The following is a 144179-nucleotide window of genomic DNA, read 5'->3' on the forward strand; positions in this document are numbered from 1 at the left end:
GGGTATCTCACCACCTCCATGAGGTATCTCATCATGACCACCATTGCTACTGGATCCACCACGTCCACTTCTCAGAGTAACCATTCTGCAAAACTGAAAACATCAAAAACACCGAATTTCGAAGTTTCATCATAATCCACAAGTCCAAATGATTTGAAAATTTAAATCATGCTTAAATACATCCATTTAGTCATTAAACAATAATCCATAAGACAAAAATCACATTTTTCAAAAATTCAGCAGAAAATGGGGTCACTGTGTCCATTGGTCGATTGATTGGTCGACTGGCCCAGTCGACCAATGAGTCGACCAATGCTCACAGAATATGAAAATTCGCATTTGAAGCCTCATTTCTTCATTCTAACTTCATTCTAACCACTTCAAAATGTGAGAGAGCTCTGGGGAAAGTCTTCTATAGTTCTTCCAAGTGTTCTTGAGGTGTTTTAGTGCTTCAACAATAACATTACATCACACATTCATCAGATACAAGGTAAATCTCTCATTTCTTCTTTCATATACAATCTCTCATGCTTGAAATTCCATAGAAACTATGTTTTGCTTGTATCCGATGTTAGAAATCATGCTTAGGAATACTGAGAAACATATTCCCTAGGTTTTAAACACAATAACATGCATAGACAACAAGTTCTAACACATTCTAGCACTTTCACAACGTTTTCGTACCGAAATCGTTCACTTTAGAAAAATTTCAATTTCTCACAAACCGCTTGGAGTTTTTGCACAAAATAAAATGCTACATGCTGAAGATGATATTGTAGATATGTCCAAATAGTTTGATTTAACCAATTCTAACTTTTTAAAAATCCAATTTTGACATAGTTTGCAAAAATCCCCAAATTCTTCTTGCAGAATTTTCAACTTTTAACCAAGTTTTCGGTCGATTCTCTTCAAATAAACTTCATGATCATGCAATTCCAAGTATAGTGCACATGTTAGTATCTTCAAATCGAATTTTCCCCAAATTTGAAATTTTCCGAAAAATTACGAAAATATCCTTTTGGTTGAAATCGTGAAATAGCACTAACTAGCAATGTCTTTTGTCTTTTTCACAGACATACACCATGCAGAGGGGAGGGCAAGGATGAGGTTGAGGTCGTATAGTAGGGGCACTCAGGGGTAGAGGTCAGGTTCCTTCAGAGCCTAGACAGGTAGTCCGGCGACCAGATAGATTCGATACTCCCCAGGCCGAGTTCTTGTACGAGGCCTACTTCAGTTACTATAGTATCGAGCTTGGACGTCTACTTCACCTTCGACAGCTCAGAGTGTTCAGGATTTGGCAGAGGTTCGACACTATGGAGTGGACACATCTCTTCACCGAGGATTTGCCGGTATCTGGAGCTAGTGAGGTTAGCAACCTTACATCTACAGAGGAGTCTAGAGGTCCAGGACATCCTCTTCGGCTAGTCCTCAAGAGCAGGGTCTTTCATACATGGATCCGCTTCTCTACGAGATCATTGGCTAAGATCCTACGGCTGATGTAATCGTTGTAAAAACTTTTGAAATTAATGAAGTTCACTTTGTTTCACTTTATTATTGTGTATTATGCACTTTTCTTTTATTGCATTAAGTGACATTTGTTTAAGTATAATTATGGTATGTTATTCAAAAATATTCAGTTATGCTTCATTGGTTAAGTTTCTAATCAAAATGTTCTATTATTCACTTCTAAGAGCAGAGGAGTCATCTCAGATCTATGACTCAGGAATGTTCCGTTATTGTTTTCTGTGGTTAGGATTTCCTTGAACTTTGAGCTCTGATACCACTCTGTCACATCCACCCAGCCGGTACTCTACCTGGCATACCCAAGTGTGTGATCCACAGCCCCGAAGATCAAGTATCGAGGTAATCAACCTCCCACATAGACAATAACATAATCATGAACATAAATAATCAATGTGCAAATGATAAACAAAAGATCCAAATAAGGAAAGAATAAATCATATATCATCAGAGTACGAAAGACAATCAGAATGTCTAAATCAATAAGTAAAGTGAGGCGGAATCCCACTCTACAACCAGCGGAAAGTAGATTGCAAGTCAAAAGAAAGATTACATCTGTTTAAGATAAGAAAAAAAGAAATAACAAACTAGACTAAAGTCTATTCTATCTTATAAAGAACGTCTTCATAAACATAGACTCCATCAATGACGCTCAAACGTTCCCACTCCACAGTAGGGCTAATCCTGGTAACAAGCAAAACCACTTGGGGAATCCTCAATGTAATCTTCATGGTTGCCAGCACCTTGCGTGAAGTACGCCTCTTCAGTTTGTGATAAGAAAAAAAGAAATAACAAACTAGACTAAAGTCTATTCTATCTTATAAAGAACGTCTTCATAAACATAGACTCCATCAATGACGCTCAAACGTTCCCACTCCACAGTAGGGCTAATCCTGGTAACAAGCAAAACCACTTGGGGAATCCTCAATGTAATCTTCATGGTTGCCAGCACCTTGCGTGAAGTACGCCTCTTCAGTTTGTGCTTCCTCATATTGACTTTCATAGTCATCAGTACTGTTAGAGTAATCTAACAAAACATTGTACAAAAGGAATGAGTTTCAAAGAAACTCAGTAAGGCAGTTAATCCATAAAAACAAAAATGGCAGGATTTCAAAGCAAAGTAAAATGCTATATGATATGAAACACATGATGCAATATGATTCTAACTCTATGTATGCTGATCTCTATTGGCAGACATGCTTTAAGTCATAGCACCGTACTTCTTTAGGAAGGTCTCTTCACACAACACCTTTTGGTAGTGGGTCCGGTATCCCTCAGGACATTCTATGGCTGGGGGTTAGGACACCACTCTCTCACATCACCACTGGTCTAAGTACTGGCTCATGTCAGGGTCAAAGCCTAGCCAAATGCAAATCTCCTACTTAGTTACATCAAGTCAGATTCAGATACGTCCATTCCTCGCCCCTGGCGATCCTTACCGGCATCCTTCACACCAGAGTCCTCATAGTCCCTGACTACGGACTCATCAACCCTATAGGTCATCCACATATGGTAAACGGGAAGCTCTCACGTCCCCTCACGGATTGGTTACCGGTCTTGAGCGCCCGTGAGCCCAAGTCTATCCATATGCAACCTTACCGATAACTGGTCCCCACAATGTGATTCCTATCCTCTCACGGGTTGGTTACCGGTCTTGAGCGCCCATGAATCCCCATTGCTACCACGGGTCGTTCGGTCTCATTACCCCTCCGATTAGGGTATGACATAACAGGACATCCTAGCCAAACACTATTAGACAGCCCTAAGTATGTCATCCAACAGTTTAGGAAGGTGTCCAAAGGGCATCTCTGGAAACATCCCATAATATTCCCGTAGTTGTCGAAGGACAGAAGTGTCAAAAGAACACCTCTCCTTTCCAAATCATACTTAATCATTCAAAAACATAATTCCATCATGTCACATATATGGTAACTTCTTATATGGAAAGAAATCAATAATAACATCCAACTTGCATATATTTGGTAAGTAAATGATACATGAATCAATTTAGTATAAACGAGTAATGCTACTGTAATCAAGGTAGTTGCATCAATAGTATATCATTGTAAGAATTTAATTAAGGAAACAAATCAATGATATTCAAATATAGAAACTAGAACATGCAATCTATGTAGTTAAGGAAATAACCATCCTTACCTTATATAACTCGCAAAGGATCTTAGGGAATCAAGTAAGACCTTGACTAAACTTGGGAAGAAAGTCCTAAACAAGTGTATGTAACATATTAGGAAAGATACTAAAAAGGAAAGATATCAAAACATCCAAAACAAGCCAAATATGAGGTTGCTGTACTCATTGGTCGATTGGATTGGTCTACTACCTCAGTCGACCAATGAGTCGACCAACAGAGACAGTGGCCTTCAAAAATCAAAGTTTTTAGAATATAAAACCGAATTTGGTGGTTCAAAAGGGTACTAAACAAGGGGGAAACTACAATGGCAGTGTACTAGTATATAGAGGACTTCAAAACACTAATCAAATCAAGTCTTCAAGTTACAAATTAGGAAACAAAAAGTTACCATAATTAGATCAATCATGGTTCTTGAAGAATTCATAGTAAAAATCATGGACCAGAACAATAAGATGATTGATTACTATTATGACAAAGGATTCATGAATAGCATGCATAGATTCTCAAAAGAAATAGAGCTAAGGGTGAAGAACATCAATCTAAATAAGGAAAGAGAATGAATACAAGCTTTCCTTCAAAAGCGAGTGATGATCTTGATGAAGATCATCCACCAAGCTTTAGATCCTTAGGAAAAGAGAGGGAAAGAGTATAGTGATGGTTGCAATAGAGATACAACATCACTACTACTGTCCTCAATCAGAAAAGGAAAGAAAAGTAATGAAGAATCAAAGATGAAACATAGAAGAGGATGATCACATACCTTTTTGTGTAGAAGCACGAGTTTTGATGAAGATCCGTCAAGATAATCACCAAGGATGCAAGGGAGATGACTTGCAGAGGGCTCTGGTACGTTCCAAAGAGTTTGGAGGCAGAAAATACGACGTAGACTCGAGATTGGACTTAAATAGAGCAAGCAAAGACCTAATTAGCAAAATCAGATCCCATTGGTCGACTGGTCCAATCGACCAATGAGTCGACCAATCAGAACAGCAAATCCAAAACGGGGAATTGAAGGCTCAGATCAAATCCAAACATAAAGGGGTTTTACACACACATTATGTGACTTACCTAGTAGGTAGAAATGCCTTCGAACCATGACAGAGAGCACTCCAAGTCTATCGACTAATTCCATCTCCATCAGGGTGCAGTTTCCATAAATGGAACACTGACATCAACACTCATGGATTCCAAGCCAACCACCAAGTCTTCCACTAGAATGGCCCATAACTAACTTCTTGCTTTACTTCGGGTTGTCGGACCTACAAACAACAGGGTTTCCGGGTCAAGGTTAGGGTTGGGTTTCACTGATTCCACCTCACTCTACTCCTTTTTGATGTCTACATCTGGTATCATTTTTCTGCACTCTGATTATACTGTCATTATTTTCCTGATTTGGATCTCTTATTTATAATATTACACATTGATTATATCTATTCATGATTATGTTATTGCCTATGTGGGAGGATGATTTCCTCGATACTTGATCTTTGGGGTTGTGGATCACACACTCGGGTATGCCAGATAGGGTACCGGCTGGGTGGATGTGATAGCAGCCTTTGCCCGAATGGCATTCAGATTAAACCTAGGAGGCACTGCAAAGAAAAAACAAGCACACTTGTCAAAATGCAGGACCCAAAAGCCTAGAAGAATCCATGGCGCCCAAGAAGGAAGCCTAGACTAAAGTGATTGGCCTTCACCCAAAGATGCTCAGAAAGACTTTTTGACGTCAAGAACAAGGATTCTAACACCAAAAAGATGACTATGTAGCTATAACCCCAAGTATTCTACTTTGGAGTTTATCAGGGAGAAAAGAGCAGAAAACCATAAAGAAAAGGACGAGAGAAAGAGGAACTTGCTCGTTCAAAGCCTTGCTGCGAGTCTTCAAGAAATGAATCTTCGGACAAGGTTACGAAGGTCACAAGCATAAAGAAGAAGGAGTGTGCAGGTTTCTGGTGTTGCAGCATTTGTAAAGGATTGAAATGAGGTTTCTAAGCACGTCAAAGGGGGTTTAAATAGCCCATTGAGGTGATACGAAGAGACATAACGCAAGAAAATCTAGGGCCTGAAAAGATTGACGTTCGAGTACTGATCACTGGATCCCAGATCAACGGCTGCAGATTAAGGACCTTTTGAATTCGACATAAATGAGTCAGAACTGTCAAGAGTTTCCACGTGGCAAGATAAACACCAGTTACGAAGGAGCACAGCTCGAGAAACGAACCATCACCCAATTACAATAAATGCGATGGAACGGAAATATTTCTTGGAAAGGTAAACCCATAAATAGTTATGAGAAAAACGTTTGATTTTCTCCAGAAGGATTGTGCCGAATAGAGAATTCGCAATGACAAAGACAGGAATCGATCGTGATAAGTAAGGAAACTTCAAGTTTCCCGAAGTAAGGCTTCAAAAAATCGAATGAGACCCTCGAATGAAGCATCGGTTCCGCACCGAGTGAGGCTTCAGTGGGCTAGAGCATTTGTTCTACACTGAATGAGACTCCTGAAAAACGAGGCCAAAATTTATACCGAACGTGACTATTCTGCGCAGATTCGACAAGGCTCCCGAAGGAAGCATGAGCTATGTCTAATGGAGTCAAGTCATTATATTTTGGATAATCCCGGAAAGGAAATCCCACAAGTCAATCATGGTAGTAAGTACGAAATTCTTACAACAAGCAATTATGGTCAATTCATATATTTATGAAATGGCCATAGGGGGCCAACCCTTACCCAAAAAAAAAAAAAAAAATCTCATTCAAGTGGTGGTTGATGAACTGGAGTGGTTGAAGGATCTGCAACTGAGGCTTGCTCCCGAGGATTCTGATTCTCACCGACCGCCTCAGTCTCGGGAAGGGGCGGAGAGTCACTAAGATATAAGTCAAAATCAAGATCAGAAGAATAGGGATCGTCATCTTCCTGGGCTCACTGGGGAAGAGGCATCTTCAACTTATCAAAAACATCAGAGTGACAAATCTTCTTGAAAGAAGTAGTGTCAAACGAAGGATCAGCCGAAAGAATAGCCTCCCACACATCATTCTGTCCCTCCCGATAGGCCTGAGTGTTGTAGGGGACCATCAGTTTGCTAAAGGGAACGCTGTTCAAGTATTTACAAACACATGCCTTCTGAAGATCCGGGGAAAGGTGTTCGGGCTTGGAGGGAAGAACCATCTACTGAAGATCTTCTTTTTCCTTGGTTAGGGTTTCAACCCTCCTGCCAAGATCAGCAGCGATCCCTTCAAACTTCTTTGACTCGCGAGTTAAGGCTCCAATGCGGCTGTTGGCCAGATCAAGATCTTTCCTAAGATGCCCGACTGAGGCGTTTTCCTCTTTGAGTGCAGCCACTGTTTTCTTCAATTGGACAAAATGTGAGTCCGCCAATCTCATCTGCTCCTCATAATATTGAAGTCAGGAGAAGATGCGGCCTATTCGGTTCAGAGCCTCAATTTGTTGATAGAAGTTCTCCACAGCGGTCCTGATAAGATGGAGAATTGTCAAAAAAACTCTGAAGAATACTATAATCAAGAAGTTGGCAAGCCAGAAAAGACAGTTACCTAGTAGAAGTACGGACAAATGCATCATCACTGAGAGACTCGAAGGCTTGACAGTCGGCTGGCATCAGACAAAGCGAACTCCACTTGGAGGCTTTCTCAGGGTCCACCGTAACCCGATCAGATGCGCTCAAGGTCAATTGAGGAACAAAGATCTCCTCCGATCCTAGAGTCTTCTTTTGTTTCTTCGGGACAGTGGCGTCGATTGGGTCATGCCTCCTCTTGGTTCGAACAAGAGGAGGGATGACCTCATCCTCATTGGTAGGCTTCTTTCCTTTCCCCGAACCTTCACCCACGGGTCTTAGTATTCTTAAGCTCCGAGTGGGCAGCTTTGGGGTGGGAGAGGCTGTCACATCCTCCCAGCCGGTACCCTATCTGGCATACCCAAGAGTGTGATCCACAGCCCGAAGATCAGGTATCGAGTAATCAACCTCCCACATAAACAATAACATAATCATGAACAATAATAATAAAAGTGCGGAAGATAAACCATAGATCCAATAAGGAAAGAATGAATCATATATAAATCAGAGTACTAGATATAATCAGAGTGTCAAAAACAGATAAGTAAAGTGAGGCAAAATCCAACTCTACAACCAGCGGAAAAGTAGTTCTAAAAGAGAATAAGCTAGACAAAATCTAATCCCAGTAGCAAGTACAATGGGTAACTAAATTGTTCTCCACTTTATAGACAACATCCCTATAAGTATAAATCTCATAAACGGCACAAGGGCGCTTCCACTCAATGGTCGGACTAAGCATCGTACGGAGCATAACCACTCGCGGGATCTTCGATGTAATTGTTGTAACCGCAATCACCTTCCCCGGAGATATGCCTCTTCGCCTTGCGCTTCTTCATAGGGACCGTCATAATATTCAAGTACTGCGTAGAATAGTCTAACAAACATTGTACAATAAAGGAATGAGTTTCAAAGAAACTCAGTAAGGCAGTTAAATCCATAATAACATAAATGGCAGGATTTCAGAACAATCATAAATGCATTATGGTATGAGACAAGCAATGAATGAATGAATCTAACTCTATATATGTTGGTCTCTATTGGCAGACATGCTTTAAGTCATAGCACCGTAATTCTTTAGGAAGGTCTCAATCACTCATCATCAGTTGGTAATGGGTCCGGCATCCCTCGGGACATTCCATGGCTGGGGGTTAAGTCACCACTCTCTCACATCACCATTGGTCTAAGTACCGGCGCATGTCAGGGTAAAGCCTAGCCAAATGCAAGTCTTCTACTTAGTTACATCAAGTCAGATCCAGATACGTCCATTCCTCGTCCCTGACAATCCTTTCCAGTATCCTTCACACTAGAGTCCTCATAGTCCCTGACAACGGACTCATCAACCCTATTGATCATCCACATATGGTAAACGGGAAGCTCTCACGTCCTCTCACGGGTTGGTTACCGGTCTTGAGCGCCCGTGAGCCCAAGTCTAACCATATGCAACCCTACCAAAAAATGGCCCCCACAATGTGATTCATGTCCTCTCACGGGTTGGTTACCGGTCTTGAGCGCCCATGAATCCCCATTGCTACCACGGGTCGTTCGGTCTCAATACCCCTCCGATTAGGGTCTGACATAACAGGACATCCTAGCCAAACACTACTAGACAATCCTAGATATGTCATCCAACAGTTTAGGAAGGTGTCCATAGGGCATCTCCGGAAACATCCCATAATATTCCCGTAGTAGTCCAAGGACAGAAGTGTCAAAAGGACACCTCTCCTTTCCAAACCATACTTAAGCATACACATGCATCAATTCATATCATCACATATATGGTACCTTCATATATGGAAAGAAATCAATAACTACAATCAATTTGTATATAACTGGTAAGTAAATCATACATGAGTCAATTCAATATGATTAAGTAATGCTACTGATATCAAGATAGTACCACAGTAGTATAACATCATAAGAATCTAATTAAAGAAATAACTTAATAAGATTCTAATATAGAAACTAAGATATGCAATTTATGTTGTTAAAGAAGTAACCATCCTTACCTTTTATAACTCGCAAAGGAATCCTAAGAAATCAAGTAAGATCTTGGCAAACTTGAGAAGAAGGTCCTAAACAAGTGTATACAACATATTAGGAAAGATCCCTAACAGAAAAGATACCAAAACATCCAACACAGACCAATTCTGGAGTTGCTGTACTCATTGGTCGAGTGGATTGGTCGACTGGTCCAGTCGACCAATGCAGACAGTAGCCTAAAAAAAACAGAGTTTTAAGATATAAAATCCGAATTTGGTGGTTCAAAAGGGTACTAATCAAGGGGTAAACTACATCAGTAGTATCCTAACATATAGGGGACCTCAAAACACTAATCCAATCAAGCCATCAAGATCCAAATTAGGAAACAAAAAGTTACCATAATTAGATCAACCATGGATCTTGAAGAATTCAAGATAGAAATCAAAGACAAGAACAATAGGAGAATGGATCATTGCTTCAGGTAAAGGTATCATGAAAAGCATACTTAGATCTTCTTCAAGGAAATAGGCTTAAAAGCACAAATCTAAATAAGGAAACAAAACCTACCATATATGTAACTATCATGATTCATGAAGAAAACATGGTATGGTAGAAGAGAAACAACTAAAGATTGATAGATCATGGATCATGAAAAGAAAACACAGCAATTGACTACTAACATGATCAATATAGAAGATCCAAAGAGATCAGAATTCAAATCAGAAGTTAAACACAGACTAGATCATGGTTTGATCATGATTCCTTCAAAAGCTTGCAATGATCATGGTTAAGATCATTGTTCTAGCCATTAATCCTTAGGATGATCATGAGAGACAAGTCCAGAGATGTTTGCAACAGAGAATGCAGCATCTCCTCTACTGTCTCAACTCAGAAAGGAAAGAAAAACAGAGATGGAGGGGAAGAAGAGAGTGTAGACATACCTTTGATGCAAAAGGAAGAGTTTTGACGAAGATCCGTCAAGAAAATCACCAAGGATGCAAGGGAGATGACTTGAAGAGGTCTTTGGTTCGTTCCAAAGAGTTTGGAGGCAGCAAATACGAAGTAGACTCGAGATTGGACTTAAATAGAGCAAGCAAAACCTAGTTGCCAAAGATAGCACCCATTGGTCGAGTGGATTGGTCGACTGGTCCAGTCGACCAATCAGTCGACCAATGCTGACAGCAATTCCAAAACAGGGAATTGAAGACCCAGATCAAATCCAATCCTAAAGGGGTTTTGCACACATAACAAGTGACTTATCTAATAGGTAGAAATGCCTTCAAACCATGATAGAAAGCACTCCAAGTCCATCAACTAATCCGATCTTCATCAAGATTAAGTTTCCATAAATAGAACTTCATCATCAAGTCTCATGGATTCATAGCCAGACACCAAGTCCTCCACTGGGATGGCCCAAAGCTGACTTCTTACTTTACTTCGGGTCACTGGACCTACAAATAACAAGGTTTTCGGGTCAACGTTAGGGCTGGGTTTTACATTCTCCCCCCCTTAAAGAAATTTCGTCCTCGAAATTGAAAGCGTACCTGTGCTTCCAAAGAGGTAAGGAAACTTCTCCTTCATGTCTTCTTCCTTCTGCCAAGAAGCTTCTTCAGGGGTATGGTTCTTCCACCGAATCTTCACCAAAGGGATGGTGCGATTCCGCAGCTGCTTGTCCTTCCTATCCAAGATTTCGGCCGGTTCTTCATCGTAGGTCAAATCAGCACTAAGTCCTTCGGGTGCTTGCTGCAAAATGTGTTCCGGATTCTCTATGTATTTTCGGAGCATCAAAATATGAAACACATTGTGAACACCAGCAAGAGGCGGAGGTAATGCTAATCGATACGCAACAGGTCCAACCTTTTCCAAAATCTCGAAAGGTCCAATGAAACGAGGGCTAAGCTTTCCCTTAACATTAAATCTCATCACACCCTTCATTGGTGAAACCTTCAAAAAGACTTTCTCTCCAACTTGAAATTCCAAATCGGTCCTTCTCTTATCAGCATAAGATTTCTGTCTTGACTGGGAAGACTTAATCCTTTCTCTTATCATATCTACCATAGCACTCGTAGCTTCAATCATTTCGGGACCTAAGACTTTTCTTTCACCTGTCTCGATCCAGTACAAAGGTGTCCTACAAGTACGCCATACAAAGCCTTGAATGGAGCCATGCCTATTGTTGCTTGATAACTGTTGTTATAGGCAAACTCAACCAAAGCTAGGTGTTCATCCCAATTACCACCCATATCCACCACACAAGATCTGAGCATGTCTTCCAATGTCTGAATTGTCCGCTCAGATTGTCCATCAGATTGTGGATGATGAGCTGTACTCAAGTTCAATTGGGTTCCCAAGGCCTTCTGCAAACTATTCCAAAACCTTGAGGTGAACCTAGGATCACGATCCGAAACAATACTCAATGGCACACCATGCAGACGAACCACATTATCCACGTAAAGCCTCGCTAGCTTATCCAGAGTATGAGTGATCTTCATAGGAATGAAGTGGGCTGATTTGGTCAACCTATCAACAATCACCCACACAGTGTCATTGCCTTTACTTGTCCGTGGCAAGCTAGTCACAAAGTCCATTGAGATATCCTCCCACTTCCAACTAGGAATAGGAAGAGGTTGAAGTAATCCAGATGAGGGTTGTCGAACGGCTTTCACACGTTGGCAAGTCTCACACTTGGCAACAAAATCATCAACATCAGCCTTGAGACCAATCCACCAAAAATGTTCCTTCAAGTCCTTGTACATCTTGGTGCTTCCGGGTGTATAGTAAAGACCGATCTGGTGCGCTTCCTTCAATATTTCTTTCTTAACTTCTTCGTTTATGTGCACGCACAGTCTTCCTCTAAACAATAAAGCACCATCCATGGATATACCAAAGTTGGGGTCCGACTCAGGATTCGAAGAAATCTTCTCAACTTTGATCAAAAGCTCTTGATCGGAACTCTGCAGAGCAACAATCTTATCTCTAAGACCAGATCTTGCCGCCATGGCAGAAAGAATAAAATCAGAATTCTCAGGGACAATTTCCAAATCAAAACTCTCAATAGAAGACCACAATGGTAAACTCAAAGCATTCAAATCCAAAGTCTTCTTCTGGTTCTTCCTACTAAGAGCATCAGCAACAACGTTTGCTTTCCCAGGGTGATACTGAATATCACAATCATAATCGGAGACTAGTTCCAACCATCTCCTTTGTCTCATGTTCAACTCCTTTTGGGTGAAGAAGTATTTCAAACTCTTATGATCCGTGAAAATGGCAATCTTCTCACCGTAGAGGTAATGTCTCCAAATCTTCAAAGCAAAGACAATAGCGGCAAGTTCTAGATCGTGAGTGGGGTAATTCCGCTCATAATCTTTCAATTGCCGAGAAGCATAGGCTACGACCTTGCCATGTTGCATCAGACGCAACCCAATCCAATCTTTGACGCATCGGTATAAACTGTCATACCACCGGAACTATCTGGTATAGTCAAAACCGGGGCACTTGTCAATCTATCTTTCAACTCTTGGAAATTCTTCTCACAGGCGTCAGACCAAACAAACTTTTCTTCTTTCCTGGTCAACTTAGTCATAGGAGCAGCCAACCGAGAAAAATTCTCAATAAACCTTCTGTAGTAACCCGCCAATCCAAGAAAACTTCTTATTTCCGTTACCGACTTCGGTCTTTCCCAATCAGCCACAGCTTGAACCTTTTCAGGATCGACACGAATACCTTCGGCTGAAACCACATGACCAAGGAATACTACTCTCTTAAGCCAGAAATCACACTTGCTAAACTTAGTGAACAACTTCTTTTCTCGCAACCTTTGCAAAGTGAAACTTAGATGACTTGCATGCTCTTCTTCGCTCTTCGAATAGATCAAGATGTCATCAATGAAAACAATCACAAACTTATCAAGCACATCGTGAAATACTCGGTTCATGAGGTCCATGAACACCGCAGGAGCATTGGTCAATCCAAAGGGCATGACTCTAAACTCGTAGTGACCATACCGCGTTCGGAAAGCTGTCTTGAAGATATCACTAGACTTCACTTTCAATTGGTGATATCCGGATCTTAAGTCAATCTTTGAGAACACAACTGCACCCTTCAACTGATCGAAGAGATCATCAATTCTGGGCAGCGGGTATCTATTCTTGATAGTCAGCTTATTCAACTCACGGTAGTCGATGCACAAGCGCATACTACCGTCTTTCTTCTTGACAAACAAGACCGGAGCTCCCCAAGGTGAAACTCCCTTCTCTTCTTTAACTTTTCCCACCTAGTGTATCACCTTGGTTTCCAAATCAGAAGCAAGATATCCAAGAACATCATCAACAACTTGCTTCCACTCTTTACTTAAAATCATCAAAAATCCACTTGACCAAAAGATTGGAAATCTTAAATCATGCTCAAATATATCCATATAGTCATCAAACAATAATCCATAAGGCAAAAATCACATTTTCCAAAAATTCAACAGCAAATGAGGTCTCTGTGACCATTGGTCGAGTGATTGGTCGACTGACCCAGTCGACCAATGAGTCGACCAATGCAGACAGAATGCGAAAATTCGCATTATAAGCCTCATTTCCACATTCCAACTTCATTCTATCTTCTTCCAAAGGTGAGAGAGCTCTAGGGAAAGTCTCCAAAGGTTCTCACAAATGTTCTTGAGGTGTTTTGGTGCTTCAACAACAACACAACAACACACAATCATCACAAACAAGGTAAATCTCTCATTCCTTCTTCCATTTTCATCTTCTCATGCTTGCATTTCAATCAAAACCATGCTTTGCTTGTATCCAATGCTAGAAATCATGCTTAGGAATGCTTAGAAACATATTCCCTAGGTTTTAAACACAATGCCATGCATAGACAACAAGTTCTAACATATTGGTGTTCATCTCGCAACGTTTTCATACCGAAATCGTTATCTTTAGAAAAATTTCGTTTTCTCTCAAACCGCTTGAAATTTTCGCACGAGATCAAATGCTACATGCTCAAGATGATATTTTAGATAGGTCCATAAAATTTGATTAAACCAATTTCAACTTTTCAAAAATCCAATTTTGACCTAAATTGCAAAATCCCCAAATTTCCTTCTTGCTGAATTTTTCGCTTTAATCCAAGTTTTCGATCGATTTTCTTCAAACAAACTTCATAGACATGAAATTCCAAGTATTGCGCACATGCTAGTATGTTCAAATCAAATTTCCCCCATATTTGAAATTTTCCGAAAAATTACGAAAATACCCTTTTGGCTCAAATCTTAAGGTAGCACTAACTGGAATTGTCTCTTGTCTCTTTCACAGATACACACTATGCAGAGGGGAGGGCGAGGATGAGGTAGAGGTCGTGGTCGCATTGTAGGGGCACTTAGGGGCAGAGGTCAGGTTGCTTCAGAGCTTAGACAGGAGGTTAGGAGACCAGACATGTTCGACACACCTCAGGCCGAGTTCCTGTACGAGGCTTACTTTAGTTACTGCAATATCGAGATGGGACGTCTACTTCACTTACGCCAGCTCAGAGCCTTTAGGATTCGGCAGAGATTCGACACGTTGCAGTGGACTCATCTCTTCACCGAGGATCTGCCGGTATACCCGGAGCTAGTGAGGTTGTTCTTCAGCAACCTTACCTACACAGAGGAGGCTCGAGGCCAAGGACATCCACTTAGACTTGTCCTAAGGAGCGGGGTCTTCCGGACTCAGATTCGCTTTTCCACCCGAGCACCGGCTGAGATCTTGCGGGTTCCTTACTATCCACAGCGGTGTGTGTGGATACCTGCAGGAGCAGATCCTGGACAGCCATCTGATGCCGTACGAGCTTCGCGAGATATGCTCTACGCTATGGGATAGTCGTCGATGCTTCACTCCGTGGACCAGCGGACAGATGACGAATTCTGCACGGATTATCGGTCGCATAGTCGGCCGAAACATTATGCCGAAGGCCGGACATCACCATCGGGTCACAGTGATGGAGGCCTTAGTCATCTACCGCATCTACATGGGCTTCGAGAACGATCTCTCCTACATCATTCAGCAGGTCATGCTGGACTTAGTTCTGCGGCCTAGCATGCGGAACCTTTACTATGGGATGCTACTGACCTTGATCTTCGGGCATTTCGGGGTGAGTTTCGAGGATACACCGGTGGACACCGGTTCACGGGGATACTCAATCGGGACTCGGACCATTCGTCGGATGAGACTGCAGCGAGTCTCGAGAGATCTCCTAGTCCGGAGGGTGAGGATGATGAGGAATCGAGAGGATGAGGATCAGGAGTCGGAGGATGGAGGAGAGGATATCGGTCCCGATAGTGATGATCAGGCCGGAGATGATACATATATGCACGAGGCTGGGCCAGTGCATCACGAGTTTCCTTCATCACACTTCGAGGCAGGTGGCCCTTCACATGCAGTTCCAGAGACTTCAGATCTTGGGGCGCAGATGAGATCGATGACTTCCATGCTAGAGAGGATGGAGGTCAGACAGGAGCAGATGTACGAGAGGATGGAGTCACGACAAGATAGGATAGAGCATCAAGTGACTCAGCTAGTGGAGGAGTTCGGAGCATACGAGAGATCGGAGAAGATCACCTAGATAGACTGTACCCTAGGATTTTCATTTATGCATTTCGGATGTAATCGTTGTAAAAGCTTTTGAAATTAATGAAGTTCATTTTGTTTCACTTAATTATTGTATATTATGCACCTTTCTTTTCTTTGCATTAGTGACATTTGTTTAAGTATAATTATGGTATGTTATTCGGAAATGTTCTGTTATGCTTCATAGGTTAAGTTTCTAATCCAAGTGTTCTATTATTCACTTCTAAGAGTAGCAGAGTCATTTCAGATCAATGACTCAGGAATGTTCAGTTATTGTCTTTTGTGGTTAGGATTTCCTCGAACCTTAGGCTCTGATACCAATCTGTCACATCCTCCCAGCCGGTACCCTATCTGGCATACCCGAGAGTGTGATCCACAGCCCGAAAATCAGGTATCGAGTAATCAACCTCCCACATAAACAATAACATAATCATGAACAATAATAATAAAAGTGCGGAAGATAAACCATAGATCCAATAAGGAAAGAATGAATCATATATAAATCAGAGTACTAAATATAATCAGAGTGTCTAAATCAGATAAGTAAAGTGAGGCGAAATCCCACTCTACAACCAGCGGAAAAGTAGTTCTAAAAGAGAATAAGCTAGACAAAATCTAATCCCAGTAGCAAGTACAATGGGTAACTAAATTGTTCTCCACTTTATAGACAACATCCCTATAAGTATAAATCTCATAAACGGCACAAGGGCGCTTCCACTCAATGGTCGGACTAAGCATCGTACGGAGCATAACCACTCGCGGGATCTTCAGTGTAATTGTTGTAACCGCAATCACCTTCCTGGAGATATGCCTCTTCGCCTTGCGCTTCTTCATAGGGACCGTCATAATATTCAGTACCTGCAGAATAGTCTAACAAACATTGTACAATAAAGGAATGAGTTTCAAAGAAACTCAGTAAGGCAGTTAAATCCATAATAACATAAATGGCAGGATTTCAGAACAATCATAAATGCATTATGGTATGAGACAAGCAATGAATGAATGAATCTAACTCTATATATGTTGGTCTCTATTGGCAGACATGCTTTAAGTCATAGCACCGTACTTCTTTAGGAAGGTCTCAATCACTCATCATCAGTTGGTAATGGGTCCGGCATCCCTCGGGACATTCCATGGCTGGGGGTTAAGTCACCACTCTCTCACATCACCATTGGTCTAAGTACCGGCGCATGTCAGGGTAAAGCCTAGCCAAATGCAAGTCTTCTACTTAGTTACATCAAGTCAGATCCAGATACGTCCATTCCTCGTCCCTGACGATCCTTTCCGGTATCCTTCACACTAGAGTCCTCATAGTCCCTGACTACGGACTCATCAACCCTATTGATCATCCACATATGGTAAACGGGAAGCTCTCACGTCCTCTCACGGGTTGGTTACCGGTCTTGAGCGCCCGTGAGCCCAAGTCTAACCATATGCAACCCTACCAAAAAATGGCCCCCACAATGTGATTCCTGTCCTCTCACGGGTTGGTTACCGGTCTTGAGCGCCCATGAATCCCCATTGCTACCACGGGTCGTTCGGTCTCAATACCCCTCCGATTAGGGTCGACATAACAGGACATCCTAGCCAAACACTACTAGACAATCCTAGATATGTCATCCAACAGTTTAGGAAGGTGTCCATAGGGCATCTCCGGAAACATCCCATAATATTCCCGTAGTAGTCCAAGGACAGAAGTGTCAAAAGGACACCTCTCCTTTCCAAACCATACTTAAGCATACACATGCATCAATTCATATCATCACATATATGGTAACTTCATATATGGAAAGAAATCAATAACTACAATCAATTTGTATATAACTGGTAAGTAAATCATACATGAGTCAATTCAATATGATTAAGTAATGCTACTGATATCAAGATAGTACCACAGTAGTATAACATCATAAGAATATAATTAAAGAAATAACTTAACAAGATTCTAATATAGAAACTAAGATATGCAATTTATGTTGTTAAAGAAGTAACCATCCTTACCTTTTATAACTCGCAAAGGAATCCTAAGAAATCAAGTAAGATCTTGGCAAACTTGAGAAGAAGGTCCTAAACAAGTGTATACAACATATTAGGAAAGATCCCTAACAGAAAAGATACCAAAACATCCAACACGGACCAATTCTGGAGTTGCTTTGTACTCATTGGTCGAGTGGATTGGTTTCATGGTCCATCGACCAATCGATCGACCAATGCCAACTGATAGCCTAAAAAAAACAGAGTTTTAAGATATAAAATCCGAATTTGGTGGTTCAAAAGGGTACTAATCAAGGGGTAAACTACATCAGTAGTATCCTAACATATAGGGGACCTCAAAACACTAATCCAATCAAGCCATCAAGATCCGAATTAGGAAACAAAAAGTTACCATAATTAGATCAACCATGGATCTTGAAGAATTCAAGATAGAAATCAAAGACAAGAACAATAGGAGAATGGATCATTGCTTCAGGTAAAGGTATCATGAAAAGCATACTTAGATCTTCAAGGAAATAGGCTTAAAAGCACAAATCTAAATAAGGAAACAAAACCTACCATATATGTAACTATCATGATTCATGAAGAAAACATGGTATGGTAGAAGAGAAACAACTAAAGATTGATAGATCATGGATCATGAAAAGAAAACACAGCAATTGACTACTAACATGATCAATATAGAAGATCCAAGGAGATCAGAATTCAAATCAGAAGTTAAACACAGACTAGATCATGGTTTGATCATGATTCCTTCAAAAGCTTGCAATGATCATGGTTAAGATCATTGTTCTAGCCATTAATCCTTAGGATGATCATTAGAGACAAGTCCAGAGATGTTTGCAACAGAGAATGCAGCATCTCCTCTACTGTCTCAACTCAGAAAGGAAAGAAAAACAGAGATGGAGGAGAAGAAGAGAGTGTAGACATACCTTTGATGCAAAAGGAAGAGTTTTGACAAAGATCCGTCAAGAAAATCACCAAGGATGCAAGGGAGATGACTTGAAGAGGTCTTTGGTTCGTTCCAAAGAGTTTGGAGGCAGCAAATACGAAGTAGACTCGAGATTGGACTTAAATAGAGCAAGCAAAACCTAGTTGCCAAAGATAGCACCCATTGGTCGAGTGGATTGGTCGACTGGTCCAGTCGACCAATCAGTCGACCAATGCTGACAGCAATTCCAAAACAGGGAATTGAAGACCCAGATCAAATCCAATCCTCAAGGGGTTTTGCACACATAACAAGTGACTTACCTAATAGGTAGAAATGCCTTCAAACCATAATAGAGAGCACTCCAAGTCCATCAACTAATCCGATCCTCATCAAGATTCAGTTTCCATAAATAGAACTTCATCATCAACTCTCATGGATTCAAAGCCAGATACCAAGTCCTCCACTGGGATGGCCCAAAGCTGACTTCTTACTTTACTTCGGGTCACTGGACCTACAAATAACAAGGTTTCCGGGTCAAGGTTAGGGCTGGGTTTTACAGAGGCAGTTTTCTCAGCAGCAGCCCTCTCGGCCTCTGTAACTGTTCGAGGAGATATTTTCTCACGGCCTCAACTCCCTTGGCTGCATTGGCCCGAATGGCCTTTGGGTTAACTCTTGGAGGCATTGCAAAAAAGATGGAGTTAGAGAGCTCGACGAAATGATATGATGATCAGAAAACATGAATATCAGAAAGCTCACACTTAGCTAGCCCCCAGTACTAAAGGACATCTGTGTATTCCATCTCTAAACCGTGGATCTCTTGGAACCACGGAATTGACTTGATTTTTTTGGCGGCAGCTTGTTCGGCGTCATTCAACGGAAGAACACGATTAGCCTCGGTGTAGGAATCAAGCCACTTCCAGCCGATCGGGAAGTTCAAATCTTTTTGGGGCACTTGGTAGAAAAAGTACCGATGGCACCACCCTTTATGGTTAGAAGGACAAGTACCCCTGGCTAGGATACTACCCGACCATCGAAGCTCAGTCTTGTTACGCTTGGGCAGAAAAACCCAACCTGGAGGTGCGATTGAGAAAGAGCATAGAAATGTACAAAAAGAGGAAGAGAAGGTTTAATTCTAAGTTCGAAGCACAAACCAAGGAAGCCGACAATATGACGGTAGCTATTGGGGAGAAGCATTCTAGGACAAATCTCCCAGTGATTCAAAACGGCAGAAAACAAAGGATTGAAAAAGGGAAACCGGGCTCCACTTTCTAGAGTGTCCAAATACAACGAAAATTCATTAGAAAGATTCAAGTTGGCTCTCTCATTAGAATTGGGAAGTCGAAGAAAATAATTGGAAGGAAATTCAAAGTGTTGAAATGCCGAAGTCAACTCGGCATCGGTATATTTAGAGACATAAGAACTTGGGTCTTCTTTGGATCTCTTAGATTGCCGAGGGGCCTTGGCAGGCGCCTTCAAAGGCTTGGATGGATTGGAATAGAGAGGACGCCAGACCTCAGTTAGTCTTTGTTCTTCATTATATGATTGTTCGACAGAAACAGAAATAGTGGTCTCGCCACTAGAATCGCCCTGGTCAGCGTAACGTTCAGTGGGGCCCTCGTCAGAGGTTTTACCGCTTCCCATTTCAAGAGAAGTCTGGCTATGGCTTTTAAATAAAAAAGAAACAAATGCGAAAGTGAAAGGAGTAACTAGAGCAAGCAAAGAAGGCAAGAAAGTTACTAAACTTACTTGTTCGCTGGAGTAAGAAGCTTGGAAGCAGAAAGGCAATTAGGGCACAAAGAAGACGACGACGAGTTTTCGAGCTGCAGACAAGAATGAGATTTGAAAAAGCAACAGGTGGTTTTTAAATAAACCAGCCTGTGGGCACGTGTATGATCGAGATCAGTTCAGATTGACGATCGCGATCAGGCGGCAATTCGAAAAGGTGTAAATGAATCGAATCGAAGCTAACGTTTTGAGGAACCGTCATTTTGATTTAAAAGCAATGATGGTTTCAGCTGCGACAGACACGTGGCGACTCCCGCGTGAAAGCTAAAGATGTTCGTGTAACTTGAGGAGAGTGGTGACACATCAACATTAAATGTGACTTGACATTTATGAGAACAAGCAATCGTTCGGATTCCTTGTTCGGTTTTCACATTCGGTATAAATCAAACCAAGCCCTCAGCATTCCCGAATGCTTGGTCTGGGGGGCTCGTGATACGGGAAAAATATCGCTGAACCGGGTCCATCCTTGGTTCAGCCCTCAACCCCGGTCGAAGACGAACAGACCGAGTTAGGTTCAAGCGAACCGGGTTCGAAGATGGCATGTTCAGGAAGAAACCAAATGCGGTCAGCAAGCAAGCACGAGTTCAAGATTCTCAGGATGAATAACCCGTCATAGAGACGATTATCAACAATCGCGGGAGTGGATGATCGTACCAACTCGGATAACCGCCACGCTTAACATCAAGATCGTGCAACCAGGGAAGGTTATCCATTACCCCACTAACGGGTATAACCATCAAGATCTGACGGTCATTAAAAGAAGGCATGTACGAGTTCAACGAACGGGATTAAGAGGTAAACTCTATATAAGTCAAAACCTACGTACAAAGAAGGTATCTGAATCGTATTCCCAGTTATTGTATTCTTACTTTAGCTCTGCAGTAAGTAAGAGCTTTTGTGATCAGTTCATTAACGTACTTAGCCATCGGAGGTGGACTCCCAACCCCCACGGTCGGGCCACATTTGACGATTGTTTTGCAGGTCATTATTAGGTGATCTAAGGGCTAAACAGATTTTGGACGCATCACACACTAACCTTGAAAGATGTGCACCATGTTCTAGATATACGACTGAATTTAATTTATGTTAGTGCATTAGACTGGCTTGATTGTGAAAGTCATTTTGGCATTACAAAATGAAAACTTATCAATGATATATTTTGTGAAAACTAAAGACCAAATATTTGAGAAATTTCAAAATTTTCATGCCATGGTGGAGGGAGAAACGGGAAAGAAACTAAAGTGTTTCTGAATTGAAAATGGAGAAGAATACGCATCTACTTCATTTGAAAGCTAATGCTTAGAGTATGGAATTTGACATGAGAAGACAATTTCTAGCACCCCGCAGCATAATGGTGTAGTTGAAAGGATGAATCATGCCATTATAGAAAGACTTAGAAGCATGTTGAAAATGGCTAAATTGTCTAGTCATTTTGGGGTGAACCAATTCATAAAGCTTGTTACTTAATCAAGAGATCTCCAAGAGTGCCTTTGAATTTTGATACTGTAGAGAAAGCGTGGGCAGGTAAAGATGTTTTCTGCAGTCATTTGAAGATATTTGGGTACAAAGCTTTTACAAATGCACTTAAAGAACATAAGACAAAGCTAGACGATAAAGCAGTCCCTTGTGTGTTTTTTTTGGCTACGGAAATGAAGGGTTTGGTTATAGGTTAAGGTATCCTGTAAAGAAGAAAATTTTCAGAAGTAGAGATGTGGTTTTTTCATGAAAATGAAACCTTGGCAGATATTGAAAAGACTATATAACCTAAGAAGAAAGCTTATAGCATTCTTGATCCCACCCCAATTACTTCAAAAGTTTTTTTGAAGGTGATTTCATTATACTTCTTCTTTATGTTGATGATATGCTAAAAGTTGGACAAGATTACAAGATGATTGACAAGTTGAAAGATGAATTGTCTACATCTTTTGACATGAAGAATTTACGCCCTACAAGACAAATTTTAAGGATAAAGATTGTTTGTGATAGGAAAGCAAAGAAGTAATGGTTGTCACAAGCAAGGTGCGATATCTCAGGGGAGATATTGCCTTTCGCTGGTTACTGAAACCAGCAAATCGGCAAAATCTCGTCGAGATTTCACCGATTTCTATGAAAATTTTTGTTCAAGAATGAAAACTGCAGGTAAGGCTAGATTTTGCTTCAAATTCATCCCCCTTCATTTAATGCTTTACCATCCCTCTTCATTTAATGCTCTTCATTTAATCTCTACCACGTGGTCGTCCTATCTATTTGTTTTCCTTTCTTTATTATTTTTTATTATTTTTTTTATATTTTAAAAACTAGGCATTTGGCTTCGAGTCTTGCCATTCTTTTGTGACTACACCAGCAGAACTAGAAAAGTTGGTTGCTGCGGTCGCTCCGGCAGAGGCCGAGACGCCTGCAACAACCGTAGAGGAAACACCAAAAGCAGGTCGTTGTAGAGAAGGTAGAGGCAGCAGAGGAGAAACTCGCAGAGGAACTCTTGGAGGCATGATCAAACATACCCGATTTCCCATGCAAGTTAATAATGTGAGTAGCAAAGCCTTCCTTGGAGATGTCGCTATACTTCTTCTGTTCTTCCAGGATCTCTTCGATGTACTCGAACTTTTTTGCATCGGCAAGTCAACGAACAATGATCTCGTAAACATGAGGCCTGCAGCAAAATCAGTAGACTTCAGAGGATTTCTTGAAGTTCTCGACGAGTATTTTGAAGCTCCGCTCCTTGGTGACGCTTTGAAGGAGCGTGTAGAGAGAAGTCGAAGAAGATGGGCTAGTGGTGGTAGCTGAAGTACAGAGGCTCTGGTAGAGAATGCGAGCGAAAGAATATTTGTATACACATAATATTCGCTGCATTTCACTAGTTCGGTGGGATATCGCTGGAAAATCGACGATTTTTGAAAAATATCGCTTTCACCTGCCATTTTGATTCGCTATCAACCGAGATGACCAAAATTTGGCGAGAAGTTGTTCCTTGGTCACAAGAATAGTACATTGAGCGGGTCCTAAAGAGATTTAATATGAAAGATGCTAAGCCGATTAAGACATCTCTTGTTCAACCACTTCAAATTGAGTAAAAAGGCTTTTCCCTCCACTAAAGAAGAAAAAGAAAAAATGTCAGCTATTCCTTATTCACCTGCAGTGGGAAGTTTAATGTGTGCAATGGTTTGCACACATCCAACATTGCTCACACCGTTGGTGTGGTGAATAGAATTTTATCTAATCTAAGCAAAGAGCATTAGGAGGCAGTGAAGTGCATCTTCCAGATATTTGAGAGGTAGTTCCATTGTGTTTGAGTTTCGGAGGTTTTAAACCAGCCTTGGAAGGCTATACAGATGCAAATATGTCAGATGACCTTAATGGTAGAAAAACTACTTTAGATATTTTATTTACTTTTGCAGGGGGAGTCGTGTCATAGTAATCTGAATTGCAAAAATGTGTGACTTTTTCTGCAACTGAGGGAGAATATATAATTGTTGCAAAAGCAGGAAAAGAGGTGGTGTAGATGAAGCGTTTTTTGGTGAGTTGGGTTTGAAACGAATATATTTTGTGATAGTCAAAGTGCTATGGACCTGAGCAAGAATTCTATATATCATTTCTACACGATGCATATTGATGTGAAATATCACTGGCTACAAGAAGAATCCTTTAGATATGATGACCAAAGTTGTTCCCAAAGAGAAGCTCGACCGTTGCACTGCATTAGTCAGAATGGACTCCAAGTAAATCTAGCCATATTTGAAGTCATGAACTCGATTTAGAATGAGATTTAAAAGAAGACAAAAAGTCCTATTTAAGAGAGAGAATTGTGGCAGTGATTCTTTATTTATTTTTCGGTGGGGGGGGGGGAGAGGAGTGAGGGCTACGAAGAGGCAGCTAGAAGTTCAACTCCAATTTTTAGATCTATTATTTTCGCCCCGTGGTTGCCGTGCGTGAGCATTGTCGCAAGAGAGGAAAATCAGAAAGATGAGGGAGAAGGAGAAGAAGGAAGAAAAGCATAAAGGTTTGGTTGCCATTGAAATTATCTATCTACTACACCTTAAGATCTATTCAAAACAAGGAAACTTTGTGAGATCCATGGTAGTGTATGATGTTTTTCTTGGGTTTGTTTCTTGTGAAGTTACCTAATCTTTATTGTTTCCAATTAATTGTTCCCTTGATTTGAGAGCAATATTTGTACTCCTCTTTTTCTCATAATAGATTGATGTAATATTTTGTCCCATGGTTTTTTCCTTTTATATTGGAGGATTTTTCCACGTAAATTTGTTTGTATCTTATGGTTATAATATTTCTTGCATTATTTTTATTTCTTAAATAGACACTAGGGCATTGATTTTATTGATTTTGTAGGTCCTAACAGAAGCTAAGGGTGTAAATGAATAACCAAAATCCGCTCCCGAATTCGCATCGATATCCATTTAGTAATATCCAAATCCGTCTGATTACTAATAGTATGCAGATATGGTATGCCCTTTTTCTACTGACTATCATCTGTTCGACTAAATTGTCCAATTAAAATTTTTACTTGGGTTTATTTTTCTTATTTTTATAAGTTTTTACTTGAAATGTGACTATTTTTCTAAAATTTCTTCTAAGATAACTATCAAAGTTGTTAAATTCTTAAATTTCGAACTTTATCCTTAGAAATAAAATGATAAAGTTGTCAACAGGTAGTCAAAAACTTGTATTCATATTTGTATTTCATGCTCATTTATAAGATTCTACTTAAGAAAATTACTATCCAATTATCCAAATCCGACTGAATCCGTCCAAAAATCGATAGGATATTATCCGAATCCGTCCAAATATAATAGGATGCGAATATGATATTACCACTATCCGATCCGAATCCGATCCGTTTACACCCCTAATAGATGCCGGCCCTCACTGCAATAGTATATAATTTTTCGGGGAGCGGTTGGGGCTGAAATTTTTACCGTAACAGGTTGACAACCATACATGAATTGATCACCCATTGGCGGTTCTCAAGTAGCCATACATGTAACACTCAAGGTATTAATAAATAAAAAATTATAACAGCAGCTACCACATCCCCCAAACAACTTCAAAATGTGTTGCCAGCACCTATATAAGTTCCACATGCTAATTAAAAAAAAAAACGATAATAAATAAATAAATAAACAAATTAATTAATTAATTAACTAAATTAACAGAAAATTCATGCTCTTAATTATTTTTTTCTCTCTTTTTTGGGCACCTGAATAATTCGATCACCTAGGAGTCATCTGAGTGATGCTGAAAACAGAGCTTTGCAGTTGAGTTGTAGACTCAATTGATGCTTTATTTGATGAAGGTTGACCAAACCCTCCAAATTCTTGATATAAACCTGGAGGGGTCAGTTCCTTTTCGTTGAGGTGGATCTGCCTAGAGAGCATGTCAATAACTTGTGTCATTGTAGGCCGTCTACCAGCTGCTGCTTGGGTGCAAAATAGGGCTACCTTTATGTACCTAAGGACTTCTTCCTCCGAGTATTCCCCTAGCTCTGGATCAACCAGCTGTAATAATTTTCCTTCCTCAAAGAGTTGCCAGGTCTGCAGATAAATAAATTAGAACTTTAGAGGTAACACAAGACGGTTAACAAAACAATAAAGATGTATAACTTAGAACATGAACCCTTACGGGTGTTAATTTTCCCATTACAAGAAATGGACTTCAAATTTCAACTTAACAATTTACAACGAAGGCCATCAGACAAGAGGCAATGGGGGAGACCAATGCATGTCGATGACATCAATGTAGAATCAGAGAATAATTTCTTCACTATTCAGTTAAACCGGAAAGTGAAAAAGCAAAACTCTGAAAATGATTTCCAAAATTTACAAAGGGAAATTGCCGCACCCATTCAAGAAGAAGCTTTTGTGTCCCTCCCCAGGTAACTTTTGAACTGCTTCTACCACTTATTATTTCAAGCATGAGGACCCCAAAGCTATATATATCAGCCTTCTTTGTCAAACGACCTTGCATTGCATACTCTGGTGCTAAGTAACCACTGCATGCAATAGTATATGACGTGTCAGACCCACGGGAAAATTATATATCTAGATTATATAATTCAAATTTAGACCACATGACAACGTATATTGGATGTCCAAAGGAGAATTCAACAATTAACTATCACAGCTAGCAGCTAGATTCAGAATTTCATGATATCTTGAATTTCATCCAAAATGCAGTCATAATATAGTATTTCACAGTTGCAAATTTTCATAGATATTTTGGTCAAAACTTCAACAAACTCAAATTAAGCAATCTGTAACATAGTTAAACATTTACATTCTTAACTAAACTAAGCAAATTTTGTCAGGCTAGCATGCTACATAGTCCTACTAAATATACCAAGGCTATTCACTGGAAATTACATGGTAAACCAGATGATTTTAAGACTACCAGGATGTGCCAAATCCAGAAACAACGCTAATCAAACCACCTACGACTCCTGAATCTGGTTTCACCCAGGACGAGTTACAAGCTTTTAGGTGAATTTACAAGCTTCTATTTCCCCCACAACACATCAGCCCCCGCCATGATTTAAAATTGTGAAACCGCAAAATTTTCAGTTGACCCAAACCAAAAAACAACTTCAAAATAAAAATCCGTTAAGTTCAGGTATTACAGTTCGAAATCTTGAAATTTCAGAAATATTGGTAATTAGATGAGACTTCCAGTTGAAAGGATGTAATGAATTGATTTTTGTGGATGAAATTCCAACTAACCCACTAGCCATACATGCTACCAGCTGCATCAAATGACTTGCACCACAATGGATTAGTGAGTTTCTTCATAGTTTGGTGATCCATATCCTATTTTAGGTACACATAGATAACCCAGACTGAGATGCTAGCACGACTACAAGGCCTTGCAACACAAGTCCAGGGTTTGACCAACAGAGTGCCTCATCATGAAAAGCCATGCAGAGAAGAATTTAACAGGTCCTAGACCCCAAGTATCTTATGACAGGAGAGCTGCCCTAGACGATTACTTTGAGTAGTATGACCTATCAAAGGATCGAAAGATGAGACTAGCCAAGATCAAACTTGTAAGTGCTGCTAGGGACGAGTGGAAGATTATGGAGAGAGAACTGTATTATGAGGCTCTCTCTACTTGAAACCAGATGAGACAGGAAGTCAGGAACTGATTGACAGACACCTACTAAAGCACCACAAAACCAAGTTGCAGGAACAATTATATACCTTAAAACAGGGTACCATTTCTGCTACCAATTACGTCAAGTCGTTTGACTCCGCCTTAATGACAGGGAATACGGAGAGCAAACTAGAGACCATGACTTGATTCAGGCTTGTTCTGAAGTACAGGATACAGGTGGCCTTAGGTGTGACAGACAGACAGGATCTCAGCAATCTATTTTACAAAGCCCTGTGTGTAGAAACCCTACTAGCACAGAAGAAGAAAAGTTGTCAGGACTTCAGAAAGGACCCCACCACCACCAACCCCTCCTAGAGGGATCAAATCCACCCATAGCAGACTACAAAGCCCCAATCTCCGCTCCGAAAAAAAGGCCCCTCCCGGAATTTAACCGATGACTGACGCCGTATGAAAGCTACATGACTCTTGTCCTTGAAGTGCTTAGTTACTTAAGATTCTCATCTAAAATAAAGAGTGTCCCAAAGGGGGGGGGGGCTTTCTCATCCGCCTCTATTAGAGGAACTGGAACCCCAACTTGATCAATCCGGGAAAAGAAAGGGTTGCCGATCAAGTGGAAAAGGTAGCCACACAGCCGGAGTATAATCTTCTCAGTCATCTCAGTAAGTTACCAATCTATCTTGGAGTTGCTGAGAACGTCTCCAAAGCATAAGGAGTTAACACCCAGGTGACTATTTCTATTGCCACAAGAAGGGTACTTTGCTAGAGTGTCCTAAAAGAAGGGGAGTTGTTATATTTGGCACCAACCAGCACATTCAACACAAGGAGGTAGTTTGGCCACCGCTAGAAGCAGAGCCAGAGGAAGAGTTCCAGGAGGATTGCATAGATCATGATCCACACTAGAATGTGATATCTAAACTCCGAGTCACAAAGTCAGAAGGAGAAGACTACGGTTACAGACAGAGTAGCATCTTCCACACCAGACTCAAAGTAGGAGGACTATTAGCACAGACCATCGTGGATCAGACAACAGTGTCGATGCAGTTTCTAAAAGCTTCATCAAGAGAGCAGGACTCAAAAAAAAAAAAAAAAGAAGCACACCCAACGCTACAATGTCTCCCTCCTCAACAATGACAGAATGGAGGTAAACTTGAGATGTTTAGCACCCACCAGTCTGCCTTCCTACTCTGAGGAGGAATAGTGTGATGTTGTTCCTGTGACGCTTTCTGATATTATTCTTGGGAGTCCATGGTTGTATGACAATGATGTACCATCATGGGTAGTGAGAACACATGCAAATTCGTCCACAAAGGCCAGAAGATTGTACTTCTACCCCTAAACCTTCTAGTGGGATAAGAAAGAGCAAAGTTTGAGGACAAATCCGAAGGATTTTAGTAACAAACCACAACACTTGGTGGTTCTGCCTAAAGAATCTGAAGGACCTAGTCAAGAAAACAACCAGAACTTTACCATAGTCGCCAAGGCTGAAACTCCACAACCACAAGTGGGTGAACCCTCTCCACCAGACTAGAAGCTCTGACCAGATAGTTCCAGAAAAGACTAAAAAACAACAATAAGGCTACACTAGGAAAAAGATCAAGGGTTCACTCAAGACCTTGATGACAAAGGCGATGACAGTCGAAGAAGGTGCCACAAAAGTTTACAAGGACATGGTTGAAGCAACAGCACCAGCTGGAGTCTAGAGATGTGCCTGAAGAAGTACATTCCCTACCAAAAATTCATGCCCTTGTTGAAAGATAAAGAGTTTCTGCCCAAAATTTTTGAACTGACGCCAGGAGAGTTACTTGATCTAGCCCCTTTTCCATGCAACACTCATCATGAGCTTGGTCTCAAAGAGCTTCTTTTACGAATCGAAGTAGACTAGTTCAAAGCAATCAAGGCTAATACAATGGAAGCAAAGAAGGTAGTTGATAGCACTCCTCTAGAAGCCTTTGAAGTTCAAGATATTCTTCTTAAAGAAATATTGTGCAATATAAATTTCTGATACGAAGGAGCACAAGGTGGGAGATGATACTAGAGATGTTCCCGACTACATGATCGAAGATGACTATACTAATAGAGGCTATGAATAAAGGAGAACCACGAGCATGGTGACTGTTTTTTATCATAGGCATGGAAAAAATTTCGGTAATTTCGACCAAATATCCACAAATTTTGAAAATGAAACCAAATTTCAAATTTTCCCCTAAAGTCAAATGTTTTGGCGGATAAGTACCGAAATTTCGGTGCCAATATGTTTTGGCCAAAATGTTACTTGTCTATGACTTATGATAAATCACCTATTTCGTGTGAAAAACCTAGAATTTCAACCTTTTGCCACTTTTGGTCGTTTTGTCAGTGAAGATTTCGAGTTGTTCTGAAATTTTTTTGGGTTTTTCTTGCTTTTATCGCTTACTTCACCTAATTTGTGGAACTCCATTTCACTCAAACACTAGATTTGGTCCTCCATTGGTGGATTTTCTCAAATCTTGCAAGGTGAGTAACCAACTTCCCCATTTGTTTTATTTTTGTTGTTTGTGCCGTAAATCTTCTTGGATTGCTTCCAAAATTAAGCATGTTTATGCTAGAGTGTTAATGAGTTAATCTATGAGTTTTCATGTCAAAATTAAATTTTGGTTTTTCCTAGTAAATTTTTTATTTTATTTTTCTATTATTAAAAATTATTTTGTAAATTATGTATATTGCTAAAAATGAGGATGCTAAGATGGATGAGTGACAAAACTAGGAAGGATAAGATAAGGAATGATCATATTAGAGTTGCTTTGGGAGTTGGTCCCATAAGTGATAAGCTTTGAGAAAGTCGTTTGAGGTGGCACGACCACGTACAACGGAGACCTATAAATGCCCCTGTACAAAGAAGTGATATAATCCGAATTGAAGGGACTAGAAGAGTTAGGGGTAGACCTAAGATAACCTTAAGAGAAGTGGTGAGAAAGGATATGTATAGCTTAGGCCTTGTACCTAGCATGGCCTCAAACATAACTAATTGGAAGGCAATAATCCATGTAACCAAACCCATTTAGTGGGGACAGGGCTTATTGTTGTTGTTGTTGCTAAAAATGTATATGTATAGTAGATGTATGAGCTTCAAATTAATGTATGTGAGACACCATTTTGCTGTGACGGTGTTGAATAAAATATTTTGTTGTTAATTATCTATTTTTATTATTTGAAAGATATTCAAATAATTTTAAAAATATTTTAAATTAAAAAATGCCAATTAATTTCTGTTTTAAATTAAAAAATTGGACAGTATTAGTGGAAGCGTGTATGTAATTTTTGGAGCATGTTGTACAGCTTTTAACATACTTAGTGTGTATTTTATATTTTAAAAAATTATTTAGATATTAAAAATACTAATTAATTTTTGTTTTATATTTAAAAATAGAACATTATTATTAGAAGCATGTATGTAATTTATTGTGGAACTTTGTAAGATACTTAGTTTGTATTTCTTGTATCAGGCTTTTTTCAAAGATGTCAGACATAGTTTGGCAAGACGAGAGGCCACTGACAACTGATAAGAAAAAGTGAGTATGATTACTGTAAGAAACAAACAGGAGGAGGTGGGGCCACTAGACTGAAAGTTCATATAGTTGAGGGAGATAAAAATGTCACAGGATGAACCAAAGTGCCCTCAGTGGTGAAGAAGCCAATGGCCTCATACTTGGCAAGGGGAAAGCAAAAAAGGAAAGAGAAGAGATTAGAAAGGGAGGAATTCGAAGACGCATGCCTAGATGATCTTCCAAAGCTAGGAGAGTAAGATTTTGATTCAGAAGAGCCAGGAGTGTATGGATGTGACCCTGACCCATAGTCCGTATAGATGAGGAGGGCGATAATGATGAGTAGGAAGCAGGCGAGAATTGATGACATAAGGAGGCAGCAGACAATATAGGTTACGGGTCCTCTAGAAAGCCAACAAGTATGAGAGGCACACACAACTCCCAAGTCCCCATAAGGAGGAGTCACAGTGTGAGGGAGGAGATTCTTATCCCACAGGCCCCAATAAGGAGTCGAACTTCATCAGCACATCCTACAAATCCGGATCTTTAGATTCTTTGTAATGATCCAACCCTATTTAGAAGGCCTGGGCAAAAAAACAAAGAAAATTGAAGCACTTGTGGCCCTGTGGGGGAGTGTGAAGGAGAAAGCGGGGATGGCTTTCTCCAAGTGGGCTATGTAAAATAGTATTCCAGCTACAACCCAAGGGCCCCTACTATACGGATATGATTAAGGAGATAGCTAGGGCTGGGAGTCGTGTACAGGGGCCCACCTCACATGAGATATATAATGTCTATTTGCTTAAGCATAAAGAGGACTTAAATGAGTACATTAATGGATTGAAGCCCAAGTGGGCTCATTATGAAGTGAATGGTTAATGGTTGGACTAGTTGCACTAGACAGTCCATCATCAATTTTAAGTTGAACTGTGATGGGACAAAAGCGCTCCTTAAGTCAGTAGATGCATCCAGTGAGAAGAAGGATGCAAAATACATCTAAAAATTATTGAAACAAGTGGTGAAAGAGGTTGGAGTGGAGAATGTGGTCCAAATTGTGACTGATAATGACTCCAACAAGAAGGATGAAGATGATGGGAATTCTAAGAATCAAAACATGCTTCTACTTCTAATACTAATTTTAATTTTTAAATACATTTTACATTACATATACACTTTATGACTTTATATTGATGCCTTAATGGACAGATATAGGCCCTTTTGGACTCCATATGGTGCTGACTGCATTGACCTAATGCTAAAGGACATAGGAAAGGTCAAACTTGTAAAGAAGACTGTGGAGCAAGTCTGAAAAGTTAGCAGCTTCATTTATAACCACACCTATGCACTAAATATGATAAAGGACAAGTGTTAGGGTGACTCAGTGAGGCTAGGCATAACCAGATTTTCTACCAATCGGGTAGCACTGTAGAGCTTTGATAATAGGAAGACTAGCCTTAAGAGCATGTTTGCACCAGAGCAGTGGTTTAGCTAGGAAGGCTCTTCATCCATAGGAGGAAGGAGAGCACAATTGACCATACTAATAATGTGAGGATAGTGGTGAAGATGTTTGAGCATGTGGTGCATGTGTTGAGGATGATAGATCAGTAGAGAAGACCTACTCTACCATACATATGGGTTACTGTAGTATGTTGTAGCATCCACTACATAAAGTTGGTGAGTTGTTTAGTAATCAATTTAATTTTCATTATATAATCAATTTATCACACTATTGATTATTCCCTCTTATTTTTGTTTTTTCTTACACAATATACTATCTAAATTCCAAGTAACATTTTAAAGACATGCTTGGGATGAGACAAGACGTGATAAATGCAGTTCAAACTGTATTGGAGAGATTGGAACTAAATCCATCTAAACAGGCAGTCATCCTTATGGAGGTGAGATGGTGATTTGATAGTCACAATTCATAATTTTATACTAAATTATTAAGTACTAACCTAGTTCATTTTTTCCTTTATATATTAGATGAAGGCATTTAGAGATGCCACTAGGAGTTTTAGTCGTTCCATGGCCATATCGGGACCGGAATCTGCCCTGAGGATAAGTTATTTCATTATATATTTAATTACTTATATTCAATCTTTCAGTTAGTTATATAAGTATTGATTGGAGTCTGTGTTTGTTGCAACTGAATGGTGGTTACAATTTGGCCATGACTCACCCCATTTGAGTACGATTGCATCAAGTGCTCTCCCAAACATATTCTGCTATTGGTTGTGAGAGAAATTAAAGCACCTTTAGCCTCATTCACTCAAACAGGTGTAATCGATCTGGTGTGAAGCGTCCAGAGGACCTTGTCTATCTACATTATAATATGAGATTGAGGAAGGATCATATTAGACAGGGGCTGGACAGAGAGAGTAACAATATCGAGTTGATTGACATATTTAAGATGGATGATGATGATAACCCAGTCATTGACTAGATCAGGGACAGTGGAGGAGGGAGGTCGTCTCAGTAGACAAATTGCAAAGGAGACAAGAGCAGATGTGGCAGACTTCATAGCCCAGAAGGGGAGTGCACATATAGCGTGCGCCCGTCCCTTCATGCCACACCTTAGTGCATCCATCCAGAGTGAGGATTTGATTGTCTAGTTCGACACCGAGGATGATGTGACTTAAGCACCAACAACAACGACAATGATGATGATGGAGGGGATGAGGAGGGTGTTGGACCTCATGATCAGGATCCAACTAATCCTTGGGATAGACCACCACCAGTAACAGCAGTATGTGAGAGTTAGGGAGGGGGAGGACAACCACCAAATTCAAAGTTGAGAGTCAATTCACCCATATGACACAGGATTTAAACCATAGTGGAGTTACATATCGAGGCAAAAATGTTTCGTTAACATATTTGAGGAAGGGGAAAGAGAGATAGCACGAAGGACAAGCCATCATATGGATTTTACATCTAGCTGATGCGAAGAGCTTGGTGAGCTCCATGAGATTGATGAGCATAGATGATTTCAGAGAGTCCACCTCTGAAGGATCTAGATAGCATAGACCCATAAAGTCCTCATATGGTATTGTTGTGGATAGTGTTGGTTCTACTGGGTTGACTAATGGACCTTATGGTGTCCCTCCTAGCTATCAGACTCAAGAGTCTACCACCAGTGGAGCCTATAATTATGGTCATGGAACTTATAGTATCCCTCCCATTGTCACCTATCAGAGTCGGCCACTAGAACCTTACTAATGGTTATGGAACTTGTAATGTCCCTGCCCCTGTTGACTACTAGGGTGGTTCCTCGTTTGTTGAGCAAATCTTCAACTCTATACCACAACCACCACCAGGCATTCCATCAGCTCATTATTAGATATTTTCAACTTTCCACCATTAGGATATCTTAGCCATGTGGATGAGGAGGCCACACACAGAGTTGCAGTTATGGACCAAACATCATGGGACATGTATTGTCATTTGTATTGGATGTAGATGGAGACATGGAATAGAGCAAACTTGTAATTGGTAATATTCTCAGTTCTTCTCATATATATACTATACTTAAATGCTACATTTTTAATGGTTTTATTTTGTAAACTAGTAGTTTCATTGTATTTATCATGCTTAAAATTAGTATGCAAGAATCTAAATCATTTTGAGTTCACATGAGACTTGAAATTGAAGTTCAAAACTTCAACTAAAAAGAAGAAAAAAAAACCGCATGTTTTGACTTTTTCATGGGTCGAAATTCAAGTTTAGACCGGAAATTTTTCCTTGATCACAAGAATATTGTTGTAAGGCAACAACAATATTAGTGCTAGCAGTAGTATTAATTATTTCTTAAAGGTAGGATTGTCTTGTTAAGTTCTCTTATTATTCTCTTTGTAACATTCTCACAATGGGAAGCTTTGTTCATTTTTAGTATGTTTCTAATATAAATAAAGGACCACTTGTGTCTCTTGATGCAAGTTAGGATTTTATTAAATCTTACAACATCGTATCAGAACCATCTCAGATGCGAGGAATCGTTAAAAAAATTGGTAAGCACCACCACAACTTCTGCCCTCTCTCATAGCACCACCACACCTTTGCCTCTCTCTCTCTCTCTACCCTTTTGCCACTTTCTCAACCCTCCAACTCCATCACCTCTCTATCCCAAGGTGGCCTAAAACCAACGCCACCACTTCTGCGAGGTTCTAAGATCACCGCCACTCTGTTGCCGCTTCTATAGCAGACATCTTGCAATCCATCTTAGACCATTTAAGACATCCTCCCTTCTTATCGACAGGTCTTAAAGGTGTTGCATTGCTCTGCGATTCTCTTTAGGCCTATCGCCTTCCACCAGTAGGCCTTCTAAGACCCTATAACCATGGTACAAATTTTGGTCAAAACCACCAAAATTTTGAGTTTTGAAGAAAATGAGACGACACTCAAGTAGAGTAAAAGAAGTACCAAGTTTTGATCAAAATGGTCGGAATTTCCACCAAAACAGTCGAAATCTACTGAAATCTGCGAGATTTCGTAGGTTTCAACAGCTTCCCTTAGGTTTTGCCCTTTGAGTTTTGACCCCCAAACCATTTTTTGGTTGGATCTTGAGATTTCAACCTCTGTTTCACCCTAAATCAATAACTCATCTATCAAAACATGTTGAAACTTGGAGGAAATGTCAAAATTTGTCAAAATGGAAAAAGCTCAGGTGATAGGATATCTTATATCTACATTAGGTGGATGATTCCACCTATAGAATTGTAGTGTCTCAGTTAATGGATAGCTTCATAGGAAAAATGTCATGGCCAGCTCTCATCCAATACTCGAAGTACTGGATCCACTAGTAGTCACTAGTTGGTCATTGTATTTTGTTGGCTTGTTGTATATGTAATCATTCTATCAACCAATTTATGTATGTTGATGATTTTATGCCTATATGCAATATAGTTTGTATTCTGAGGACCAATCATTTGTTAGGCACAATATAGTTTGAATTATCGAAACCTCGAAAGTTTGGTATTTGGCAAGGTAGAAGCCAGCCTCGAAACTAAAATTGACATCCTTGCATGCAATCACCCATTTAGACCCCCAAAAAATCCTTGCTATAGCGGTAAGAGTATCGCCTCCACCTTGCGACACTTTTAGGGCCATCGTCCTTTGTGCCGACACCCAGATCAAACAGTGATTTCCAAGCCTCTTGCCTCCCCTTGCGAGATCTATATGGGACAGCCATCCTCTCTTGGTACAATGCAAAATAAGTGGGAGGCTGATGAATGCTTAGTTTTGGGATTTCTTCTCAATTCCATTGAAGCAAGTATTGCAGAGAGTGATCTTCTTGATGCTGCTACAATCTAGAAAGTAGCCAACAAGACTTATTCAAATGTTGGAAATGACGCACAATATTTTGAAATTCGAAGGAAAATTCATCAGCTACAATAGAAGGAACTCAATTATTCTTAGTATTATGACACTCTTCGATGCTATGATCAAACCCTTGACTTCTATGGGTGTTTACTCCATCTTGTGCTACTGATGTCATTGTCTATTAGATAGAATTGGGAGGACAAACTCCAAGTAAATAATTTTCTAGTAGGTCTCAATATTGAGTATGATCAGATGCATGCTCACATTCTCTCATGGGAAACTTTCCATCTCTAAAGCAAGCTTATGCTATGGTTGACATTGAGGATAGTCATAGGACAACAATGGTACATACTCAAACATCTAATAGATCTACTTTGGTGGCTAGAACAAGTAGGAGTAAGACCAATACAGGTGATTCTTGTCCCCCTAGTTAAATGTGAGTATTGTAGTCGAGAGCATACCAAGGACAAGTGTTAAAGTTGCGTTGTTGTCCAAGAAATTACGATGGAGGAGGCAGTTATGCCAACCAGGGAGGAAATCGAGCATCTGCTCATCAAGTTAATTTTGACATCCTAAGTACTTTAGTTTCTCTCTACTATACCAAGCTCTAACACCTTTGCTAGTTGATGATCAAGCTTGATGTGACCTTTATTGCGCCGACTCCTAATGTGAGTGTAGCTCGCCATAGTTCCCCCTTTAGACCAGTAAGTCCACTATAAGTATCTTCGATTGTCGCAATGTCAATTCGACTTATCCCTCCTGGATAATCGACTCTGGGGAAACTAACCATGAGTGGTTCTTCATCTTTATTTCACACTTATTCTTTTCTTCCCCTTGACTCAGTTGTTTGAACTTCTGATGGATCTCTTTCTTCTATCTCTACATAGGGATCTATTATCTTATCACCTTTCCTAGCTTTATCTTTTGTTTTACATACTCTTAAGTTTTTTACTAATCTGTTATCCATTAGTAGCCTTACTTGTAATACGAACTACAAAATAACACATTTTCCTTCTCACTTTATGTTTCAAGACCTGGAAACAAGGCGGACAATTGGCAGTGGTAGATAGCAAGGGGCTCTATTTGCTAGAAGGGTCTCCATTAGTTTTTTCTGTTGTGTCTAGTTCCACTTCTCTTACACTATTAACTTTATTACAATGGCATCATTGTTTAGGCCATATTCCTTTACCTATTTTGTCAAACTTATTTCCTGATTGGCCAAACATTGTAGTTTGATTGATTTTCATTGTGATGCTTGCATTTTAGCCAAACAAACTAGACATGTTTAAGCAGTCTCTGATAATCGTAGTAGTGTTCCTTTTTCAATTATTCATTCTGATGTGTGGGGTCCTTCTCGGACTGTTCTATTTCTAGCCATAAGTGGTTTGTGACCTTTATTGATTGTTGCACTAGAACCACAAGGGTCTACTTACTCCACCGAAAAAGTGAATTTTTTTCATGTTTTCAAATTTTCCATAAAATGATTAGTACACAGTTTGGAGCCAGAATAAAAATTTTGTGCACCAATAATGGGATTGAGCATTTGGATGGTGTATTTCCCTATTACCTTATGGACCATGACATTATATACCAAACTAGTTGTGTCGACACCCCTTAAAATGGGGTTGCCGAATGCAAAAATAGACATTTTTTTGAGGTAGCACGTTTCCTGATATTTACTATACATGTGCTTCCTTGTTTTGGGGGTGATGCAGTTGTTATTGCAGCCTATCTAATAACTTAATGCTCCCATGTTTTCTAATGTTGCCCCCCCTGAGGTTCTAGGGATAATAGCCTTTACTGTGCCACCCAAGGTTCTTGGTTGTGTTGCCTTTTCCCAAAACCACCATCTTCATCATAAGTTGGATCCCTATGGGTTACGGTTCAGTTTTTTAGGTTATTTTGGTACCCAGAAGGGCTATAAGTGTTCACCCTGCTTCTTGTCATATTTTTGTCTGTATGGATGTGTTCCGGAAACAAGTTCCTTTCTTTTCCCTTACACACCTCTTCAAGGGGAGAGTATTAGTGAAGACGTTACGGTCTTGGTTCCTCCTTTGGATTCCTGGCCATGATCCTCCTTCGGAAGATGGAGTGAGCGGATAGGAATAACTTGTGGATGATGTGTAAGGGGAGTAAAGACATCTGAAGACTTATCAAAGGTGATCCATACGAGAACCCCCTTTTGTGCCGAGCCAATTGGAAGCTTCAGCTCCTAGTCCTGAAGTACCAATTCCTCTAGGTGAGTCTATTTTTGAACCATCTCTTGATCTCACTTAGGACTTACCAATTGCATTAAGAAAGCAACCACTGACTTGCACCAAGTATACTTCTCCAATATTGTTTATATCAATCCCTATCCTTAAAATTTCAAAGCTTTGTTTTCTCTTTGTCCCCTCTTTGTCCTCTACTTTTTGTTCCTAATACCTGACAAGAAGCATTATCTCACTTAAACTTATAGGAAGCAATGGATGAGGAAATGAGAGCTTTGGAGAAAGGAAAAAAAAGAGACATGGGAATTGGCGTCTTTGCCTGAAGGAAAGCAGACTATTGGGTGCAAAATAGGAGTTTGTCATCAAACACAAGGATATGGAACAATAGATTGATACAAGCTAAGATTGGTGGCCAAGGGCTTTTGTCAGATTTATGAATAGATTATAAAGATACATTTTCCCTAGTTGCCAAGATGAATATTGTTTGGGTCGTTCTTTCATGTGCAATGAATAAAACCTAGATGTGAAAAATGCTTTCCTTTATGGAGAGATTCAAGAAGAGGTGCACATGGATATGCCACCCGATTATACTACTATTGAGACTCGTGGAAAAGTGTGTAAGTTGAAGAGGGCATTATATGGGCTGAACCAATCTCTGAGAGCTCGGTTTGGAAGGTTCCATAAAGCCATGATTTCTAATGGCTGCAAATAAAGCAATGCAAGCCGCACCTTATTCGTAAAAAGCGACAGTTTTCATACAACTCTACTTCTAGTGTATGTGGATTACATTGTGCTCACAGGCAGCAGTGAGGAAGAACTTCAGCATTGAAGAATTCTTTGGGAACTGAATTTGAGATTAAAGATATGGGAAAACTTAGATGGTTCCTAGGACCAGATTTAAGCATATTCGGCCAATGGTGTTTCTCTCTCTCACAAGAAGTATACTCTGGATCTACTATTTGAATCTTGGATGTTCAGTTGTAAGCCAACAGAACTCCTATTGAGCCCGATCTACACCTAAAGGCAAAACAAGGAGAACCGGTTGATAAGACAAGCTATCAAAAGTTGGTCAGGAAGTTAATCTATTATACTAGATATCACATTCGTTGTTAGTCTTGTTAGTCATGTTGAGCCGAATATACACTTGAAGGCAAAAGAAGGAGAATTGGTTGATAAGACAAGCTATCAAAAATTAGTTAGGAAGTTAACATATTTGCCACACACTATACTAGATATCACATTTGTTGTTAGTTTTGTTAGCCAATATATGCGTGATCCTTACTCCTCACAATGCAGTATACCGGATATTGAGATACTTGAAGGCTATTGGATTTTGATTTCAAATCAAGGATACTTAAGAGTTTAGGCATACACAGATGCAGACTCGTAGAGTGTTTGGATGATAAAAGGTCTACCTTTGATTACTGTGTATATGTAAGAGGCAACTTGGTGGCTTGGAGGAGCAAAAAGTAGGCAATAGTTGCAAGATCTAGTGCTAAAGCTGAGTTCAGGGCATTGACTTAAGGAATCTGTGAAGTATTGTGACTGAAGGGGCTGCTTTAAGAGTTTGGCAGAATTAGAGACACCTATATAGCTGTACTCAGATAGCAAATCAGCAATCAACATAGCTCACAATCCAATACAGCATGACAAGACCATGCATATGAAGATCAACAGACGCTTCATCAAAGAAAAGATTAATGGTGGGCAAATTCAGATTAATTTTGTTACTTTGACAATCAACGTGCTGATATTTATACAAAAAGCTTGGGTACCAGAACTTTCAGTAATATCATTAGCATGTTGTGCATGATAAATATCTATGCTCCAACTTGAGGGGGAGTGTTTTAAGGCAGCAGTAGCATTACCCATTTCATTAAGGGTAGAATTGTCTTGCTAGGTTCTTTTATTATTCTCTTTGTAATATTCCCACAATGGGAAGATCTGTTCTATTTTTAATAAGTTTCTAATATAAACACAAAGGACTTGTGGTGTCTCTCTAACACAAGTCAAGATTTTTTCAAATCTTATAACACAATTATTGACTTTGCCCTGCATCAATAGTTCTTCCAAAAGATGGACCCCAGACTCAAAAACTTCATTCCTAGCATTCCTACCTAGCCTGAGTTTTGCTAAAGAGTGATACAAGTTACTGCACACATTACTTCCCCCACATCATAATAAAATTCTAGATTGAATTTTTTTTCCAAGGGGAGTTGATGTGAACTATATCTTAGACCATTCAAAAAAGGCCCAAGGAGGTTGCTAGTATCCTGCGGCCCAAACCAATATTTAGGGAAATTAAGCCAATATAGGAGCATTTTGTTCATTTTGGGTACCCCTAGTCCAACCAAATTTGATCTAGCCCAAATCAGAATCTTGTTAGGAGTCCAAGTCTATCTTTAGTTTGTCATTTGAGTCATGTGTTAAGTTATGAAAGAGTCCTAGCGTTGCTACGAAACCTAATTAGAGAGGGATTCCTCTAGTAATAGCCATAATTCTATTCGGAAACTAGTTCTACATTTGTTTTGAAGTTTGGTTTTGTTTTAATTGAGTTATTGAAGAGTCCCAGCCAAGTTAGAACTCCCAAATTCCCAATTAGAGAGGGTTTGCCTTAGTTGTATTCCAATTTCTACAAGGAGTCTAGTCCTTGTTTTGTAATTTGAATCATCCTAGATGAGATATGTGAGAGCTCCTTAACATAGTGGGAGTCCTAAGTAAAGTATAAGTCCACCTTTGTTTGGGTTTCTGAGTAGGAGTCTAATCTTAGAAGGGAATCCTTTTGTGGTTGTATTTCTTTTTAGTTAAGAGTCCTAGTTTGATTTACTTTCTGATGTTGAGTCCTAGTAGAAATCCTTCAATGTAAGGCTATAAATATTGCCCCACACTTGTAAACGAGTCAGTATTGAATATTGAATAAACATTGATTGAAGGAGATACTGAGTGAAGTCATGGACCTGCGGCAGCTCTGGCATTTTAGTTTTCTGAAATTTCAGCAACCTTCTCTTCCAACAGCAAGCAAGTACTCACAGCCCCTCCCCATCCTCTACCCATCGCGGCCCCCTTTCTCCCCCTCCTAACTCATGGCAGCCATAGTTTTCCCCAAATCCTAAACCCTAGGTCACCCCTCCCCTCTCCCACATCCTAATTCCTTTAGGAAATCTTGAACCCCCCCCCCCCCCCCCCCGTTTTTTCCTAACACTCGAACCCTAGAAGCAGCCACCTTTTTTCGGCATGGGAGTAACCAACAAAAAGACACTTACAGGATCTGGGATCTAATTTAGATAAACCTAGACGATGATCACAGGTCACAGGTAAAACAAACACATCTAAAAACATAAGGAGCCAACACCAAAGGAGGACTAAAGGGAAATAGCATGGAAGTAGGGAATACAGACTTTCAAGACAATATAAGGCAAACTGATGCAGTGTTGTCAAAGTGTCCGCCTAAGCAGTAAAGCGGTTTTCCAACAGCTTTGTTTTGAACCGCTTAATTGCTATTCCCCCCCCCCCCCGCTTTTTCACCTAAACACTATTTGTCGTCTTGTGTGCCTTATTGTTTCCTAGATGCTAAATCATCCGCTTTTTTCACATTTTGTACATACTATTTTTTTCGTAATTTTTTTTTAAATCAAAATTTATTCTACAAAACCATATATAAATATAATAGCTTAGTCATTTTAGAATCGAGTCCCAAATTGCTAAGAAATTCCGAGGCCCAAAGTGACATAGGACCTCAACAAGCTTCAGGGGCGTTGCCCCCACACCCCTACCGTGGCAGCCTCCTTGGACCATCGGCAACAGAATGTTAAGCATGAGTCATACTCAACATCAAGAATCAATGAATCATTTAATGGACAATGACTTGGAAATCGGAATAATGAGATCTATTAATTTATCGTGTTCACCCTGTTAGTACATAGTCATTGTTATGATGAACTTATGTTTGTGTTCTTTTTTTTTGGATAAATTTTCATAATTATGATTCTTGAATGCTTTATTTTTTGGATGAATGTGACCATTTAATGTCTTTTTAACTTATTATAGAAAGTAGTTGTATTAAAAAATAGTTTAAAAGTAGTTGTATTGAAAAAAATTGACCCAGCCACTTTGTCGCCTAATCGCCTAGGTAGAGCCCCAATCGCTTTGGTCGCCTTGACAACCTTGCACACTTCTCAAAAAGTCCTAAAAACATGTTGGTTCAAAGTTAGAAACAACCGTAGAGGTATGGTGTTGAAAAGAGAACAAACAACCAATTTGGCAGTGGTTAGGTTGCTTGGGTGGGTTGCCTGGGGCGAGCAAGGCAATAAACCCACCCATAAATCTGCCAAACCTTGGCTAGGTCGCCTGTGTGGGTTGCCTGGGGTGATCAGGGCAGGCGACCAGAGATTCGGTGTATAAAAAGAATTGGCTCTGCTCAACAGGAAACTTAACGAATCCTATATTAGGTCTTCTCCGAAATCTTACCGCGAGTTTCACAAAAGATCTAGAGTGAAAGGAGATTCACTCCAGAGCAAGGAGGATAGTAGAGATGGGTTATTACAGCAAGTATAAAACTTCTTCTAGGTCTTGATGATGGGTTCTCGGTTGACTTCAACTTTCAATAAGGGCTTGACAACTAGCATGCTTACCAAATTAATTTCCACGATACTTTTCTATTCCTTATCATCCTGAAGAACCATAACCAGGTTTATTGTAACTGCAGATTATCTTCCGGTGCATTATCACAAAGATTCTAGTTTGCTACCTAGAGAACCATTAGGAAGTGTCAACTAAAGTGGGAACTCGATCTCCTCCAAGACTTTGTTTTTGAGCTGAAGTTATATTAATTTTTTAGACCTCCCAAGGGCCTATTGAACCAAAATTTGACCATGCTGGTGCAAACTATACCCAATACCATCCCCTGTTGGAGGGGAAGAAAACTAGTGAGTAGCTGAGAGAGGAGAAACAGGAAAAAGTCTTCGTTGCGAGAGTCCTGCGTGGCCGAGCACTGGCCGACGTCAAACATTAAGTTAATGAATCAAGGTCAGGCTCTAGGCTGACCAAGGCCAAACACTTTGCTAAAACCGAGCTCGAGCTCCTAGCTAAACAAGATCAAACACCCAAAAGGATCAAGGTCGAGCCTTGGGCTGACTGAGACCTAACACTCTACCAAAGAACCAAGGTCAAGTTCTGAGCTAATCGAGACCGAACACCAACCTGCTCAAAAGAATAAACAGTTAGAGCGGGCCGACCACTAAAGTCAAGTAGTTGCCTCTGAGTATCAAGTTAAACCAAGTAACAACAGCCCCTGAGACTAAGGCTTTGGGGTGTAAGTTGGATTGCTAAAAACCATGCAAATAATGGTTAAGATGTGACCAAGGTGTGAAATTTCGCTAGTTTCACCGAAATAACAAAATTTCGACCTTAATTTTAATGGGTTATTGGGTTATTCAGGCCTGGTTTTCAATGTCCAACCTAATTTGAGGCCAATAACCATATAGGGAGTGTTATATTTGCCTAAAACCTAATCTAAAGTAATATTCTTGATTGGCACATGCTATGCTATATGCGGGCGAAACTGGAAGTTTGGAACATAAATTTTAACTAGTAATTACAGATATTAGGCAAGACAACACTAAGAATTGAACATCAGGTATGTGTTGGGTTGGATCCATCCACTGGGTCATGGAGGTGTACTCTAAGTACTACACATAAGCATGCCAAAACATGATACGGATAAAGTTATCCATATAGTCTATCACTGGCATAACTAGTTGTGTTGGTCCTAACAGATACCAAAGATGGAGTCCAAAAATGATACACATGATCCATCTCCATGCTTGTATGCAGACATGCTACTACAATCAGCAGATGAACCACCATATGCTCCACCATAGCCATAAGCCTTGTATGTTACAACCCCTTGGAATTTTCAAAATTTCACCGAAACTTTCAAGATTTCAACGTAATTTTTGAAACATGACCGAATTTAACCGAAATTTTGGTGAAATTACCGAAATTTCACCCAAATCTAAAACTTTTTGGTTTCGATGGGAATATCGTTTTGCTCAATACCGAGAGGGCGAAATTTCACCTACTTTTTTGAAATGTAATACCTTAAGTGTGACCTTCTTCCGTACAACCCCAGTTCCTAAGGCTTGGTGGGGCCCACATTACAGACATTCAACCGGGGCACGTGACATTTCCTCTCAGTATCAACCTGTTAAAAGCCACTAAAAACAATACTAAACTAAACATCTCCGACGACTAACAAATAACATGTGTGACAGTTTGACTCATATACATATGTATACAGTTTAAAGTCCTGATATGTTTACATTTGAGTTTTCAACAGTATCTAGTTGAATACATACAACCTCAAAAGAAATATATACATTCACAATCCAGTTAAGCAGACATCAGTTACAACAAAAAGAAAAAGGGTTTCCATCTTCTACTTTAAAGGCATTGTTGGGTGGCAGTACCCTTGCCCTTGTCATGTATCTGGGGACCTGTCAACATTTACAATAGGAGCTTTGCGGCCCAGTAAGCAATATAGACAACCATGTAAGTAAGTCAAGTAAATCATCATGCATCTATTATCACATCAAAGTCATAAAGCATTATACATTCCAATTTCCTTTTTCTTTTTCTTTTTCTTTTTCTTTTTTAATCCAGATCTAAGCGCTACCTATAGAGAGGGCACCTTCGGTCTAAGCCACACAAGTGGCATCAGTCTCAGTCTTAGAGGTTCTCATTAAGAGATTCTCTTTTCAGTCTTTTAGCACAAGGCCAGGTGTTCTCCACAAGAGGCCATCATTGGTCTAGTCTATCTTTCCACTTTTTAGTCTCACTTCATGCCTTCCCATTTGGGTACACTAAGTACCAAGACTTACAAATGCCATTAACATTTTATTTCTTTCTTTATTCTTATTATTTCCTCCCTTTTTCTTTCCTCTTTGATGTTCAATTTCAGCCTTGCATTACTATATCCTATCCATGTCAATGTACCTCTTGCATTTCAATTATCACTTAGCCTTATCTGAATTAGACTTGACGCAATTCATACAATCCCATCATTTAAACAAGAAAACATGATAATTCTAAATTTAAACAAGCATAGGCATGATATCAAATTCATAAATTAATAGTTCAAGAATATTATCAACATTTCAATCAAGTTTTTAAGTTGTCATTCGATCCCATGCACTTATGTTCTAGTCACAAAGCAATATATCATGCATTTCCATAGACTGCATCAGTGAAAGAATACAATAGATTTTATATTAACATGTGAATGCTACATGTTTACTAAGTGGAATCACCCACTTATAATATATATAGGTTAGTCAATATCACTTACCTGTTCTTGTTCCATGTACATCTCTTAATCCTGACTCCGTTAAACCTCGTCGTCTCTCCTGTATTATGAATAATCCCCGACTATTTCAATACATGCAGGAACTAAGGCTTCCCCTCATTTTTCCCTGTTTCCTTTCTCTCTCCTCCTTTATCTCTTTGTTCTCTTTCTAAACTTCTATTCTCTCTGTCTGGTCACTTTCTTCTCTCCGTTCTCTTTCTTCTATTCTTTCTCTTTTTCTTCTCTTTCTGCTTCCACACAATAGCTCCTTTTTGTTCTCTCTCTCCTCTTAAGCTCTTCTCTGTTCTCTCACCTTTCTTTTCTTTCTCTTCTCTCTCCTCCTTAATGCCTTCATGTTCTCTCTCCTCTCCACTTCTCTCTCCATTCTCTCTCTTCCTGTCTCTTTCAACTCTCTCTTTCTCCTCTTGACTTCTCCTCTATTCTCTCTTCTCTTTCTCTACTCTCTCTGTTCTCTCTATTCTCTCTCCTCTTTTCTTCTTATTTCCACTCAAAACCACCCACCTCCTTATCTTTTTTTCATCTCTCTTTCCACTCTTATATTAAAAGATAAAACACAAGTATAACATTTCATGTCACCTTTTGTGAAAATTTCACCACGTTAGGTGGGAGGGAGAAGGAGGTGTCAGCTCCTCCTCTCTCTCCTTAACTTTTCATATTTTATATAATAAATATAATATAATATAACTAACATATATGTATATTTGTTTAACTAAATAATGGGCTTCTTTATAGGCTTGTAGGCCTACTCTATTTCCTTACACAGAGCCCATATAGGGATCCAAATATAAATACCTCCGGATTTAGAAAATTATACTAATCATTTCCTTATTTTTTTTTTAGTTTAGTCTAATTCCATTGTTGTGGGACCCACAAGTGATGTCGGATCTCGAACAAGATATTAATTGGAATCCAATTCTAGTTAAGCTATCATTTATTTACACTCGAACCATTTGGTTGAACCATCAAACCAACCATCTTGACTCATGGTCCAACCACCATAATCCTTAATAATATTGAGACATTCCAATACAATGATAAAATAATAATATAAAAATATGTGGGGCATCACATCCATCCTTAAAATAAATTTCGTCCTCAAAATTTATGTACCTGATCAATTTGAAAAGTTGGGGATATCAAGTCTTCATATCGGATTCAAGCTCCGATGAGGCTTTTTGAACCAAGTGATTATTCCACAACACTTTCACTAATGGTACTGCATGTTTCTCAGTTTCTTCTCTCTTTGTTGTAGTATCTCGATTGGCTTCTCTTTATAGGAAAGATCTTTCAATTCCAATGGTTCATATCATAGCACAAGAGCAGGGTCTGCTACATACTTCTTTAGCATAGATACATAAAACACATCATATATGTTGGACAAATCTGGAGGTAGGGCAAGTCTATATGCTACTGCTCCCAACTCTCTCCAAAATCTCAACTGGTCCTAGGTACCTTGGACTTAGCTTTCCCTTTTTGCCGAATCTCACCACACCCTTCATTAGTGCTATTTTTAGGTAGGATGATCGTTGATTCTTCCAAGATGGCATAGCTTTCTTTCCTATGATGTTTGTCAAATACGTGTCGGTTATGTCTTGCCATAATAAGCTCCTAGCCATATCCTGAGTATGTCGGGTAGTGCATCATTCATTACGGTTCGGCAATAGATTTCCCGCTTGAGGTAGATTTATTGGTAGGTTAGCAAGTTAAGTCTTGCAAATCCTAACATTTGGTTGGAGGCCAACCACTGGGAGCAATCCTGACCACTAGTTGGATGCTAACCACTAGGAACAATTTGGACTTCTAGTTAAAGCATGAGCATTGAGAGCAATCCCGACCATTAATTAGGGGCCAACCATTACAAGCATTCCTGATCTCTACTTAAAGGTCAATCACACGAAGCAAGCCTGACCACTAGTTAGAGGCCAACTACCAAGAGCAATCCCAACCATAGTAGGATATCTCATCGAGGTCTTGCAAGATATCACTTTTCCAACCTAGCAAGATGAGACCAAGGTCGATACCTAGATTTTACTCCAACTCAACCGAGGTCTTGGTTCGACCGAGGTTCTTGGTCCAACCTAGCCCAACATTACCTGCTCTATTTGAGATGAGATTACAATCTCGTCTTGGCTCCCTATCGCCCTCTCACCTGTTATTTCGACAATAACTTCCAAAGGTGATTTTGGGAAGATTTTTCACCTGAATCTCACCAGATCTTCACCTATAACACTCCTAAGGACTCTTTAGCACATCTACAACAACAAATCAAAATCAGTTAAGGCCATTTGAGGGTGTTCTTCAAGCAAGGTGGAATTTTCCACCAAATTTGATTTTTTCCAAATACCATTCTACCAATATCGTGTTTCTCAACATAGCATCAGAGCCTAAGTTCGATTAGGGAAGGGTAGAGAGGAAGAAAAAAATCTCGCTAAGGAAGACCTACCTCCATTGCCGAGACGTCTCTCAAGAAGCCATCGCCTCTGCTTTTGATTAGGGTTGAAACGGAGCCGTGCGAGTTCAATTCGTTTGTTGTTGAGTTCGCGAGTTACAACGAGCATAGCTTTCGGTGATTTGAAAGAGCTTTTTTTCAGATTCCATCTTCTTCAACCCCAAAACCTGCAACTTCCGCCATCACGCCTAAACTGCAACTTCCGCCATCGACCATCATCAACTCTGCTTCCATCGCCATCGCCATCGCCAGACTTTGCTTCCATCGCCATTGCCAGACTCTGCTTCCATCGCCATCACCATTGTCCCTCATAGGTAAACCTTCTAAGGAGGATGCTTCTAAAATCCTATTAAACCCATTGCATGGAGTAGACCAGATTAGAACCATTTTTTTTTTCTCTGGTTCTATTAGCCAAAAACCATAAATAATATATATATATATATATATTGATGTTTCAAGGTAGGTTTATTTGTAATTTCTTTCATAGTTTTCGCACTTTAAAAAAATTATTAAAAAAAAAAAGGTGTTCCTTATATGTAATTTTTTAATTGTTTGGGCCTATTACTTCGAAAGGGTGAAGACAAAAGAACAGTAAACAATTTTGTCAACATGACAACTATTGATGGTACTCCTGCTCCCACTGGCTCCGAACATTACCCCACTCTTCATCCTCTTTCGATGAATTTGATAGAACAAATTATTTGACCTGGTCTCGCTCTGCTTACCTGACTATTGCCGGAAGAGGACTTGTTGGACACATTACGGGCGCCACTATCAAACCTACTACCATAGGTGTTTTACAGGATAATGGATCTCGAATGACTCTCTTATTATGTCATTTCTTTTGAATTCCATGATTCCAGATATTGTTTATGGATATTTATTACTTGATACTGCAGCCCAAATTTGGAAGGCTACTACTGAAACATATGAACAGTTGGGGAATGATGCACAGATTTATGAGCTCCGTAAAAAGCTTCATGAGACTACCCAAAAGGAACTGACTGTGGCCCACTATTATGTTGAGTTAAGATCTCTTTGGCAGGAGTAGGATCATTATAGGGATTATCAACCCACTAATCCAAATGATGTGGTTACTTATAAGAAGCACATTGATAAGATTCGAATATATGACTTCTTGGTAGGTTTGAATGTGGAGTACGATCAGATCAGAGTGCAAGTATTAAGTTGTTCTCCCTTTCCTACACTTAAACAGTCTTATGCCCTCGTTCAGTGTAAGGAAAGCCGTCATTTAGCCATGCTTCATGCTCCTATTATGGAGAAATCAGCCTTATAGTCTATTAGCACCAAATTTGATTTTGCTAAGGAGATTATAACATGTGAGCACTGTCGCAAACCATATCATACCAAGGCCAATTGTTGGAAGCTCCATAGGAAACCTACTGATTTTGAGAAAAAAAGAGCACAAAGAAAGAGAAAACCGAAGGCTAATTTTTCTGAGACGGTTTCCACAATAACCTCTACAGACATTGGTTTTTCAAAGGAGGAATTAGCTACTCTGCGACGTATTTTATAGTCTCCTACTGCCAGTACAACATCCACTACTGCTTCCTCCACTACCCATCTCAATTCCTACCTTGCTACTTCAAGTAACACTTTTACAGGCTACCATGTTTCTTCAGATTCTGCTCCCTGGATCATTGATACAGGAGCCACAGATCATATAACAGGTTTATCCTCATTTTTCTTACATTATGCCCCAACTTCTGGAAAAGATAAAGTTCAAATTGCTGATGGCTCTTATTATTCCATTGCTGGAAAAGGCACCATTCAGCATTCTCCGTCACTTTCTTTGTCTAAAGTTTTACACGTTCCCTCTTTCTCTACTAACTTGCTCTCTATCAATAGTCTTACACATGCCTTGAATTGTAAAGTGATTTTTTCCCCATCTTACTGTGTCTTCCAGGATCTGGTCATAGGGAAGGAGATTGGACGTGGTAAACTAGACAATGAACTTTATCTATTAGAGCCAATTGGAGGATCTACTTCGCTCGACCAGCATCTCCTAATCAGGACCATTCAGTCCTATCAGACCTTCATAAGTGGCACCGTAGACTAGGTCACCCCCCTCTACAAACTCTTAAGAAAGTATTTCCTGATTTAGTTTCTTCTTGTAAAATGGATGATTTTTTTTTGTGAAGCTTGCATTTTTGCAAAGCAAACTCATTCTACTTATTTACTGTATCTTCATAATAGAAAATCTATTCCTTTTATGCTAATTCATACTGATGTGTGGGGGCCCTACCGACGAGTGTCTACTACTGACCATAGGTACTTTGTTACTTTTATTGATTGTCACTCTCGTTCTACATAGATTTATCTTTTAAAACAGAAAAATGAGGTTTTCCGTCGTTTTCGTGATTTTCATAATATGATTCAAATTTCAAACTCAGTTCAATGCCACTGTGAAGATCCTTCGCAGTGACAATGGCACTGAGTATATTGATGGTGAATTTCATAAATATCTCTCTGACTCTGGCATAATACATCAGATCAGTTGTGTTGATACAACTGTCCAAAATGGGGTTGCCGAAAGGAAGAATCGAATCGGCATCTTTTAAAGATAGCCCACTTAATTATGATTGCTATGAATGTCCCTGACCAATACTGGAGTGATGCTATACTCACTGCTTCTTACCTTATGAACAGGATGCCCAGTAGGACACTTGATTTAAATGTCCTAATGAGATTCTCTAAGGAGTCTCCTCTTTTGTTATTACCCCAAAGATTTTTGGATGTTTGTGTTACGCCAGAATCACAACCCAACAGAGTAAGGTGGCTCCCCGCAGCCTACGCTGCATATTTCTAGGGTATTCTACTAGTCAGAAAGGGTACAAATGTTATCATCCCCCTTCTAGGAAAACCATGGTCTCCATGGATGTAATTTTTTATGAGTCTTGCCCTTACTATACACCTCTCCAGGGGGAGCGTCCTAGATAAGAGGTGTTTTTTCCAACTGTAGACCTTTCTATCACACCACCACAACACAACTTAGGAGTTGAAGAAATGTTTTCTGACCAAGGGGAGACTTTGGCCAGGATACCTGAAGACTCCAATTCTCCACCTCCGTTTTCTAAACCATGTGAAGAACCTAGTTAGGGGGAGACCACTCCTGTAAGGCACACTATTGAGGTCTTTCAAAACAAGATTGACCAGGATAAGGAGGTACAGACTTATCAGAGGAAGAATTACAATCAGCCAAAGCAGGTGGAGAAAGGTGACATGTTACCACTTCAGTCTCCTACTTCGGAATCAGATTCTATTGTTCCCCTTGAGGTATCTTCTTTTGATCTTCTTATTGTTGTTAGAAAAGGACAGATCTTGTACTCAACATCCCATAGCTAAATATGTTTCTCATAACTATTTGTCTAACTCCTACCGTGCTTTTATATCCTCTCTATCATCTGTATATGTTCCTAAAAGTTGGCAGAAAGCCTATGCTGATAAAAGATAGAAGGCAGCTATGATAGAGGAAATGTAGGCAATGAATAAAAATGACACTTGGGAGCTGGTTACACTTTCTTCAGAAAAAAAACCAGTGGGCTACAAATGGGTGTTTGTGGTTAAACAAAATATGGATGGATCAGTCAACAAGTTGAAAGCTAGACTAGTTGCAAAGGGGTTTATCCAGACCTATGGGATTGATTATCAGGAGACTTTTGCCCTTGTTGCGAAACTAAACACTATCAGAGTTTTGTTGTCTATAGCTGTGAACAAAGACTGGAACTTGCACCAACTAGACGTAAAGAATGCCTTCTTACATGGGGAGTTAGCGGAAGAAGTCTATCTAGAAATCCGACATGGTTTCTCCAATGATAATACTGCAGGGAAAGTTTGTCAATTGAAAAGGTTAATTTATGGGTTAAAACAGTCTCCTAGATGCTGGTTTGGACGCCTCCTGAAGGCAATGACTTCTATTGGGTACAAGCAAAGCAATGTTGATCATACACTATTTGTCAAGAAGTCAGATACTAACATCACACTTCTCATTGTTTATGTAAACGATATTGTCATCACAGGGAATGATGGTGAAGAAATTCAAAGGTTGAAGGACTTTTTTGGCAAAGAGTTTGAGATTAAAGACCTAGGGAAGTTATAATATTTCTTAGGGATTAAGGTGGCTCGATCAAAGAAGGGTATATTCCTATCCCAAAGAAAGTATGTCCTAGATTTATTATCAGAAGTGGTAATGTTAGGGTGTAAAGTAGTTGATACCCTTATTGAAGCTAGAGCTAAACTTAAAGAAAAAAAGGGAAAACCAGTGGACAAAGGAAGAGATCAAAGGCTGGTAAGGAAGCTTATTTACTTGTCCCACACCACGCTGAACATCGCTTATGCCATGGGGATAGTGAGCCAATTCATGCATGATCCATATTTAGCTCATATGAAGGCTGTCTTAGAATACTATAGTATTTGAAGGTAACTCCTGGAAAAGGAATACTTTTGTCACCCACTGATAATCTAAAAGTAGAAGCATACACTGATGCAGACTGGGCTGGATCTCCGGACAGGAAGTCAATTTTAGGTTATTGTACCTTTGTTGGAGGTAATCTAGTTCCTTGGAGAAGTAAGAAACAAAATGTGATAGCTTTATCCAGTACCAAAGCTGAATATAGAGCTATGGTTCGTGGTGTTTGTAAGCTACTATGGTTGAAAGGCTTACTGCAAGATATTGGAGTCCAAGTTCCAAACGCTATGATGTTCTATTGTGACAACAAGGCTACTATTAGTATTGCTAATAATCCGGTGCAATATGATCGAACTAAGCACATTGAAATTGATAGGTTTTTTGTCAAAGGAAAGCTGGAACAAGGGCTTATCTGCACGCCTTTTGTGAGGTTTGAAGACCAAGTAGCAAATGTTTTCACTAAGGGTTTGAAAGAAAGAGATTTCCTTCCTATTGTAGGCAAGTTGGGCATTACTAATATCTATGCCTCAACTTGAGGGGGAGTGTTGGATTCTACTAGGAATTCAATTAGAGTTTGTATTCATGTAAAATTCTATTTCTTGTTACGCAAGTAAGGATATTTATGTAATAGTGTACTTTCCACTTAATTATAAATATAGGACTTGAGATCATTGACCAATAAGCCATTCTACCAATATCGTGTTTCTCAAAATACTATATTCTAGAGTAGGTCTTTAAGAGTGAATTAAACATATATTTAACATCTTTGTTTGATCTACACTTTCATAATAAAACAAAAAAATCTATTTTTTTGTAATTAATTTATTCCTTGAATTTCATATTTAAAAAAAATACATTTTCTAAGAATTAATTAAAAACTATAAAAAAAAAATACTTAGGTTATGAAAGTCATGCTAATATATGTTAGACTCTATTGGAAGGGCTACAGCCTCATGTAGACAAGTTTTTTTTCTTTTCATCTCACCTTATTCTATTATGAGGTAATGATTTATGAACTTATGATGCTTGTACAATTGTATTCTCGAGATTTGAGAATGATAATGTTGTATTGTAATCATATGGATGGAATTTTGAACAATTTAAGTTCTTTGCCGTATCTTTTCACTTGGTTTTTATTTATTTAATGGTTCTATATTTCATGTTTTATAATATTGCACGTTCATTCCTACAACATTTCGGTTTCAAACTTGGGTTGAGTTGGAACTCATACATAGGATTGTTTTCTCACAAATCTAAGGCCACTAGTGTGTTTAGAAATCCTAAAATAGGTTATTACCAAGCTTCAACCCAACCTCCCCCAAGATGGGCCCTTGAGTTCACGAGTTGAGCCCCCGAGATTCAAAATATCTCAGCCGAGATCTCGCCAACTCGAGCAAAATCTCAGTTTTGTTTGAAGGGCAAGATTGCCCTCGAGAGGATCTCCAACCATGATCCCAACCATTGATTGGCCGAGGACAATATTAACATGACCAGATTGAGCCCAATAAAACCGAGCCGAGGGACCAAGCACTCGCTAATTGTTGCAATCTGTGTGTGGCTAATTTTAGGCACAACAAAGCCCATCACCACAAGCTGTTCCCTTTGTTGTTGCATTGTTTTTACATCAAAAGAGAGGTGATTTGCAGTTCAATTTTTCACATATCTTTTTAAAATCAGCAACTGGGTTAGGGATCTAGCTTTCCTACCAACCTATAGAACTTGTGTAACAACTAATATATTCTGGATAAATTACTTTGACCAGAGTACAACACTTCTAGTTATTCCCACAAATTCTTTGGTGTATCTAAGTGGGTTACAAAATCAACAATATTGTCAGACATGGAGTTAAATCTGTCCTTGGATACATGCATCAGCAACCCCAATTTGTATCACCTCTGGGGGAAGATTTAGTCAATTTAGCTTGCCGTCAACATCCAGTGAGAACTTTTAGTCTTCCATTGGTGAAAGATAGATGCTCCTTCTAATTTATTTTCACTCAAGACAGTATGAGAGTGAGAATACCACTACATTCAAAGCAGTTGAAGATGAGGATTCTCCCAGTGGGACAGTCAACTGATCACCCAAACAACTATAGTTCCTTCCAAAACAGTGTGGACATCAGCAATATTTCTTTCGGGGGGGGGGGGGGGGGAATGTCTTCTAGTGTACCAGCTAACCTCAACTGGATTTCTAGAATACCCACTGACCAATAACCTAGACAGCAGAATATGCTTCCAAAACAGAGTACGCTCCCATAACAGATCTCAAACTAGTCCAGAATAGAACCTAAAACAGCAGAATATGTTCCCAAAACAGACCTCAGAGCAGTCCCAAAATAGAGCCCAGAATAGCAGAATATGTTCCAAGAACAGTCCAAAATATGACCATCGAACAGCATTAAACTAAGCCTTTAAAACAGAAAATATACCCTTTAAACAATGAGTATCCAAATCAGAAAGGAGAAACATGAACAGAAAAATAGCTCCTAAATCCAGAAAATAACAGCTCTCCTATCCTCAAGACAATGTAATCTTCACACAGCTTCTGTCCCCAGAAAGAGACTACAGAAAAGAATTTCCCAAGGAGAGGTACAACAGCCAGAAAGTCCCCCCACAAAAAAAAAATCTGAAAGTTAAACAAAAATATTAAATTGTACCCTAGGAACAGAAGCCGTCACCAAAACAAATACTAAGTTCTTAATTCAGTTCATGAACTAATCTTCAGAAGATTAGAAACACAGCAAGAGGGGCTGCTCCCCTAAAACCGGAAGCATGAAAACTGAAGTCCTATAAAAAAAGTTGTTGAAGAAGCTTCCTCCAATAAGAACACTAATAAGATGAGAGTTCAGTGATGTCTGAATGTGATTTTAGTGACCTAGCTCTGATACCATGTAAGATGAACTCAGAATTAGAAAGAGAGGAGAGAAGAGAGGAAAAATTTCCACAACAAGACTGGAGCTTCACAGAGCTGATGGAGGCTTCACAGCACTCTAGCTATACTTATACTTTAATAGGAGCTAAATACAATGCCTAATCAACCTAAGAAACCAAAACACTCTAAAATTGAAAACTTGAAAAAATCGTAGTCAAAATTGAACTCCAGACACCATCCTCCATCCAATGCATTAATTCTCAATGGGACTTATTTGTTCCCTAAACTGCCCCTCTAACAGACCTTTTTTATGCAAAGTAAGGGAGGTTTCTGTCGTTTTCAAATAAAAGGGAGAAGGTTAGCATTAAGTCATGTAGCAGGGGAGGAAACATGCCAGAGTTGATTGACAAATTTAGAATGCATCAAGTTCATTGGCCTTTTAAACAAATTAAAAAGAAGAGAAAATGATCTACAGGTATTTAGGCCTAATGAATACCTGATCAAGAGAGAGCACTTAAAGGTAATAGATTTTATCCCCCCCCCCCCCAACCCCCAAAAACAATGGGCAAGAAGTCATCTTTATTTTTCTTAGTATTGCATGAAAGTAAAAAGGGTTAGTATGGCATTAATGACATCTAATATATAAAATAAATGAACTGCCAAAATATTCTATGAAAGATCACTTACTTTGTTCCTGCAATTCGTGTGCTAATATGAGTAATATTTTCTGGAAAGAGTTTTGCCAACCCAAAATCACCAATTTTTGGGACATAGTCCTTGTCAAGTAGTATATTACTAGCTTTGATGTCTCTATGTACAATATGTGGCTCCAGCTCTTCATGGAGGAAAGCCAGACCTCTGGCAGTACCAATACAGATGACAGATCTTCTACTCCAGTCCAACTTAATCGTTGTACTTTTAGGCCCTAAAAGAACAAGAAAATTAAACCTATAAAGTTTGCTTTAAGAAATCAAACAACTCATTCAGATACAATGACTAATGAGGTTACCTAATAATGCATGATCAACGCTGTTATTTTCAACATATTCATAGACTAAAATCCGATTATTCCCTCGAACACAGCAGCCAAGTAATTCAACTAGGTTAGGATGCATAACATTCTTTAAAGTTTCAATCTCAGTCAAAAATTCCTTCACCCCTTGTCTCGATTCAGCAGAAAGTGCCTTCACAGCAACTTGTGTACCATCTTTAAGGATTCCCTATCAGAAAACACCAATGAGCAGTAGTTAATGAAGAAACTTCAGAAATGAGGATGGGAAATATTTTCCTCTGCCTCACTCTCTGGTATAGAAGGTAAATCCTGAAGTTAGTGACCATTGGTAAAATCACTTAAAAAATGAGCACTAGAAGGCTTGTAGCTCTCAAGTAAACTAAGTGCAGAGCAGACAAAAAGATTGAGAAGTAATCAATTTTCCAGCAATATTTTCTGTTATTTGTTATCCGCAGTTTACGTTAAAGAAAATCCAAATGGACTATGGTTAATTAGATGCTTTTGCATTCTGCAAGTAATACAAATTATCTGCTTAATGCTTTAACTAGAGATACCCGGCCCCCATTTCTCTTATTTTCTATATCCTTTACTGCTTTGTTGCAGTTGTATATGGATGCTTTGATTTGAGCATAAATCTCCAGATGATGGTTTAGTGAAAATAAGCTTAACTGGATCACTTAACCATTTTGATGCACCTGAGCTGATACTGTAGAACTATTTGTGAGTAGGTTACAACCAAGGTGAGAAATTTCGCCAGTTTTGGTGATCTCGGAACTGACCAAGATGACCGAAATATGCTTCAGCCAGATTTTGTTTCTGGGAGGGGTATTTGAGGTCATTATGGCCTGATTTTTGGTGTAGCCTAATTTGACAGCAATAAATACACTAAGAGTGTTATTTTGGCCCAAGACCTAATCCAAAGTGGTGTTCTTGATCAGCACATGCTCAGTTGTATGCAACAACACATACAAGAAGTAGAATTCAATATACATGTGTGTGTCAAGCTGGATCCATCCCCTGAGTCATGGATGAGTACTCTGAATACTAGACATGAGTATGCCATAACATGATTCGGATAAAGTTATCCATAGAGTCTGTCACTAGCATAACTAGTTGTGTTGGTCCTAATCGATATCCAAATTCCAAAGATGGAGTCACAAATGATGCACCTAATCTATCTCCATGCACATATGTAGATATGCTACTACAATCAGCAAATGAACCACTATATGCTCCACACATCCATATCCATAACCGTAAGCCTTGTATGGTGAACCCCTTGGATTTTTCAAAATTTCACAAGAATTTTTGAGTTTTCACCAAAATATGAGACTTCTCAATTTCATTGGCAATTTCATTTCACCAACCTCCAAGATGGCAAAATTCCGCCATGTTCCTTGGTTACAAATCCATGGAATAGCCACATAAAAAAAATTAGGGCTTGTATATAACCATATGACCCACCATGCAAGACTTCATTCTCAACTTTGATCACAAGGCTCTTAGGCACCTTCATTCTCAGAAGATAATAAGCAATCAACATGCCAACTATGTCAACCTTTAAGACTTCGCTTCTATACTGAAGTATAAAGTTGTGGAAATAGAACAGCATAGCAACAGCACTGACCATGATATTCTCGACTCTAGACATCCTCAGCCCATGCAATGAGCATTAATCATAACAATGAGGAATATGATACTGATAAGAATCTCTTGGTCATCCATCAGCATGTTCGGAGGAATTAAGAATACTTGCTCAGTGATGGTTACTTAATTCTAGGAATGTAACTATGCATTCCTAATTCATCTTTGGGACATCAGCTGAAAGGAGACAGCGGATGGCCAGTTAGGAGGGATAATCAGAGTTGCAGCCTTGCAGGGACAAAAAGGAAAGAGAAAAGAGAGATGCACCACCACTTCCTTACACTATTAACTGTAAAACACTCAATTATTTACAAATTCAAACCCAAGTTCTTACTCCGGCATATTAAATAAATAGAAAACACTCTTGCATGAAAACAGAAACCTACCCAGGACAAACAATTTCAGAGAGGAAACTAACCATAATATACCATATATAAGGAAAGAAACTAACTATGAAGCTCCTAGCAATCTAAATGGTTTAGGTAGGAGAAGAGACAGTCAACAAAAGGACAATCCAGTATAGGTGACAGAACCATGGACGGATGAAGATGATGCACGCTTCCCAGTTCCCAACATTGTTACACCACTGAGATGGCCATATGAACTTTGCTCTGAGATGAGGCATGCCAATATCCAGTTCCTCTTTTCTCCTATACATTTCCCTCCCATGGTGCTAGACAAGCTACAAATGTCCATACAACCATTCTCCCTGCTCTAATGGCAAAATTTCCCTCTCTTGTAGGGCATGGCTGCTTTGTAGCGGTCTAAAGCATTGTGCGTTGATATCACTTCAGTTCAGTCAGGTGGTTTTAAGATATGATGTGTTCATTTTGTATAATATCGTGCCAGAGAGACATTGATGGGTGTAGAATTGCATGGAAATGGTCAGATTTGAATAAATACCAAAGATACTACCAACAAATAGTCACCTATAAATGGAGAATCACTCGAATGAAACAGAGAAGTTAAGACAAGTGCATTAGATTGGAACTGTCATGCAATATCAAATCTAAGGTTTCTTACATGTGCTGCTGCATTTAATACCATGAAGAGCATTGAGCAGGTTCTAGGCCATGTGAACTTTTCTTGAATGGAAGCTACTAGGATGCTATTGTATACTAATTGAACATAAGCACAAAGTAAATTAACCTAGAGGAGGGGGTGAAAAGATTATCTGAGAAAATTGTCCCTTCTTAAAACATTTCCAAAAAAACTAAAATGCTTACAGAAATAAATGTGAATTAAACAAGTAAACAATAAAAAGACAGTATTTATAGTGGTTCAACTATCACAAGTCTAGTTTGACTCCTCTGAATCCATTAGAGATTATCACTATTGAATCCCTTTAACCACATGAGGGGATGTCGTCATCTTTTACGAACTCCTTTAAGTATAAGAGGATCGACACTCTTGATGCTCAGGCAAAAGGCCTGTATTCCTGACTCTACATAAGAGGACCTACTTGATTCCCAGGCAAGAGGCCTATGTCTTGACTCTTGAGTCTCAGGCAAGAGGACCTACATCTTAATATACAAGCAGAAGACCTAAATAGACCACAAGAAATTACAAAATTGGAACATAACACCAATCAAGGGTGTGATAGTTTACCCTTCAGTGTGTAAAGATGCAAATGCACAGTCAATGAAGTCACTAATTTAATCTCCTATGGTCTTTGATTCACAATAAGCCATTAAGAAAAATAGAGCTTTAGCGTCTTGACTCCTAGTGAGAAAGCTCACTTAAAAATACTCAATCAGTGATTTGATCTAATAGGACTCTCTTTCAGTAACAGCATATAGTTTAATAAACTAAATAGTGGGGAAATTCCATAGTTGACAAGGTGATCCGCTAGGGCACCGCTTAGGCGTCCTTATTTGACACATAGCTTAATTGGTACCCGATGAAAATCTGGCACATACTTATGCCAAGTATCATTTAAAAACGGCTGCTATATCTGATATTTCATTTATTTAAGATTTAAGATATTATTCACAAGTAAGAAAATACCCCCTGTTTGGATCCAATCAAAATAGTTAAAAACAAAATTCCTAAAATGGTCAACCTCCTAGGTATGATGTATTTATAGGAAAAGAAAAAAGGGGAAGGCAGAGGTCATACTTAAATCACCATACTCGCTTCAAAACTGCCTAAGCACTTTGACTGACGAATAGTCTGAGAACTTCTAACTTGTATCTGAGAGACATAGTCAGTCTTTATTTATAATAATAATATGAGAGACAAAAAGAGAAACTCCCGATGTGGGATTATTACAAATAATATCCTAGGGACAATTTTATCGAGAATATTATTAGAATTACAACACTCCCCCCTCAATTTGGTGCATAGATATCTATCATGCCCAACTTGTTAGTAATATTTCCAAAATCTGTAGTGCTCAAACTCTTTGTGAACACATCAGCCTTCTGGCTGTCATATGAGACCAAGGAAATGTGGATCAGTCTAGACTCGATCTTCTCCTTAATAAAGTGTCTGTCAATCTCTACATGCTTGGTTCTATCATGCTGAATTGACTATAAGCTAAGTTGATTGCTGACTTAATGTCTGAAAACAACTGTATGAGTGCTTTTGAATCTGTACTAAGGTCTTAAAGTAACCCTTTCAACCATAACATCTCACGAGTATCCTGTGCCATTGCTCTGAATTATGCTTCAGCATTGGACCAGGCAACTACTGCTTGTTACATACTTCTCCAAGCCACTAGGTTTCCTCCTACATAAGTGCAGTACCAAGAGGTAGATTTTCTATCATCAAGGAATCCTGTGCAATCCACATCTGTATATGCCTTAATGTCTCAGGATCTGGCAGACAACATCTAGATGTGAAAAATGAGGGTCATGCATGTACTGACTCACCAATATCTAGTTGAGTGTGAGACAGGTAAATCAGCTTCCCAACTAATCATTCATAGTTGGTCTCATCCATGGGTTCTCCTTCTTTGGCCTTCAAGTGCAAGTTAGGCTCATTAGGGGTTTCGGTTGGTTTGCGCCTTAACATCCCAATCTTAGATTCTCAGTTCGCAAATCCAGAGCGTATTCTCTCCAAAAGAGAATATGCCAATAGTTGAATATGCTAGTTCAATGCCCAAGAAATATCTAAGTTCTCCCATATTCTTGATTTCAAATTCAGCTCCCAACAAAGTGTTCAAAGCCAAAATTTCTGCCTCACTACTACCTGTAATGAATATCATCCACGTATACCAACAGCATTGTTATGTGAGAGTTTGTTTTCAAGGTATGATCAACACTACACTATCTATAAATGATGGACCCCATGACTCTAGGGAATCTCCCAAACCATGCCCGCGGGGGGACATTCCAACCCATACAAAGCTCAGTTTAGTTTGCACACGTTCCCATAAGTTTCAGCAGAAGTGTACCCAGTGGCACATCCATATATTTCCTCATGAAGAAAAGGCATTCTTTACATGAAGTTGTTGAAGACTCCATCCCTGATTTACTGCACATGAGAGCACGACCCATACTGTGTTTATCTTTGCAACTAAAGCAAAGGTCTCCTAGTAGTCAATCAAATAGGTCTAAGTGAACCCCATGGCCACCAGTCTAGCTTTATATCTTTCCACAGCACCATCAACTATGTGCTTGATAACACACACCCATTTGCACCAAATGATCCTCTTCCTTGTAGGTAAGGTCACTAGATCCCACATTTGGTTTTTTTTTCCAGGACTCTCATCTCTTCATCCTTTGCTTCCTTCTGATGTGAATAAGTTAATGCTTCCTACCATGTGTTAGGAATAGAAGTAGAGGACAAGGAAGAAACAAAGCTCTTGAAAGCTCAGGATAGTGACTAATCTAAGACAAAGATAGAAATTGGATGCTTTTGCATGCTCATGGTTGCTTTCTTAGTGCAATTGGTAACTCTAATGAAGGATCAGAAACGGTAAGGAACTAACTTAACAGGAGCTGTCTCTTCTGGACTAGGAGGTGGAGCTTCCAATCGGCTCAAACGATAGAGGAAACTCCCTTCATGCTTTTATTTGATAAGTTTTCAAAGGAAATTGCAATGTAGGTTGTTGCTCCCCCTGCACATTAGTGTTCTGTTCTATTAGCCGTTGTTCCAATCTGGTAACACCATCTTCCAAGTGGGCATCATCAGCAAAAATATCAAAGGGAATGTCCATAGGAGGATAAGAACCAAAACCTCTTGACTAGACTCACTCTCCCCCTGAAGAGGTTCAAAGGAAAATAGGGAATGTTTTACTGGAAAACAACATTCATTGAACAACATCCAGCAGATTGGAGGATGGTAGCACTTATAACCCTTTTGAAACGCAAAGTAACCAAGAAAAATACATCATAACCCACGTGGATCAAGCCTACCTTGAACATGATGGTTTTTGGCAAAGGCAACACACCCAAAGCCCTTAGAGGGAACAGTAAACAACAGCGTACCTAAAAGGATTTCAAGAGGGCAGTGTTGTTGTAGAACATGAGATGGCATCATATTAATGAGACATCCAGCTACAAGAACAGCGTCTCCTAAAGATGAGGTGGACATGCATAGTAAACATTTGATCTACCAACCTCAAATAGATACCTATTCTTGCATTCGGTCACTCTATTTTGCGGTGGGGTCTCGACGCAGCTGGTTTGGTGAATAATGCCATTATTAGCTAAATAGGACTAGAATTCCTCAACTATATATTTAGTCTCATTATTGGTACGAAGGATTTTCACAGAGGCCCCAAACTGGGTAATAACCATTTTATGAACATTTAAAAACAAGAAGAAAAAAATCACTTTTTCGTAAAGCAAATAAACCTATGTGGTTCTAGTACAATAGCCAATGAAAGTAACAGACCGACAATATCAAGAGGAAGAAACAACACGGGAAGGACCCCAAACATCTGAATGAATAATAAGAGAAGGAGTAGTACTATGATTCTCTGAAATAGGATAAACATGTCAAGTTTGCTTTGCTAAGATGAAAGCGTCACAATAAAAATCATTAAAGTTATAATGTTTAACGAAGTTAGGAAAAAATTTAGCTAAAGTAGATAAAGGGTTGGCCAAGATGACGATGCCACTGAAGTAAAGTAAATAAAGCAAAAGATGTGGAACTGGAGATTACAATTAATGCTGATGGAGAACTATCCAACAAGTAAATTCCCCTTTTCCATTTACCACTGCCAAATGTATGCCCCATTTCCAAGTTCTAAAAAACACAATAAGAGAGGTGTAAAGTTGTTTTGCAGTTCAAATCTCGGGTAATAGTGATAGACAAAAGAGAAAATTTGGGAGCATGCAAAACTGAAGATAAGTGGAAGGAAGGGAACAAATGATGGATCCCTTTCCGGAGATTGGAGAAAGAGACCCATCAACAATATATACAGTATAGTTAGGAGAGATATGAGAATATGAATAAAATAAAGTGGAAGCACTAGTCATGTGATTGGTTGCCCAAGAGTCAATTATCAAATATCAATGAGGAAGGGCTCGAGGACACATTGTGACAACCAAAAGTACCTAATGTAGGAGGATGCTTAAAAGAGTTAACCATGGCAGAGGCAACACTGGCACTAGAAGTTGGCGTAGAAGAAGACACTTTGAGTTTAGTGATCAACTAACAAAGATGCTAGAGCTCATCTAAGGAAATAGGTGGTGCACTTGTGTCGTCCAAATGGGCTTGATTAGCAGATGCCTAGGAATTTCCTCCTTGATTAGCATTCCATCCCCCTCCAGGGAACTAGGTGGTCGACCATGTAGTTTCCAACACTTGTCCTTAATATGACTTCCTAGCCACATTCACATTTCACCCGAGCATAGGAAGAGTCACCAGTATGAGTTTGAGAGCCTACTATACTAGTGACAAGGCTAGTCTCACTGGTATATGAATATGAACCATTCCAGTTCTATGGCCGTCATCGTGACATATGCCTACTTAAGGGATGGGAAGAGTTCCCATGGGAGGATGTGAGAACATATTTGATTCTATTCAATATCAAGACTAGACAACAAATCATAAATTAAGAGCTTGTCCTTACACTCCTGATAAGCAGCAAAATTAGCACCACATGTTGGAATGAATCGGCCACAGAAGTTCAGTGTCTGATAATACCCTCATAGAGTATTATAATATTGGTGATGTAAAAAAATTTTAGAGTTAAGGTTTCGTTGATGATTTCCTAAAATTAAGGGTTGCCAAAGATAGTCTTCTTTTGAACTAGAAAAGTAATTATAAGATCAAGGTGGGATGGGCAATATTGTTAAATAAAGATGGGGATCTAAATGTGGGGGTTTTGGGTAAGATATGGGTCTAAGAAAAACTAGATGGGATGGTGGGGGGAAAGTTTAGGGCTTAACAAATTTTTTATGGATTGATCTTAGGGTCCTAACGTTATTCCTAAGGTTGGTAGAAAAGAAGGAAGTACAAATTACAAATTACAATTTATATTATACGATCCTTTGAAATTTTTAAACTTCCACTGAAATTTCATCGAAATTTTTATGAAATACCAAAATTCTATCAAGATCTTGACAAGATATTGTCAAGATTCAGTCAGTTGACTGAATCTCATTTCGGACCATGTTTCGTCTCGCCTAGATCGAGATGGCCAAGATTCAGCAAGATTGTTGAACCTTGGTCACAAGTATCATTAACAACCAGCAGGAATATATACTTCCATGTCTTCAAAAAAATCTCAACAAATTTTCAAGAATGTCAAGAGCTGTAAGACGACATACAGTTGCAAGCATGTTTAATTAGCTAACTTGTACCAAACTGTTTGCCTTTATAAAATTGTTAAAATTTAAACAACATGATAAATCCTTATAAACTACTAAGATAAATCCAGTCATGATTTGAGACCTCAGTCTCGACAAGGATCCAATCCCTAAAAAAACCGACATGTTGCAAGATCCTGACTGAGATTTGGTATAAAATCTTGGCTCAACTCAAGTCAACTCGGGACCCATCTCGATGGGTACCATGGTTCAGTTAGGGCTGGAATTTGGTAGACTTCTAAACAGAGGGACAGCCTTAGATTTGTGAGAAAACAAGTGTAACTAGACCTAACTTTAAAACTGGAACACTGAAGGAGCTAATATGCAAGCTTATAGAACATGAAATACATAAACCATTATCTAATATAGAAGTTCTAAGTAGATCCTAACTTTAAAACTGGTACACTGAAGGAGCGAATATGCAAGCTTATAGAACATGAAATACATAACCATTATCTAATATAATGAAAACGTGAAGGTTTAAAGTCTAAATAATACATCAAACATATTCAGTTGTCCACAATTTCACATTACAACATCAGTGTACTTATAAGTTACATAAACTATGAGAGTACAAGAGTAAAATCAATGCAAGCAACTCCTCCCAACTCTTGCTCCACCAGCACCAGCACAAGCACCACCTCCACCAGCAGAAATTGCAAGATATCAGATTGTGTTGTCCTATGTCACTCGTTCGGTTATATGTTAACAAAGGAGAGAAGCTTCCAACAAAAAGAAAATAGGACAGAAAGGAAGCTTAAATGAAGACGATCAATTGTAACCAGTAAGATTGCTTTTGTAGATGAGTTAAACAGCTTGTTGATGTGGCCTACGTAGAGACCCAACCAACTGTCCGGCAAAAGTCTGGCCAAAACAGCAACGGTAAGGAGTGTCGAGACAAGTTGAGACCAAAATATATCGACTCGACTGAGATAAGGTACTTACAAACCGTGGGTTGAACCAAGATTATGAAGTTTTCTAGTGTCGTCTTGACTCCCATGAGATCTCACTTTGAGGTCTCAAAAAAGGAGTCTTGGCTGAGATGTCAATCTACGAATTCATTGCAAAGTAGAGAGATGATACCCACACAAACATATAATACTCTCAAGTCTCAACGTTGTTAGTTCCAAAATTTCAAGAAGACAACAATATAGAATCTAAAAGCATGTTCATATAGTTTCTTTTCACCATAATGGGCTTTATATAATAAGAACATGAAAGCCTCATAATATTTTTCTAGAACAAATAAATCAAAAGGTACAAGGAGATTTTACAAGTATCAAATCTTAATTGTTAACTTCAAAATTTTAATGAATGTGGACCATGTAACTAATACTGACAAACAGTAATGCTGAAAGAAAGTTTATACAGTTTCCTTTTGCAATTGAAATTTGAAAAACCATGAATATACCTTGTAAACTGTTCCAAACCCTCCTCGACCTAGCTTCCTGGTTGCACTAAAACCATTTGTAGCAGATTTCAATTCATCATAAGAGAAGAGTTTAATATCCCCTTGCAAAGACGCTGCAAGAATGCCCAACAACCCAAACAATGAGAATAGATGGTCAGTCAAATTCCCAGTAGTTCTGTTATATAAGCAGTTAAACTGTCAAGATGAAACAGAAGAAACATATTGTCAAATTCCCGTAGTTCTGTTATATAAGCGGTTACACTCTTCAGGATAGGACAGAAAAATACATATTTCAGTGGTAAAATTTTCCTTTCTATAATACTCCCTCGGCCTGGCCTGATCAACACCTGCCAGGTCCTTTTTTTTCTTTCTTTTTTTTGAATCAAAGATCAAATTATTTAATTATCTAATTTCAGAATAAAATTCATTGTTGCTTATTTTCTAACATGAGTCATCAAGGAGGTTGTGAATAAGAATAATAGAAAAGGTTAGGTCCATTTGAAAAAACGGTTTGATCTTTTATTCTCCAAGACCAAACCAGTAGGAAATATTGCTGAAAGAACATGTCCTACAGAACATCTCCTCGACATTCAGTCATTCTGAGAAAGAAAAGACAAAGTTGTGGCCAACAAACTGAGGCATTTGAGTTTTCATATGAAGACACAGAAATATGACAAGCTCTCTCCATCCAGCCTCTGCTGCAATTTTTGGAAACCCCACAGTAAGATAAATAGTTTTGTTCCCAGCTCATTTCTCTCTCATTCTCATCTCATATGCATACTGAAAACCCTTTCATGTGTATATACTTTTTTGTTCTTTTTTTTTTAATATTGAAAGCCCTAATCGACGGCTTTTTTCTAGGAGGATCGGTGTGCAAGGTTGCTGCAATTACCGTTGCTCGTGTGTTAAACCTGTACCCAGACTCAGGAAGTCAAAGCTTTTTTACCTCTAAATATGCTCTAGATTCAGTACTATGTCAACCTAGATTTCTCTTGTGGCCTCAATTTTACTTGCTTATGTCTGCATATTGCCTGCTCCAAGTGGTATAGTGTATGAACTTTTCCTCCTCATTTTTCTGTGGTAATGCCTTACATACCTTTCACTTTCATTTTTAAAATTCAGTGAAGGCTTCTGTTACAATTTCAATCAACGAAGACATCCAATTTAATTTAATATTGTTCTTTCATTGCGATTGCTCTAGTTTATATAAAATAGTCCTGGAGATGTTATCAACTCTGGCACACTGGTTAGAGGTCGATGTTCACATGTTAAGAACATCATTCATATGTATACAAGATTAAAGATTGACCTTATGTCGATTTGATAGAATCTGCCTTTATTTATAATAGAGAATGAGTACACGAAATAAGAAACTATCTGATGTGGGATAGAACACAAAATAGCAACTCCTGGATAATTCTACCTTTGTATCCTTACTACAAAACTCCCCCTCAAGTTGGTGCATATATGTCAATCATGCTCAACTTACCAACATCAGAGACAAACCTTTAGCACTAAGCTCTATGGTAATGAAGTCTGCAAGTTGACCATCAAAAGAAACATAAGAGGTATTATGAGCCACGCTGATCGCATGATTTTTATTAGAGTCAGATAAGAAGTTTCACATCACCACACAGATCCAGGAGCAACATCTTCTTCAATGTTTATCGTAATGACTCAAGGAATAGACATATGTTAGCCTCCTGGGGCATCTCCCACTCCTCTTCTCTTTGATGTAAGGTGCCTCTATTTTGCTCCGTTCCTGGAAGCTTCTTAAATTAAATTATTCATTCACTCAAAAAAAAGTCCCTCAGCTAGCGTTTTCGTAAGCTGTCTTTTTAACAGGTTCACCATCTTTACTCTTGAGATAAGATTAGGCTCAACTGAAGTTTCAACAAATTTACACCCAAATATGACGGTTTCAAACTACAAACAAGAGTATACTTTCTTTAAGAAAGAGACAGTTGGCAAAGCAGTATGCCATGAAAATATCTCAATCTTCCCAAACCTTCCATCTCAAACTCAAAACCCAAGAAAATCCTCAATGACGTAATTTCTGAAGCCCTCTTCCTCTCATGAAAATGTCATCCATGTAAACAACGAGACAATATGAGCATCACTCTTCTTTGCAAACAAGGCATAATCTACAGCGCTTTGTTTTGTAGCCAATGAACACCATGGCTTTATGGAACCTTCTAAACGATGGTCATAGATATTGTTTCAAGCCATATAGTGCACATCAAAGCTTGCAAGCCTTCCCATGGGTCTTTGTAGAGTCAACCCTAGGAAGAATATCCACATAAACTTCTCCTTGTAATTCTCCGTGGAGTAAGGCATTTTTCACATCGAGTTGTTGCAAGTACCATCTCAATTTATTGCACACGAGAGAACCAGGCTTACAGCATTCATCTTTCCTATACAAGTGCAAAGGTCTTCTAATAGCCAACCCAGAGAACTATGTGAAAACCCTGAGAAACCAGCCTGGCTTCATAAGGATCCACAATGCCATTGGCTTTATGTATTACTGCTTCACCAGAAAGACCAATTTAATCCACCACCTCTCCTGTTAGAAGACAAAACAGCCCCCACATCTCGTTCTTTCCCAAAGTTCTCATTTCTTTGTTTATAGCCTCTTTCCCATGAGAATGAAACATAGGTTGCCGCCAGGCAGGAACAGAAACAGAATACATAGAGGGAACAAAGGACTAGACAGGTAGGGAAGAAATAGGACATTGGCTACATACCCTACAACCTTAAAATAGCAACTGGTAAATCTAAGAGAACAATCTGTACTAGGATCAAACTTACTAATGTAGCCTTAGATCGAATAGGATTAATTAGGAGCCATCCTCCAAGATCTCAATTCAACAAGTTAGGGTTGATGGGTTTTAGGATTTTGGGGTAGTTTATTAGGGTAAAAAGAATATAGGTCACCGTGGGCGGATGGGATAGAACTTGGAGAAAACTTAGATAATGATATATGGAGATGATCCCTAAAGTTTGGGACAATTTTAAGGGTTAGGTTGGTGTAGATCTAAAAGTTTGAGGTTTGGGTTCTTGGGGGGTACAACAATTCAAGAAAGGAGGTTAAACCTTTGAGCTTGGATGGTTATTTGATATGCACTCTTGATTGGAGGAAGGGGCACATATAGGTTATAGGATGGATTATAATGGTTGTTGGTTTATTGATAAAAATTTTAATGGCTAGGATTTAGGGAAACCAAAAATAGAAGCAAAAAGTCTGCTGGGTTATGGGTGGGCATTTTACCATAGTTTTCTATTGTATAAATCTACCCTTGTTTGATTAATGCTGAAGAAAATACTTGGGGGGTGGGTGTAGGTTTGACTTGTGAAAAAAGGGTATTCTATAGTTATAGTCAATTAATATGTGATCTGTACAAAAACTAGTTACTTCTTAATCGCAAAATACTTGTAGAAATAGCTATATCAATTATCAGATAGGAATTGTCTTTACATGATTTCATGAGATCACCAAATAAGGAGGCTGGAAGGAATCCGACGGAATTATTTAGACAGAGTTTCCCAAAACTGAACCGGTAGTTGGAGTAGAAATTAATATAATAAATAATAAAAAGAAATTTCAGGAAGAAAAAAAGTCACTTTCAATACAAATGAAGATTTCTTCTTCACCAATTTTTTTTTCTTATCGCACGACAATCAAATCTGGATTCTCAAATTTTTAATACATCAATCCAACTCCGGTGCAAATTGGAATTTGTATAAATTGAGGAGGGGCTCTACTTATTTCTGGTTCTTCGAGAGGGGGGGGGGCACCTCACAAAGGGGATCCAGTGACCAAGCTTGAGCAACCGTCTACCCAAAACACAAGTCTCCGCAAAGTCATTTGTCCATGAAATATGAAATTGTATCGACACTCAGTATCAAAAAAGGATAACTAAAGATGAAATAAGAAAGACAATAAATAAAAATATAAGTAAATGGAGAAAAATTAAAAATAAAAAATAAAATTGGTGGGTTCCATCGTTTCTATGGTAATTGGAAATGGGTTTTAAAATATTAGAAGAAGTGGAACTACGGTAGGGGATAAGTCAACTTACAGTTGTCAAAGATCTTCTTGAGCAGTAGCTTGAATGAAAGAAGTCGGGAGGAACAATAGAGAACAAATCACATAGGGGGAAAAGGGGGGAGACGATCACATAGCCATGCTTGTACCTAACAGTAATAAAAAGCAAAACTAAAATTTTCAATTCATTAATTAATTTCTCAATGAGCAATTACATCTATATTTACAGCCACATTGACTAGCACAGTTTCAAAACTAGGACTCAAAATTAGAAACCGACTCCAAACTCCCATACTAAAAATGAAAGGCCTAACACAATCCTTAACCTATTAGGTAACCTAGATTGACTAAGAAACTGAAATAATAAAGGAAACAGACATAAAATAGCATTACAACTAGACGAAATAAAGTAAATCTTGTTTTCTTACTTCATATCCATATTTTAATTGGCCAAAAACTAAACCCATGGAATCAAAGGTCAAATACATGTATGATCCACTCCTGAACAAATCTTATGGAACAAAGCCAAATTTGGTGATCAATCTACATCACTAACCAAATGCAGAATAAAAATAATGGTAGATCTGAGAACATGCTAATTTTCCTTTTCTGTGGCCAACCAAAGACTTTGAGTGGAGAATGAACCCCTGCTTCTTGCTTCCCCAAAACCTAATCTTCTTTTGCTTCACCTAAATCAAAGTCTCTTGTTCCAGACCAATTGTACCATCTGAAAGAGTAGAGGCAGGGAGGGTAGGCCTAAGCCCATTATAGCTAAGGAGGCAAGTATTGATGTGGATGAGTTCAAGGTAATGAAGGTCTAATACATGCATAGGAAGCATCAATTATACCATTCCAACCAAGAGGTGGAGTTGCTAATGAGATGATTATGCTTTGTCCATGGCATACATACTCAAAACTAAACTCACATAAAGTCAAACTCATGGTGGTGTTGGACATGATGCTACCAATGGAGGTGATGGAGTTGGTGACTATCATGGACTTCATGAGTGCAATGTGGTGCGCTATCTAATGCACAAGACACAGATGCCAAGCCAATCAGATTAATGGGGCAACACAAGAAATACATGCCATGGTTGACTCCTCCATGTGCATCCCTCATCCACCGGTAATATGGGTATACTCGGGAGGGTACTATGGCCAATTCCCGGTAAACAGAATAATTTTTATGGATATTGATAGCATATATGGCTCTATAAGTGGACTGAGTATTTGAGAGAGGGATATATACTGTGTACCTCGTCTTTTAGCAAAATAATAGTCCATTTGCAACAGCCTTAGAATGTGGTAAGTTCATTGGATGGGGGAGAATTTCCAATTTCAGCTAATCTTAGTTTTGGTTATGGATCCACTCACAGGCACAAGAAAGTACCAAATTGTCTTTTGTGAATCAGATTTTCCTACCCTACTCATCAAAACTGATACCTGTAGATGATCCTAGAAGCTCCATATGATAGTGAATCACGGCATTGGCAGTACATCACAATTCAGTGACCCATATCCTAAGATTGGATACCTTCAGAATGTTCATGATGTAACATGCCAATTGTGGCAAACTAAGTTCGTCTTTTCTTAGAGACCATGAATAGGGATTCCAATGTCTTAGAATCAAAGTGCAATGCACGTCGATCCCAACATACATATAATGAGGTTGTTCCAGGCCATAATATTAGTTTCTATTAACCTATACCTGTTTAATGGTTTTTATTTCCTACTGAAGCATTTATGTAATGATGTAAAGACTAATGATCTGTCCCATCCTTAAACTCTAGCCACATTTTAGATCCAAAAACTTTGGCATATGTACTTATGTTTTAGTCATGTGCTATGCATATTTTATTTTAACGTTTACTGAGTTATTTCATTACCACTTAAATTGTTTATCAAGTACGTACATTTATACTTCAAGAATGTCTGTGTTTGTGGGACTCAGTGTGACAAAATAGGTGCCAAAGGCTTCCACACAAGCAGAGTCCAGGGGGTAGGGGGCAACTTTCTTATGCAGCCTTACCCAAACAATTTTTGGTGAGAGGTTATTCTGGAAATCTAAATTAAGGTAAATATTCTCCATCCTATTAATTGATCCCCTTTTAGACCATCTGTTAGTCAGAGGGCAAGTGGATATCATCTTTTGTCTCTATAAACTCTTTGACGGTCAACCTCATTGAAACAACTTGGAAAAGTAAATTTCAAATGCTTCATGTAAAATCAAGCAATTACATATTCTATTGCCAGATGAGTAAAGTATAATTGGCATTTCACCGGTAAGAATGACACTTCTTCTGTTTTCCCAAAATCACATGGCCATCCTTTGGTTGTTTCATGGATTCTTAGCTGATTGGAAAGTTATTGGTTGGATAAACAGTACAGAAAATCCATCATGCAATGAATCTGTTGGTTTTATTTCAACCTCAGCCGCTCATTTTCCTCCTCTCCATTCTACCGCAGACATAAGGTACAACAGCACTAAATTTGGTTTGAATTTCAATTCTGCAAGCAAAACATATTTGTCACCAAACAAAGTAACAATTATTAAATATTTATTCTTATCCGCATTTGAAGTGTTCTTATTACTCAAAATTTTGCCATTGATGGCTGAATCACAACGAAGCATGGGAAATTTTTACAAATCCCAAGCACTATTCTTGTTAGCTTTCCTTTGGGACAGTTCTGGATGCATCTCAGACCCAATGGTTGTGGCAAGTCCTTAATCTTAAAGGTATCTCACTATTTCAATCAATATGCCAGTGGCTTGAGTGGTATCCATTGCTTTTTTTAAGTTTGTATGAATATTACATTTTAATATAATCAAGTATGTTTTAATTGAAACTCAGTCACTTTTAAACAATTTAGCTCTTGAATATTTGATGTCAAGGCTCCCGAATTGATGGATTTCAACTGTGTAGGTAAATACAAGTGTCATAGGTAACTCCACATGGTTGGGATAAGGTGCTTTTCAGTTCAAACAATATGTTACTAGGCATTACTGATGTCAGTAGCAGACATCTTGGCTAGGCTTTTGAATCAACTGGTAGGATTGCATACGTATGAGGACAGAAGAGTCTAGAATCCAGATAACTAGGTCAGACTGTTTGCTGTGTTTTTTATTTTTTAGACCTCACAGAGCCTCAATTTACTTGTTGGTGACTTTTTTTTCTTTTTTTTTTGTGGGGGGGGGGGGGGGGGTGGAATCCACTATTCATTGGAAGAAGAGATGAACGGGAAGGAGAGAATACTTGAATAAGGGCCTCACCTAATTCTGAATTCTGATTATACATGCAATGAATACTTCTCATGTATATAGGTCTTTGTGATATAAAAATTTATCCAGTTTCTCATTACTTCAAATATTTTTTATGGAGATATGCTCAAGCCCACTGTTCCTTGGGTTGCACTAGACTTGCAGAATAAGGCTCTTTCTGGTGTCACTCATAATGTTCATTTGTTAATTTCTTTAGGATTAACAGATTGTGTTTCTCTCTCTAAATGGAAATATCGGTGCATCTCTCCAGTTGGGAATCTCATCTTGACATCTCTTCCAGATCCCCCTCAACAATTAATTTAATAAAATTGATTTGGAATGTTTTTAAATTTGATCTATCATGTCCTTATGAACCATGAAGAATTCTGTGAAAAGATACTATTTCTACATCATTGATAAGATGATGCATTTCTGAATTTATAATAAATGATCAAGGAATGAGATACCAATGTGCAAACAAAGGAACAAGTGGAAACAGGTAAGAACAAATAACATCTTACCACAAGAAGAGAGAGATATTGCTTGGCATTCACTCGCCAAGAAAAACCTTATTCATCCTTTTGGACTCTTATGGAATAATAAAATTTTATTTTGTTAATTTTCCAATGGAAAAGCAAGGTGTTGTTTATTGGTTACTAGTTGATTGGGTCAAAATAACTACTACAACTTATTTCTTGTTGGTTGTCTTAATTTGAAATTCTATTTTAATCTTTTGGGAGCAATCAGAGACCATCGAGAAATCCTTTTACAAACTTCTTTTATTTCAATAGATTTTTTTCTCTTTTCTTTGATTTTTTTGGATCAATTCTAATACTATAAAATAAAAATCAATTAACTTGATTTTCTAAATGATTTAAATTGAGCCTTGATTACTCATCCTATTTTTGTGGCTAATAAATTTTTTATGTTTTGAAAAGGATTTTCTCATCAAATGCATCAATTTTCTCTTGGAATTCTCATTAATCATTAGGAAAGATAGCAAACCATGTGCCATGGCTCGACTACATAATCAATCCTATTTCCGATAGGAGCAGTTGACAATTTAATGCTATTAGAAAACAAGCTTTAAATAATCAAAACAGCAGTTGAACTTGAAAAGAGAAAAGAGTGAAGATGAAGAACCAGTAGAAGAGGCCTATGATAGTAGCTAAAGAGTCTAGAATCATAGAGCCCTTTTATTTATAGCTTCTAACGAATCTAATACAATTTGAGAGACAAGTAACTGTCCTCTAGAAAAAAGAAACAAAAAATTACAGCTTTAGTAACTTCCTAGCTCCTACAATAGGAAGTTCTGAAAATAAAAACTACACCAAAATAGAAATTATGCTTTCTAAAAATTCTTAAAACTCATGTAGCAAGACTTCTACATTAGAAATAGAAAGTAGAATAGCATCACTAGCATAATATTGACAAAATAACAATAAATGTTGGTTGGGTTCTACTAGGAGTTCAACTCTATTAGAGTTTTTATTCATGTAGATTTCTATTTCTTGTTATCCAAGGGTATTTATGTAATAGTATTCTTTCCACTTTATTATAAATAGATGGCTTGAGATCACATTGATCAATAAGCCATTCTACCACAATAGACTTTCTCAACATAGCATCAGAGCCTCGAGACGATTAGGGAAGAACAAGAACAGAAGAAAAAAGAGACAAAGAAGAGAAGAAGAACCATCACCACCGCTGCTGTCCGACACTGCTTCCCGCTGCTATCGCCGCTGCTTCTTCCTGCTTCTTGCGACAAGAACAGAATCGCAGACTACCGGCGGTGGTTCCTGCTGCTGCTGCTTCTTGTGACAAGAATATAATCACAAATTACAAACACCCTGCTGTCTTCTCAAACAAATCGCATGGTTTCTTTCGTCTGAATCGCAGAATACCGCCATCGATCATCTTCTCAAACAGTGAATCTCCACCACTGCCTACCTCTGATTTTTTTTCGTCTGAATCTCTTCTTTAGACCCTTGAATTAAGCCCAACCATATTTAGGTTTTTTTCCCCTTTACCTACGGTTCTATTAACCCAAAAACAGAAGGCTTCATTGGTAAATTTGCATTTTTTCAGGGATCTAATTGTAAATTTGCATAATTTCAGGGACTTAGTTGTAGATTTGCATAGTTTCAGGGGCTTATTCAAATAGTTTCAAGGACATATGTGTAAATTTGCATAGTTTCATGGATATATTTGCAAATTCAGATTTTCCAGGGGCTTATTTATAATTTCCAAACAAAATAAAATAATAAATAATAAATAAATAAAAAAAGAGGAGAGAAGAAGAAGAGAGAAACATGGTGTTCCTTATATGCACCTTTTGAATCGTGGTCTGGCTATTCTTCTGCGACATTTCAACATGACAACTACCGATGGTACTATTTACTCCCACTAGCTCCGAACATTACAACACTCTTCATCCTCTTTCGGTAATATTTGATGGAACAAATTATTTGATCTGGTCTCGATCTGCTTACCTAACTATTGCCGGAAGAGTACTCGTTGGACACATTACAGTTACCACTATCAAACCTACTACCACAGGTGTTTCACAGGATAAATGGATCTCAAATGACTCTTATTATGTCATTCCTTTTGAGTTCCATGAATCCAAATATTGCCCGTGGATACCTATTACTTGATACTGCAGCCCAAATCTGGAAGGCTACTATTGAAACATATGGACAGTTGGGGAATGATGCACAGGTTTATGAGCTACGAAAGAATCTTCATGAGACAACCCAAAAGGAACTGACTGTGGCTCAATATTATGCTGAGTTGCGATCTCTTTGGCAAGAGTTGGATCATTATAGAGGATTATTCCCCACTAATCCAGATGATGTGACTACTTATAGGAAGACGTTGATAAGATTTGGGTATTCAACTTCTTGTCAGGTTTGAATGTGGAGTATTATGATCAGATCAAAGTGCAAGTATTAAGTCGTTCTCCCTTTCCTACACTAGAACAGTATTATACCCTTGTTCAGTGTGAGGAAAGCCGTCGATTAGCCATGCTTCATGCTCCTATTGTAGAGAAATCAGCCTTACAGTCTATTCACCTAAATCTGATTTGGCTAAGGAGATTGTCAAGTGTGAACATTGTCACAAACCATATCATACCAAGGCAAATTGTTGGAAGTTCCATGGGAAGCCAGTTGATTTTGAGCAAAAAAAAGCACAAAGAAGGGGAAAACCGAAAGCTAATATTTCTATGAAAGTTTCCACAACACCCTCTGCAGACATTGGTTTTTCACAAGAGGAGTTAGCTACTTTGCGTCGTATTCTGCAGTCTTTTACTGTCGCTACAGCCTCTACAGCCTCTACTACTACTTCCTCCACTACCCATACCAACTCCTACCTTGCTACTTCAGGTAAAACTTTTATAGGCTATCATGTTTCTTTAGTTTCTGCTTCCTGGATCATTGATACAGGAGCCACAGGTCATATAACAGGTTCATCCTCTTTTTTCTTACATTATGCTCCAACTTCCGGAAAAGATAAAGTTCGAATTGCTGATGGCTCCTATTCTTCTATTGCTGGAAAATGGATCATTCAGCATTCTCCATCCCTTTATTTGTCTAAAATTTTACACGTTCCCTCTTTCTCTACTAACTTGCTCTCTATCAATAGTTTTACACATTATTTGAATTGTAAGTGACTTTTTTCCCATCTTACTGTGTCTTCTAGGATCCAGTAATGGGGAAGGAGATTGGACGTGATAAACTAGACAATGGACTTTATCTGTTGGAGCCAATCGGAGGATCTACTTCTGCTCTGACTGCATCTCCTAATCAGGTCCATAAGGTAATATCCGACCTTCAGCAGTGGCACCATAGGCTAGGTCACCCCCCTCTAGGAACTCTTAAGAAAGTATTTCCCGATTTAATTTCTTTTTGAAAAAATAAAGAATTTTTTTATGAAGCCTGCATTTTGCGAAGTAGACTCGTTCTACTTATTTATCTTCTCTTCATAATAGAAAATCTATTCCTTTTTGACAAATTCATACTAATGTGTGGGGGCTTTACCGACATGTGTCTATTATTAGCCATCTTACCAACATGTATCTATTACTGGCCATATGTACTTTGTTACTTTTATTGATTGTCACTCTCGTTCTGCATGGATTTATCTTTTAAAACAAAAAAATGAGGTTTTTCGATGTTTTCGTGCTTTACATAATATGATTAAAACTCAGTTCAATGCCACTGTGAAGATCCTTTGCAGCGACAATGGCACAGAGTATATTGATGGTGAATTTCAAAGATATCTCTCTGACTCTGACATAATACACCAAACCAGTTGTGTTGATACTGCTACCCAAAATGGGGTTGCCGAAAGGAAGAATCGGCACCTTTTAGAGATAGTCCGTTCCCTTATGATTGCTATGAATGTCCCTTACCAATATTGGAATGATGCTATACTCACTGCCTCTTACCTTACGAATAGGATGCCCAGTAGGATATTTGGTTTTAATCGACGAGATTTCCTCACACTCAACAAGGGCATAAGACTGTTCTAATGTAGGAAAGGGAAAATGACTTAATACTTGCACTCTGATCTGATCATACTCCACATTCAAACCTACCAAGAAGTCGTATACTCGAATCTTCTCAACGTGCTTCCTATAAGTAGTCACATCATCTGGATTAGTAGGGTGATAATTCCCATAATGATCCAACTCTTGCCAAAGAGATCACAACTCAGCATAATATTGGGCCACAGTCAGTTCCTTTTGGGTAATCTCATGAAGCTTCTTTCGTAACTCATAAACCTGTGCATCATTCCCCAACTGTCCATATGTTTAAGTAGTAGCCTTCCAGATTTGGGATGCAGTATCAAATAATAGGTATCCACGGGCAATATTTGGATTCATGGAATTCAAAAGGAATGACATAATAAAAGAGTCATTTGAGATCCATTTATCCTGTGAAACACTTGTGGTAGTAGGTTTGATAGTGGTGTCCGTAATGTATCCAACAAGTCCTCTTCCGGCAATAGTCAGGTAAGCAGATCGAGACCAGATCAAATAATTTATTCCATCAAATCTTACCGAAAGAGGATGAAGAGTAGGGTAATGCTCGGAGCTAGTGGGAGTAGTAGTACCATTGGTAGTTGCCATGTTGAAAAAAATTGTCTGCAGTTCTTCAGTCTTCACCCTTCAATAATAACTGAAACGTCGCAGAATGCAATAGCCAAATCACAATTCAAAAAGTGCATATAAGGAACACCATGTCTTCTTCTTCTATTTCTTTTCTTTGCTTTTCTTTTCTTTCTATATTTCTTTCTTCTTCTTCTTTTTTGGTAATTACAAATAAGTCCCTAAAAATCTGAATTTGCAAATAGGTCCCTGAACTTATGAGAATTTACACACAGGTCCCTGCAAATATGTAAATTTGCAAATAAGTCCCTAAAACTATGCAGATTTACCAATAAACCACTGAAAGAATGCAAATTTACAAAATAAACCCCTCAAACATCAAAATTTATTTTTTCTGTTTTGTTTGGGCTAATCAAATCGCAGGCCAATTTCAGACGAAGAACGAGAGAAAAAAAAAGGTTGCAAGAGCAGCAATAGAAGGTAGCATGGAAGAAAATTCGATCGAAAAATGGTCGAAATTTCGATCGAAATGCCTGCAAAAATCCAACTCGAAACGAAATTTAGTAGTAGGCACGAAAAGTATCCATTTCGTTTCGTATCGACCGAAATTTCAGTCGATACGAGTTGAAATTTCGGCCCGATACCATATCGGGCCAGAACGACACTTGCGTAAGCTTTAAAATACCCAAAATCGAGCTTATTTTCGACCTACCGTCAGTTTTGACTGTTTCGAGCGATATCGCCCAGGAGATTTCGACCTGATTTTGCAATTTTTGCTGATTTCTCTTGCTTTCATCCCATTCTACACCTAATTTCTAGTATTCCATTTCCTTCAAACACTTGATTTGCTCCTCCATTTGTGCATTTTCTCAAATCTTGCAAGGTGAGTAACCAACTTCCTCATTTTTTGATTTTTGTTTCATTTGTGCCTTAAATCATGTTAGATTGCTTCCAAATTTATATATGTTTACTTTAGAGTGATGATCTATGAATTTGTAGTGTTAAAATTATTTTTTGATTCTTCCTACTATTTTTTTATTTTTCTGTTATTAAAAATTATTTACTAAATTATGTATATTGTTAAAAATGTTTATGTATAGTACATGTATAAGCTTCAAATGGATGTATGTGAGAGTTGAGACACCATATTGCTGTGATGGTGTTGAATTAATTTTTTTTCTGTTAATTATGTAATTTTACTGTATTCAATATATATTTAAATAATTAAAAAATATTTAAATATTAAAAAAATAATTAATTTCTGTTTTAAATTTAAAAATAGGAGAGTATTAGTGGAAGCATGTATGCAATTTTTTGAGCATGTTGTGGATATTTCTAAGATAGTTAGTGTGTGTTTTATATATTTTAAAATTATTTATATATTAAAAAATACTTATATAGTTATACATTTTTATTTTTTCTTATATTTAAAAATAGGAGGTTATTATTAGAAGCATGTATGTCATTTTTGGAGCATATTGTGGAGCTTTTCAAGATACTTAGTGTGTGTTTCTTGTATCAGGCACTCTATTTTAAAGATGTCAGACATAGCTTGGGATCATGGGAGGCCACTGACAGCTGATAAGAGAGAGTGAGTGTAATTACTGCAAAAAACAAATAGGAGGAGGTGAGCCCACTAGATTGAAGGTGCATCTAGCTGGTGGCAACAGGGATGTAACAGGGTGCCCAAAGGTGCCTGTAGAGGTCAAGAGGGCAATAGCCTCATATATTAGTGGTGGAAAGCAAAAGAGGAAAGAGAAGAGAACACAGAGGGATGAGTTCGAGGATGCCTGCTTAGATGACCTTCTAGATCCTGAGGGTTATGGTAGGGATGAGCCAGGAGACAGTGACCCTGATCCAGAGGCCGATCAGCTGAGGAGGGCGATGATGATGAGTAGGGAGCAACAGAGGATTGATGACATCAGGAGGCAACAGAGGGGTCTGAGTTGTGGGTCCTCTAGAGAGCCAGTAGGTATGGGAGGCATAGGTGGCTCCCAAGTCCCTATGAGGAAGTCTTAGAGTGTAAGGCAGGAGGCTCCTATCCCACGGGCCCCTACAAGGGGTCGAGCTTCCTCAGCACATCCTACAGATCCGGATCTTGAGATTCTTCGCAATGATCCGGCCCTATTTGCGAGGCCTGAGCATAAACAGAGAAAGTTGAAGCACTTATGGGGGAGTGTGAAGGAGAAAGTGGGGATGGCTTTCTCTAAATGGGCGCATTACCATAGTGTTCCAGCACATACAGCTCGGGGGCCCTACTACGGAGATATGATTGAGCGAGATAGGCGAGGTTTGGGAGTGGTGTACGGGGCCCCACTCCATATGAGATATATAATGTGTATTTGCCTAAGCATAAAGAGGACATAAATGAATACATTAAGGGATTAAAGCCCATGTGGAATCATTATGGAGTGACTCTGATGGCTGATGGTTGGACTGGTCCCACTAGACAGTCCATCATCAATTTCATGTTGAATTGTGATGGGAGGACAGTGTTCCTCAAGTCAGTAGATGCATCCGGTGAGAAGAAGGATGCAAAATACATTTACAAATTACTAAAGCAAGTGGTGAAGGAGGTTGGAGTGGAAAATGTAGTTCAAATTGTGACTGATAATGGCTCCAACTACAAGAAATTTGGGTTGAAGATGCAAGAGAACTCCAGGTATCTAAAGTCTAAACATATAGTATTAATTTTCATTTGTAAATACATATATTTACATTACACATATACATGTACACTTTATAACTTTGTATTGATGGCTTGATGCCTTGATGGATGGACAGATATAGGCTCTTTTGGACTCCTTGTGCTGCTCACTGCATTGACTTAATGTTGAAGGAGATTGGAAAGGTCAAGCTTGTGAAGAATACGGTGGACCAAGCTCGACATGTTAGCACCTTCATATATAACCACACCTATGCATTAAGGATGATGAGGGACAAGTGTCAGGGTGAGTTAGTGAGGCCAGGCATAACCAGATTTGCTACTAATTGGATAGCACTGCAGAGCTTTGAGAGTAGGAAGACTGGCCTTAGGAGTATGTTTGCATCAGAAGAGTGGTTTAACTGGGAGGGTTCTTCATCAGTGGGAGGAAGGAGAGCTCAGTTGATTATCCTTGATGAGAGTTTCTGGCACAATGTGAGGATTAAGGGTGTCAACTATGGACCGGAACCGTTAAACCGTGCCGCCTAATACCGGACCGTTTAAAATTCGGTCGGGTACGGACCAAAACCGAATTTGAAAATTCGGTTCGGTCCGGTACCGGTTTCAGATTCACATACCGACAGTTCAGAACCGAACCGGACCGAATTGCTAAACCCCATGGTTAAATTGTAATTTTACATTTTTTCCCTCTAGGCTCCTGTTTAGCTTGCCCTAGGGTTAGGCTGCGATTGCAGCGATTCTCATTCACTCTTCAGCCCCTTCGCCTCTTCGAGTCTTTGACTCTTCGGTGTCTTCAGTCTTCACTCATCTCTCAATCTCTCATCTCTCAAACTCTGACTCTCTCAATCTCTCATAGTCTTCATCTCACATGACTACATGAATCATCCTGAATCGTGAATTCGTGAGCCTGAAGAGCATAAATCGTTTTCATTTTTCAAGCTTCACATGAGCCTGAAGAGCAGAAATCGTTTCCGGGGGTGATATTCTAGTTGTACTCATAAGAGATTAAGAGCTGAAATCGTCTTCGTCTTCTTCTCAGTTCTCACTCTGGCAGTCTAATGTTCTACTTATATCAGTATATGTTTTGAAGAAATTTCCAAGAAGATCCAAACCAAACTCCTTGAGGAAAGCCTTGCTCCACGGCCCACGCGAACGAAAAAGGGAAAGAGGTTAGAGGTCAATTTCTTCATTCTTCAAGCCTGAAGAGCAAAAATCCGCTCATATATATTTGGGTTGCATCTCTCCTCTGCTAATCTCTGCTTCAAAACAGAGAATCAGCAAATCCTGCTAGCCTCTTCATTTGCATCACTTTCGGATCTCCTCTCCTTGGTGACGATGGCCTCTGCAAAGCCATGCAAAGCCATTGAAGATTCAAGTTCGTCCCTCATGGAAATCTCATATGGGTATGATTTCATTCCTCGAACCTTCCTCTCAGAAAAACCTACAAACCTTTAGGCACCTACCTCCTCTATTGATCAACAGGTTGTGCCTGTGACCCTGATTCGGTACTCCAAGTGTTGGAAACGATGATTGAATCTGCAAGACCATCTCAGATGACCACCAACCTCATGGATTACAGGGATCTACTGGAACGTCTTAGAGAAAAAATCAATTGCAAGGTTGAAACCTTTTGAGATTACACAGAAGAAGAAATTGCGGAGTTTTTTTATTGCTTAGACTTCATATATTTGTTAAAAGAATAAAAACATACAGCAACTAGAATTTTCGATTGATTATGATTCAGTACACAATTCGTCTGCATTTTTGAGTGACTCAGTCAATAACCGTGAGTGTATCTAATTAGTCTAGTCATTGTGTGAAACCGATTGTATAATGAAATCGATGGACCCGCGGCTGAAACCGTATTAAAATCGTTTTTATACCGATTTTATACCGAAACCGTACCGGACCGTTTTTGCAAATACCGAAACCGTACCGTACCGTTTAAATTCGCACAGGTACGGTACAGTTCTGGTTCTAGGTATTCAAAGTTGGTACCGTACTGAAACCGTACCGATTGACACCCTTAGTGAGGATAGTAGTGAAGATGCTTGAGCCGGTGGTGAATGTGTTGAGGATGATAGATCAGCAAAGAAAACCTACTCTAGCACACATATTTGCTGCAATAGATAGGATGAAGCAGCAAGTTGCTCAGGTCCACCCACGCGGCAACAAGAAAGTCCTTCAAATCATCAACAGTAGATGGGAGTCTATGTTGCAGCATCCACTGCATAAGGCTGGTGAGTTGTTAAGTTGTTAAGTACTTAAGTCTAGTATTTAATTTAATTTTCATTATGTTATCACACTATTAAGGCTTAAGCATTAACTATTCCCTTTTATGACATACTTTTTTTTACATAGCATACTATTTAAATCCCAAGTACCATTACAAGGACAATCTTGGGATGAAGCAAGACTTGATGGATGTTGTCCAAACTATAGTGGAGAAGTTCGAACCGGATACAGCTAAACAAGCAGTCATCCTTATGGAGGTGAGATAGTGATTAGAATCATTTGATATTCACAATTCGTAGTTTTATACTAAGTCATTAACCTAGTAACTACTAAGTACTAACTAGTTATTGTTTTTTCTCTTTATATATTAGATAAAGGCTTTTAGGGATGCCACTGGGAGATTCGGTAGTGCTGTGGCCGTATCGGGACGGGAAATCGCCCCTGCGGGTAAGTTCATTCATTTATTTCATTATACATTTAATTATTATATTCTATCTTTAATTTAGTTATTTAAGTATTAAAATGACTTGGAGTCTATGTTTGTTGCAGCTGAGTGGTGGTTGCAATTTGGACGTGATTCACACAACTTGAGTAGAATTGCAAGCAAAGTGCTCTCCCAAACATATTCTGCCACTGGTTGTGAGCGTAATTGGAGTACCTTCAGCCTCCTTCACTCGAAGAGGCGCAACTGATTGGGTGTGAAGCGTCTAGAGGACCTTGTCTACCTACACTATAATATGAGACTGAGAGAGGATCATATTAGACAGGGGATGGACAGAGAGAGCACCAATATCGAGTTGGCCGACATATTTGAGATGGATGATGATGATAACCCGATGAGTTGATTGGATCGGGGATAGTGGAGACGGATTGCTTGGATGAGGATGGAGGTCTTCCCAATAGTCGGATTGCAGAGGAGATGGGGGCTGATGTGGGGGACTTCATGGCCCAGGAGTGGAGGCCACATGCAGAGCCTGCCTGTCCCTTCGTGCCACACCCTAGTGCATCCACCCAGAGTGAGGATTTGATTTTCTTGTCCGACACTAAGGATGAGGTGACTCAGGCCTCCGGCGATGACGACGATGGTGGTGATGATGACGGTGATGGTGATGATGGAGGGGATGAGGAGGGTGTGGGACCTCGTGATCAGGATTCAGCTGATCCTAGGGAGAGACCACCACCACCACCACCTGCTGGACGTGAGAGTCAAGGGGGGGAGGACGACCACCGAAATTCACAAGAGAGAGTCGGTTCACCCACGCGACACGGGATTCGGACCATCTTTGGAGCTGCATCTTGAGGCAAAAATGTTTCCTCTACATATTCGAGGAAGGGGAAGGGGAGACAAGCATGGCCTGGAGCACGAGAGGACACGCCATCATATGGTTCCTCTTGTCCATCCGATGCCGAGAGCTTGGTGGGATCTATGAGATCGATGAGCATTGATGATGCTAGAGACTCCTCCACCTCCAGAGGATCCGGATGGCATAGGCCTGCGCGAGTCCTCATATGATACCGCCGTGGAGAGTATTGGTTCTACCGAGTCGATTATGGTTATGGTCCTTATGGTTATGGACCATATGGTGTCCCTCCCGGCTATCAGTTCGAGGGGTCGGGCCCGTCAGCCACGACCGGAGCCTTATGGTTATAGAGCGGCCTATGGAGCTTATGGTGTCCCTCCCATTGTCGATTATCGGAGTCAGCCCACTGCGACCTTATCGGTATCCTTATCCTTCTCCTAGTCCCGAGAGCCGGGGGCGGGGGTGGTCTTTCATTTGTTGAGCGAGATCTTCCACACTATTCCACAGCCACAAGGCCCACCACCACCAGTTCCTTTGGAGATTCACAACTTCCCACCGTTAGGGAATCTTATGCATGTGGATGAGGCCACATACAGAGGTGCAGTTTTTGACTATGTCCAAAACTATATGGGGCGGGGGCAAACATCATGGGAGTTATATTGTCATTTGTATAGGGTGCAGACGGAAGAGGGAGACCTTGAGGCTTGAATAGAATAGACTTGTAAACTTGTAACTTGTAACTTGTAAGTAATAACAATACAGCCTTCTTCTCGATTCATGTACTATATACTTGGAATGTTGGATGTTACATTTTCAGTAGTTTTTTAGTAAACTAGTAGTTATTATAGTGTTTATTATGCTTGAAATAGCTAGTATGCAAAAATCCAAATCAATTTGAGTGCATTTGAGGCTCGAAATTGAGTTTTCAAGAATCAGGAAAAAAGTATCCAGTTTCGGTCGAAATTTCGACCAAAACCTCGAAATTTCGACCTTTTCCAAGGTCGAAATGTTCTTTTCGATTGAATTTTTTACCTTGGAAGGTAGAATGGTTTGAAATAACTCACTTTAGTGCAGTGGCGGAGGAAGGTGTTGTTGCAAGAGCAGTGGTAGTGCAGCGGCGGAGTTCTTCTGCTCTTCTTCCTTCCTTTTTGTTCTGTTCTTGGTCTTTTCTAATCAAACTCACCGTATGCAGCGGAACTGAAGAATGTAGTGCAGCAGCAGAGTTCTTCTGCTCTTCCTCTTTTTGTTCTGTTCTTGATCTTTTCTAATTGAACTCACTGTATGCAGCGGAATTGAAGAACTGCCCGAAAAAGAAGGCGAACTGCCAGAAAAAAGGCGATGGGTTTATGATGGGTAGGTCTGCGACAGCGAGAGCGAGGCAATGGGTTTGCAACAGGTTTAAAGAAATTAGAAGGAGGTAGGTCTTCGACACTATCTTTTTTCTCTCTTCCCTAATCGAACTTAGGCTCTAATGCCATGTTGTAAAACACAATGTTGGTAGAATGGCTTAATTGATCAGTGATCTCAAGCCCTCTATTATAATAAAGTGGAAAGAACATTATTACATAAATATCCTTACTTGGGTAACTATGAATAGAAATTCACATGAACAAAAACTCTAATTGAGTTGAAGTCCTAGTAGAACTCAACCAACAGTGGCCTTGTTGAGGAGGCCATGGTTGAGTAAATGAGAGTTTTTATTCAAGATCAGCAACTCCTTCAAAATCCCAGCTTTCTTCTTCCAGCTCCAGCATTCTTTCACAACTACAGCAGCAATCCAGCCCTAAACAAGTAAGTACAGCAGCCCTAAACCCCTCCCCTACCCAGCAACTCCATCAAGAACCCATCTCCATCTTGCACAAGCATCTGCAGCTCCCTCCCACACCTGCGACAGATTCAAGATCTCTCTTTCTTGTGGCAACCTCTCTCTCCCCGTTTTTCTTTTAGATTTTCTGGTTCTTTCTGCAGTATTGAAACAGCAGGCTGGAAACGAAGGAAAAGAAGAAAAAAAAGGGAAATGACTGAGACAGAAATAAAAGACAATAAACCCTACCACACATTTCCTACCCTTTCCAGATAATTTTAGGTTACCCTATAACAACCCACATCTCTTCCATCCAATTCCAAATTGTTTATATTGCTTACCCTTATGAAAACCTTCCCACGCCCAATAGCATGCTTCCCTTCCTTCGAAATAATTTAATCAAAACCCTAGTTTTTCCCTATCAACCCCCCATCTCCCTCCTACGAGTTTCCAACAACTTTCTCAGATACCCATAGACATCCATAATATTTTTAATTTATTTGCCGGAAGATTTAGGGTGAACCCTTAATTTTAGGGAAACCATCCTAGAAACTCTAACCTTAAATTTGGGTTTCTATCAGTCCCACTAGAAAACAAAACAAACAAGGATTTTCAACTTATTTTTGACTCTCACTCTACTAAGGACTCTCATTTATCTAAATCTAGGATGACTCTAACTACATAACAAGAGTAGCACTAGTCTCCTAGCAGAATTTGAATTACAACTGAAGGAATCCTTCTCTAAGTATGACGCCTAACTAAACTAAGACTCTTTCATAACTTAACAAATAACAAAACAAAAATAGACTTGGACCCCAAACAAGATTCTGATTTGACTAGATCAACTTGGGTTAGACTAGGGGTACCCAAAATGCACATGTTTTTGAAAAAAAACTCCATGCAGCCCAGCTGGACCATAGGGTGCTGGGCAGCCACCCTAGACCATATTTCGACTAAAGGGATTTCATTGTCCTATTCAGGTGGTGTTAAGATTTCTATGTTGTTATTGTATGTGAACTATTGGTTTTGTGGTTTTAATTTTGGGCCTTTAATTTACCAATGTTGGGTAAAATGCCAAACAATTTTCTTTTTTGTGGTGGGTGAAAAGGAAATAATAGTTCAAAATGCTAGGGTCTTTACTAGAAAAGGATACAACTTTTGAGTTCCTTGAAGTTGGTTTGACGGACAAGGCTCCATTCATTCTGGTTGTCTCAGGAACTGAAAGGGCATTGCAACAAGTTGTGTCATAACTTAATAAGCATCTAAAAGTTATCATGGTTCAAGATCTCACTCTTGACACCCATCTCGCCCCCTTAAAAAGGAGAAATATAGCTTTGAGTTGGCGAGACTTGCATTTTTTTATGGGCCAACTCGACAGAACTCGAGGGCCCATCTCAAGGGGGTTTTAAGGCCCAAGTTAGGCTCAAACTTCGCAGTTAGCCTAATTTAGGCCTTCAAAATACATTGGTGGCCTTAGATTTGTAAGAAAACAATCATAAGAATGAGTTCTAACTCGACCCTAAGTTTGAAACCGAAGTGATGCAGGAATGAAAAGGCAAAGTCATAAAACATCAAATATATAACTTTTAAGACATAAATGAAAGCAAGTGTATCAAATACATCAAATAACTTAAATAGCAACAAAACCGTCCATATAAGTACAATACAACATCACATTCTCAACTTTTAAGAGTACAATAATACAACCGTCCATAATAATACAAATATTTTTCTGCATTTTTTGTTCATGTTTTGTTTACTTCTTTTTAGTTTTGGCATATTGATGGCTGGCTTTGCCGCCTGTTTACTTATTGTTTTTGTTCATAGGCTTTTGAAAAATACTTTTGTTTTCTTTCTTTTGATTTTCTTCCTAATAGTTTGGCTATGGTATCCGAGGAGTAAAATAGACCATCATGGTATGATTCCCAAAGGTGAGGCAGAAGGTGAGTAAAATCCTCTTTTGTGTTAGGTCTTAGTGATGGTGATGACTTCTCTAAGTTGACCACTTTCTTTTAGGAGGAGAGAGAGTTAATAAAACAATGAGTGTGTTTTCCCGAAGTATGTCTTCAAGAACACTAAGTCAACAGGAGGCCAATACAGCTACCAATATCCTAAACCAAGATGCATAACAATGATTCGACCAATCTTTGGCAAAATGGAGTATGCCCAAAGTCCCCAATCGGGAAATTACCAACAATCCATCTACGATTTTAGGGAGACCATTAAGACCATTGAACAAACAATATGTGTGTCCTCTAAATTGGAAGAAATTCCTCTTCTCCACAAACAAACAATACACAACCTTAAACAACAATACAATTACATTCATTTTGGGTTTGTCCAAATTGCAATTAAACCTCTCCACCGTGAAAGATTAAACACTTTCCTTGTTTTGGCCCTCAGAGACCAGAGGCTTACCTAATTCCATGATTCCCTTTTAGAAGCAGTTGAGAGAAGTCTTTGTCTTAGACCAATCTTCTTTAACCATTTTCTGAACCTAACAATATTGATGACAAAAATATATTGGATTCTTTAGTCATTAACCTAAAGACCAGTGGTTATGACATGAAGCCTGGATCCATACCAATATCCTTAGTTTATAGAATTCAATACAAGGTTATGATTTGTGGCCCCTAAGGCCCTCAAAAATCCACCAAAAGACGAACAGAGTTCTTTGAAAGCATTGGTTGCCAATCAACAACAATACAACCCAAGTACATTCGTTGGGAAGATGTTAGTTTTCCCACACAATGGACCTCTCAGGCTGTGTAGCCTCAAGTCAGACCTACCTATACCATTATATCAATAACTCAAGACCAATCTGAAGTCTGGAGTGGTAACAATGACCGTCAACCGAATGAACCTCTCTAGTAGACTACGAGGTGAATCCTCAAAGTCGATCAAATACCAACCATTCAAAGCTCATGCTCAAGCATTCCCTCTGACACTAGTAGTCTATTGTTAGAATCAACAATCAGACTTAGCAAATTAGTTAACAATAACCAAATAGCCTATGCTATTTACACCAAAGATGAACAATCGGAACAATCTTAGGAAAGCCAAGTTGATCCCAAGTCACCAACCTCTTCAGCTATGGAAGTTTCCCTAAATAATTCATCATTAATGATGATAATGTCTAGTCAACCTTTTTCGATCGATAAAGAGCTGCTCCAGCTCGACTTTAACAGTCCAACCAATACCCTTAGAAAAGATTGGTCTAATGGTAAGTTCAATCTTCCTAAACAAATCCAAATTTGTGATGTTTGGTATCATAATATGGAACAATACAGATTAATATGAGATTTTTTGTCTGGTTTGCCTCTTATACTGAGGAACATCAGATAGATTAACCTTAGAACAATGGAACAATAAATCAAACAATAAATCTTTTCAAAAAATGGTTTATTAATCAAACCAAAAAGACAATAACCTCTGTCCACCGTCTAATGGACCAAATTAAATTAACCATAGATGGTGAAGATGTTTTAGCCGCCCCTTTTAAGAACAAAGGTCTTAATGGTGGAAGTCTTAAAACTGTGGAACAATTAAAATTTGGCGACTCAAATCTCCAAACAATATGTGAACAATTAACTAGAGTTGAAAACCTAGTCCAGCAAATACCCAAAGAAACTCCCAAACTAGTTTCTGACCACAAACAATCTTCAAACACTCCAATGTTTAAACCCTATCAAATCCCCAAGATCAATGTAAAACAATTAAGCAAATCTAAAATGCTTAACAAAATTGAATCTCGTTTAAGCAACCTAATCATTCCCGATACTCTAGCAAAATCTACAAAAGCATTTGCTTCCAATACCACTCACCGAATTGAAACGATTTAGGATAAGTATGATTCCGGATTTGACTCAAGTGAGTCCATAACTGAGTTAGTTCATGAAATCAATCTTCATAATACAATACCAATCAATTAGCACTTCTCTTGGCCTCCTTATTGGACAACAAAGCAAGACCAATGCCCATAAAAAGAGTTTAGAAAGTCTCCCACATTATCAAACTAAGAATAAATTTTGTAGGTATAAAAACAAGTATAAGGAACAACACAAGCCCTTCACACTCTACAATAAATACAACAATACTATGAGAAAACAATACCACAGCACCATGGCATTAAACAATAAGCATACCAAGAACTTAGAAAATACCATCTATATGATCCAAAATGAGGATATTATGCCTTTCCCCACCAAACAACCCATACATACCCAGGATTTAAAAGATCAAACATTGCAAACAACAACTAAGACCTTACGAGAGAAGTTAAACAGCTAAAGAGGGAGCTAGTCCTCCTTAAAAAGCAACTTCCTAACAATTCCACACAATCTACCCCTACCAGTACTAAACAATTCCCTAATCCTTTTGTCCATAATCCGGACCAACTAATCAATAGCATCCATTCCCAACAATGGTAGGTTAAGGTTAATTTCATCATCAATAAATCATTTAAACTTTCTACCATTGCCTTAGTGGATACTAATGCAACATCCAATAGTATCAAAGAGGGACTTGTCCCTACCCAATATTATGAAAAAATCACTCATAGACTTTCTAGTGTCAATGGCCAAAGTCTAGGAGTCAATTATAAATTGTCAAATGTCCACATTTGATTGCACATTTGCACCAATCAAATGTCTTTGACAAATTTTTATCCTTGTCAAAGATATCATCACCAATGTCATCCTAGGACAACCATTCCCAGAAATGATCAAACCCTTCCCAATGTCTAACAAAGGGATTTCAACCAATATCCAAGGAAAACAAATTTTCTTTGCTTTCTTACGAGAATCTCAAACTCATTAAATAAAACATATCCAAGCCAAAGAACACCAACTCCAATTTTTACAAAATGAAATCACCTATAAATGTACAAAAGAACATTTGTCTGAACTAAATATCCAAAACCAATCCAACACTTCAAAAATATCTTTGAAAATGAATTATGTTCAGAATTTCTTGATGCCTTTTGGCATTGAAACAACACATTGTATGACTACCTTACATCAAAGGGTTTTCTAAAACTCAAATACCAACAAAGGACGCGCTGTCCAAATGACTCACGAACTGCAGGAAACCTGTAGTACTGAATTTGATGATTTATTACGTAAAAAGCTGATCCGCCCAATAAATCTCCCTGGAGTTATGCAGCATTTTATGTCAATGTTCTGGTCGAACAGGAAAGAGGCACCCCTCGTCTTGTTATTAATTACGAACCTTTAAATGAGGTACTCAAATGGACTTGGTACCCTATTCCAAACAAAAAGAACCTCCCTCCAAAAATACATTAAGTAACCATCTTCTTCAAATTTGATATGAAGTCTGGATTTTGGCAAATCCAGGTTCACAAACAGGACCGGTACAAAACCACCTTTACTGTTCCCTTTGGTCATTACAAATGGAAATAATGCCCTTTGGCCTCAAAAATGCCCCAAGTGAATTCCAAAACATTATGAACAATATTCTCAATCGTTACCAACACTTCACTTTGGTCTACATCGATGATGTCCTCATTTATTCCAAATCCATTGAAGAACATATCAAACATTTACACAAATTCCATCAAATCATGAAAAATAATGGATTAGTTATTTCCCTAAGGAAAATGGAACTATTCCTAACCAAAATCCAGTTTTTAGGTCACAACATACCAGGGAACCATTGTCCCCATTGATATGTCTATAGCCTTTGCTGACAAATTCCCTGATCTTATCCTTGACAAAACTCAATTACAAAGATTCTTAGGAGCCCTGAATTATGTCAAGGATTTTATCCCATAAATTGGATCTCATTGCAAGCGCTCTATTCTCAGCTCAAAAAAAAATCCCACACCTTGGTCACAGTATCACGCTGAGGCTGTCCAAACTATCAAACAACTTGTCAAGACTATACCATGTCTTAGCCTTGCCAATCCTAACCTTCCCAAAATTGTTGAAATTGATGCTTCTGAACTCGGTTATGGAGGCCTCCTCAAACAAGTTGATCAAGGGAAAGAAATATTCGTCCAATACACCTCTGGAGTGTGGAATGTGGCCCAGAAGAATTACAGTACAATCAACAAAGAAATTTTTATCCACTATTTTGTATATTCAAAAGTTTGAATCAGATTTACTTTTGTTGATTGCAGCGCTGTAAAATAGGTATTGAAAAAAGATGACCAAGATATTGCATCAAAACAGATTTTTGCTCGTTGGCAAGCATTATTGTCTAGTTTTGATTTTAACATTAAACATATCAAGGAGAATCCAATTCCATTCTTGACTTCCTAACCCGTGAATTCTTACGGGGTTTCAAGTCTACCAATACTCATCCATTCGAGACTACCGAACCTTACCAATAATCTCCCCCCATACCTTGGTTGTCCATCAATATCCAAATACCCCCATCCATGAAGAATGGTTGCCATCAGATTTCTTCGCAAAATGACTCGCTTCTATAAAAAAAATATAAACGAGACCTTCCAAGAAATTCAACAAATCCTTGCTAAGACAGAATGGTCCAGAGAAGATCATAAGAACTATCAAAAGCTAGAGCTAGTCTCTGACTTCATCCAATTCCAACAATTACATAGCCAAACACAGTACCGGTTGAAGTTGCATACGGTTTGACTCTCCATTTTTACATTCTATAATCATGAAGTACTTCACGATTCACAAAAGACAAATGAAGGCCTGCAATGCACATATAGTCTGGTGTAAAGAGGCCATTAGCAATATCATCAATGAAAATGTTATGGAGGAAGGCGATTCAGAACGTTTGGTTACTCTATCAATTAACCTTGATGCGTACACACCAATGTACATACAAGGTCAAAAAAATGATCAATAATCATATTGCTTGAACAATTACGTCCAATTCCCAAGATTTGAAGATGGGAAATCGTCAACCATAACGACACCAAAGAATGGCCCGTAAACCGTGACGGCAATATCCGCACCCTATTACCCAAGGTAAGATATGGGTTTCCGTTACTATTCCTACAATGAATAGTCTGATGAGTCATATCAATAAAAGGACAATATGTTCATCGTTCTGGTTTAAGAACGGTCAAGCCAATATCCGGCTTGGTCAAATAGAATTAAACCAATGCAACCAAAACTCGGCTCAGCCAAATTGGGTTAATCATTATGAACCAAACCAAAAGGGAAAGCAGTGTATTTGACACATGGAATGCCCTGGAATGGTTCATCATATCAATCATTAATGCCTTCAACGGTGCAAATCAAATATCCTCTTGACAATGCAAATCAAAAGCCAAGATTCATCATCAATCAAGAAAAATCCAACAGTGCTAACCAAGGATTCTCTTAACAATGCAAACCAAATGCCAAGATTCAATCAAAGCCAAGTCATATAATTTTAAACAAAATCTCAACAATATATCTCAAGGGTCAAGATTCGATCTTCCAATCAGACGGCAGAGAGCAAAGATACCCGACAGGCTACTATTTATCAACAGTAACCTTATCACAAGTTCACAACAATATCTCACCAAATCCATCAAGATCACAACAATATCTCACCAAATCCATCAAGACCCATCATTGCTTATCCATGAAGACCCATCACCCGACAGGTTACTATTCATCAACAGTAACCTTATCACAACAATATCTCACCAAATCCATCAAGACCCAGCATTGCTTATAAATAGAGCTGTTCCCTATTGTGAAAAGGACTCTCTTTTAGGATTTTTTTCTCCACTTCTCTTTAGAAGTATGAAACCTCTTCCCCATTACTTTTATCATTCCTCTATGATCATTTGTATCTCTCAGGTGTGTGTATATATATATATTATGTACAAAATGTCAAAAAAGCGACCGGTAGCGATTAGGCAAAAAAGCAATTGAAAAACTGAATGTCAACAACACGGTGGCAAATAAGTTTCAACGGCCTTACCTCAAGTAATAAAGACTTACTAATTAAGGACTTAAATAACTAACTTCAAGATAAAAACAAACTCTAACAGGCAAGACACTCAAATAACTAACTCCCAAATAGGAAACAACTCTAAAGGATAAGATCCCTTTGAATAAGGAGCCCTATCACAACCAACCAACAAACTTAAACACCACCAGATAACTAACTCTAACTTAAACTTAAACTCTTAAACAACCTTCAAACTAGGACTCCAAATAACAAAATAAAAACAAAATTTAACTCCACAAAATTAGCTGGACTCAATCCAACTAAGTAGAACTCAATCCCGGGGTGGATAATAACCAATTTGCCCATGGGCCGGTTTGGCTTCAATGTTTGAATGGGCTTGGGCCCTCTTTTGGCCCTTTTGGGAATGATTGGGGCTGGTTACATCAAATATGGATACGGTGGAGAATATGGTGGTTCATCCGTCGATTCCAATAGCATATCTGCGTAAAGATATAGGGATGATCAGGTGCATCATTTGTGGACTCCATCTTTGGATATCCATCAGGACTACCACAAGCAGTTATGTCAGTTATGCAACCGGGTAACAATCCATGGTCGTACAACACATTCCCTAAGATAGGATATCTACTTATGTTGATGATACTACCTATAGAAGGGCAGTGACAAACTACATGGATAATTTTTTTCGTACCATGTCATGGCCTACTCATATCTAGTAGTCAAAGTACTCCATGACTTAGGAGATGGATCTAGCCCGACACAACAGCTTTTATTAGATTATACTAGTTTTCATTCATTGTGTACATATATCATTGTGGGCTTCTTATGATGCATCTTATTCATTCATTCATTCAGTGTAATTCATTCATTTATTGTCATATATCATTCATTGTAATTTTTAACAGAGTATTGAGTTCCCCGCTTGAAGGGCGGGCCTGGCGCAATGGTGGAGTCTCTCCATTATGCGCTGGAGGTTGCGGGTTCGAATCAGCCTCTCTGCAAAAAGCAGGGGTAAGGCTGCCTAGAAAGTCCCTTCCCCCAGACCCCACAGTGTGGGAGCTTCGGCACTGGGTACGCCCTTTTTATTGAGTTCCCCGCTTCTACTTATATATTAAACTTTACTTGTACTTGTTCTTGCAGTTTAATAAAAAAAATTTAGCATTCTTTTGCATAATGACCATATTAATATTTGTGAAAATTCATGTTGTAGACTTCCAATTTTGACTACGTACAGCCAGGCATGTGCCTATCAAGAACACCACCTTTGGTTAGGTTTTAGCCGAAATTAACACTTTCATTGTATTTATTGGCCTCAAATTAGGCTGTACACAAAAAACTAAGCCGAAAAAACCTAAAACTCACCTAAATTGGTCATCGAATATGGTACAAATTTGTACAATACTTCACCGAAATTTCGGCAAAAATTTCGAAATTCTGGGTGTTTCGACCACAAGACGAAGTTTCGTACCATGTTTATAATGCCAACGACAAACAGTTGATGGACAAAGGGGTGATAAGTATTCTTCTTATTTGGCCAAAAACCATTTGGAAGCTTTTAATAAGCTAAGGTTGCATAAAGGAATCCAATCTTATAGCTAAGAAAGAAAACCTGAGAAATACAAAAAGAATATGATTGAAGTGTGTTTTAGATTGTATATCAACTAAGAGGCCCACTTTTCTTTCTGGTTGGTTGGTTACTAGACAGATCACTAAATTGGCAGGCATGGAAGGCTAATTGACAGGAATCAGTGGGTTCGTCAATTAGCATATAAACTCTGCTGTCCTAGATCAGATAGGGAGAGGGAAATGACAGTGAAATGTTAAATACGATCCCTGGAGATCTCGACATAGATGGAGAGAGGAATCAAATAGTGAAATGTTAAGTCTAAAGAGTTCTAGGCCAGAATGTCTTTTTCTTGTTTGCCTTTCCCTCTCTTTAGAAATTCTACCCGAGCCACAACAAATGGCTACACGTGCATTTTTGCACATGCAACAATGTCAAATCATAAGGCTAGCATGTGCATTTCCACGTGCATCTTTTGGAAGCATTGAGAACAAAATTTTGAATGGCAAATAAATCAAAAAGTTCTTACCATTTTCATCTTGGTTAGTTTGAGCATTATCCTTCTTTCTTCTTTCTGCTAGACAGGAGCCAAAGCAATGACAACTCATGTCAAATTGTCAATGCACTGTCTGACTTCAACCTTCTGCAATTCCGAGAATATACAAAATTAATTTACACAACCCTATACAACAACAAAAAAATAAGATAACCATAAGAATTTCACTTTGACATCCATTTTCCCTCAATTAGGATGTGAAAAATAACCATTTTAAACATACCAGATTGCTGAATAATGAAATTTCACCAGCCTGGCTAGACAAACATGAACCACGTTGAAGACCTAAACCAAGAAACAGTCTTAAGCCAGTTTTCTAGTCTAGCATGGGCTGGTAGCTTATATAGATATGCAATAATTTATTTTATCTTATCTTATTTCTACGGGTGGGTGGTGTTACATTACATAATATTACTTTGGTAGTTTCCTTTTCATAGTTCTGGCTTTATTTGTTAATTTTGTGATGATAAAATAGCCCATCTCAAGTCTGGCACTGGCTAGCACTAGTGCTAGCTATTGCGAGGGATAAATCATCTGCTATTCCCCTTAGGAGTTCTTATTTGAATGGGTTTTTTGAGTTGCTTATTTTCTTAGTTCTGTTTTAGACTAGTTTTCCTATTGATTCTCAAGCTTGTATTCCTTTTCCTACTCAAAATAGGTTTACCTCTGATGGGACACTATAAATACCCCATTAAGGGCCGTGAATAAAGCATATACTCTGAGTAACAATCTCTTTATCTTACCACATGATATTAGAGCTTAGGCTCAAGAATTGATCCCCTCTTCTAGCAACCTACGAGAGCTCTAGTTCTCTTCTCAAGCACCTTCAGCTTCTGCAGCTTGTTCCTTCAACTCGTGCAACTCCCTCAAGTTTTTGGAGTTAGCTGGTTCTCCTCATTCTGGCCATTCAAGCCAGCAGCCTTCCCACCCTTCCCCCTCCCTTGTGCAAAACCCTATAAGCCTTCCCCCTCAACCATAGCATTCCCAGCCCCCTCCCTTCTTGCCTAGCCCTAGAGACACCCCAACACCATTGCAATTAACCCCCTTACCCTTCTCCAACAGTTTGCTCCCAACCCTAGCCCCTTTGCTAGTAGTTGTAGCCTCCCCCATCTCCTTCTTTTCCCATGCGATACCAGATCTTAACCCATTTAGGATTCCCTGTCTCCAGCCCCTTTTCCATTCCTTTTCTCTTGCAATAGGATTGCACATACCCTAGGAGTAAAACCCTCCATTAATTCCCCAATTACAGCCCCATTTTCTAGAGTAAAAAATTTCCTGCTCTTCATCTTCTTCAGTGATTTGCAAAATTCTGTCAAATTTCAGAAAAACCCTAATTGTATAAAACCTGAGTTTCTCCTTCTCTGAACCCATAGAAGAAAATTTCGACCGAAATTGTCGAAATTTCAGTCGATATGTCTGCGTTTTTCAAAAAACGAAATGAAATTCCAATTATTTCGGGAAAGTGTCAAATTTCCACCGAAATTTCGGAGATTTCAACCATTTCGGTGGTTTCGACCGAAATTTTGACCATTTCAACATTCCAACTTGTTTTTCCTTAGTTTTTGTTGATTTCTATCACATTTTCACCTAATTTCCACAACTCCTTTGCCTTCAAACACCTAAGCCACAAGAGCTACAAAAGAAACTCCGACAACAATAGAATGTGAAGCATAAGCCATACCCAACAGTTCCAAACTTCCCCTTTTTATTTTTGTTTCGTTCATGCCTTAAATGATCTTGTGTTGCCTTGAAATTAATATACGTTTAGCCTACGACTATGATTTATGATTGTGTTTTGCTAAACTTATCTTTTTATTATTTGCTACCATTTTTTCATTCTCTAACTTTAATAATTATTTTCTACAATTATGAATTTTTATTTTATGTATATATGGTATATATAGGCTTCAACTTAATATATATGAGACACCATCACTTGATCTAGTCGGTCATTTTATTTTGTTAACTTGTTGTATATGTAACCATTCTACCAAACAATTCATGTATGATGATGATTCTATGCATTTTTTTTTTTTTTTTGGTAGAATGATGATTCTATGCATGCATGCAATACAGTTTGTACTTGTCGGAACTAGTCATTTGTTAGTATACTTAAATGATAAATTTTCAATGTTTTTTTTTTTTTTTTGCAAAATACTAGTTCCATTGTGTTTAATATGCTTGAAATAGGTAGTATACAAGAATCCAAATCATTTTGAGTCCATATGAGGCCCGAAATTGAAGTTCCAATTTCCATTAAAAAGTGTCCACTTTCGACCGAAATTTTGACCAAAACATTGAAATTTTGGCCTTTTGCAAGGTCAAAATTTCTGTTTCAGTCGAATTTTCTTCCTTTTTTGAACCAATTCCTGACTTGTGGCTCAGCTACATACTCAAGGGTCTATAGGTTACCAAGCTTAGCCCACTACCAACCCTAGCCAAAACCCTTAGTTTTCCGTAAATTTCAAAATTCAAATATGAATTTCAGTCACTAATAGAAGTCGGATCCAAATCTCATTCTCAACAGGCCCAAACTGCTTTAAAAACCCTAACAAACCCCTCTACCTATTGCTGGAAATTCCTGGGCAGCCACATTTTAGGAAAATTACAGTTTTACCCTAACCCCAGATTCGTGGTTACATCAGGTGGGGGCTTTGTATTGCCTTAAACTTGAGGGTAACAGACTTAGACTCAATACACGAAACTTAATTGAACTCAAACTATGGAATCCACTTTGGATTGGATGACTTTTACAACTCAACACTTAATAACGAACTAGAAACGAGTCTTCTAAAGATCTCCTAAATCAAAATAACTAGCAAAATAAATAATTAATTCCCAGAATGGATCCTACTCAAAAGTTGGCTTCCAACTAGGACTCTAACCACCAATTCAATTGAAAAACAAAAAGTAGATATAGGATCCCCAACTAGGACTCTAACCACCAATTCAATTGAAAAAACAAAAAGTAGATATAGGATCCGAAAAATATCATAGAATTTACTGGACCCTGGTGTTCAAATGGATGGGGGAAAGACCATAATACCCTTCAGAGGGTTCAGCCAGCCAGCCTTTTGGTGCACCAATGAGGCCTGGTTTGTGGTCCAAATTTCGATGGACTTTATGTGGGCCGGGCCTGATTACATCAACACTCAAGCTGCGGCCCTTGTTTTCACCTTAGTATTGAGGACAGCAGTAGGGGAACTCCTATTATCTAAAATGAAATAAGAAACCAAACCAGTTTTGCCCTGAACCTGTTCTCTCTCATGAAGGGGTTTTTTTTTTTTTTTTTTGGGGGGGGGGGGGGGGGGTCGAAAAATGCTTCTTCCTTGTGGACCTAACCTTATGGCAGGCCTGGGAGATAATTCTGCTGTACCTCAGCATCTTTTACCTCTTTACAATCTGTTTTCTAGGGCTGTAGTCAGTGTCAGTGACAGTTTGGAATATTTTGATGGTAATTTTCCTTCTTTCTAGCTGTTAGTTAGTTCAGTTCTATTAGTGGGTTTTGGTTTATTTATTTAGATTGTTATTTCTTGTTGCCCAAGTAATGGTGTTTATGTAATATTGTGCTTTCCACTTCATTATAAATAAAGGGGCTTGGGGCCACATTAATCCAACAAGCCATTCTACCATAATGAATTCTCATAACACGGTACCAAAGCCAAAGGTTGATTAGAGAAAAAGGCAAAAAAAGAGGGAACAAAAGAAGATCGTCTTTCTTTCTCAGTTCTCTCTCTGGGTTCTCTACTATTATCGACACCATCCCAGTGCCTAAACAACTATCCCACCACATCGCAGTCCCTAAGTAAACCATCCCACCACCATCATTGTGCCTCAAATACCGCTCCATCTCCATCGCTGACCTGCAACACCTATCGCGGGACTCCCTTGCCATCGCCAGAACCTGAAATCACCCTGTAACTCCTTTCAGACCCGAAACCACCATTGGCAGCACCTGCAACTCCCTTTTAGCCATCACCTAGCCATTCCAAAACCTGCAAAACTGCAACTTCACCATTGCCATCCCCATCGCTGGACCTGCAACACTACAAATCCCCATCGATGAACTGCAACACCCATCGCCAGCCCTCCACATGCGTCGCCAGACCCTGCAAACCTTGTTTTTAGCCATCGCCTGACCTGCAAACACTTTTTAGCAATCGCCTGACCTACCATCCCTATCACTAACCTGCCAAATCACAATCCTCTTCTTCTTCCTCCCACCATGTCGTCTTCCCATCTCTTCTCTGTCATTTCTTCTCCAACAGTTGAACTCTGATTTTGCCTTAAACTAGCATTTCTTCTCCAACAGTCGATCTCTGATTTTGTCCTCAACCAGCGACACCCAAAAAAAAAAAAAAGGTGCTATTCCTATGAATCCCTAAGATATATTTGGGTGATCAGATTCAATTCTACAACGTTTCAATTGTTTCAAAAGGGTAATGCCTGAAAAACAGTAGCAAATTTTTTGCAAACATAGCAACCACCGATGGTATTACTACTCCGACTGGCTTGAACCATTATCCCAGTCTTCCTCCTCTTTTGGTAAGATTTGATGGAACAAATTATTTGATCTGGTCTTGATATACATACCCGACAATTGCCAAAAGACTTGTTGGATAAATTACGAGCACCACTATCAAGCTTACAACTGCAGGTACTTCAGGATAAATGGATCTCGAATGACTCTCTTATCATGTCATTCCTTTTGAATTCCATAAATCCAAATCTTGCCAATGGATACCTATTACTTGATACTACAGCCCAAATTTGGAAGGTTACTATAAAAACATATGGACAATTAGGAAATAGAGCATAGGTTTATGAGCTACAAAAGAAACTTCATGAGACTACCCAGAAGGAATTAACTGTAACTCAGTACTATGCTAAATTACGCTCTCTTTGGCAAGAGTTAGATCACTATGGGGACTTTACCCCACGAATCCTGATGATGTGGCTACCTATAGGAAGCATGTTGATAAGATTCGAGTTTATGATTTTTTGGCTGGTGTGAATGTGGAGTATGATCAGATTAGGGTGCAAGTGTTGAATCATTCTCTTTTCCCTACACTAGAACAGTCTTATACCCTTGTTCAGTGTGAGGAAAGCCTTTTATTGTAGAAAAGTCAACCTTGCAATCTGTGAGCACTAAAGCTAACTCGACCAAGGAGATTGTCAAGTGTGAGCACTTTCATAAACTGTATCATACCAAGGCCACTTACTGGAAGCTCCATGGCAAACCTACTGATTTTAAGCAGAAAATGGCATAATGAAGGGGAAAATCGAAGGCTAATCTTTTTGAATCAATTCGCATGGCACCCTCTGCAAACATTGGTTTTTCACAAGAGGAATTAGCTACTCTGTATCGTATTCTACAGTCTTCTACTATCAGTGCAGCCTCTACTACTGCTCCTTCCATTACCCATACCAACTCCTATCTTACTATATCACATAAAATTTTAATATGCTTCCATGTTTCTTCAATTTCTGCTCCTTGGATCATTGATACAGGAACTACAAATCATATGATAGGTTCATCTTTTTTTTCTTACATTATTCTCCAACCTCAAGGAAAAAGTTCAAATTATTGATGGCTCTTATTCTTCCACAAATAGAAAGGGACCATTCAGCATTCTCCATCACTTTCTTTGTCTAAAGTTTTGCATGTTCCTTCCTTCTCTACTAACTTTCTTTTTATCAGTAGTCTTACACATGACTTGAATTATAAAGTGACTTTTTTTTCCATCCTACTATGTCTTCCAAGATCTATAACGGGTTCCAAGATCTGTAACGGGGAAGGAGATTGGACGTGGTAAACTAAGCAATTGACTTTATCTGCTGGAGCTGATTGGATGATCTACTTCTACTCTGACTACATCTTCTCATCAAGTCCATTCAGTTATGTCAAAGTTTCATGAATGGCATCATGAGCTAGGTCACCCCCTTCTAGGAACTTAAAAGTATTTCTTGATCAATTCTTGTACTAAGGCTGAATTTTTTTGTGAAGCCTACATTTTTATGAAACAGGCTCATTCTACTTATTTACCTTCTCTTCATAATAAAAAAAATCTAGTCATTTTGTGTTGATTCATACTAATGTGGGGACCCTTGCCGATGTGTGTCTATTACTAGTCATAGATACTTTGCTTTTTTTTTGGTAGAAGTCATAGATACTTTGTTACCTTCATTGATTGTCTTTCTCGTTCAACTTTGATTTATTCTTTCAAAAAAAAGGGGCTTTCCGTTGTTTTCAAGATTTTCGCAATATGATTAAAATCAGTTCAATGCCACTATGAAGATCCTTCGTAGTGACAATCGCACAGAGTATATTGATGATGAATTTCAGATATATCTCTCCGACTCTAGCATGATACACCAGACCAGTCGTGTTGATACGGCTACTCAAAATGGGGTTGCCGAAAGAAAGAACCGACATCTATTAGATATAGCCCGCTCTATTATGATTGCTATGAATGTACCTGGCCAATACTGGAGTGATGCTATTATCACTCTTTTAACTTATGAATAGGATGCCCAATAGAATACTTGATTTTAAGTGTCCTAATAAAATTCTCCAAGGAGACTCTTTATTTGTTATTCCCCTGAAGGTTTTTGAATGTATGTGGTATACCATAATCACAACCCACTAGAGTAAGCTGGCTCCCTGCGGCCTATGCTACTTTCCTGAGATACTTAGCTACTCAGAAAGGGTACAAATGCTATCATCCTCCTTCTCAAAGGACCATTGTGTCCATGGATGTCATTTTAATAAGTCTTATCCTTACTATACACCTCACCAGGGGGAGAGTCCAAGAGGAGATGTGTTATTTTCAACCTTTGACTATCCTACTACACATATGGATTCACACACATCACCACAACACCACTGAGAGGCCCTAGAAGAGATTCCTGACCAAAGGGAGCATTCGGCCAATATATCAGAGGACTCTGTGTCTCCCCCTTCTTTGTCTGAATTCTGAACCATATAAGGATCTTAGTCAGGGGTAGACCACCCCCATAAGACACACTATTGAGGTCTTCCAAAATAAAATTGACCAGAATAAGGAGGTGCAAACGTATCAAAGAAACAAAATCTGCCTAAGCAAGTGGAGAAAGTTAGCATGATGCCACCTTCAGTCTTCTACTCCAGAATCAGATTCTACTATTCTCCCTAAGGTGTTTGTTTCTGAACTTCCTACTACTTTCAGAAAAGGAGTTAGATCTTATTCTCAACATCCCATAGCTAAGTATGTTTCCATAGCTAAGAGTTGGTAAGAAGCTATATTGATAAAAGGTGGAAAGCAACTATGGTAGAGGAAATGCAGGTAATGAAAAAAATTGATACTTGGGACCTAGTTACACATCCTCTAGGAAGAAAAAAAAACCATGGACTGTAAGTGGGTATTTGTGGTTAAACAGAATATGGATGGATTGATCAATAGGTTGAAGGCAAGACTGCAAGGGGGTTTACCCAAACCTATGGGATAGATTATCATGAGACTTTTGCTCCTATTGAAAAACTAAATATTGTTAGAGTTTTGTTGTCTATAGCTATGAACAAAGATTGGAACTTACACCAATTAGATGTGAAAAATGCCTTCTTATATGAGGAGTTGGAGAAAGAAGTTTATATGGAGGTTCCACATGGCTTCTCTGATGACAATACTATAGGAAAAATTTGTTGGTTGAAGAAGTCAATTTATGGATTGAAACAATTTCCTAGATGTTTTAGACGCCTCCAGAAGGTAGTAACCTTTATTGGGTACAAGCAAGTAATGTTGATCATACACCATTCGTTAAGAAGTCAACTACCAAGATCACTCTTCTCATTGTTTATGTAGACAATATTGTCATCACAAGGAATGATGGTGAGGAAATAAAGAGGTTGTAGGAGTTTTTTCACAAAAAGTTTCAAATTAAAGACGTATGGAAGCTACAGTACTTCCTAGGTCTAGCAATGCAAAGCAGACGATACCCCTATTGAGGCTAGAGCTAAACTCAAGGAGAAAGAAGGAGACCCAGTAGACAAAGGAAGATATCAAAGGCTAGTAAGAAAGCTCATCTACTTGTCCCACACCAAGCCTGACATTGCATATGTCATGGGGCTGGTGTCTGGCGAGCCAGTTCATGCATGATCCATATTCAACTCATATAAAGGCTGTTATTAGAATACTGCATTATTTAAAGGGAACTCCTGGAAGAGGGATACTTTTGTCACCCACGGATAACCTAAAGGTAGAAGCATATATTGATGCAGATTGAGCTGAGTCTCCTGATAGGAAGTCTATTTCAAGTTATTGTACTTTTATTGGAGGTAACCTAGATACTTAGAGGAGTAAGAAACAGAATATGGTAGCCTTATTCAGTACAGAAGTTAAATATAAAGCTATGGTTCATAAAGTTTGTGAGCTACTGTAGCTAAAAGGTCTGTTAGAAGACAATGGAGTTAAAGTCCCAAGTAATATTGTCAAATAATCCTGTGCAACGTGATCGAACCAAGCACATTGAGATTGACAGATTTTTGTCAAAGAAAAGCTAAAACAAGGGCTAATATGTATGCCTTTTGTGAGATCTCAACACCAAGTGGTTGATATTTCACCAAGGGAAGGAAGGAGATTTCCTCCCCACTGTAGGCAAATCAGGCATGATTAACATCTATGCCTCAACTTGAGGGGAGTGTTGGCTGGTTTGATTCTATTAGTCGGTCTTGGTTTGTTTATTTAGATTGTTATTTCTTGTTGCCCAAGTAAGGGTGTTTATGTAATATTGTGTTTTTCACTTCATTATAAATAAGAGGCTTAGGACCACATTGACCCAACAAGCCATTCTACCAAAATCAATTCTAACAACACTAGAAATCTGTTTTAAGGCTGTATTCTGAACTGCAATTAATGATAGTTCAGATTTTTAAAGGGTGATATTTTCCCTTTTCTGCCCTAATTGTTAGCCTAAAACTGTTTGTAATTCTTGCCCTAATTGTTACCTATATACCACTTGTCTACAACCCCAAACCTGGTCAAGTAAATTTGTGATCAAAGTAAGATGACAACATCAGAATCAACTACAAAAGCAGAACCTATAAACACTACAGCTGGAAATCCTGACAAAAATGATTACCAGCCCCTTGGTACTTACAATCCTAGGTGGGTCGAACTACTTAATGTAGTCAAGATCTTCCTACATTACTATATTGGCTAAGGACTTCTAGGACATAATACTGGCACTACTGTGAAACCAGGATACCCTGCAAACAAGGCTCATGCTTGTGAATACTGCAAGCAAGCTCATGAGACAAAACAGAATATGTCACTTTCACAGTAATACAACACCCTTAGTGCATTCCAGCAGAAGATTGACCCCTACAACATCTTTCAGCCTACCATTGCTGATGACATTGCAACCTATGATAAACACCTTGATGAAATCTGGGTGTATGGTCTCTTGGTTGGACTTAATGTCTAGTATGATCCCATTCGACTTCAAATTCGCAGCCAAGATCCCTTTCTAACTTCAGAAGAATCATACGCCTTTGTACACACAGAAGATTATTATCATGCTTCAATGCCTCTTTTCTCAACATCTAACAGATCCAGCTCCAAACTCAAACTGGAAGTAGTACGGAAGCACCAAAGGAAGTTATTAAATGTTGAATACTGTGGTAAAAAATGGCATACCAAAGAAAAATGTTGGAAACTACACAGAAAGCTGCGAACTTTACAGCAAAATGAAAGGCTGGTCATGGAAAGAATCAAGGATAAACTCAAGCCAATCTAACTGAAGCTGACCCTGCTCCTTCTAGTGACACGATCTCACAACTCTCCAATGAAGAACTACAAGCTCTCTATCGGTTACTACAAGTTGCCACCAATACCACCACTACATCTGCAACTACCTCTGCTCCCTCTAGCAATCACCAAGTCCAGTCAGGTGTCTACACCGTACCTTTTTATGCTAAAACTGTATTCTACTACTAGATTATCAATTTTGGGGCTACAGATCAGATGACTGGTTCTTTCATTCAATTCCATCAGTATACCCCTCTCTCCAAGAAAGATGTAATCCATGTGGAAAATGGATCGCTCTCTGTTTTTGGTAAATGCTTCATTCACTATTCTCCAACTCTAACCTTATCCTCAAATTTTTTATATCCCCTCCTTTTCTACTAGCCTATTTTCTTTTAGTAACTTTAGTAGGGATTTAAACTACACAGCTTCTTTCTTTTCTTCTCATTCTGTTGTACAGGATCTGGGAACATAGAGGACAATTGGACGTGGTAAGGTGCAAGATGGTTTGTATCTACTTGGGCCATATGTCTCCTCCCACTACTGCAACATCTTCACCACCTTTATACTTTAAGTCTTGGTTCATACACTTTAAATCCAAGGTATCAAACAAAAAGCCCATAACCTATATAACCCAACCCTAGGCCTATTCTGAGGAATTAAGCAAACCGGAGGTGGATCTGCATCACAGTACCTCATAAATAAGAGGTCATGAGTTCAACTCTCCTTGGAGCCTACCAAACACTCACTTCCCCACCCCCAACAACCCCAAAAATATAGACATTCTGCCACAAAGAAAACACTGCAGGGCTCATGTTCCAACGTGAACTCCAAAGACGCAAATATAGGTCCACTGCAACTCTAACTGATAGGTGTAGCAGAGTTAGCTTCAGAAACTCGAAGTTAACTGTTGAATTTAACAATAGCACAGAACTGTGAAGTTGGAATCCGGCCCAGTAAGTCAGTGACCAACTTGGATCTGATCAAACTTCAAATTGTAATGGTTACAAAAATATAATCATGAACTCAGTTTTCAGCAGAACAGTAATACTGAAAGCTTTAGCTCTAGTAGAAATAATGAAATGTAACAGCAAATCGAGGAAAATCAAAGATAAACCCGCGAAAACAAGAGGTACTTTATCTGGCAAAAAAAATTGAGAAAACTGCTCAAGAGTAGAGAAAGTTCACCTGCAATTTTGCAAACTGGATCAACTGAATGGTGAGACCTAGAAAACCGTGGAGGAAACTTTTAACGTGGTCTCTGTGAACGCTTCGGCTGCCTTTCTCCTCCCTCTTCTTCTCCTACCTCTGTTTCTTTTGCTTGAGAAAGGCGGATACGCAGGTAAAGGAGCAGTGGCACGAGTCATTCCACGGCTTCACAATGAATCAAGCTTTGTTACCTTAGGAGGGGCTACTCTGAAAACGACAGTTCTGCCGCTAATGCCATATTTCAACAGTTGAAGCAAAAACCACCACACTTGACTCACTTCAAAGCAAGGGGGGCCTTTGGGGGGGGCCCCCCCGGGGGGGGGGGGGGGGGGGGGGGGGGGGGAGGGAAAAAAAGGGGAAAAGTGGGGGGGTATTTCGCCCCCCATATAGAAATTTCGCCCCCAAATTTTTTTGAATATTTTAACCAATAATTTTGATAAATTTGATACTTATCCTAATCTGATGTAAATATGTGGTAAATTTGAATTATTTCTAAAAATTATTCCATTTAAATTCTCTTACCTAGTCACATTTAATATATTACCTTATGAGGCCTACATCATTAGGACATAATTGGAACGATTATCAAATCACTCTTAAGATTCTTTTATAAGATTCATTAATAATTTAAATTGTTTCCATAAATTATTTCATGTATACACTCTTCCCTAATCACATTTGGCATGTTGACTTTGATAATTTAAATTATTTCTTAATAAATATTTCCATTTAAATCTCCTGCCTAGCCACATTTAATGTGTTACCTTCTCAGGCCTAAATCATTCAGGCATTGTTGGAAAGATTAACGACGATTCTATTACAAAATATCTTCATAATGTAAATTGTTTCCATAAATTATTTCATGTATATATTCTTCCCTAACCCCATTTGGCATGTTAACTTTTGAGAACTAGATCACTAGAATATAGTTGGTAAGATTGCTCATTAATCTTGATGATTTTGCTATAAAAAGTTTTTCTATTTATAAGTTATTCTATATAGATTTTCTTCCAAATTACATTTAATACATTAACTATTGAGTCTTGAATCATTGTGATAAAATTGGTAAGATTGTGATACAATCGCGAGAAAATCGCCTAAAAAGTGCAAGAAATAGTATAAAAATCACACACAAAAAAAAAAAAAAAAAAAAATTTCCGAAATATCGCGAAATATCGCGATATCTCGCGATATATAGCCAGATATCGCCGATTTCTCGGGAGCGCGCCGCGGGGGCTAAATCGGCGATCTTTCGCCGATATTTCGGCGAAATTCGCCGAAATTTCTTTCAATGCTTCAAAGTTCAAATCAATTGGGTCAGCCGTTTAAACGCAGCCACACAACCTAGATGGTCTTACACTCAATAGAAAAGTCTAACCACAGTGTCTACTGTCTACTACGATAGTCAACGGAGATTCTAGAATTGAAAACAATCGCGCAAGGTTCGACGGCAATTTTATACGTTAAGGCGGACCAGTAATCTCATAAAATTGCAGCCGATAGACACCGAATTTTATACAGTCCATTTCCGCACGTCTATTTTCTTGTAAATGCATCAAACGATTGAAATTTTATTTCCTTGTCCATGTATGACATGTGTTTCAACATCACATCAAATGATTGAAATCCATTTATAAGTTACATCATTTATTTTTATTTTTTTGTAACAAATGCACTTTATATATAAGGAAATTGGGGTTGGAATATTACATATGTTGCCAGTAAGAATTACACCCACAATCTCTCCACTTAGAGGTGAGTTCTCAACCACTCCACTATCCTTCTATTGGCAACTTTTTAAATGATGTGACTCGTAAATTGACCTCAACATTTTGATGTAATGTTGGAACACATGTCACATATCTACAAGGAAAAGGACCATCCATTTCCTTGTAAGAAATGAACAGGATAATGGTCCGCCGATAGACCGCATACAAAATACAAATTCATTGGTTGTCATGTGAACTGGCATTAAAGATACAAGTTAAAAAAATAGAGTTTTTTTTACGTGTGGGTTTCTTTAGTAGACCGCCAAGTAATGTTGGGTCTCCTTAGTGTAATAAATTATGTATGGGTCTTAATTAAACTAACAGCATAGTTGTCGTTAAGCATATTAAAATTTCAAACGTAGAGAGACTAAAATGCCCCTCATATTATTTTAAAAAATATAAAATATAATAACATAATGTATTAAATAATATAAGGAGCATTTTGGTCCCTCCAAGTTTGAAATTTTAATATACTTAAAGGTGACTAACGGTGTTAGTCTGGTTAGGACCCACACATAATATATTGCACTATGGGGACCCAACATCAATTTGTAGTCCACTAAGGGGATCCACACATAAAATAAATAAATAAAAAAACTCTAAAAAATATTAATTACAACTATGATGATAGCGTCCCTTACCACCTCCACTGGTGTCCAAAGACTGAAATGTCAAAAGAACATTATTCATTCCCTAGTTATTACTTAGGCAATCACATTCCAAATCAGTCATTCATAACTACAACTGATGAATCATTCACATAAGGAAATAACCAATCATTCATGGCCAATATAGTAAGGGAATCACATGAGTAAAGTCCTACTGTAGTTACAGTAGTTACAACAATAATGTAACTATAAGTAAGTTATGAAAATAGTAGTATGATCATGCAATTCGAATCAAATATAAGCAATCATGTAAATTGGGTTATTTGTGAACAAACGTTCTTACCTTAGTTAACTTCGAAAAATTCTGGGAAAAAGTATGAAGATATGTCCAAGATTACCAAAAAAACCCTAAACAAGCATAAGTTAAGCATTAGGAACAAACCCTTGAAGATTGGAAGTGAAACTAACCAAAACAGAGTGAACTAATTGTCATTGACTCTGTTGGTCGGTCAAGCTTGGTTGCTCTGATCGACTAAGGCAGTTTGTACGGACTGAACCTCTGATTTTTTCTCCGTAACTCAACTTCCGGGATTCAAAACACTCTGAAATTTTAAAGAAAATTCTAAAATAGTAAACTAAGATTATCTAGCATAGTCTAAGCATCAACAATGATAATGGGAGTAGAATTCTAATTTAATCATGTTGGTAATTCTTCAAAAATAGTTCAATTCAATTAATTGACGGGGGAAAGATTCCTTACCTGGATTCGCTTTCCCTTACTTGAAGTATTCGCAGCGGAAGTCTAGATCCACGTTCTCGTTCCACCACCAAAGATTTACCGGCGAGATTCCACAATCACTGGGAAAGGGAATAATATCCACAACCCAAATGCCGTGGATTAATGGAATGAAGATCAAAAACTAGGAAAGGAAAATTTTCCAAGCCTGCGATTCTAAGAGAGAGGGAGAGAGAGAGATGGAGCCGCCGTTTCTCAGAGATAAATCTCGTGCGAATGAATCACTCAGTTACTCACTAATGCGGTGGTTACCAAAATATATAACCTATTTTGTAACCGCCCTAATAGTGAGTTTCCAATATTGCCCTTGGGCATTTAATTTATTAATCATATTAATAAATTCCAACAGCTCCCACTTGCACAAGGGCAAGTGTTAATCTTTCAATGTGTCCCAGACACACTTGTATATCCCAGATATACACATTCAATCTCTCTGCTATGTATCCCAGATACATAGACCTCTTGTGTCTCAGACACACATGTATATCCTAGATATACATATATATTGATCTCTTCACTATGTATCCCAGATACATAGACCACCTGTGTCCCAAACACTAATATCCACAATCATACTGGCAAAATGGGTTGTGCGACTGGTGATATACCTGCACGCGTGAGCCCCAAACTAGAAACCTTCCCAGAAGGCCAGAATGGCACATCACTCATAGAAACAAATCAAATAAGCATTAGTATAACACAGTGTCCTAGGTTTATTCAAACTCACCAGACTAAGATATCTCGATCCCTCTGAGAGATCACCTTCTTGTCCTTAAAATGTTCACTACTGTAACACATACAGTTGGCACCAGCAAACACTTTTTAGGGTGCAGTTGAATCAAACCTTTCCTTTCGCCCCAGACCATCACTACACTTAGGATTGACTCCTTTCCTGGTAGTGCCCCTTTAGGTCGAATCAATCATGACCATAGGTAACACCCCAAAGTAGCCACATCAACCCTTCGTTTCATGATGTCGTCGAAAGTCACTAAGAACACTAATGGACCATAAGGTCCAGGACTCACACAATGAGAGGAGCAGGGATCCATCCTCTTATTTCCAATGATCGCTAAGCACACATAGTATGATATATGTGCTATGGTGGAGCATTCTATATACAATAGAACGTATGTCCATCTCAACACCATACAGGTCTTAGTCTAGTCGCAACCTCTTGCGCCTAACCCGAGTTTCTTTATTGTCGCCACCCTAGCGCCACATAAAGTACTCGCACTGGCTCTTATAGGCAACATGAATAGTGGGAACATTCATGTCGATTCTCTTCACAATAGAGAAACTCATCTTGATTCCAAATCAAGGCGACATCATGATTATGAATTGACCTACACAAAGTCATTCACAATCCGTCTCATCTCTGCTCGCCTCCAAGGCGCCAGAGGTGAATGCTCGTGTGAGTGAGCCATTCTCTTGCCTATTGACATATCTTGTTTTATGCTAGCAAAACACAATCACACAGAAAGTGAATAAAAAAAATGCTGGAATGAACTCATATTACTCATTAATAAGAAAGTCTCAGTACAAAAATAAGTCACAATCTACGCAAGCCCAAGGATTTTACATGAGAAATAAAAACATCCTTGGCTATAGGTTTGGTAAGAGGGTCACTACCATCAAACTAGTAGATATGTGCTTAAGTACAACTTTCTTCCTTGATGTAATGTCTCTAACAAAGTGATATCTCAACTGTATATGTTTGGTCTTCCCATGATACTTGGGGTCCTTGACATAGCTAAGAGCTGCCGTACTATCACGAAGAGACAAAGGCAGCCTCTTTGGATGTCATCACAATCCCAAGATGTCGAAGGAATCTCCTCAACCAAACAGCCTCTTGAATCGCAGCTGAGCATGCCACATACTCGCTTCCATGGTCGAGAGGGATATACAAGCCTGCTTCTTGCTACATCACGAAATGGCCCCGCCATTCAGCAAGAAAGCATATCCAGAGGTTGATTTGCGCTCATCAATGTCTCCAGCCCGATCGGCATCACTATAGCCAACTAACCGCAAATCCGATCCTTGGTAACACAACATGTAGTTACTCGTTCCTCCGAGATATCTCAATATCCTCTTGATTGCTTTCAGTGCTCTATGCCCGGGTTTGATTGGTACCGACTAACCAAACCCACTGCATAACAAATATCCGGCCTAGTACATCATAGCGTACATAAGGCTACCCACCGCACCGGAATATGGAACTCTTTCCATCTTGGTTTTCTCCTCGGAGTCTTAGGACCCATATCAAGGCTCAAATGCAAACCCTTCTCCACTTTGGAGTATCAATTGGTTTGCAGTTGTGCATCAGTATCTCGTCAAGACATTGTCAATATAGGTCTCTTGAGATAAACCCAGTAATCTCTTTTGCCTATTTCTGACAATCTTGACACCAAGCACATGGCTTGCTTCACCCATGTCCTTCATATCAAATACGGAGGACAACCATTTCTTAATGGTTTCCAATAGCTCCTTGCTATTGCTAGCCATAAGTATGTCATCTACGTACGGTGTCGGAATGACATAATTATTATCGGATCTCTTGGTGTAAACACGGTGGTTTTCCTCAAGCATGGAAAAACCATTTTCCATCATAGCTTGGTGGAAGCGCACATTCCACTGTCTAGATGCTTGCTTTAAGCCATATATGGACTTCTTAAGCTTGCAGACTTTGCGCTCAAGTCCATGTGCTTCAAAGCCTTGAGGTTGATCCATATAGATCTCTTCCTCAAGTTCTCCATTGAGAAAAGCAGTTTTTACATCCATCTGATAAAGCTCCAAGTCCAACTGAGCAACAATGGCTAGTATGAGGAGAATTGAGGCAAACCTAACCACAGGGGAAAAAGTTTCCTCATAATCAACGCCCTCTCGTTGGGTGTAGCCCTTAGCCACTAAACGAGCCTTGAATCTCTCAATAGATCCATCCGCCTTTCTTTTGATCTTGAGAACCCACTTGTTCCCAATTGCCTTTCGGCCTGGTGGCAAGTCAACCAAGTCCCAGACATGATTAACTTTCATCGACTCCAACTCTTCCTTTATTGCTTTTAACCATTCCTTTGAGCTTGACCCCCCAAGAGCTTCCTGCACGCTCTTTGGTTCATGCTCATCGACTGAAGTCATCTCACAGTCGATCTCTTCAGGAGTTACCATGTAGGCTTCATCCTCTATGTCGAAACGTCAACGATGAACTAGCCCGCGCCCACTAGGGCGCAAGTGCATGTCAGATTGCTCACCGTCTAAGGTAGCTATCACATCTGCACTCCCACTCCCACTAGGATCTTCTGGATGAACCCCAGGTTCATTTTCCAGAATCTGAATCCCTGGAGTGACAAGACCACTATCTTGTATCTCAAAGAATTCCGATGATTCTTTGTTAACTCCTGAAAGAGATGGAAAATCATTCTCCAAGAATGTTGCATCCCTAGACTCAAGTTCCGTTCTCCTCTCACTCTCATCTAGTCCAATGAAGACATGGCCCTTTGAGGGTTCAGAATATCTCACAAAGATACACTTTCTTCCTCTGGGTCCAAGCTTTCCATATTGGTGAGAAGTAGAGTGAACATATGCTGCACATCCCCATGCGCGCAAGTAACTCAAATCTGGCTTCCTTCCGGTCCACAACTCATATGGTGTGGAAGGAACCGATTTGGTTGGAACTCTGTTGAGGATATAGGCCGCAGTCAGCAAAGCATCTCCCCAATAAGAGATGGGTAGATTTGCCTGCGCCATCATGGATCTCACCATGTCTAGCAAGGTTCTATTCCTCCTCTCAGCAACCCCATTTTGCTGTGGAGTCCCTGGAATAGTAAGTTGTCTAGATATCCCCTTTTCATCACATAACCCTTTGAACATATCGGAGAGATACTCTCTACCTCTATCCGTTCTAAGAGTTTTAATCCTTTTATCTAACTAATTCTCAACCAAGCTCATGAATTTCTTAAAACATTCCAGAGCTTTTGACTTATGAGAAATTAGATAAATGTGACCATACCTTGTATAGTCATCTATGAATGTGATGAAATAAGACTGTCCTTTTCTAGTATGCACATTCATGGGTCCACACACATCTGAATGGATAAGTTCTAAAGGAAGAGAGGCTCTCAAAGCCTTTTTAAATGGTTTTCTAGTTGTTTTTCCTGCTAGACATGACTCACAGGTTGGCAAATCAGATAGTGAACCTTGGCCTAAGAGACCTTCTCTTGCCAACCTGTTCATCCTATCTAAGCCAATATGTCCTAGTCTAGCATGCCACAAATTAGAATCAATACACACAGTATTTTGGCAAACAAAAGCACTACTAGAATTAAATGAATAATCAATTGTATCCAATACAATGAAACCATTATCAAGAAAACCATAACCATAAACTGTATCACCCAGATACAAAACCAAAGAATTGTTTTCAAATACAACTCTAAAACCATGTCTTAAAAGATAAATAACGAAACAAGATTTCGCCGAATGTCCTGGAGCATACAACACATCATGGAGTAACAAGCGTCGGCCACCTCGCAAAACTAATTTGCATGTGCCTATGCCATGAACCTCCACGCTTGAGCTGTTCCCCATCGTTATTCTTTTGCTTCCTCTTGAAATACGACGGTATTCCACGAAGCTCAAGCGTTCCCTTGTTATGTGTTCTGTCGCACCTGAATCAACAATCCACAAAGGATTTAGTTCAGCAAGCATAGTAGAACTTGTTACATAACAAGATGAGGTATAACACACAGTACATACCTCTTGCTCAGTGCAATCACGAGCAAAATGACCAGGCTTTCGGCACTTGAAGCAAATCAAAGCTGATTTCTTCTTGCCAGCACTAGTCCCCCTTGAACGCTTGGGCCCACTCTTGTTTTTGTTCCCACCCTGGTTACTTTGCTTGGACCGCTGAGGTTGAGGTTCTCTCTCTTGCGCTTAAAGCCTGCACCCTTACTAGTGCTAGCTTCAGCAGCAAATACATCAGTTTGAGGGGCATCGGACAACATCCGATCCTCATCAAGCTCTAGGTGCTTGGCAGCTTGATCGAAAGTCTTGACCTCATCAGCATGAGTCAAGAAGATCTTCATATGCTCCCAAGTCTTTGGCAATGACCTGATGACTGCGGAGACTTGCTCCTCATCAGTCTTCTGGCGCCCACATGCGCTCAACTCACTAATCATGTTAGACATGATGGTTATATGCTGCCTCATGGTGTGACCCTGGCGCATCTTATAACCGTCAAAGGTGAGTCCGAGCTGGCGGCCTCTTGTGGTGGAAGTCCCTCCATACTGGAACTTCACAGCCTCCCACAAAGACTTTGCAGTCCTATGCTTCTCATAACGAAGCATCAGGTCATCCCTCATGGAGCTCAAGATTGTAATCCTGGCTACCCGGTCTTTCCTCTTCCAAGCATTGTATGTATCAAGGTCCCTGCGATGCTGTGCAGTGGTACCTTCCTCAGGTGGGTTCATGGTCTGGTTTATGGTCTCCAAGCATATCCCCGCTCTTCCGGGAGATATTGCACCTTTCGGTGCCAGAGGTCATAATTCCTCTCATTCAGCTTATCTCCTTTAGTGAGGTCAGCAACAATGCTCTTGGTAGCAGCCATTTTTCTAGGGATATTACATACAAGAATGAGTTCAATAAATCTAGCATAAAACACAACTCATGCAACAACAAATCACACTAGCATAGTCAACCTATGAGATAAGCACTTAAACCAAAAGAGATGCTAAAAAACATTCAATCAAATTCTCATGCAAACCCACATAGCCTTATACACTAGCTTCATTCTGTGCAAGAAACATGATTGATAGACCCATAAATAAAAAATTGTTTTATTAAAATAAAACATGCAATCATGTTCAAGCTATGAGGTGGTTCACACAAAACACTTCTACCTCATTAGCTCCCACTAGGCCCCATTAGGCCCTCAATGCCCAAACACCACACAGATTGTCGGGCCATTGGTGTCCAGTAAGTTAGAAACACATTCTGAACTGGACAAACCAATATCCAAAAAAAATCCATATCCCAGACGAACTGCCGTCTGCCCAGACGGAATTCCGTCTGCCTTTTATGCCCAGACAGATGACCGTCTGCCCAGACGGAAATTCCGTCTGGCATTCTGTGACCAGACGGACGACCGTCTGGCCCAGATGGATGACCGTCTACCAGACGGAAATTCCGTTTGGGTCACTGTGACTAGTCTGATAATAGACGGACGACCGTCTAGTCAGACGGTCGTCCGTCTGGTCCACAGTGACCAAAAAACGACGATTTTTCAATTTTTTCTTGAACGAATTTTTTTTCAAAAAACGGTAAAACACGTTTTTTCACTCAAAAAATCATCCAAAAACACATGAAAAAAAAAATCCAACAATAAATTTTAAACAAAAAAAAAATCATCATGGATTATCAATTCATGCAAATCTTCATTAAGGAAATTCACAAGGATCTCCACTCGGATCCGAATCAAAATTAAGGGTTTCCAAAAACCCTATCAATTCTCCCATGGGTTTCGTATTAAACCCTGGATTCTCCGTAAACCCTTGATCCTCCTATTGGATCCATACAATAAAATTAAAACAATGGGGAGGAACAAAAAACGTGGGAACCTGTGGCTCTGATACCAATGTTGGTAATATTTCAAAAATAGTTCAATTCAATTAATTGACGGGGGAATGATTCCTTACCTGGATTCGCTTTCCCTTACTTGAAGTATTTGCAGCGGAAGTCTAGATCCACGTTCTCGTTCCACCACCAAAGATTTACCGGCGAGATTCCACAATCACTGGGAAAGGGAATAATATCCACAACCCAAATGCCGTGGATTAATGGAATGAAGATAAAAAACTAGGAAAGGAAAATTTTCCAAGCCTGTGATTCTAAGAGAGAGGGAGAGAGAGAGATGGAGCCACCGTTTCTCAGAGATAAATCTCGTGCGAATGAATCACTCAATTACTCACTAATGCGGTGGTTACCAAAATATATAACCTATTTTGTAACCGCCCTAATAGTGAGTTTCCAATATTGCCCTTGGGCATTTAATTTATTAATCATATTAATAAATTCCAACAGATCAAAACTAGGCTTTTACCGAAATCAATCCCTGAATTCTATGGAAAGGCTAGAGAGAATGAGAATTCACTCTAGGAAGAAAAGAACAGTAGATCAAAGATAAAAATAATCATAGGAATGAATCTAGCATACTTTAGAAATCAAAAACTTAGAATGAATATTCATTCATGAAGATCACACTTGATTTCCCTTCAAAATCATCATGTGTAGATTCACAAAGTAATAGAGCGAATGGATATTCACTCTAGACAACAGAGATTGGAGGACACAGTCGTAAGAATGATATAAGATATTCCTCCTAATCATAGACATAAGAAGAATTCAATAAGAGAGTAAATCAGTGAGAGAGAGTAGGAGTGATTTCCAACTTTATGGAAGAAGATTTGTCGAAAAACTTTGAGAATTGGTTGAAGATCTTCCAAAGCTCCAATGTGAGTGTTTAGAGAGGCTTCCCACGTTCTCTAGAGGCTTAGGAACATTATGGGGCCGTTTACTACAAAGTTATAATATATAGAGCATCAAAAACCTAAAAATTCAGAGATTGACCAAACAGTCCCTATCACTATTGGTTGGTCATGGTTGGTCGCTCAGATCGACCAAGGTTGTCACATCCACCTAGCTGGTACCCTATCTGGAATACCAGTGTGTGATCCACAGTCCCGAAGATCCAGTATTCAAGGAAATCATCCTCCTATATTCACAATAATATAATCAAGAACAAGATTAAATCAAATGTTAACTTTATTAATTAAAAGATCAAGAATACAATCAGAGTGCGGAAAAATATACCAATAGAATAAGTCAAAATGTAGAGTGAGGCGGAAACTCACTCCACAGTAGCAGCGGAAAAGTAGATCAAAAGCAAAAGAAAGATTACAACCAGTTCCAAAAAAAAGAGGAAACAAACAACTAAGGTCTCAACAAATCTAATAAAGATCAAAAAGAGAATGAGACGATGTCCCATCGCTGGCACACAGGTGCAAGAGTCGAACTACTCCTGATAAGCATTAGTCTCGTACTGGAAGTCTTCACCGACGTAGTCATCGTAGCCAGTACCTTGAGTACCAATCATCAACTTGGTCTTCATAGTATTGACCATCATAATCAATAGTTGCAGTACCTATAGGAAAGTCTAACAAAGATGTTGCAAAAAGGAGTGAGTTCAAAAGAACTCAGCAAGACAGTTCAATCTATAATAACATAATGACACATGATAGCAAATCATACCGAATGCAATGATATGAAATAGACAATGCAGATATGCTTCTAACTCTATGTATGATGGTCTCTATTGGCAGATATGCTTTAAGTCATAGCACCATACTCCCATGGGTAGGGTCCAAAATCACTCTCCCTCAACCATCTCGGTATTTTGGGTTCTCTGGTTGGCAATGGGTCTTGCATCCCTCTCGGACATTCCTTGGCTGGGGTTTAGGTCAACACTCTCTCACGCCTCCGTTTGGTCTGAGTACTGGCGCATGTCAGGGTTAAGCCTAGCCAAATGCAAGTCTTCTACTTAGTTTTATTAACTTAGATCCAGATACTTCCATTCCTCCCCTCACGGGATCCTTTCTGGTATCCTTCTCCCTAGAGTCAGTGTATCCTATGGCTGCAAACAACTCGGACTACGGACTCATCAACCCTATTGATTAGTTACATCAAGTTAACAGGATGTTTCAATATCTTCTCACGGGTCATTTCATCGATCTTGATGTCCAGGGGCCCATGTTCCACTTCTGCAACCGTACCAATGAATGGCCTCTCACGGATATTACGCACCGGTATTGAGCGTCCACAATGTGATGTCCTCATCATGGATATTATGCACCGCTATTAAGTATCCACAGATCCCCATTGCTACCACGGGTTGCTTGGACTCAATTCCCTTTTGATTGGGTCTGATATAACAGGGACATCCTAGCCAAACACTTCTAGACATGCTGTGAAATCCAACCCTAGCCTAACCCTAACCTTGACTCGGAAACCTTGATGTTTGTAGGTCCGAAGACCCGAAGTGGAGGAAGAAGCCAACTGTGCACCCTCTCAATAGAAGACATGGTGTTTGACTCCGAACCCATGGATATTGATGATGGTGCTCCATACTTGGAAGCTTTGTCAGTGTTTGATAAGAAACTGCACCTTGAAGAAGGGGAGTTTAGTTGATGGACCTAATGCACTCTCGGACATGATTCGAAGGTAATTCTCTGACCTAGACTAGTCAATTGAGATGTAGGAAGAAGCCCATTTGATTTTGAGTTGATCTTGGCCTCCATTTCCCTATTCTAAGTTGTTGTCCTAGCCTGGTTGACTACTGGTCGACTGGCCAGCAACCAAGCCATCCAGCTAGCTGATTATTAAATACGAGAAAATCTGATTTTTAGGTTATTTTATGCTCTACTTAAGTGGACTTCGTAGTTATAACCCTATGCTATTGCTAGAACCTCCTAAGAATGTGGGAAGACTCCTCTTAGGCCTCCCCTTGGTATTGGTGAAGAACTCCTACAAGATTCTTAGTTTCTCTTCTCTAATTTCATCTGCAAGGTATGTAATCTCTCATTCTCTCTCTAATCTACTCTTATCTCATCTTATTCTTGCTGTTGGGACTATGAAGAAGGTGTTGCAACCTTGCAACCACCTCTTCTATTGTCTCTTTTGATTTGTATAAACCCCCTTCCTATCTAGTAAAGCTTTATATCTCATATTGGATTATTAACCTTGCATTCCTATGATTTTCCTCATAACAACATGATTTCATCTCCTAAATTGATTTCTCTAGCATACTAGGTCTGATTACATGTTAGTAATTGTCTATAATCTATTGCTCATCATTTTATTGATTGAATCCCTAATTTCCCTTTGTATTGCAATTGATTTCATTGAAGAACATGATTTTAGCAATTAGAAAGTTAGGGTTTCAAATTGGGAAGTCTTGATTTGATCCTTGTTGTATATCTAATCTTCATTAAATAGTCTTCATTTACTGTTCCTAACATTCCTTTCAAATTTCAGAGTGATCCGAGTCCCGAAAGCTAGGTTTCGAATAAAAAAATCCATTTCCAGCCCCATTACTGTTCCTCTGGTCGACTGGGTCAGTTAGCCAGCTGAAGATCAACTTTAATGCTTTTGTCCAATTTGATCTGTTTGACCTTCGATCTTCTAGATTTTTCTCCTAATGTTGTATCTATGCTTGTCTAGGGTTCAAGTACTAACCTTGGGACCATTCTCTTTGATATCCGGACTATCTTCGATTCAAATTAAGGTAAGGACGATTGTTACCATAATTATATAGATTGCATGAATCTTGTTTCTATTTTGGGAACTCCTTGGATTCACTTTCATTATTGTGTTTTTTAATGTTGTATTACCGCTGTAAGTACTTCAAGTACAGTAGTACCATGTTTATGTATTCTTTGTTATTATGAATATTTATTCTTGTCATTACATATGCGATCGATCATGTTATCTGTATCTTTTTATATGATGAAATATCAGTTGTATATGATATGATTGAATCGAGAATGTGATTGGTTAAGTATGATTTGGGATTGGGGAATGTTCTTTTGACATTTCTGTTGGACATCAGTGGGAATAGAATGGGATATTTCCAATGGTGTCCTTTGACATTTTCCCGGCTTATTGGGTCTCATACATAGGGCTTGTCTATTGGTGTTTGGCTAGGATGTCCTTGTTGTATCAGACTCGATTCGGAAGGGTATTGAGATCGAACGACCCGTGGTAACAATGTGGATTTGTGGGCACTCAAGACCGGTGTGTTATATCTGTGAGAGGTTATAGATCACATTGTGGATACTCGTGGGATGCCATTTATTGGTAGGGTTGCAAATGGTAGACTTGGGCTCATGGGCGCTCGAGACCGGTGAGTTATATCCGTGAGAGCTTCCCGTCTGTTATTTGTGAATGACCAATAGGGTTGATGAGTCCGTAGTCCGAGTTGGTTGTAGCCATAGGATATGCTGACTCTAGTGTGAAGGATACTAAACCGAGTTAGTTGGTGTCATAGGGGAAGTATCTAGATCTGACTTGATATGACTGAGTAGATGACTTGCATTGGGCTAGGCTTTACCTTGACATGCACCAATACTTAGACCAAATGGTGATGTGAGAGAGCGGTGACCTAAACCCTAGCCATGGATTGTCCGAGAGGGATGCATGACCCATTGCCAACCGATGCTGAGTGATTGGACTTTTCCCAAAGAAGTATGATGCTATGACTTAAAGCATGTCTGGCATAGAGACCAGCATACATAGAGTTAGATTCATACATGCATTGTCTGTTTCATATCATATTGTATCATGCTATGTTTTGTATCATGTTATTTATGTTATTGTTGAATAACTTGCCTTGCTGAGTTCTTTTATACTCACTCCTTTTGTGCAAATATTTTTGTTAGATTATCCTGCAAGAATGGAGGAATATGATGGCCCATACTACGAGACACCCATTGATGAAGCATAATACCATCAAGGTGCTTGCGATCACAAAGATTACACTGAAGATCCCTCGATGGATTATGCTGCATACTAGGATTAGTCCACCCTAGAGCGGAGGCGGCCATGTCTTATTTCTCTTATTTATATTTATGAGGATATACTTTATAAGACCGAAGAGACATTAGTTTAGATGTTTATCCCTTTCTTTCCTTCTTTTGAGAATTGGATTGTAACCTTAATTGTTTTCGAACTACTTTTCCGTTGCGATATGGGGAGTGATTTCTCCACACATTCTACATTTTGATTATACATACATTGGTATCATTTATTTCTGCACTCTGATTATATTGTGTCTTTTTTTCTTATCTCGATCTCATTGTTTATATGATATTATATTGATTTCATCTTGTTCATGATTATGTTATTGTATATGTGAGAGGTTGGTTTCCTCGATACTTGATCTTCGGGGCTGTGGATCATGTTGTATTATTTTTTATATAATAAAATAATATATGTTTCATTTTATTGGATTTGTAAGTGCAGAAAACTTTCCTTATTTTATTTTAGGAAAGTGTTTTATTATATAGTCCCACATTGGAAACCAAGGTGTCAGAATCTAGGTTAATTAATAGGTACCACCTATTAACTTTAATTTATAATAATGAGACACGCCAGCGCGTGTGCAGTGTATGAGCGAGGATGGTGTACCGTCCGAGCACGCTAGCGTGGTGTGGGCTGTTTAGGCGTTCGAGCGAGATTAGATCTGAACCGTGTGTTTTGATCAACGGCAGATCTAGGGTGATGGAAGTAGATCCATAAATATCCTTTTTGATGGTTCAATATGGACTGTTAGATCGTGCGGCCGAACGATCCGACGGCTCATATTTGAACCTCAGCATTCGTATCCCTACAGAGAGGTGCACTCATACGAACAAAGTCATGAACTGTTCAGAAGAGGCACCTCAATGCCTATAAATACATTCTAGCTTCACAACAGCAAGATATACGAAAATATCTCTGTTCTTAAGTTTTGTTTATGCTTAGCAAAACTTGGGAGATTCAACTCAAGTTGTGCTTCTTTGTATCCTGGGAGACGGTTCGCAGTACCTCATAGCACCTTGATGTGAGAGCGAATTACGTCTTAAGGAAAGCGACATTGTAACGCGCCTAGAAGTTCCAAATTTCATACTGTGTTCTTTTGTTCATTTCCCTATACAGATCACACACCCGAGTATGCCAAGTAGGGTACTGGCTAGGTGGATGTGACACATGCCCTAGGTATGTCAACTAGTAATTCAGAGAAAGCACCAAGGGGCACCATAAGAAAATGTCCCATACCACCTCCACTGGTGTCCAACGACAGAAATGCCAAAAGGGCATTCCCCATTCCCCAATCACAACCTAGGCAGTCACATGCTCAATCTGTCATTCACAAGCACAACTGATAATGTGAAATCCAGCCCTAAACCTAGCCTGGACACCCTATCTATTTTGGGATAAAGAAGTGACTTGTGGATATTAGACCTATAAGTGGGACCCAGAGTTCAGTGTAGATAGGTTTAGAAGACCCTAGAAAGTCATTTCAGACCTTTCCCTAAGTTGGCTATAGGCCCACGTGTTGGAGCTAACCCTGGAGACCCAAAATTCAGAAGTTTGGTGAAGGAAGACCCTTTGGTCGATCCCATTGACCAAGGCATCGATCAAAGCAGCTCCGGATGCTGAATTTCTTATTGTTGGAAGTTTTGATCTTAGGATCCTCTATATAACGCAACTTTGTGTTAAACCCTATTTTTTGGCCTCTCAATTTCTAGTGAACATGGGAAGAACCCTAGAGCCTCCACCTCAAGCCAAGGAAGATCCTAAAGCATTCCTCCTAGTTACTAATTTGGTTTCATCTTCAACAAGGTTAGTGTTCTATCCCCTTCTTCTCTGATTTCTTCTTCTTACTGTTCTAGCATAATGTTTTGATTGTGGAGAAGGTATTACACTAGTGTAACTACCAATTCTCTGATCTCCTTGTGTCTTAGAGTGAACCCCCAATCACCCTATGCATTCCTTGAAGCCATATGGCAATTCTACATGTTTTGATTGAGTTTTGGATAGCGCGATCATCCTATTGTAGTTTTCTTTTCTAATCAATGTTAGACATGTTTATTCTTAATCTCTACAACTGATCTAATGTATTCTACCTCTTTGAATGAATTCCCATTCATTCTAGCCATTCTAGCTTTCTATGTTGATCATTGATTTAAGCATTCTAGCAAGTTTATGTTTTTGATTCCTCTCTTTCAAAGTTAGTATTCTCTTAATGTATTATTATTCTTGCTGTGATTATGAATGTCACATCCACCCAGCCGGTTACGTATCTGGCATACCCGAGTGTGTGATCCATAGCCCCGAAGAACAAGTATCGAGGAAATCATCCTCCCACATATGCCATAACATAATCATGAACAGAATATAATCAATGTATAATGAAATGAACAAGAGATCCAAATAAGGAAAAAAAATGACAATGTAATCAGAGTGTGGATATGATACCAAATGTAGTTATAATCAAAGAGGAGTAGAGTGAGGCGGAATCTCACTCCACAGTTACAACAGAATGTAGCTCATAAATTAAAAGGAAAACACAATTGTTCTCAAATGAAAGTAAGGAAATGATAATTAAACTAACTAAATGTTTTCTACTTTATAGAGAACGTCTTCATTAACATAGACTTCATCAACCACGCATAGACGTTCCCACTCCACGGAAGAGCTAATCATGGTACATAACATGATCACACGAGGAATCATCAACGTGATCTTCATAGTTGCTAGCACCTTGCGTATAGTACGCTTCTTCAGCTTGCGCTTCCTGATATTGCACTTCATAGTATTCAATACTTGTAGAATAGTCTAACAAAAGAAATTGCACAAAAAGGAGGGAGTTCAAAAGAACTCAGCAAGGCAAGTTAATCCACAACAACATAAATAACATGATTGCAGAACATAACATGATGCAATGCGGTATGAAACAAACAATGAATGTATGAATCTAACTCTATGTATGCTGGTCTCTATAGGTAGACATGCTTTAAGTCATAGCACCATATTTCTTTAGGAAGGTCTCAATCACACAACGTCGTTTTGTAGTGGGTTCGGCATCCCTCGGGACAATCCATGGCTGGGGTATAAGTCACCGCTCTCTTACATCACCATTGGTCTAAGTATTGGCGCATGTCAAGGTAAAACCTAGCCCAATGTAAGTCATCTACTTAGTCATATCAACTCAGTTCCAGATACGTCCATTCCTCGCCCCCGGCGATCCTTTCCGGTATCCTTCACACTAGAGTCAGCATAATCCCTGACTACGGACTCATCAACCCTATTGGTCATCCACAAATAACAGACGGGAAGCTCTCATGTCCCCTCACGGATTGGTTACCGGTCTTGAGTGCCCATGAGCCCAAGTCTATTATTTGCAACCCTACCAATAAATGGCCTCTCACGAGTAACCACAATATGATTCATGTCCTCTCACGGATGGGTTACCGGTCTTGAGCGCCCATGAATCCCCATTGCTACCACTGGTCATTCGGTCTCAATACCCTTCCAAATCGGGTCTAATATAACAGGGTATTCCTAACCAAACACTGCTAGCACTACAAGAAAATATGGTTTTAGAAACTTTTGACAAATGTCTCTATAGTTTAAAAAAAATGCCTCTAATACTTTTAGAGGCATTTTTTATAAATGCCTCTATAGGTTGTGTCACAAAAGACCAAGCCTTTTAGACGCAATTTAACAAATGCATCTATTTATCATGCTTTAGAGACATTTTTCAAATGCTCCCAATAGTCTTTTATTGCATTTTCAAAATGCCTCTAAAGATTTTATGTTATTGTTAATTTCAACTACAAAAAGTGTTTTTGAGGCATTTATATTATATAGAGAGACTTTTTCATTTTTGAATAATGACTATTTTTATTTTTATTTATTTATTTTGGATATGAAGTTCATCTGGGCCAGCTTACGCGCACCACAATTACATTCGCAAGGGAGATTTTATATATATAATTAATGCTGCCGAATGGGTGCGAACCCAAGACCTCCCCTATGGAAGTTGGGTCTTTAACCGCTTTACCGCCCATCATTGGCGACCATTTTTATTTTTGTGGGCAATTGAATAATACCACTAAAAAATACTAATTTTTTTTTTGTCTCGTACATTTTTCTTTTTCCTTCCTTTGCTTTGGCTCCACTTCCTGATCGCCGAACCTGAAATTAATTTTTTCAAATCATTATTTGTTCACCTACATGGATTCAGTTGTGAAAGATTGCCAATTTCTTCCAGAGAAAAAGAAAAGAAAAGAAAAGAAAAGAAAGAAAAACGAAAAAAAATAACTGAAAAGAAGAAAGATAAGAAGAAGAGAAAAACCAAAAAGAAAGATAAGAAGAAGAAAAAAAAAACTGAAAATAGGAGAACCGAAAGGGAAAGAGAAGGGAATGAAAAACGATTCAGTAAACTTCCTTGTGTGGAGCAGCTCTCAAACAAATAAGAGTCTAAAACGAGTCTAAAATGGAGAGCACTTCATAATGGTCGTGCTATGGAGAAGAGATGGGAAAAAGATAGACTGATTAACAGCAACTCTTACCGATCAGACCTTTGCTTGATATGCCAACCGAATGAGAAATCGTGAGGAGGTAGAGGTTTGATTGGTTTCTTTTATTTAGAAACTGATTTCGTGCGGGAATTAGAGAAATTGTAGGGCGGGAAGTTTGGGGCTTTTCTTCGTTTGGGTTGAATGTGAGATCGTGAAGATAATGAATGCTTTCTTTTATTTAGGAACCGATTTCTCACGAGAAAAGGAGAGATGTTGTAGGGCGGAAATACTTATTAGGGTTTTTTTTGTTTTTTTGTTTTTTTGTTTTTTTTTTGTTTTTTTTTTTTTAAGAAACAATATTATTACGAGGGAATTAGGGATTTTTAAGTTTTTCCTTCTTTGTTAGATTTTTATTAGTAAATTATTTTTATTAAATAGAAATGTGATATTGAGACGTGAGATTCAATAGAGACATTATGAAAGTATTATTAGGGGCATTTTGAAAAGTATGACTCTAAAACTTAACTATTAGAGACATATTTGTAATTAATACCTCTAAATATCTTTAAATAGTGACATTTATTAATATTGTCTCTAATATAAAGCATTAGATACAATATTTTATGAATGTCTCTAAAAATATTTTATAAATGCCTCTAAAGCCCTATTTTCTTGTAGTGTAGACAAGCCCTAGGTATGACAACCAATAATTCGGGAAAGTGTCAAAGGGCACCATTGGAAACATCTCATACTATTCCCACTGATGTCCAAGGACATAAATGTCGAAAGGACACTTCCCAATCCCAAATCATACCTATTCAATCACATTCTCAAATCAGTCACAACATACATAACCGATATCTCATCATATAGAAAGATTCACATACACATGATCAATTGCATATGTAACTGACAAGAATAAGTATTCATAATCAAAAGAATACATGAACATGATGCTACTGTAGTCAACGTACTTACATCAGTAATAGAATAATAAGAAAATACATTCATGGTAGTGAATCTAAGAGAATCCAATAATAGAAACTAAGATTCACGCAATCTATGTAATTATGGAAATAACTGTCCTTACCTTAAATAGCTTTGATGAATATCCAAAGATCAAAGAAAGAGGTTCCAAACTTAGCAAATAAACCCTAAACAATCATAGATACAACATTAGGAAAGAGGCCTAAAAGATCGAAGATCAAACGAATCAAATCAAGCAAAAAATAGAGCTACTGACTTGCTTGGTCGATTATGTGGTAGCTTGGTCCAGTCGACCAACCAATCGACCACCTGAGTCAGTATGAAGCAAAAATGTGAATTTTGATTCGAAACTCAATCTACAAGATTCGAAACTCTACGAAACTTGGAGGAAACCTCTAGAACAATATTCTAACACTAAAGTAGTATAGATTAGCCACTAACAATGATCAAAAACACTACTTACTAATTTGAAATCATGACTCTCTAATTTGGTAAAAATCCCTAGTTTTCAATGAAAATATACTATGAATCCAAAGGAAAACTAAAGAAGATCAGATCTCATTCCAGTAGATGACAAGCAAGAGATCATACATGAAAACATCATGCAAAACAGATCTATCATGCTTAAGAAATCGAACCTAGAGAGTGATCATGGTTTCATGAGGGTTTTACAAGGATCATGGCGAAGATCAATGTAAATGTCATAAAACCTTAAGAATGGAAGGAGATCAATGAAGTGATGGTTGCTAACAGAGAATGCAACATCATCTTCATAGTCTCATCACAGAGATTAAGACGTAGTAAGAATAAATCACAACACAGAAAAATCACTAACCTTTGATTGAAGAATCGGAGATGAGAGGCTTGAGATCTTGCAAAAGTTCTTCGAATTCACCAAGGAAAGGCTTTGAGAGAGTCTTCCCACGTTCTTTGAGAGTTTTGGTGGTAGAGGATACTAAGAAATATGAAGTTCACTTAAATAGAGAGTTAAAAACCCTAAACAGAAGATTTTCTCGAATTTCTGGCTTTGTTGGTCGATTGGTTGGTCGATTGGCCCAATTGACCACCCAGTCGACCAAGCCAGTCAGCAAGGCCAAGACAGGGAGTTGAAGGCCCAACTCAAGTCCAAACCTAATGAGCTTCTCCCAACACAACATATGGCTTACCTAGTATAGAGAAATGCCTTCAAATCATGTCCAAATATACTTCAAGTTCATCAACTTGACTCATCTTCAACAAGGTGTAGTTTCCTTTCTAGTTCTGAACAAGCTTCCAAGTATGGAACACCATCATCAACTTCCATGGGTTCTAGGTCAAACACCATGTCTTCCACTGAGATGGCCCATAGTTGGCTTCTTCCTTTACTTCGGGTCTTCAGACCTACAAACAACAGGGTTTTTGGGTCAAGGTCAGGGTTAGGATAGGGCTGGATTTCATAATGAAGATGGTATTGCATCCTTGCAAACACCTCTTCTATGATCTTCAAGGTTGTGAATCCATTCATTCTAATGATGCTATGATCCCCCTATTTGATTTTCTAAAAGAGATCATGGATATCTTCATGAATGCATGTTTGATCTTATTTCCCTAGCATGATTTGATACATCCTTATGATAGTTCTTATCTCTGATTTGGTACTGATATTCCATTAGAGTGAAGCCTTGTTCCCTCTAATTCCCCTTTGAATCCATGTTGTGTGTTGCTATGAAAACCATGTTGTTTCTAATTTAGAAAGTCATGTTTCCAAATTAGAAAGTTATGATTTTTGACCATGGATGATGTCCAATTCATGCTAGGTAGTCTTAGTATGTTTGTGTGAGGTTCCCCTTCGAATTTTGGATCAATCGGACTTCAAACGATGAAGTTATGACCAAAACAATGTATTCTGTCCGTACTGAATCTGCTTGGTCGATCCCATCAACCAAGGCATCAACCAAGCATGCTGTCAACAGCAGAATTTTCTCAGTTTTGCTCCGTTTCGACTCCAATCTTTTGGGAATTGTTTCTTATGACCTATACATGTTTTGTTAAGCTTGTTTAGGTGATTTTGGATCTGTTCTCTGATCTCTTATTTGAAGACTATAAGTTTGGATTTCGAGGTGAGTATTCCAACTCATAATATGCCTAATTGCATGTCTTTATGTATTATAACATGAATAAATGATCTAGCTGCTGTTTTTCTTTACATCATGATACTTTTGCAACTATAGTAGTTTGTCCATATTGTGAATTACATATTAGGATTAATTATTGATTATGAGAATGTGATATGGACTATGGTGTGGATATGAGTGTGAATATGATATATATGGAATCATGATGTGATGTGAATGCCTAGGTCATAGTTGTGGAATGGGGAATGCCCTTTTGGCGTTTCTATCTTTGGACACTAGTGGAGGTGGTATGGGACACTCTCCTATTGTAAAATCCGGCCTTATCCTAACCCTGACCTGGCCCGGATTTTGTACTGTTGTAGGTCTGAAGACTCAAAGTGGAGGTAGAAAAGACTTGTGGGCCCTCTTAGTTGAAGATTCGATGCTTGATCCAGAGCCAATGGACATTGACAATGATGCCCCTTACTTGAGCACATTGTCAGTGTTTAGTGAAAATCTGCGCATCGAAGAAGATTGAATTAGTTGAAGCACCTATTGAACCCTCGTGTTCAACCCGAAGGTATTTCTTGAAACTAGACTTGTTGATTGACTTGTAGGAGAAAACCCAACGTCGGATCAGTCTGCCCTTTCAAATCCACATTCTAAGGTTGCTGTCAGCCTTGGTCTCTTGCTTGGTTGATTGACAGACGACCAGCCAGTCGACTAGCAGTTATAAAATTAAAAAATTTACAAAATTACTTACCATTTTGCCCCTACCTTCTTGGAACTCGTGAATGAAGGCCTAAACTAATCATTGGCACTCCAGAGAACGAGGTTTGGCATTCCCTAGGCTATCTCTTGGTGTTAGTGAAGGATTTTGACTCTAATCATTGGCATTCTATCTCAATCATTGATTCAAGGTATGGATTCTCTTCTTTTTCTTCTAATCTACTCAACCCTCTATTAAATTCTATTCTTGGGACCATGGCTGAAGTGCTGCAACCTTGCAAACACTTAGCCATGAGTTTTTCCCCTTTCAATTCCATGATTATCACCCCACTGTTGCTATGATATACTCCCATTAAGATTGCTCACATTGCATGGCTTTGATTTCTTTTATTTCAACCTATCCTTGATTCAAAACTGATATGTAGTTGTATGCTAGGTCTAAATTACTATGAATTCATGATTCCAATTTAGTTCTTACCATTCCCTTGTCTGATTCACCATCATTCCTTGCAATTATAATCAATTCCAATTCGATACATGATGTTTAGCATATAGAACATAGGGTTTCGAATTGGGTATTCACAATTGGACCGTTGGATCGTGATAATTTTTGGTGTGTAGTGTCCCCATATTGCCATAATCATGCCCTCCAAGTTTCATGTCGATCGAAGCACCGGAAGATCAGTTTCGGGCCAAATCCTCAATTATGCCCGTTACTGTTAAGCTTTGGTCGACTGCTTGGTCAACCAAGATATGACAGCATCCTTGTTTGTGGCTGAAATGCTTTGTTTGACCTCTGATTCGATTGCTTTCTTTTCTAATGATGATTATATGTTGTCTAGGGTACAAACACTGACTTTTGGGCTTTCTTGGTGACTCTTGATTTTATCCCTGACTCGATTAAGGTAAGGACAATTGCTACCTCAAGTACATTGATTATGCAAACATGTTTATACTTTGGAAACTTAGTAGATATACTTCATATGTGTACTCCATAACCATGTATGACTGTTGTATGCATTTTTATCAGTAATAGTATGTTACATGTCATTTGGAATATCATGCTTAATTATTCTTTATGATTATGTATATGATCAATCATGTTATGATATGCCTTTGTTTATATGATGAATTATTGATTATGTATGATATGATGAGATTGAGCTTGTGAATGACTACGTATGACTTGGGATTGGGAAGTGTCCTTCTGACACTTCTGTCCTTGGACATCGGAGGGAATAGTATGGGATATTCTCCGAAGGTGTCCATTGACACTTTCCCGGGTTATTGGATGACATACATAGGATTGTCTAGATGTATGGTTAGGATTACCCTTGTTGTATCAGACCCTAATCGAAAGGGTATTGAGACCGAACAACCCGTGGTAGAGTATGGTTGATGGGTGCTCAAGACCGGTAACCACCCCGTGAGAGGACATAAACCATACTGCGGATACCCGAAAGGGGCCATTTATTGGTAGAGTTGCAAATGGATAGACCTGGGCTCACGGGCGCTCAAGACTGGTAACCAACCCCTGAGAGGACGTGAGAGCTTCTTATTTACCATTTTTGGATGACCAATAGGGTTGATGAGTCCGTAGTCCGAGTTGGTGGTAGGCATAGGATAAACTGACTCTAGTGTGAAGGATACAGAACTGAGTTGGTCGGTGCCATAGGGAAAGTATCCGGATCTGACATGATACAACTGAGTAGATGACTTGCATTGGACTAGGCTTCGCTATGACATGCGCCAATACTTATACCAATGATGATGTGAGAGAGTGGTGACTTAATCCCCAACCATGGTTTTTGATGAGGACTTTACCCAATTACCCTGGCAGACCCAAGATATCATGTATGATTGAGGGGGAGTGACAGACGACCTAAAGAAGTATGGTGCTATGGCTTAAAGCATGTCTAACTTAGAGACTAGCATATTTAGAGTTAGAATCATACATCATCATTGTCTCATACCATATTGCATCATATTGTGACTTGTATCGTATGATTTGTGTATTAAGAAACGACTTGCCTTGCTAAGTTCTTTTGAACTTATTCCTTTTGTGCAAACGTTGTTAGATTATCCTATAGGTTAGAAGACTCTGACGGCGCACTCTACGAGACGAGCTATGATCCCGCATACTACCCTTCGGGTGATAGCTACGATGAGAGTCAGGGTTATTGTGCCAAAGAGGATTATTGTTCGTACCAGGGTTAGCCCCACCGTGGTGAGGGAGCGGCCATGGTGGGTTCACTTCATCCACACTTATGAAGAAATAATCTTTAAAATAGAAGAAACCCTTGCTTAGCGCCCCATTTCCCTGGATTACTGTTAAAACACTCGGATATGTTGTATTAACTCTTATGGATTTATTCTTGATACTGGTTGTAACTAAATTTGATTAACCACTTTCCGCTGTTATTGAAGGAGTGGCTCCTAATCACTCTTTCTCTTTTGAGATTACTTTAATATGTAATTGATACTTGATAATTTCCGCACTCTTATTGATTATCTTTTCTTATTCACTTGATCTGTTTATTACTTGCTTTAAACATTGATTATATTATTCGTGATTATGTTATCGTGTATGTGGGAGGCATGGCCGCTCGATCCTTGATCTTCAGGCTATGGATCACATCCCGGGTATGCCAGATAGCATACCGGTTGAGTGGATGTGACACTTATGGCGCCCCTTGACTTTTTCCCTAACTACTGGTTGACATACCTAGGATTGGTTTAGCAGTGTTTGGCTAGGAATACCCTGTTATATACTTATATCAGACCCGATTCGGAAGGGTATTGAGACCGAACGACCCGTGGAAGCAATGGGGATTTGTGGGCGCTCAAGACCAGTAGCCAACCCGTGAGAGGACATGAATCATATTGTGGGGGCCATTTATTGGTAGGGTTGCAAATAGTAGACTTGGGCTCCTAGGCGCTCAAGACCGGTAGCCAACCCGTTAGAGGACATGAGAGCTTCCCGTCTATTATTTGTGGATGACCAATAGGGTTGATGAGTCCGTAGTACGGGACTATGCTGACTCTAGTGAGAAGGATACAGGAAAGGATCGCACGGGGCGAGGAATGGACATATCTGGACCTGAGTTGATATAACTAAGTAGAAGACTTGCATTTATCTAGCTTTACCTTGACATGTGCCAATACTTAGACCAATGGTGATGTGAGAGAGCGGTGACCTAAACCCCAGCCATGGAATGTCCCGAGGGATGCAAGACCCATTACCAACCGATGATGAGTGATTTGAGACCTTCCCAAAGAAGTATGGTGCTATGGCTTAAAGCATGTCTGCCAATAGAGACCAGCATACATTCATAGAGTTAGAAGCATATTTGCATATATTGTTTCATATCATTGCACAGATGTTTGCCTTTGATTGCATGTGAAGATGCTTATTGTGTTTGGATTACTTGCTAAGTTCTTTTGAGCTTACCCTTCGGGGGACTTGTTTTTAGATGACATTGCAGGATTGGAAGAGAACTCGTGCCCTAGCACGGAGGACCCTTCTATACATGGTACAACTCTGGAAGTCCTTGGACAAGGTGTTGACCAGCAAGGCAGCCAACACATAGATTTGGATTGCATTGATGGCTCCCATTGACGGCAGCCGGCATCGTCTTATTCGCCGATGGGATCGTGCGCTAGATGCTGATCTGAAGCTTCAAGAGCATAACCTAAAGGTGAAGAAGATGAAGATTGAAGAAGAAGAAGAGCCAATGGAAGATGTTGAATAGATTCCTTGATTCTTCTAGACTTTTCTTTTACTTGTATTAGCTTAGAGCTTGTTTTAGTTTCGATCTACCTTCTGCATATGTTGTGGGGTATATTTTCGCTATACTCTACAAGTATCTTTTGATTTGGTATCTTGTTATTACACACTCTTGTATTCTTTTGTGATCCTTCTGAGATCCTTTCTTGACTTTTATTAGCAAAATACTTGAATACAATGATTTGTTCTTGCTTTTGATTATGTTATTGTGCTAAATGGATATGATCGTTCCTAAACTTGATCTTCGGGGCTGTAGATAACACACTCAGGTATTCCAGATAGGGTATCGGCTGGGTGGATGTGACAGATAATATAAAACATGAGTAAGTAATCATTCTTACTTAATTGAAATAACAATTGAATTACAAGAACAAGTACTACTATAGTTGAAGAACTACAACAAAAATATAATTATAAAAACTAAATACAGTAGTAATATAATGATGTAATCTAAATCAAATACAAGTAAACATGTATATTAGGCTATTAGGGATCAACTGTCCTTACCTTAAGTAATCTTCAACGAATTTCGAAGAATAACGAGGAGATGTCCAAGACTAGCAAATAAACCCAAAACAAGCATATAACAATCGTTAGGAATAAGCCCTAAAAGATTAGAAGTCAAATGGATCGAATAGATGAAGAAACCAGCTGCTGTTATGGTTGGCAGCTTGGTTGGTCGATTGGGTCAGTAGACCAACCAGTAGACCAAGGGGTATAAAACCCTAATTTGGTCATAACTTCTTCGTTTGAAGTCCGATTGCACCGAAATTCGAAAGGGAGTTTCCTAATAGCATATTAAGACTATCTAAGAAGGTTTAGGAATCAAACATGGTCAAAATATAGGATCATGATTGAGCCATAAAATTAGGGTTTCATCACATATAGTCCATGGCTCTCATGGAAAGGCTAGGGAGAATAATTGTCACATCCCCCCAGCCGGTACCCTAACTGGCATACCCGAGGGAGTGATCCACAGCCCAAAAGATCAAGTTTAGGAATGATCATATCCATTTCACACAATAACATAATCAAAAGCAAGAACAAATCATAATGTTCAAGTAATTTATGATAAAAGTCAAGAAAGGATCTCAGAAGGATCACTATAAAATATCAGAGTGCGGAATAACAAGATACCAAATCAAAAGACAACTGTAGTGTATAGCGGAAATATACCCTACAAACACATGCGGAAGGTAGATCAAAATCCAAGTAAAGCTCTAAGCTAATACAAGTAAAGTAAAAGATAAGTCTAGAAGAAACAAAAGAAATCTAATCCACATCTTCAGTTAGCTCTTCTTCTCTTTCAGTCTTCATCTTCTTCACCTTGCGCTTCCTTATATGGACCGTCAAAGAAATCCGAACCTGTAGAGAAGTCTAACAACAGATTGTACAAAAAAGGAATGAGTTTCGAAAGAAACTCAGTAAGGCAAGTTAATCCATAACAACATAAATAACATGGAAGCAAACCATAACAAGATGCAATGCAATATGAAACAAGTAATGTATGTATGCATCTAAACTCTATGTATGCTGGTCTCTATGGCAGACATGCTTTAAGTCATAGCACCATACTTCTTTGGGAAGGTCCGCTCACACCCTCAACCATTTAAGATATCTTGGGTTCCCTCAACCATTTAAGATATCTTGGGCAGCCGGTTGGTAATGGGTCTTGCATCCCTCTCGGACAAACCATGGTAGGGGGTTAAGTCAACACACTCTCTCACAACCATTTGGCATAAGTACCGGCGCATGTTAGGGAAAAGCCTAGCCCAATGCAAGTCATCTAGTCAGTTACATCAAGTCAGTTCCAGATACTTCCATTCCTCCCCTCTCGGGATCCTTTCCGGTATCCTTCACACTAGAGTCACGGATATTACTCACCGGACTCATCAACCCTATTGGTTATCCACATATGGTAAACGGGAAGCTCTCATGTCCTCTCACGGATATAACTCACCGGTCTCGAGCGCCCATGAGCCCAAGTCTAGCCATATGCAACCCTCCAATAAATGGCCCCCACAATGTGATTCCCGTCCTCTCACGGATGTAACTCACCGGTCTTGAGCGCCCGTGAATCCCCATTGCTACCATGGGTCATTCGATCTCAATACCCTTCCGAATCGGGTCTGATATAACAGGGGTATATCCTAGCCAAACACTGCTAGACATCCCTAGGTATGACAACCAATGATTCGGGAAAGCGTCGATGGGCATCTTCGGAGAACATCCCATACTATTCCCTCCGATGTCCAAGGACAGAAGCATCAAAAGGATACTCCCCAATCCCAAACCAAACTTAAGAAAACACATTCTCAGAACAGTCATGACATACACAACCAGCAGTTCATCATATACAAGAGAATGTAAAAGCAAAAATCAGATTAGGCAATAATAAGTAATTCATACATCATGAATAATAAAAAGAATACATAAACAAGTGCTACTGTACTTACAGTAGTACATCAGAAGTATAAAGTACAAGAACAGTAGGTAATCTCATAGTTTCATAAAGTAGAAACCAGAGAACAAGCAATCAATGCAGTTAAGGAATCAACTGTCCTTACCTTGATTATCACCGAAGATAATCCAAAGATCAAAGAGAGAGACACCAAACATGGCAAATAAACCCCTAACAAGCATAGATACAACATTAGGAAAGATACCTAAAAGATCAAAGAGCAAACAAATCAAACTGAGCGAAAATTGAAGCTACTGACTTCACTGGTCGATTGCCTTGGTCTACTGACCCAGTCGACCAAGCAGTCGACCAATCGAGTCAGTACGAAAATTCAGAAACTGTTTTGGTCATAACTTCTTCGTTTGAAGTCGGATTGATCCGAAATTCGAAGGGGAACTTCCTAGGATGTATTAGAATCATATGGAAAGATAAAATCATCAAGTCATGGCAAAAATATGGGTTCTTGATTTAACCCAAGAAACTAGGGTTTCAACCCTTTATGGCTTTCAGGAAAAGGTTATGATCACAAGAAGAAAGGGAATGGTTTCAATCAAGAACATAATAAGAAAATCTTGTTTAGGTTAATAGAAACATTATGGGAAGATAAAATCACCAAGTCATGGTCAAAAGATGGGTTCTTGATTTAACCCAAGAAATTAGGGTTTCAACCTTTATGGCTCCCATGAAAAGGTTAGGGAGAATCAAGATTCACCCTAGGGCAAGAGAAACAAAGAATGCACAATCTAAAAAGGTGTTGGGGAGTTTCCAATAGATAAAAGAATATTAGGGTTTCATATATGGTTATCTCTCATAAGAGTTGGTTACCTCCCATGAGAGTTATCCATAATTAACTCTCACAAAAACAACCCAAGATAGATAAAGGAACATCTCATTAGTATTTCAAAATCAAGAATGGAACTAGGAAGGGTCTATCAATGAGAGAAAATAAGGTTCTCAATTAAAGTGAAAGGAAAGAAATTCTAATCATACGATTAGGGATTTACTAACAAGGATCCGTGTATCCCATGGAAAGACTAGGGAGAATAAAGATTCACCCTAGGGAAAGAATTTACAATCAAGAAAGGTTTTGGGGAGGGTCTAATGAATTAACAGAAATAAAAGGGTTCCCAAATTGGTTAACCTCTCATGAGGGTTACCCAAGAATTTCCCCTCAAAATCTCTCCCTTTATCTAGGGTTGAGATCATGACGATGATCATAGATCTCAATGGATGGAATGAGATCATGGAATAGATGGTTGCAAGATTGTAGCATCTTCTTCCTGATCTCAATCAAGAACAAGAACGAAGAAAGAATAATTTAGAAATCCTAATTAGGTTAAACATGGATCATGAAGAAAATATAGTATGATCAAGGATAAAGAATTAAAGATTGATAGGTTACAATTCTAGTAAGGGAAACACATTGATTGGAGGTTAACAAGATCAAACTAAGGGTTCTTGGTTTGATCCAAGAAGTTAGGGTTTCACCCTTTTTGGCTCCCATGAAAAAGGTTGAGAGCACCGGATGAAGGGAAGTAAATTGCTATCCAATAAAACAAGAAAATATAGATGATCAAGGATAAGGAATTTAGATGATGATAGGTTACAATTTAGTAAAGAAAGCACATTGATTGGCTATTAATAGGGTCAATAACATATATCCAAGAAGTTAGGGTTTCACCCTTTTTGGCTCACAGGAAAAGGTTGAGATCACAGAATGTAAGGGAATTAATGATTGGCCAATTAAAACAAGAAAATCATAGAAGGTCAAATTTAGATTAATATAAATATGACCCATGAGGTTTCCCTCACATGGGAGGTTACAAAAGGTTTCCAGAAAGATCATACAAGGGTTAGGGTTTCAAGGAATTTATTTGGCTAGGGTTAAGATCATGATGATGATCATGGATCTTAAAGAACATGATGAGATCATGGAATGGATGGTTGCAAGAGTGCATCATCTTCTTCCTAATCTCATCTAAGAACAGAATTAAAGAAAGAAAATTAGAGATAGAAGAAAGAGTGAGTATACACATACCTTTGCTGCAGGAGGATGAAGATTTCTTCAACTCTTGTGAGAGATCACCAAGGAATGCAAGGGAATTGATTAGATTAGGGTTCTAACTCATTCCAGAGGAGGCATAGGAGGCGAAGTAATCCCGAGATTTGGACTTAAATAGAGCAGCCACGACCTAATTAGCAAAAGCATAACTCATTGGTCGATTGGATTGGTCTACTGGTCCACTCGACCAATGAGTCGACCAATCAAGACAACAAGGTTCAAACAGGGATTCAGAGGGCTATACAGGGTCAAATTGAGTGAGGTTTTCTTCTACAAGTCAATCAAGAAGTCTAGTTTCCAGAAATACTTTTAGATCAAGTATGGGAGTTCATTAGGTCCACAAACTAAGCTCACCTTCTTCGATGCGCAAGCAGGATTTGCCAGACATAGTTCAGCAACTTCGAACAGAGATTTGGAGGGCTATATGGGGTCAAATTCAGTGGGGTTTTCTCCTACAAGTCCATAAAGAAGTATAGTTTTGGGAAATACCTTTGTATTGAGAACAGGAGTTCATTAGGTATTTCAACTAATTCACCCCTCTTCGGTGCGTAGATTCAAAACTAACACTGACAATGCTCTCAAGTGAGGGGCATCATCGTCAATGTCCATGGGCTTGGGTTCCGACACCAAATCATCAACCAAAAGGGTCTACAAGCAACAAGCTAAGATCAAATCAATGTCCAACTTTAAGGTGTAACATTTAAACTAACCCTTCTTTACCCAAAACAGATAGGGTGTCCTGGCTAGGTTTGGGCTGGATTTCACAATAATGATTCACCCTAGGGAAAGAAGAGTAGAAATACATAATCAAGAAAGGTGTTGGGGAGGACCCAATGAATTAAAAGTGGATTTGGATTCCCCAATTTGGATACTCTCTCATGAGGGTTACCCAATTTGGATAATCTCTTGTGAGGGTTACCCAATTTTAACTCTCAAAATAACCCAAGGTAGGTTCACAAGGAGTAAGGGAAACATATAATTAATATTTCAAAATCAAAAATAGCATTGGGGAGGATCCATCAAATTAATAGAAACATTAGTTTTACCAATTTGGTTACCCTCTCATGAGGGTTACCTGAGGGCTTCCTCCTAGAAATCAACCACTTAACTGATTCCCAAGGTAGGAAAGGAAAGGGATTTACCCAACCAATCATGGGGATCAAAGGATAGGTTGTAACACTGGTGTGAGACCTTTCCCACAATCACCAACTTGGTAGGAAAAATAATGAGGGAATAATCAAGAACTCAGGTAAAATCAAGAAACAAGAACATCACCATATGGTTTCAAGAATATAGAGTGAATGGGGGATTCACTCTATGGCTAAGAGAATCAAAGAAGAGGCCTTTACAGTAGTGTAATACCTTTCTCATAATCAAGTAATCAGAAGTATAGAAGATAGAATAAATCAAAGAAGAAACTAATCAATTACTAACCTTTTAGAAGAAGAACCAATGAAGAAACTTGAATGGATGCTTGAGGATCTTACTTGGCTTTGGAGGAGAGGTTCTAGGGTTCTTCCCATGTTATCCAGAGGCTTAGAACTGATTGTGAGTGAAAAACACGGAGTTCCCCCCTTTAAATAGCATAAAAAGTCCTCAAAACACTAGGATTTCCAATTTTGACCTTGATGACCTTGTTGGTCAATTGGTTGGTCGACTAGCCAGTCAACCAATCAATCGACCAACCATGTCAGCAACTCCAAAATAGGGGTTTAATGGTCCAAATCTCAATAACTTTGGATGGGCTTCTTTCAACACATCGAACTACTTACCTAGCATTGAGGGATGCCTTCAAACCATGTCCAAATAGGCTCTAGGTCCAACAACCAGGCTCTCCTTCATCAATGAGCAGTCAACTTCAAATCAAGAAAGGTTTCCATAAGGGAACACCATCATCAATATCCATGGGTTTCGGGATCCAACACCATGTCTTCTACTAAGATGGCCCATAGTTGTCTTCTTCCTTCACTTTGGGTCCTTGGGCCTACAAACAAATAGGGTTTTCGGGTTAGGGTTAGGGCTGGATTTCATAAAGGTGATTGACGAACACTGACAATAAGGCCCAAAAGTCAAGTTTTGAAACTCCAAACTTCAAATTTCCAAAGGGGGCTTCTCCCAACTCAACCAAGAGACTTACCTAGCATTGATGGACCTTCCAAAATGTGTCAAGCTAGGGCTCAAGTCCATCAACCAAGTTCTTCTCCAACAATTTGTAGTTTCTTCCCCAAGTCCGGTAAGGTTTCAATATAAGGAACTCCATCATCAATCTCCATGGGTTCAGGGTCAAACACTATGTCTTCCACTGAGATGGCCCACAATTGTCTTTTGCCTTCACTTCGGGTCTTTGGACCTACAAACATATGGATTTTCAAGTTAGGGTTTGGGCTGGTTTTCACAGGTACCCTACTTGAATACTCGAGGTGTGATCCACAGCTCTGAAGATCAAGTCTCAGACAATCATCCTCCCACGCCACACAATAATACAATCATGAGCAAGAATAAATCAATGTATTAATTACTGTAATTAAAGAATAAAATCAAAAGTAAGGATCTCAGAAGGATCTCAAAAACAACTATTTAAGTGCAGAAGTGATGTCAAATAAACAGAGTAATAGTGTGCGGAAGAATAATCAAATCTGATGTATACAACTGAGAACAATAAAGAAATACCAAATTGTTTTGAGTATCACAAAAAGCATGTTTTCTTAATAAAAGGGTAGTCTAAACTAAAAAATCTCCGTATCAAGTATGGGGTAGACCAGCTCATGAGTCGAGCTAATCCTGGTACTCGCAGTCGACACATGAACATTTTTCACTGTGATATTCGTGATCACCAACACTTTGTACACCGTATAGATCACTCGTCGGGGTCTCGTATCTTTGGATTTCAATGTTATCAATACCTGCAGTAAAATCTAAAGCAAACATTGTTCCCAAAGGGTAAGCTCAAAAGAACTCAACGAGTAGTTCACATACAAATAACAATTACAACTAAATTCAAGAACATGCTACTATGCAATATGATATGAGACAATATGCAAGAATGCAACTAACTCTAATAGATGCTAGTCTCTATTGGCAAACATGCATTAAGATGGAACACCAACCTCCTCTGAGAAGGTATCATCACTCTGATCTCTCATGGGTTGGTTGCCAGTCTTGAGATCCCAGGAAAGGAGACAAAGCATCCCTCTTAGACTATCACCATGGCTGAGGTTTAGGTCACCGCTCTCTTACCACACCATTGGTATGAGTACTGGCGTATGTCAGGGTTATACCTAGCCAAATGCAAGTCATCTACTGAGTCACATCAACCTAGGGTTAGATACTTCCCCTCATGCCTCTCAGAATCGGTTCATTATCCTTTCCCATTAGAGTCATCGTATCCTATGACACCAACCAGCTCAGACTATGGACTCTTAACCCTATTGGTCATCCACATATAATAAACGGAAAGCTCTCATGTCCTCTAACGGGTTGTCTACCTATCTTGAGCACCCATGAGCCTAGGCTTATTATGATGTGAACCTACCAATGAATGGCCCTCACAATGTGATTGTGTCCTCTCATGGGTTGGCCACCTGTCTTGAGCGCCCACAATCCCCATTGCTACCATTGGTCACTTGACATCAATACCCACGCCGACAGGGTGTGATATGACGGGGTTTCTAACCAAACACTTCTAGACTTCTTAGTTATAACATCCAGTGATCATGAAAAGTGCCAAGCGGCATCATAGGACTGTGTCCCATACCACCTCCACCGATATCCCAAGACAGAAACACCCAAATGGCATTCCTCAATTCACAACCACAACGTAACATACTCATTACAATATGATTCCAATCACATTACCATATCATAAGTCATTCCAAATATAACACAGTGACATATAGATCATATCTGATAATCATCATTACTAAACTATATTCTGAAATTACAGAGTCATAGTGATCATATCTAAGTCATATAACAACAATATTGAACATGCATTCAAGTCCTAATACAAATAAGAATGTTACTAGGGTTATATGTAAGTGAACGTCCTCACCTTGTTATTGATTCGAAACCTACGTAGAATAGATCGAAGGATGAGTTCAAACTTGTCAAAGAGTCCTAATAACATGATTATTCAAAGTTAGAAACAAACTTAATGGTTTGGAAATGAAAAGAGAACAAAACCAAAACTTAAGTATGTTAGCACCAGGCTTGGTTGCTTGGGGTTGCCAAGGCAGGCGACCAAGGCTGTTGTATATGGATAGTAAAAGCCTAGATTGATAGAGAACTCATCGTTTGGGTTCAAACCACTCCGAGTTTAACTAGAAAATTCTAAAATCATGGTAAGACATTATTTAGCATGGTTTAAGGATCAAACATAGTGAAAGGAATGGAAACCTAACGAATCCTATAATAGGTTTCTTCTAAAATCAAACCGCAAGATTCACGGATAGATTAGCGTGAATGGAGATTCAATCTAGAGTAACGAGAGTAGTAGGTAAAGGTCTGAAATCATCATAGAATATGGTCTCAGATAGTTTGAAGATTAGACTAATCAGAGAGAATAAAAATCCAATAGATCTTATGCTAGGTCTTTATCGAAATCATACCGTGAAATTCACGAAAGAGCTAGAGTGAATGGAGATTCACTCTTGAACTAAGAGAATAGAAGAATAGGTACTTACAACAAGTATAGATCTT

At 39.0% G+C, this 144179-nt stretch overlaps 1 protein-coding gene across 2 annotated transcripts; it reads right to left on the reverse strand.

Moving 5' to 3' along the window:
* Nucleotides 1-24531: 24531 nt before the first annotated feature.
* LOC149029039 (putative serine/threonine-protein kinase) lies at nucleotides 24532-108356 on the reverse strand. Of its 2 annotated transcripts, XM_089140267.1 has the most exons (8): nucleotides 108057-108356; nucleotides 97060-97173; nucleotides 66643-66755; nucleotides 56821-57031; nucleotides 56499-56736; nucleotides 26387-26537; nucleotides 25746-26079; nucleotides 24532-25612 (listed from the first exon to the last, which is right to left on the reverse strand). In XM_089140267.1, exons 2-7 carry the CDS (start codon nucleotides 97136-97138, stop codon nucleotides 25759-25761), a joined length of 1113 nt encoding a protein of 370 aa, XP_088996393.1. In that variant the 5' UTR covers nucleotides 97139-97173; nucleotides 108057-108356; the 3' UTR covers nucleotides 24532-25612; nucleotides 25746-25758. The 2 variants fall into 2 exon arrangements, with proteins under 2 accessions (XP_088996393.1, XP_088996387.1); XM_089140261.1 differs by having other exon boundaries at nucleotides 24532-26079.
* Nucleotides 108357-144179: the final 35823 nt, after the last annotated feature.

This window comes from Hakea prostrata, chromosome 1 (assembly GCF_041222555.1).
Source record: "Hakea prostrata isolate BN-2017 chromosome 1, UWA_Hpros_2, whole genome shotgun sequence".
NCBI classification, from domain to species: Eukaryota; Viridiplantae; Streptophyta; class Magnoliopsida; order Proteales; family Proteaceae; genus Hakea; species Hakea prostrata.

Coding starts and splice junctions, on each gene's coding strand:
- LOC149029039 (XM_089140267.1), bottom strand. CDS start 97,138: ATGAGTTGTCATTGCTTTGGCTCCTGTCTAGCAGAAAGAAGAAAGAAG. Junction 56,737..56,820: donor CGTTGATCATGCATTATTAG/GTAACCTCATTA, acceptor TTGTTCTTTTAG/GGCCTAAAAGTACAACGATT. Junction 26,538..56,498: donor ACACGAATTGCAGGAACAAA/GTAAGTGATCTT, acceptor TATTGCATGCAG/TGGTTACTTAGCACCAGAGT.